At 46.0% G+C, this 142,380-nt stretch overlaps 3 protein-coding genes, 2 non-coding genes and 1 pseudogene across 6 annotated transcripts; 4 read left to right on the forward strand and 2 right to left on the reverse strand.

The window, feature by feature from the left end:
- The first annotated feature begins 30,275 nt into the window (after positions 1 to 30,275).
- Positions 30,276 to 51,998, forward strand: HSPA9 (heat shock protein family A (Hsp70) member 9). Its single transcript, XM_055286087.2, has 17 exons — positions 30,276 to 31,332; positions 32,430 to 32,488; positions 32,700 to 32,787; positions 35,377 to 35,558; positions 37,759 to 37,883; positions 39,098 to 39,171; positions 39,259 to 39,365; positions 39,665 to 39,827; positions 40,110 to 40,202; positions 45,041 to 45,250; positions 47,267 to 47,494; positions 48,715 to 48,819; positions 49,380 to 49,497; positions 49,870 to 49,964; positions 50,502 to 50,594; positions 50,776 to 50,916; positions 51,253 to 51,998. Exons 1-17 carry the CDS (start codon positions 31,252 to 31,254, stop codon positions 51,328 to 51,330), a joined length of 2,040 nt encoding a protein of 679 aa, XP_055142062.1. The 5' UTR covers positions 30,276 to 31,251; the 3' UTR covers positions 51,331 to 51,998.
- On the forward strand, positions 45,947 to 46,014 carry LOC129487069 (small nucleolar RNA SNORD63). The gene has a single exon (XR_008659195.1). It is a non-coding gene; the product is annotated as a small nucleolar RNA SNORD63 (small nucleolar RNA).
- On the forward strand, positions 48,333 to 48,401 carry LOC129487070 (small nucleolar RNA SNORD63). Its single transcript, XR_008659196.1, has one exon. It is a non-coding gene; the product is annotated as a small nucleolar RNA SNORD63 (small nucleolar RNA).
- Positions 51,999 to 63,774: 11,776 nt separating the features above from the next.
- On the forward strand, positions 63,775 to 100,040 carry ETF1 (eukaryotic translation termination factor 1). 2 transcript variants are annotated; one of them, XM_063642784.1, is made up of 11 exons: positions 63,775 to 63,889; positions 64,050 to 64,352; positions 87,995 to 88,170; positions 89,150 to 89,289; positions 93,466 to 93,604; positions 94,227 to 94,417; positions 95,596 to 95,725; positions 95,982 to 96,137; positions 96,553 to 96,617; positions 98,374 to 98,521; positions 99,095 to 100,040. In XM_063642784.1, the coding sequence occupies exons 3-11, from the start codon at positions 88,008 to 88,010 to the stop codon at positions 99,175 to 99,177; spliced, it is 1,215 nt and encodes a 404-aa protein (XP_063498854.1). In that variant the 5' UTR covers positions 63,775 to 63,889; positions 64,050 to 64,352; positions 87,995 to 88,007; the 3' UTR covers positions 99,178 to 100,040. The 2 variants fall into 2 exon arrangements, with proteins under 2 accessions (XP_063498854.1, XP_055142071.1); XM_055286096.2 differs by lacking the exon at positions 63,775 to 63,889 and having other exon boundaries at positions 64,050 to 64,153.
- A 32,949-nt stretch (positions 100,041 to 132,989) lies between these two features.
- Positions 132,990 to 133,630, reverse strand: LOC129486342 (large ribosomal subunit protein uL30-like; annotated as a pseudogene).
- Positions 133,631 to 138,076: 4,446 nt separating this feature from the next.
- Positions 138,077 to 141,906, reverse strand: EGR1 (early growth response 1). Its single transcript, XM_055286095.2, has 2 exons — positions 141,311 to 141,906; positions 138,077 to 140,623 (listed from the first exon to the last, which is right to left on the reverse strand). Exons 1-2 carry the CDS (start codon positions 141,615 to 141,617, stop codon positions 139,299 to 139,301), a joined length of 1,632 nt encoding a protein of 543 aa, XP_055142070.1. The 5' UTR covers positions 141,618 to 141,906; the 3' UTR covers positions 138,077 to 139,298.
- Positions 141,907 to 142,380: the final 474 nt, after the last annotated feature.

The following is a 142,380-nucleotide window of genomic DNA, read 5'->3' on the forward strand; positions in this document are numbered from 1 at the left end:
CCCCGGGGTAGGGGCTTCAGTGTCTGCCTTTGGAATAAAGCTGCCTTCTGGGGTTGCCCCTGGCAACCAAACTGCTTGAATGTCTGTATCTCTTAGAGGAGACTTGGGAGCTGGGGAGGAGGAGGAATCGGTCCCTGAACCACAGGATGCAGGGAGCGTGTCAGGCGTTGTCCTCCTTTCCACCTTTCAGCCCCTAGACCCCACCTCCTGATGAGAACAAGTGTTGTCCCCTCACCTGGCTTCTGCAGTTCAGCACAATTAGCCTGAGATTCTCCCTGAGGACAGAGAGGTTGGGAAGAACCTGCCTGCTTAAGCTACTGCAAAGATCCAGGTACCCAACACATCCTTGACCAGTTCCTGGCATACCATATGCCTTCAAATGCCTAACACCATTTCATCCTTTAAGCTTCAACATCCCCTTCTCCAGGAAGCCTACCCTGACTTGCCTTTTGTGCCCCAGGCAGAGATAGTGTCCCTGCCTGTGAAACCCTGAGTATCACTCTATCATAATACACATCACTCCATTGTAGATGTATCTGTTTTTATTAGCTCCTCTAGGTTAAGGAGTGTGTATTATTCTAGCCCAGGACCTGGCACATAGGCACAAAATAAATGCTTATTGAATGGGTAAGTGACTGAGTGAGAACACAGGACTGTGACAGGAGAGCATTTCCCAAACCAGCAGTCCTGTAGTCCATTGTAGATTAGTGGGAATGTTGCAAAAAATAAAAAGGAGTTCTTTGCTTAGATAATGTTGGGAAAGAAACTGCCTCCCTTCCTGAGGCAGGAAGGAGCTCTTCAAGCACTGGCCAGAGGAAGCAGAATGTGCAGAGCACAGAGGGGCCTGAAATGATTCAGCTCCATCCACAGTATAGAGTGTGCAGGGGGAACAAGGAACCAAGACAGTCCTGAAAGCTGAATTAATACATTTGGGACAGGAGAGTGGCAAGCTCCAAGCCTCATGTTAGGAAGACAGATCTGGCCAGGTGTGTAGGGTGGACTGGAGGGAAAAACCAGCTGGCAGGGACACTTGTCAGGAAACTGTTGTGACAGTGCAGACTTGGCCTGTAAAGGGTCTAGACAAGAGCAGTGACAGAAGGAAATGAAAGCAAGAAATAAACCACCCAACTCTATTGGATGGCTTCATCAGCCCCGGGACGGCAGCTGCTGCCTGACCCTGGTTAATTACCAGCCTGTGGTTGCCATCTGAGCTGACTGGCCACCAAACACTTGGTGCTCTGCAGAAATCCTAGCTGCCATTACCCCTGGTGCTGAGTGGTGGGGGGGTGGAGGCTAAGTCTAGGAGAGCATTTCCCAAACCAGCAGTCCTATAGTCCATTGTAGATTAGTAGGCATGTTGCAAAAAATAAAAATGAGTTCTCTGCTTAGATAATGTTGGGAAAGAAACTCCAGAGTCAACAAAGGGAGTAAGTTTCTCTACTGGAACATGTCAAGGAGCCATGTACCCCTTCCCTCAGTGTTTATCAACCTGAAATGGCAATAGAGCCCTTTTCATACCATACCCATTCACAGCTCCTAAGAGAGCACTCACTTGCTTAGAGGTACAGCTTCACTCACAGTCCTACCTCGGAAGCAGTACGGAAGCTGCTTACAAGCTCTGGCTCTGAAGCCAGTGGGCCTAGATTCAAATCTGAGCTCTACCACTTGATGGTTATCTAGCCTCTCAGTTTGCTTATCTACACAACGGGGAAAATATTTAGAAGCTACTGCAGTAGGGTTGTTTAGAGGGTTATATTAGTGAGATATGTACCTAGCACTGTACCTGGTGCATAGGAGTCCCTCAAAAATTTGAGCTACTGTTTCTATCCTATGCAAACCATGTGCCCTATAATGAGAGTTCAAGCTCTGAACCAGGGCAACCTGGTGAGGGAAGGGCGTCAAATTCTCTCTGGAGAATTAGGAGTGGAACGCAGGGCCAAATGGTTGGCAGTGGGAATGAAGGTGGACAAGATGCGTAAAAAGAGGAGCCAGAATCTGAGATAGAGGCCTGAAGAGTCACAGCCAGCAACCTCATCACGAGTCTGCCCCTCACTCTCTTCCCATGCTCACAACCCCATTTTCTGACTGCCCCTGTTTGCCCTCCCTGTATCGGAGCAGCATCAGGCCCTTGGATGTTTCAAGCCAGTGGCTTCCACCAGGTGCTTATTGACTCTTACTGTGTGAATGAGAAGCTCATGTCATGTCCTCATGACTACAGGGAACACCACTTCCCCTATCTTTTACTCCCCCTTCCTCTCTTCTTGCCCTCACTACACACTCACCTTTCCCTTGAACCCAACAGCTGTCACACATTCCCAAGAGCAGCCTTTGGATATGCAAGACAGAACGAATAAAGGAAATCATTCCTTCCATCAATACAGCATTTTGCAAAGTGATTTTATATGCTTTTTGATAACACTCTGAGGAAAGTATTATTATTTCCATTTTAGAGATTAATAACTAAAACTTATAGAACTTAGTAATATCTCAAGGTCACACAGCTACACAGGGTAGAATCAGGACCTGAACCCCGCACTTTCCACCTCTAAGCCAGGGTCATGTCCACTGTACCCTCCACCCTGGCCTCCCTGCCAACCCAGGACTCAGGATCAGGCCACTATGGCTGCAAATCACAGCCTTTATCTAAGAACTTGTCTCTGGGCAAGTCATATACAGTTCTGTGTGTTTGTGGGTAGGCACCACCCCCAAATACCTAGCTTTGCCTCTGGAAATGACTTTTAAGAAGAAGTAAGCTAGTCAGGGTATTCAGGGATGCCAGGAGCAAAGTCTTGTATCAGAGCTGCTCTGCCTGCTCGTGTCACACCACTCTCCTCTGGGGGAAATCCCCAGCAGCTGTCATGTGGTTGGGTTCAAGATTCTGCCCTAATGTGGTCTGACAGCAGCTAAAAGGCTGGAGTGGGAAGATCTAGGACTGAAAATCCCTCAGTGGAAACCTGGTTTCCTGTTACTACCCTTTGTGTTCTCTGTGTTCGAAGGACTCAGGAAGACTCAGGCACCGTGATTATCTGGCAGGTTTTGAGTCTCATTCATTAGCCATGGGAAGAGGCACCTCCTCCTCCTCCTCTCCATCCAGAGAGGGCCTGAATCTAAGCACGCCAGGCAGATGAGTCTGTGCTTCCCGTGTTCCCCCTTTAGACCTGGCTCTTGTCTCCTCCTGCAATGGCCAGTATCTTGTCACTCACGACCCCGCTTCTGGATCCTGGGGCCTGCCTCTTCCCTCCCTCCCCTCTCCTCATCTGCCAGAATCATCACAGAATCGCTCTGAGGGCACCTGAATTCCAGAACTGACAATTTCTTCATTACAAGGGGGAAAGGGCTGACTCCTGTAATCCCTGGGAGACCAAGGTGGGAGGACTGCTTGAGGCCAGGAGTTTGAGACCAGCCTGGGCAACACAGGAAGACCTCATCTTTACAACAGTTTAAAAATTAGCCATGTATGGTGGTATGCACCTGTGGTTCCAGCTACTCAGGAGGCTGAGGTGGGAGAATCACTTGAGTTCAGGAGTTTGAGGCTGCAGTGAGCCTTGATTGTGGCACTGTGCTTCATCCTGGGTGACAGAGACGCTGTCTCAAAACAAACAAAAAACAAAGGGGAAAAGATGTATTCCTTCTCATCTTCCCTAGCCTGTGGGGCTGAGAAGGCAGGTGGTCTGAGCTCCCCTTCTACCCTATCCAAATTGCTGTCCTTCCCAACTCCACCTCAGCTGCCAAAGCCTGCCATGACAGACAAAGGGAACCACAAAGCTCCCCCAGCAAACCAAAAACGCCAACACAACAGATTTATAACTGAATAGACTCCAAGAAATCATGGAGGAAAGCTCCAAGCCTTTTTAGTTTCTACACACACATACACAAACACATACACACACACATACACACCGACACACTCTTTCCTCCACCCCCAACAGCCCTCCCTTAAGGGAGATGTTAATGGAGTCGTCCATTAAATGCAGCAGCTGCCAGAGCATTCGGCTGACTGGGCAGAGAGCCTGAACCCATTTATTCCAAACTGCAGCCCCCATCACGTATCTCAGGTTTTTGTCTTTTCATTTCCACATTGTGCTCAGGCCAGGTCGCTGAATGCCAGCTCCCGGCCTGAGAACCCACATGCTTCCGTGGAGCACACACTAATGCCTGCCTGCCTATTGACCACAAAGGCTGTGCACGGAGAGATGGGAGGGAGGACAGCGGGAAGGGTAAATCAGCACCCATTTCCCAAAACCCACTCATGCTCAAGAAAATGTTGCTTAAAGAGCCCCACATGGAATCTTTCTCTATGACAATTATCTATAACTGAAAGTTTGTTACAATGTCACAATGTCTAAAATCCACTCAGCCTGGCATGGTGGCTCATGCTTGTAATCCCAGCACTTTGGGAGGCTGAGGCAGGAGGATTGCTTGGGCCCAGGAGTTTAAGACTAGCCTGGGAAACATGGCAAGACCCCATCTCTACAAAAAATACAAAAATTAGCTAGTCCTGGTGGCACGCACCTGTAGTCCCAGCTACTCAGGAGGCTGAAGTGAGAGGACTGCTGAAGCCTGGGAGTCAGAGGCTTCAGTAAGCCAAGATGGTGCCACTGCACTCCAGCTTGGGTGACAGAGTGAGACTTTTTCTCAAAAAATAAAATAATTCACTCTCAAGAGGAAGACTGCCTGTTTCTGAAGACTCTCTCCACAAGACCAGCATCACCTGTCATTTCTAATGGGTCCCTGCCCTGTCCTCCATTGTGAACTATTAGAAAGCCAAATACTTTACCAGCTGTTTAGAATGAAGGCAACAAAACAAGTTTCATATAGTGTGGGAAAATCCTAGAGTATCAGCTGTGTACAATCTGGCAAATTGCAGGAACATGGCTTGATGGAAGAGTGGGACTCTGACTTAGCACAAGAGTCTGCCTTCAGTTCTTGGTTCTTCCTGCTTCTCTCAGCTTTCTTTTTGACCTTCTGACTCTTGGAGTAGCCATTCTACAAACATTATTTGAGTGCTGCTATGTGCAAGCTGCTGCTCCTGGCACAACCCCTGGGTTCATGGCAAGACTGCCTCTTCCTCATGGTTCTCCAGTACCCCCAGCTGCTTTTCTGGACCCTATGACCAGGAGCTGGACTGATTTGATCCTCTGTTATACTGACCTTCCCTTTCCTCACACCTGAGTCTAGAAAGTACCTCTTATAATTGACTGCTGAACCCATCATTTGTGTTTCCTTTTTTTTTTTTTTTTTTTTTTTGGCGATGGAGTTTTTGCTCTTTCGTCCAGGCTGTCGCAACGGCATTATCTCAGTTCACTGAAACCTCCGCCTCCTGTGTTCAAGTGATTCTCCTGCCTCAGCCTCCCGAGTAGCTGGATTACAGGCACCTGCCACCATGCCTGGCTAATTTTTGTATTTTTAGTAGAGATGGGGTTTCACCACACTGGCCAGGCTGGTCTTGAACTCCTGACCTCAAGTCATCCACCCGCCTCTGCCTCCCGAAGGATTACAGGCATGAGCCACCGCGCTTGGCCCATCATTTGTGTTTCTTAAGTAATTTCATTTGAATGAGCTAGATGTAGTCTACAGTCAAAAAGGCAAAAAGACAATGCATGCTGTAATGGACACGAGTTCCTCCCCAAGTGTTGCTTCCTTAGGGGATCAATCTCTTTAGTTATTCCAAAACCACACGGTCCTGGGAGTGGCAAGATCCTCCCCTCGACTCCAGGGGAATAAGAACATGACCCAGGCCTAGCCCATCAGATTACTTCACACCTCTAGGCACAGCAACTGATTCAGAGAAGGACGTAGAACTCAAACCAGACCAATCACAGTGCTCTCCGGGCTTCTGCAGGAGCTATGGGAAAAAGACATACTCTCTCTGTGGAATGGTGAGTTCCGAGGGTAGCGCTGGTTTGGAGCTGCTGATGGCCACCTGGCTGCCATATGTGGAGAGCCTGTCTGACCCTGAAGCCAGGCAGCAACAAGCAAAGCCAAGGAACAGCGATAGTCTGTACCCCATGCACCATTTGCTTTTTATGTGTGTTTTTGTTTGTTTGTTTTCTTTTCTGAGACAGAGTCTTGCTCTGTCACCCAGGTTGGAGTGTGGTGGCACAACAATCTCAGCTCACTGCAACCTCCGCCTCCCAGGTTCAAGTAATTCTCCTGCCTCAGCCTCCTGAGTAGCTAGGATTACAGGTGTGCACCACCACACCTGGCTAATTTTTGCTTGTTTGTTTGTTTGTTTGTTTGTTTGTTTTTTGAGATGGAGTCTCACTCTGTCGCCCAGGCTGGAGTGCAGTGGCTCGATCTCAGCTCACTGCAAGCTCCGCCTCCCGGGTTCATGTCATTCTCCTGCCACAGCCTCCCGAGTAGCTGGGACTACAGGCGCCTGCCACCACGCCCAGCTAATTTTGGTATTTTTAGTAGAGACGGGGTTTCACCATGTTAGCCAGGATGGCCTCGATCTGCTGACCTCGTGATCCGCCCGCCTCGGCCTCCCAAAGGGCTGAGATTACAGGTGTGAGCCACCGCACCCAGCATTTTTGTATTTTTACTAGAGATGGAGTTTCACCATGTTGGCTAGGCTGGTCTCAAACTCCTTACCTCATGATCTGCCTGCCTTGGCCTCCCAAGTGCTGGGATTACAAGCGTGAGGCACCGTGCCTGGCCTGTTTTTTAATAAGCTGGTGTTTTGAAATTTTTATTTATTTTTGTAGAAATGGGATCTCGCTATGTTGCCCAGGCTGCTTTTGAACTCCTGGGCTCAAGCGATCCTCCCACCTCAGTCTTCCAAAGTGCTGGGATTACAGGTGTGAGCCCCGGCGTCCTGGCCATGACGCATCATTTGAAGTCATGGATCTAGTCTTCCCAAAGCCAGTCGACCATTTTGCTGGAGATGTTTGGAAGAAAACAGCTACCTATTAGTTAGTTGTCCCTCTGGGATAAGGTCCTTATACTACCTTTCTGTTTGTTTGTTTGAGACAGAGTCTCGCTCTGTCGCTCAGGCTGGAGTGCAGTGGCGCAATCACAGCTCACTGCAACCTCTGCCTCCTGAGTTCAAGTCATTCTCATCCTTCAGCCTCCCAAGTAGCTGGGACACAGGCACACACCACCACGCCTGGCTAATTTTTTTGTATTTTTGGTAGAGACAGGGTTTCACCATGTTGGCCAGGCTGGTCTTGAACTCCTGAGCTCAAGTGATCTACCTGCCTTGGCTTCCCAAAGTGCTAGGATTACAGGCATGAGCCACCGTTCCTGGCACTACCCCTATTTTATTCCCTCCCACAAAATATGTTGGGAGAAAAGTTATGGAAATAGATAAGAATTATCCAAAATTTTCCTTTCGCCTCTAAACCAAAACACAAGATTCCATATCTCTTGAGAATAAGAATCAGTAGCCACTCTGATTCTAGAAATAGTGAGTCAACTAAGTGCTTGCTAAAGAGGTCAGAGATATTTGAGGTGTATCCCTATCTTTGGGAGCATCTTGATAAACATTTACTATGCTCGCTATCTCACATTTTCCCTGGGGATCACTATCAAAATAGATGGATCAAGATACCACCCAGTGGCCTTGCCAGAGTGGGTTCTTTGCCCCCTCACCAACTCCCTTCCCACCCTCACCACTAGTGGGAAGGAGGTCTTCAACATAACAGCGCATTGAAGTTAAGCTCTAAGAGGTTGACTTTAGAAGCAATGAGGAACCGTCTTGGAGATGCTTTATTGGAAGAACGTAAGAATCCACCTTCATCCTTCCAAAATAGATCCAGACCTTAGCCAGGCGCTGTGGCTATAATGCCAGCACTTTGGGTGGATCACCTTAGGTCAGTAGTTCAAGACCAGCCTAGTGAACATGGAGAAACCCCATCTCTACTAAAAATGCAAAAATTAGCCAGGCGTGGTGGCACACGCCTGTAATCCGAGCTACTCAGGAGGCTGAGGCAGGAGAATCGCTTGAAGCCGGGAGGCAGAGGTTGCAGTGAACCAAAATCACACCACTGCACTCCAGCTTGGGTGACAAAGCGAGACACTGTCTCAAAAAATTAAAATTAAAATTAAAAAATGGAGCCAGACCCGATCTCACAGGCCCTAATAATGAAGCCTGGACTCAGAGAAGAAAGCAGGGGGTAGAAAGGAAAGAGGAGGAAAATTAAAGGGGACAATTGCAAAAAGATGGAAAAAGAAAGCCCCAAGAACAAAATAGCATCATGAAGAGGCCAAGAAGCTGAGCAAAACACAGCAGAAGGATGAAAAGACCTGAGTACCTGCAGCCTTTCCTCAGAGCAGCCGGTTCCCTGGGCAGGTGCTGGGCTTCTCCTTCCAGAGAGCTCCAGACCCTGCCCAGGGGAGTGTGGCGCTCAGGGCGCAGCTGGCTCCCAGGCAGAGCACAGACCTACCTGGCTGACTGTCTAGTCATGGCTCAAAGGTTCTTCCAGTCAATGTGCTTCCCTTACTGGTTAAACCCATGGAACCTCAGCCTGTGGCTCTCTGCTAACAAGGCTTTTTATACCCTTGCTACCACAGCTGTCTGCCAGATGCCTATTGAAGGAGTCATCTATTGCTAGAAAAACACACTCCACTTCTTTTTCAGTGGGCCTTTACTCCTCTATGCTTTCTGAACATAGAGAGAGGGGCTGTCATTCCCAGTGCTTGTTGTCATTGGGCATTAATCATCACTATACTCACAGGGCTCTCTACAGCCACTTGGGTTGCTCAATACTCTGCCACTTGGGAGAGCGGCTGTATTAGGTCAGGTTCCCTAGAAGCAGAGCCTGAGACAGGATTCAAGGCACATGATTTATTGAGATGTGGCTTCAGAAGAAAGAGAATGAAGGAAGCAGGGAAGGGTAGGAGAGAAGGATATGGCTGCAACTTTGTGTTTAGCCTCAGCCTGACTCCATGGAGGGGACTCAAGAGCATAAATAGCACCAAGGAATTGATCCTTTCTTGCAATGGAGGGGCTGGTCTTTGTACCCTCTTGGCTGAAACCTGAAGGGGATGGGTACAGGAGGGTACAAAGGGTCTCCTACAAACTGGGAGCAATTTTCTGGAGGCGGGGATATCTGTGAGCTATTGGAGTCCCAGATAGCAGCTGGGGGATGGATACACTGAAAAGGTAAAGGGAATCTGGGCAGGGTACCAGCAGCATCCAATACAGCTACACGTTAGTCGGCCTGGGCTGATATGAGACAATACCATAGACTGGGTGACTTAAACAACAGACATTTATTTTCTTACAGTTCAGGAGGCTAGAAGTCCAAGATGGGGGCAGTAAGAGGGCGAGAGGGGGAGGCGGAGTAGAGAAACCAAGCCCTCTAGTGTCTCTTCCTATAAGGTCACTAATCCCATCCTGAGGGCCCTATCTTCATGACCTTACTTTAATCTGACTGCCTCCACAAAATCCCACCTCCAAATACCATCTGGGCATTAGGACTTCAACATATGAATTTTGGGGGCACACAATTCAGTCTATAGCAGTTACCATTTTCTAAACAGGAAAGCCAGCTTTGTTCCACGAGAGCCATTTCCCCACCAGTCATTTCCCTGCCACCTAAATTCCTCTGGGAACCCCATTTGTTGACTGATACTGAAGAGTTAAGTTTAAACCCCAGCTAGCGGAACCAGGCCTAGGATCTCCTGATGGCTTCTCTTTCTTCTGCCTTAGCAGATGCTCTGCTCGATCTGGGAAAATCAGGCTGGGAATGTTTGCAAGCCTCAGTCCTTGGTAAGTATTCTGGAGGTGACAGCTGAGGCATGTACGTGCACTCCTACCCAGCTCAGGCTTTGAAGCTCGGGAGCAGAGCCATTAACATTCTCTTCAGCCCACAGACAGTTCTCTTCAGCCCTTGTTAGTCTCATTTTCTTCCCTCCTGACTTTTTCATCAAGAGCAGCAGCTTTCTTGTTCCTAGAACCTTTTCTTCTCTTCAAAGAGCTCTGGTCCCCAGGGAGGCCTGTGGCAGAGAGACTTGCCAGACACTTCTGGGTTCCCAATGAAGAGGAGACCATGCCACCTGCTTTGCAGCTAAGAACCCAAGCACCCCCACTCCCTTCACAGATGCCTTCAGGATTGAGCAAAGGACCAGCCAGGGGGGCCCACTTGCCCCCTGGTTTCCTGGGCATCTGCAGTGGTTAGGCCATGGGCTAGAGAGACTATCCTGCTGGGTCCTCAGGTCCACTCCTACTTCTGCATTTGGGCTATTTAAATAGAGGAGGTCAGAGAGGATAGTCACAGAGAGTAGGAATCCATCCACTGCCCCACCTCCATTCTGAAGCTATGAGAGGAGGTGGGGAGGGCTCCTTTCACAGAAGGCCTCCTGTAGGCAGGAGAGGGGCAGAGAAGAGTTCTCAGTGGGAGCACCGTTCACGCCTCTGTGATTTATTAAGAGCTACTATCTATCAAGCTGTATCGGGGATGCTTAGAGATAGGAAAAAGTAATCTCGGGGAAACTTAAATTCTACTAGCCCCAAAGCAAATTTCCTAAGGAGTCTACAGATGTTAGTAAAAGGGACTCCAGTGCTTGCAATTCAGACAGAGGAGAGTGAGTCAAGCAGATGGTAATTCACCATCATTGTCTAAACTTTCCTTTTAGGGCTGCCCTTTCTCCAAGAGCCACTGGTTGTATCCCTGTTCCCCTACGTGGTTTTGCAGGGGTGAGGGAATTGTGCCATATTCCTCCACTGCCCAGGACTTGGTTCTGTCATCTCTGCATCTTCCCTGCCCCATGCCCTACAGTTATCTCAGGCATCCGAGCATTCACTCCTTACAGGTGCTTCTGCAGTGATTCCAGAGAGACACATGAAAGCAACCTCCCCAGGAGCGTATTTTACCGAACTCCTGTGCAGTCAGGACAACAGTTATGGCAACGAGGTGCCATCATTTTTATTCATTTCCCTGTCCCCTCTGGCCGCAGAGCTGGGCCCAGCATCACATTGCACACCAGCCCAGGTAGGCCCAGCAGCACATAGAGGACTGTGACTCCATCTGCTGGCTTGACAGCAGCTCCAGATCAGAGCCTTTGGATTCCTTGCAAAGCAGGCTCTGGCTCTGAACTGGAAGACCAAGAAGTCTTTTCATCATGATAAAGTAAAGATATTCAGCCATTTTGTCAAAGGCGATGACATCTACCCCTCCCACCTTAAACCCAGAGACACAGATGCAAATACACCAGGGAAACACTGAGCCAAGGATTACTGATCTCTCTGACAGGAGTTGGGGAAAGCAGCCCAGCAGCCACTGGCTGTGCTGTGCATAAGCACTGCTTTGGGCTATAATAGAGACCTTCATACAACAAGAGGACAGCTCCAAACCGAGGTAGGGGTGGGATCAGAAAAACACTGATGAAATTAGCGTTTTCTTCTTTCCATCATGCCCTTCACCTCTACTTGCCTTCTTTATGAAAGAGGCTTTCTCTGTAGATTACTTAACTATTCCCAAGGGCCTGTGGTCCACGCAGAGTCATCTTTATCCTCAAGATTTCTTACTGCTCTTACTGAGCAAGGAAAGGATGAGGGCCCACTTTAGAGATGAGAACAATTAAGCTTCCTTGAGAGAAGAAAGGAGAACAATAATATTACCTACCTATACTCAGAAAATAACCACTTGGTTCCTGAAATCCCTTGTTTGATGACATTGTGTTATTTGGAAATTTCAGTAAGGCTCCAATATGCAGTATCCGTGTCATACCAAAGTGAGGCGCCAGCAATCGTGCAAATTTTCATAGGAAACAGTTGACAATCACTTATGGGACTCTCAAACTTTCACCCCTATCAAGGGGAAAAAGAAGTCATTGGATATTAAGAGAATGTTTCTGAAAAGGATTTATTTGGTGCAAAGTATTCGTGTGCTATGGGTACCCCCTCCAAAAGAAAGAGGATACCTGTGTTTCACTACAAGCCTAATGAGCAGGGCTTGGAAGGGACTCCTAGGAGAGTTTGATATGTGTCTTCTCCTGCAGTTAGCAGGACAGAGTGGTCTAATTTCTGACTCCAACCCAAAAAATGTAGAAGCCACCATATGTGCTAGCAGCTGCTTTGTGATGCTGGGATTTGTTCAGAGCTTGTGTGGGCAAAAACCTGTTTCTCACAGACCTGAGGTGGGGCACATGCATAGGGGGATCCTTTGGACAGCATTTTAGATCCTGACCAATAGGAATGTCAGAGGACAAAAAGGCCTGAGCAGAAGAGAAACTGGAAATGGACTGTTACATTATGAGGGGCCAGAGAGGGCAAAAGCAACTGACAGAGGGGAGTGCACTTGCCCAGGCCACTGGGAACTGCAGCAGCAGCAGCAGCAGCAGAGAGAGTGTGTGTGTGTGTGTGTGTGTGTGTGTGTGTGTGTGTGTGTGTGTGTGTGCAGATCTCTGAAGAACCCACAAAAGTGCTTTAGGAGAAAGCTAGATTTAAACACTGGCCCCACTGGGAGGTGGGAGAGTGCAAAGCCAGCTTTGACATGAGACAAGTACCATATTTTCTATCACCTCTTAGTTTCTTGTGCTCTAATTCTGGAAGGATCAGAAACTTCAGAAGAGAAAGACTACACCCTTTCTTTTCACTTGTAGCAGGCCCTAGATGGGAAGGACAAATAGCAAATAGCTAAAGCTTCGAAAACCAAGAAAAAACATTGATAATACCCAACTGAACATTTTAACTGCCTAATTGAAATCATGTTGTACTGCGTACAGTGGCTATAAGGCCTCCTAACACCTCCAAGGGATCCTGCAAAGTATTTGTCCAGGAGCACACTGAAGACCATCACTACCAAGCAGGTTTAAAGAAACAGTGGGGCCAGGCGCAGTGGCTCACACCTGTGATCTCAACACTTTGGCAGGCCGAGGTGGGCAGATTGCTTGAGGTTAGGAGTTCGAGACCAGCCTGGCCAACACAGCGAAATCCCATCTCTACTAAAAAAAAAAAAAAAAAAAAAGAAAAGTAGCTGGGCATGGTGGCAGGCACCTGCAATCCCAGCTACTCAAGAGGCTGAGGCAGGAAAATCGCTTGAACCCTGGAGGCAGAGATTGCAGTGAGCCAAGATCACACCACTGCACTCAAGCTTGGGCGACAGAGCAAGACTCTGTCTTGAAAAAAAAAAAAAGAAAAGAAAAGAAGAAACAGTGGGAGCCGAAAACATAGTTTCTGTTATGATTATACCCCATCAGTACTGCTTGTCATTGTTCCAGTTGCAGTTTTAAAAGTTGTTCTTCAATCTTTATTTTAAAAATAATTAAAACACCAAAGGACTCATAAGAAGAGGAGCTATTGTCAGAGCTAACAGTTCTCCTTGGCTTAACAATGTTTCAGTGTCCTTGTGGAAAATGAGGCTTCCAGCTCAGCCCACTTCTCCTCTTTCTTCTTCATTTCCTGAAGGCTTTCTCTTCCCTCCTCCTATTACTCTGCAGTATATAGCACAGTTCTGAGTGTAGCCACTTTTAACAACATCGTAAAACTCCCTCAGTCCTGCCCCCCACGCTGCCCATCTTCAGGAATACCATAAGGACTCAGGTCATCTAGTCTCCTCCATGGTAACACTTGCTGCCATCTTCTCAATTTTACCTCTTTTTTTTTTTTTTTTTTTTTTGAGCCAGAGTCTCACTCTGTTGCCCAGGCCAGAGTGCAGTGGCGCAATCTTGGCTCACTGCAACCTCCGCCTCCCAAGTTCAAGGGATTCCCCTGCCTCAGCCTCCCCAGTGGCTGGGATTACAGGCACGCACCACCGCGTCCGGCTAATTTTGTATTTTTAGTAGAGACGGGGGTTTCACCATGTTGGCCAGGCTGGTCTCGAACTCCTGACCTCAGATGATCTGCCTGCCTCGGCCTCTCAATACCTCCTCATTCTTTCCCTACAGTTGGGGAATGAGATACATACTCTCATACCCACATACAAAACACCAAAGAAAATTCTATACATGGATTCTAGCCCCTTAGAAATGTACAGCTTAAGACAGTTCACATTAAACAGACAAGCATAAACATATAAACAATAGAGAAACAACATGAAACCAATACACGAATGAACAGCAGGGCAACTTCATGATTGAGATGGCAAGCAGGCGGCCAGTTGATGAATGTTTACTGAACAGCTCCTAGGTGTCAAATGTTGGGCCAGGTTTGGGCAATAAAAATTTGAACAAAACAGACACAGTCCCTGCACACATGGAGAATCAAAACACTAGAGAAGATAAATACTAAACAATTTTTTACTAAAAAGTAGCTTATAGGCCGGGCGCAGTGGCTTACGCCTGTAATCCCAGCACTTTGGGAGCCAAAGTGGGCAGATCACCTGAGGTCAGAAGTTCGAGACCACCATGCCCAACGTGGCAAAACCTTGTCTCTACTAAAAATACAAAAATTAGCTGGGCCTGGTGGCAGGCGCCTGTAATCCCAGCTACTCAGGAGGCTGAGGCAGGAGAATCACTTGAACCTGGAAAGCAGAGGCTGCAGTGAGCCGAGATCGCACCACTGCACTCCAGCTTGGGCGACAGAGTGAGACTCCATCTCAAAAAACAAAAAAAAGTATTATAGGTGTAGACAGTGCTTTGGAAGATAATATGCAGGACTGGTCTAGGCCTTAGGAATCTAATCTATTCTGGGGGCTGGAGAAGTTTGCCTATACAAGTGACATTTATATTGGGACCTGAAGGCTAAATAGGGTTAGACAACTGGCTGGTGGGAGAAAGTGATCTAGGGAGAAGTGAGGGCCTATGGAAGTGCAGAAGCAACACTTTCAAGGACCCAAAAGAAGGCCCGTGTTGCTGCAGTGAATCTATCAAGGAGGGGTTGCCGATACAAGGAGATTGAAGGGACCAGCAGGAAGCTGGGAGATATTTTTCTTTTTTAAGAGAAGAGATCTCACTATGTCACCCAGGCTGGAGTGTGGTGGCTATTCACAGGCACACCATCATTGCACACTACAGCCTTGAACTCCTGGGCTCAAGTGATCCTCTTCTCAGCCTACAGGTGTACACCACCACACCCAACCCTGGTTTGTTTTTTTTTTTTTTTTTTTGAGACGGAGTTTCACTCTTGTCACCTAGGCTGGAGTGCAATGGCACCATCTCGGCTCACTGCAACCTCCGCCTCCCAGGTTTAAGCGATTCTCCTACCTCAGCCTCCCAGGTAGCTGAGATTACAGGTGAGTGCCACTGCACCTGGCTAATTTTTGTATTTTTAGGAGAGACAGGGTTTTGCCACGTTGGGCATGGTGGTCTCGAACTTCTGACCTCGGGTGATCTGCCTTCCTCAGCCTCCTAAAGTGCTGGGATTACAGGCGTGAGCCACCGCGCCTGGCCTTTGGGGGATTTTAAATGTTGATTAAGAACAAGCAAGTGGGCCAGGAGCAGTGGCTCATGCCTGTAATCTCAGCACTTTGGGAGGCTGAGGTAGGCAGATCACCTGAGGTCGGGGGTTCGAGACCAGCCTGGCCAGCATGGCGAAACCCCGTCTCTACTAAAAATACAAAAATTAGCTGGGCGTGGTGGCCAGCTCCTGTAGTCCCAGCTACTCTGGAGGCTGAGACAGGAGAACTGCTTGAACCCGGGAAGCAGAGCTTGCAGCAAGCCAAGATCGCACCACTGCACTCCAGCGTGGGCCACAGAGTTAGACTCCGTCTCCAAAAAAACCAAGCAAGTGGAAAGTATAGAATCAAAGACTTGCAGGATGGGCAGTCACAGGATTTAAAGGTCATCTAGTCCCACCACCCAGATGATGCTGGTATCTCCTCTGCTCATTTTTTATCACTAGATGAATACAAATGGAGGTCAGAGAGGGGCTGGCATGAGATCACAGCAGGCTGAGGTAAGGCAGTATCCATGAAGCCCGGAAGGCTGAGGCAGGAGGGTTCTGGGTTCCATTTCTCTGACCCGAGTATGAGTTGGAGCTGGTCTCTGGTCAAACTGCCTATTTGTGTGAGGACACTCACAGGACCAGCCAAGGAAAAGCAGATAACAACCATTCGTGTTTATTAACCATAGCACATTGGAAGGCTAATTGCTCTGAGCAGGTGTCGGGGAGGTTGATTTGTTCAAGAGGGCCTGGCTAGTTTGTATTCGTGACAGAGAAATCTATTGTTGAGAGCTGGGCAAGACAGCCTGTGAAGAAGACAAAGAAGGGCAAAACCAGCCTGACCAGCACCCAGAGGAGCTCTGGCCCATGGACTCGATCAAGGGAATTTGTTCATCATTATCAGGGCAAATGCTTTTTCCTGCGCTGGCAGCAGGACAAACAGGCTACTCCTTGATGATACAAACCAGTGAAATATTCATGATTATATGGCAATAATAAACCTGGCCCCTTCCTCCTTTCATCTTCCTGATTCTCACTGTGTGGCAGGGCTGCATGTGCTCAGAAAGAGTCCTGTGTCCATGTCATTATCGTAATTAATCAACATTTAATAAGTGCCCCCCACACTATGAAAAGCCCTGTGGTGGCTCAGGGTACAAGAAAGTGGTAGTCTCTGCACCTGAGAAGGTTCACAAATCTAAATGAGGAAAGTAGAAACATGCACCAAAAGGTAAACTATAACCAATACATGGCTGCAGTGACATGGGTTTGGGATTTAAAAGGCCATCAAAAGGCCAGGTGCAGTGGCCCACACCTATTATCCCAGCACTTTGGGAGGCCAAGGCAGGAGGATCACTTGAGCCCAGGAGTTGGAGACCAGCCTGGGTGACAGAGTGAAGCCCTGTCTCTACAAAAAAAAAAAAAAATTTTTTTTTCTGAGACAGGGCCTCACTATGTTGCCAAGGCTGGAGTGTAGTGGCGCAATCTCTGCTCACTGCAGCCTCCGCCTCCCAGGTTCAAGCGATTCCCCTGCCTCTGCCTCCCAGGTAGCTGGGACTACAGGCATGGCACCATCACATCCAGCTTTTTTTTTTTTCGTATTTTTAGTAGAGACGGGGTTTCGCCATGTTGGCCAGGCTGGTCTCAAACTCCTGGCCTCAAGTGATCCGCCTGCCTCGGCCTCCCAAAGTGCTGGGATTACAGGCATGAGCCACCGCACCCAGCCTACAAAAAGTTTTTTTATTTAGCCAACCACGGTAGTACATGCCTGTAATCCTAACTACTTGTCAGGCTGAGGCAGGGGGATCACCTAAGCCCAGGAGGTTAAGGCTGCAGTGAACTGTGATCATGCTACCACACTCCAGCCTGGGTGATATAGTCAGACACTGTCTCTTAAAAACAAACAAAAATAAAAGTAAAAAATAAAAAGATCATCAAAGACTACTGTAGAAGAACAAGACAGAGCCTAGAGCTTAAGGAAATTGGCCTCAGAGCAGCATGATGCAGGAAGGTAATTCAAGTAGACTAGAAAGAGATGCTTTGGGGCCAGGAATGAGAATGTTTGTAGGTCCTGGAACAAGGGAACCCAGGCCTTGATCCCTGGCATGGCAGCACCTGAGAAGGGAGCAAGACCCTAGAGAGGCCTAGCCTCATGGTATATCTAGGAGATAGGACCCCGGGCCATAGGATGAGGCAAGGATGAAGAGCAGGCTGTCAGTACCTGGGCCTGAAGTGATGGTACAAATGATGGGACAACTCAAAGCTCCCTCCAATCTCATCCAAAATATAAGATCTTGGAACCATAATGCAAGCTTGAAGACAAGAAATAAGCTAGGTTAACTTTCCCAACAGTCAGATGGGATCAGAGAATATAATTGGAGTTTACCTTTATTTAAGAATATAAATAAATGTGATACTTCCTACACACATGAATTTATAAACTGAGAGTCATACCTGCTGCAGTTGCTACAGTTCAAGTGTGAAAGGATGAGAACTAGATTAGAATGATTTCAGCAAAAAGACAAAGACATAAAAGTCCTAGTGATATACAGGAATAAAGAACAGAACTAGATTTGCCCAGAATCTACAGCAAATCCCAGGACACCCTGAGAATGCACGAAGTTTCTCCTTGTTTCAGTTGCTCTCTGCCCGTAGGCATCCCTACAGGGGACTCAAGTCAATGCTTTATGAGTTAGTCTTGGCATCCATAAGTTATGATGAAATGCAACTTCAAAAAAATCTGTGTTCTCTCCCAAGGCTGCATGTTACTGCTCAGGTGGACAGAGTAATAAAAAAAAAAAAAAAAAAAAAGGAGAAAATTTAGTCACTGAGTTTCTACTCTGTGTCAGAAATGATGAGGACTAGCAATACCAAGATTACTAAAACTCTCTTCCTGCCCTTAACATGCTCATTATCTATTCAGAGGAATGGCCATTCCAGCAAATAATTAAATCCTCTGTGATACGTTGTGGCAGAACTGTGGATAAGTTCTCCAGAAGCACAGAGGATCAAGTGACAAGCTCAAGAAGCCAGAGAAGGTTTACAGAGAAGGTGAGATTTAAGTGGTGGGCTTTATAGGATGAACAGGAGCTCACCATTTGTTTTGTTTTTTGTTTTGTTTTGTTTTGTTTTGTTTTGAGGCAGGGTCTCGCTCTGTTGCCAAGGCTGCAGTGGCATGATCTCAGCTCACTGTAACCTCTGCCTCCTGGGCTCAAGTGATCCTCCCACCTCAGCCTCCTGAGTAACTGGGACTACAGGTGTGTACCACCACACCCAACTAATTTTTGTATATATCTTTTATAGAGATGAGGTTTCATCATGTTGCCCAGGCTGGTCTCAAACTCCTGACTTCAAGTGATCCTCCTGCCTCAGCCTTCCAAAATGCTGGGATCACAGGCATAAGCCACTGAGCCTGGCCCAACATTTGGATAAGAAAGAGAAGAGCATTCCAGAGAGTGAGAACAGTACACAAAAAGCATGGAGGTGCAAAGAAAGGGTGAGCTTGCAGTGTGGAGGAGGGAAAGGAAGGGTGAAAAAGAAGTTGGCAGGAAACGAGCCTTCCAATATTTTCACAAGATTAATTAAATTACAAAGATCATGTAAGTAATTCTGCAAATTCACAAGTTGTTGGCCGGGCATGGTGGCTCACGCCTGTAATCCCAGCACTTTGGGAGGCCGAGGTGGGTGGATCACGAGGTCAGGAGATCAAGACCATCCCGGCTAACATGGTGAAACCCATCTCTACTAAAAATACAAAAAAATTAGCCGGGCATGGTGGCGGGCACCTGTAGTCCCAGCTACTCGGGAGGCTGAGGCAGGAGAATGGCATGAACCCGGGAGGTGGAGCTTGCAGTGAGCCGAGACAGCACCACTGCACTCCAGCAAGACTCCATCTCAAAAAAAAAAAAAATTCACAAGTTGTTAAGGAGCTATATCCAAGCCTCAGAATTTGGATTCACAGGGTAAGTGGGATTATCACAACAGAGGGAAACTCAATTGTATTCCATGAAAAAAAGATGTTCTGCCTGGAATTGGCCCTTACACTTTCTTTTATTGAGATAGAGTCTCCCTATGTTGCCCAGACTGGACTAAAATTCCTGGGCTCAGTCGATCCTCCGGCCTCAGCCTCCTCAGTAGCTGGAACTACAGGCACATACCACCACCATGCAGGGCTGGCTTCTGCCATTTTTCACCAAGGACAGCTAGCCCAGCTAGAAGGGGTAGCTGTTCACATATTCACCACCAATGGACTTCTGTGGTACACGAAAGGGAAGAAGTCACACGTTATCTGCCGTATGGCCCTTTGCTGGAGACCGCACAAAGAGATAGTTTACGGAGACATTCATCTACCCTTAGAAAACCTACTAGCCTCCAGCAAAATCATTTTCTTCTCTTTTTTTCTCTTTCAGGGCCTCTCACCAAAAGCTCTGGCAGGTTTTCCTTCTTCGATAATAGCCAGCCTCATAGCTTTCTTCATTTACCAAGTGAGCAACTTTCAGTGAAAACACTTTGGTTTAATATCCACATCCCAGGAGTCTGGATAAAGCCTGGGACCTTACGGGGCACATCCATACAGCACAGCTTCAGCATGCCGTCCCAGGCATCACACGTCTACATCCATACTGCACAGCTCCCAGCACACGGTCCTGGGAATCACACTTTTTTTTTTTTTTTTTTGAGACAGGGTCTCACTCTGTCACCCAGGCGGGAGTACAGTGGCACGATCACAGCTCACTGCATCACTGCAGCCTCAACCTCCTGGGCTCAAGCAATCCTCCCACCCCACACTTCCAAGTAGCTGGGACCACAGGTATGCACCATCACACCCAGCTAATTTTTGTATTTTTTGTAGAGACAGGGTTTCAACTCAAACTCCTGAGCTCAAGCTATCCTCTGGCCTCAGCTTCCCAAAGTGCTGGGATTACAGGTGTGAGCCACTGCACCCAGCCTGGGATCACCTCTCTTTTTTTTATTTTTATTTTTTATTTTTTTGAGACTGAGTCTCACTCTGTCGCCAGGCTGGAGTGCAGTGGCGAGATCTCGGCTCACTACAAACTCCACCTCCCGGGTTCAAGTGGTTCTCATGCCTCAGCCTCCCAAGTAGCTGGGATTACAGGCACGGGCCACCACACCCAGCTAATTTTTGTATTTTTAGTAGAGACGGGGGTTTCACCATGTTGGCCAGGATGGTCTTGATCTCCTGACCTCATGATCTGCCCACCTTGGCCTCCCAAAGTGATGGGATTACAGGCGTCAGCCACCACACCCAGGTGGGATCACATCTCTTTATACCCTACTCTTTCCCTGCCTTTACCCCAAAGAGGCAGGGTGAAAGAGAGCTACCTTTGCTTACTAAGATCAGTATATCTTTAGTCTGTGACAACTTCATGTAAAATATGGAACAAGAAGAAAATAACCCCCAAAACTCCAGAGGGTTTTTTCCGAATAATGTGCCTCAAGATTTATTGAAACATCTGAATCTCATTTTCAGCACATTAAAGATCTGGATTGCAAATGTACAGGTTATGTATTTTGTGATGTGTTTCTGATAGAATTCAAGGATCAGGGAAGGAAAGATATTATTACTGATAGAATCTTTGAGGGTGAAGGGAGGGTCTTAGGAAACTGACTTCAACTTAAAAAAGAAAGGTAATTTGGTTTTAATCTTCAAATAAAAAGTGCATTTGACTTTGAAAAAAAATCACCGAGACTCACATTTTTGTGTTTAACAACAACCTTGAAATTGGTCTGCCTCAGAGGACAGCATGATTCTGGGCTACCTTAGCATGAATGATTTATGACATTCATGAACTTGGCAACTACATCAGTTTTTCTAAACCTGGCACCCAACACCACCTGCATGTTAAGTGAAGATTTATGATTTATAAAACTCACCTCATTATGCAGAGGTACATGAATTGTCTTATATCTGTAATCTATAACTCCCAAGACAGATAAGAAGGCAGCTATGTCACAGAATTTATGGCTTCTACCCACTAAAGCTGAAGTTTTAGAGAAAAACTGCAGAAATAACTGGCCCTTTGGAGAAAAATAGCTTTAGCTAAACATTACACCCCCAAACGATGAAATGGCTATAACCCACCATTATATCTTACATGAACAAAAAGGCTAACGGCAAAAGTCACTTTAATCACAGCACTGAACTATGTCTCCCTTTTGAACGCTGCGGTAATACACAGAACCTAAGTGACTTCTTGGAAATATCAAGCACTCTGTCAGTTTAATTTTTTCCCCAGTTTGGTGTCTGAGACCTCTTGCTGAGATTTCTCATCAAGTGGCCCAGCCAGACCCACAGACACGGACTTCAGGGAAGACAATTCAATACCTCGTTGTGTCTAATGGCTTCCTGCATACACCCCTAAAGTGAAGAAGATCACATGTTTATTTGAGTTCTGAAATGCAGCTTCTTCTCAGAGATATTTTAGAAATGCAGCCTCTCTCTCCCTATACCCTGAAAAAATTTAAAAAAGATAAAAACTTGGAAGAACAGAGCATTCAGTGGAATAAATATATGTATCTCATAGAATAAGATTATATAGCTAGCCATTAAAAATGACAAGTATATGGGACCAGGTTGACATGCAGAAATCTTTAGACAATAGTAAACAAAATAAGCAGAACACAAAATGATAGAAAAAAAAATGATGTTTCAATCCTAGAGATTTTCAATGGTATAAAGCTAAATGAAAAACAATAAAACCCTAAATAATTTATTTTCAAATTTCCCTACCAATAAGGAAATAGATACATACACATGGCTGCTGACAGCCCTGAATCTGGGAAGCACCCCGCGCCTCCCTCCTCTGCAGAGCTCTCCAAAGAACATTCTACTCTCTCTGGCCTTTGAGTACTCTCAAAGAACACCAGAACTCAGATACCTAGGTCCACCGAAGAAAGCTGAAAATGTAAATATCTTTACGTAGCAGGAGGAAAAGTACTCAAAAAAAAGAAGGTAGGAAACCCATTTCCGTATTTGATAACTAAATAAACCTTTTAGGGAGATTGTTCTTTGCTATTTACTTAGTAACTTGATTTCTGAAATGTGTCTGGGATTCTCCCAGTTCTGACTTTGGGCTCTAGTGCCAGTGTGGTCGCTCTAACTCATGAAAATGATACTCCACTCACAAAATGGTGTCCTAGAACAAGAGGACAATATCAATGAACCACAGATTACACACCAGAAAAAGTGAAACTTCTTTGGCAACTGGGACTATATTCAAGAGCAGATAGATGCACAGATAGACCCCAGGGAAGAATTGCATTTGGGTTCAGGGACTCAGTTACCACTCCTCCTTAAGCGGCCTGTTGACACTTTACCACTCAAACACAGATGCTGTTCTCCAGGGCTCTGGGTGCTGATGTTCTGTTGGCTGCCTTTAATCCTGAGAGTGACTTCCCCAGTTCAGGCCAGGGATTCATGCTGTAATGGAATGAGAGAGAAGTGGGCCAGTACCATACACACATACACCAATGCACACACCCAACACAACCTAGGACAGAGCAGACTTCCTTTGGGAAGCCATGCAAAGTTGCAGAGCACAGGCAGGATGGCCTCGTCCATGGCTTCTACCCATTGGCACGCTTAGAAACTGTTTATTCTGGCGGGGTGCAGTGGCTCATGCCTGTAATCCCAGCACTTTGGGAGGCCGAGATGGGTGAATCACCTGAGATCAGGAGTTCGAGACCAGCCTGGCCAACATGGTGAAACCCCGTCTCTACTAAAAATACAAAAATTAGCTGGGCGTGGTGACGCATGCCTGTAGTCCCAGCTACTTGGGAGGCTGAGGCACAAGAATTGTTTGAGCCCGGAAGGTGGAGGATGCAGTGAGTCTTGGTCATGCCACTGCACTCCAGCCTGGGCAGCACAGCAAGACTCTGTCTCAAAAAAAAAAAAAAGAATAAAAGAAACAGTTTATTCTTTTATGGAAGAGAGGTGTTCATGAGACCCTTATGCCAGCAGATCCCCTTTTCCCTTGAAGAAATGGTCAAAGGAATCCTTCCAGGTAAACTGGCTTGCTTCAGGTCATGGCACACACACACACACACACACAAGCCTTCTCACCCAACCCCTCAACCACTAGTTGAATAAAACAAGCAACTGGCACTTAAACCAAAGGCTGGGCCTGTAAGGTAAACCAGTGACCCATGTGACACCTTGGCACTTTTCTGGGTCTTTACTCTGCCCAACAAGGCTTTCCATGTGGGATGATGTAATCAAGCCACACAGAGGAAGGCAGCAAGGGTGGTAGAAGCAGCCCCAGGGATACTTTGAGGTACAGTAAAGAAGTATTTAAATCTATTTCTATTTTATCTCTTTCATTTTTGTTTTATATTTTTATGTATTTGTAATAATGGTACTATATACACATATGTAGTTTATAAATACATGAACATACACATAACGGGAGTATATGTGCCAATATTTTTCTAATAGGGACATGTAATGAAAAAATTTGGAGACAAGAAGACACCACAGAGCTTGGGCTATTTCTAAAAAGACGTGGTCCTTAATCTCCACCACACCGACAGAATCCCCCTCTATTAAACATGCAGATTCCATGACCCATCTCAGACCTGAATGTCCAGAGGTAGGATACCAGTGCTCTGCATGCTTAAAGAACCGCCTAGTAATTCTGACTGCTAGTGAAGTTTGGGTACCATTGGAATTAGAGAAGCTAACATAAAAAGGCTGAGCTATGAAAAAGGCAGAGTCAATGCAGATGAGAACACCAGAAATCCATTTCTAAGAAGAAAACAGGTAACCGGCCACTACAGCTCCTGATGGAGCCTGAGTAAGAAGTCCTTGTTCTTCCAGCATTCTGGCTGTATGGGTATGGAGACAATGGCTGTACTTTCCCACCTAGTCTTCCATTAAACTCTCATCTCCTAAGGAAACCCGGGTATTTCCTCTCTTGACAGCTGAGAAACTGTCTTGGTCGGCTCAGGCTGCTAAAACAAAATATCGTAGACTGGATGGCTTAAACAACAGACAGTTCTTCCTTACGCTTCCCGAGGCTGAAAGTCTGAGATGAGGGTGCCAGCATGGTGGGCTCTGGTGAGGGCTCTTTTCATGGGGAAGGGGAGATCATCTCTCATGTTTCCTCTCGTAAAGGCACTAATTCCGGCTGGGCGCGGTGGCTCACGCCTGTAATCCCAGCACTTTGGGAGGCCGAGGCAGGTGGATCACGAGGTCAGGAGATAGAGACCATCCTGGCTAACATGGTGAAACCCCGTCTCTATTAAAAATACAAAAAATTAGCCGGGCGTGGTGGCGGGCACCTGTAGTCCCAGCTACTCGGGAGGCTGAGGCAGGAGAATGGCATGAACCCGGGAGGCAGAGCTTGCAGTGAGCTGAGATCGCGCCACTGCACTCCAGCCTGGGTGACAGAACGAGACTCTGTCTCAATAAATAAATAAATAAATAAATAAAGGCATTAATTCCATCATGAGGGCCCATCTTCATTATTTAATCACCTCCCAAAGGCCCATTTCCAAATACAATCATATTGGGAATTAGGGATTCAACATATAAATTTTGGGGACACACACATTCAGTCTATAGCAGAAACCAACAGCTCCTCACATAGAGAGAGCATATAATCTAAGTGAACTGAAAAGGCAACTGACGTAATTTCACTAATCATGTGCCTGAAAGGGTGAGGACAGGATAGGAGGAAGAGGGTGATGAGCCAGAGTTGTCTGTAAGCATTTGAAAAAGGTCCTGCACTGACTAAACATTTAACCTGAAGTCATGTGGGTGATTTCTAAAAAGCATAGCAAGTTAAAAAAGGAGGCTGTAGAGCAGAAGCTGGAACAGTCTGTGTGACCTTGGGCAATTCACTGATTCTCTCTGTCCTTTAGCTAAGGTTCTTTCCAGGTTTCTAGAACCCAAGTTCAGGCTCAACTGCTAGTTCAGGGTTCCTTTCACACTATATCATGCTGGTCAAGAATAAATTACAAATTTGGCCCTCTAAACTAAAAAATCCAGAAAAGGCTCCTACATCTTTAAGAATTAAATATTAAATAGATCTTCATGAGGAGCAAATCTCTTGTTTTGTCAGCCCTCCCCTCCTCCCAGTAGGAACTTCTTGCACAAGGCCTTGACCTATCCAATAGCCAACTATTTTCCAAACCTGAATGAAAATCCAGACTGAGTATAACTGACTGCTTTCTACCTTGAACAATGAGACTACATTGACACTGTAATGTAAATGTTCTATCTAATCAAAGTGACATCTTATTTTGATTTATTGCTGCCTTACTTTTCTTTTAGGGTCATCCTGTATTTCTCTTTTCTCCTACCAGAAAGAGGGCGGGTTGGTGGGTTACTAGGCATTCACCATAGAATGAAACTTGCTAATTGTCACCACTTCTGGGGCCAGGGACATCACCTGCCATAATTCTTCCTACACTTTGCCGGGGCAAGCTCTGTTGAACCAGACTTGAGTGGAGCGACACTGTGTAATGCACTCCAATAGACTGTAGCTAATGCCAAAAGAGAAACGTGGGAACTGTCTCCTGAAATCTGCCACAGGTACATGAAAAATTCCAAGGAGAACAAAGGTGACAAATCCCTGCAGTATGCCACATTTTTATTTCCTGAAGATGGAAAGTGCCACAGCATGCTATTCATCTTTGAGGAAACTGAATAAATGTCTTCTGAGTCACCAGTTTAAAGAGACTTTACTTTAAAAATATAAAGTTGATCCTATGAGTTATAATACAGATTGAACTTTATAGTTGTCCTGGAACCTAAATAATTCTAAAAAAGGTTAAAGTATTTCTAACTTTTTAATTCTGCTGCCTAAAATAACTGCTATTAATAATGTATTAGGCCAGTATTATAAAACGCACCTTCTGGATATGTGAAAGTAGAGGTAAAAGATAAGACCTAGCTTGGTTATGAGGCAGCAGAGCCTAGTGGTTAGTAGTGCAGGTTCTGCAGTAAGAGAGTTTGGCTTCGAATTCTAATTTCGCCATTCAATTGCTATGTAACCACTCCAGGCCTCAGTTTCCACATCTGCAAAATGGGAATACCAATAATATTTACTTGAGACCATTGTTATGAACATGTCAGTAAATAATGTATATAAAGCATTTGTAAGGCACTTAAAATGAATGCTCAACAACTATTGGTGATTACTATTCTAATGACAATTCCTATTAATGAATGAGTTATTTAAATACTTAAAAGTTGAAACTAGTTACCTGTCTTGAAATATGCTAAAGTAACAATCAGGTCAGTTAGAATATTATTAAAAATATAGGCCAAGCGTTGTAGCTCACGCCTGTAATCTCAGCACTCTGGGAGGCTGAGCCAGGAGGATTGCTTTGAGGCCGGGAGTTTGAGACCAGCCTAAGCAACACAGCAAGACCCTATCTCTATAAAACAAAAAATAATTATACATATATAATTATTTCCTGAATAATATATATGTATGGCATACACAAGTATTGGACAGCCACCTGTTCTGTTTGGTAAACATTTACCTGCATGCAAATTATGCATTAGCTCCTTCCATTTCCCAATTTTGCACTGAGATGACAACAGAAATGAAATACAGCACTGTGCTGTAGAAGAATTATACCATTTAGCTACGGATCTGTCCATTCTTGCTCATCTGAACCTTTATATGTTTTTAGATTCAGGTTCATCTCCTTGAGCCTTCAGGCTGCAGGCCATGTTAATTTGCAAAGCAGTCCAGTAGCCTGTCCTTCACGCTGAAGATACTATAAAACTTGTGCTTTGAATATCTAGCGCTACCACATCCCCCTTGTGGTCGTGGAGAGTATTTGCAAGGCGCCTGGGAAACCACCAGGAACAGCAAACACACTGGATGTACCTACCCATAGGATCGTAGTTTCCTACACCCTTAGATAACAACATTTGATTCCAGGATTCTTTTTTTTTTCTTTTTTTTTAGACGGAGTCTCGCTCTATCGCCCAGGTTGGAGTGCAGTGGCTGGATCTCGGCTCACTGCAAGCTCCGCCTCCCGGGTTCACGCCATTCTCCTGCCTCAGCCTCCCAAGTAGCTGGGACTACACGCGCCCGCCACCGCGCCGTGCTAATTTTTTGTATTTTTAGTAGAGACGGGGTTTCACCGTGGTCTCGATCTCCTGACCTTGTGATCCGCCCGCTTCGGCCTCCCAAAATTCTGGGATTACAGGCGTAAGCCACCGCGCCCGGCCTGATTCCAGGATTCTTTTGATTAACACTTCGTGGCTTTTTAACATATGGAGCAAGAAGAAGGAACGCAATGTCTTGACCAGCGCGGTGGCTCACGCCTGTAATCCCGGCATTTTGGGAGGCCGAGGCAGGCGGATCTCTTGAGGTCAGGGGTTCGAGACCAGCCTGGCCAACATGGTGAAACCCCATCTCTACTAAAAATACAAAAAAAAAAAAGAAGAAGAAGAAGAAAAGAAAAACTCTTAAGAGAACCAGTTAATACAACAGAGAAGTGAGAAGTATGCAGTTACTCCAATTATTTCCACCTGCCCTTCTCCGCCCCGTCATGTACAGCGTAAGAACATAATTTTTTTTATTGCGTTTCAATGTTCAATATTATTTGTCACTCCTCTCTGTCTTCTTTGCATCAGTATATTGTTTTAGAATCTAAATCTCTACAAACAGGAATCATGAGCCTGTTTGGATAGCCTTTAAGAAAGCCTGCCTTCTCATTTTTCTTCCTTTCCTTTTTTTTTTTTTTTTTTTTGAGACGGAGTCTGGTGTCTGGCTCTGTCACCTGGAGTGCAGTGGTGCAATCTCCACTCACTGCAACCTCTGCCTCCTGGGTTCAGGCAATTCTCCTGCCTCAGCCTCCCGAGTAGCTGGGGTTACAGGTGCCCACCACCACGCCTGGTTAATTTTTGTATTTTTAGTAGAGACGAGGATTTCACCATGTTAGCCAGGCTGGTCTCGGACTCCTGACCTCAGGTGATCCACCCACCTCAGCCTCCCAAAGTGCTGGGATTACAGGCATGAGCCACCACGCCCGGGCACATCTTTCTTTTCTCTCTTTCTCTTTCTCCTTCCTTCCTTCCCTTATTTCCTTTTCTCCTTCCTTCTTTCCCTCCTTCCTTCCCTTATTTCCTTTTCTCCTTCCTTCTTTCCCTCCTTCCTTCCCTCCTTCCTTCCTTTCTCCTTTCTGTTTTTTTCTTTTTTGTTTTTTTTTAATGTCTTCCTGTGTCACCCAGACTGCAGTGAAATGGCACAATCATAATCACGACTCACTGCAGCCTCGACCTCCCTTGGCTCAGGTGATTCTTCCGCCTCAGCCTCCCGAGTAGCTGGTAGCTGGGACTACAGGTGCACCACCATGCCCGGCTAATTTTTTGTAGAAATGGGGTTTTGCCATGTTGCCCAGGCTGTTCTCAAATTCCTGAACTCAAGTGATCCTCCCACTCCAGCCTCTCAAGTAGGTGGGGCTACAGGTGCTTGCTACCATACCCAGCTAATTAAAAAAAAAAAAAAAAAAAAAAAATTGGCCGGGCGCAGTGGCTCACGCCTGTAATCCCAGCATTTGGGATGCCGAGGCAGGCAGATCCCTTGAGTTCAGGAGTTGGAGACCAGCCTGGGCAACATGGCGAAACCCCATCTCTACAAAAATACAAAAATTAGCCAGGCGTAGTGGCCCATGTCTGTAATCCCAGCTACTCGGGGGAGGGGGGCGCTGAGGCGGCAGTGGAATCACCTGAGCCCGGAGAGGTCGAGGCTGCAGTAAGCTGAGACTGCACCACTACACTCCAGCCTGGGCAACAGAAGCTAAAGATGGGGTCTCACTCTGTCGCTCAGGTTGATCTCGAACTCCTGGGTTCAAGTGATCCTCCCACCTCGGCCTCCCAAAGTGCTGGGATTACAGGCGTGAGCCACCGCCTGGCCACCCCTGCCTTCTGAGAGAACTAAAAAACAAGAGAAATGAAGTGTTAAGTAACTAGTGAGGATAATATAATAATAGTTGACAGTTAAGAGTGTGTGGGAGGCTTTTAAAAAACTTTTAGAATCTATATAATCTATAACCCATGTTACGTTAGACTTCTGTTTATATTCTTACTCCCACTGCCATCCTCCTCAGAATGTAAACTCTTCAGTTAGCTTCTTTCCCTCCCCAACTTTCCCCAACATTTCCTTCACAATTCCTCACCCAGGGGTGACTACTTAATAATACTGATCTTCCTGAAGAGATAGGGGGTCTGAAACATTTCTCTTTTTTGAAAGAGGCCTTCCAGGACAAATTGCTTCATCTCCAAAATCAAGTTCAATCTGTCATCAGCCATTCATTCGTGTTTCGCTTTCGCTGTATTCGCATCACCTAGGAGAGTGACTGACACACGGTAGGCATGCCAGAACATATCTGTTGAATCAATTAATTCCTCTTCTTAAAAATCTAAAACTGGGCTGGGTGCGGTGGCTCACGCCTGTAATCCCAGCACTTTGGGAGGCTGAAGCGGGCAGATCACGAAGTCAGGAGATTGACACCATCCTGGCCAACACGGTGAAACCCGGTGTCCACCAAAAATATAAAGATTAGCTGGGTGTGGTGGCGCGTGCCTGTAATCCCAGCTACTTGGGAGGCTGAGGCAGGAGAATTGCTTGAACCAGGGAGTCAGAGGTTGCAGTGAGCTGGGATGGCGCCACTGCACTCCAGCCTGGTGACAAAGCGAGACTGTCTCAAAAAAAAAAAAAAACACCTAAAACTGGTCACAGGGTAGTGAAGTAGTTGACATCCTGCCACCAGCACAAGGTTTGAAAAGGGCCAGAAGAGTCTCAAGTCAGGCCCAGAGCAATGGGGAGAGGAAGAGCCTGAAGCTCAGCTATTTTTTTTTTTTCTTCTTGATACGGAGTCTCACTCTGTCGCCCAGGCTGGAGTGTAGTGGCGCGATCTCGGCCCACTGCAAGCTCCGCCTCCCGGGTTCACGCCATTCTCCTGCCTCAGCCTCCCGAGTAGCTGGGACTACAAGCGCCTGCCACCACGCCCGGCTACTTTTTCGTGTTTTCAGCAGAGACGGGGTTTCACCGTGTTAGCCAGGATGGCCTCGATCTCCTAACCTCGTGATCCGCCCGCCTAGACCTCCCGAAAGTGCTGGGATTACAGGCGTGAGCGCCCGGCCAAGCTCAGCTATGTTTTTTCCCTTTGTGCAGGCTAATTGGTCTAATGTTCTGTGTGAACCAAGCGCTTTGTAGTTGGAAACCCAAGACCCCTGTGATAAAACGCAACACGAAATTGTTTAAGGTCTGCATATCCAAGTGTATTTCAAGTTGTGAACAACGGGCGGGACCGAGCAACAAAAGTACCGACGTCCCCACTTCACAAAGCCACAAGATAAAATGGCGCCGTCCTCCAGGAGCAGGAGCTGGGAACACGTCCACGCCCACGGGGTGTGCACGCGCCCGGGCTCGCCCCAGGGAACGCTGGCGTGCGCTCGGGCACCCAATGAGCGCTGTAGTTAGTCTCCACCTACGTTTTCCGCCACTCCTTGCGCACATGCGCTCTAGGTTCTCAGCTGGATGTCTGTTGCGCAGGCGCAACAGGCTCCTCCTCCCGCGCAACTGACGCAAGAAGACTGTAATCGGTTCGCAATTTATCCCGTGTGACCTTGAGTCTTTCCTGTCGCTGAGGACCGGGGCTGTCCGAGGTGCCGCCTTCATACCCCTCTTCCTCCCTTGGACTCTTTCTGAGCTCAGAGCCGCCGCAGCCGGGACAGGAGGGCAGACTTTCTCCAACCATCATGCTGCGGAGCATATTACCTGTACGCCCTGGCTCCGGGAGCGGCAGTCCAGTATCCTCTGGTCAGGCGGCGCGGGCGGCGCCTCAGTGGAAGAGCGGGCCTCTGGGCCGCAGTGACCAACGCCCGCCCCTCACCCCACGTGGTTGGAGGTTTCCAGAAGCGCTGCCGCCACCGCATCGCGCAGCTCCTGGCCGCCTGAGAGCCTATTTGCTGCCTCGTACTCATCCATCTGTCCGCCATGATAAGCGCCAGCCGAGCTGCTGCAGCCCGTCTCGTGGGCGCCGCAGCCTCCCGGGGCTCTGCGGCCGCCCGCCACCAGGTGAGGAACTGTCGGACCTTCCCGAATGGGGTCACGGCCTCGGGCCTAGGTGCGGCAGGCCGCGCGCCCTTTAGGGTTTGAATTCTCCAGGATAGGTCAGGCGGGAGGGAAGGTAACGGGCCTTCCACAGTTAGCGCTGCTGGCTCAAGATTTTGCCAACGGTTTTGCCTCCGGCTGGGGCCCTGCTGAGTCACACCCCTTGCGATCTAGAGTGTCATCTCAAAATTACCAGGTAGTGGTCCTGATGACCTGTTCTGTGGCTGGATGGAAAGGTTTGGCCTTGGGGGTGAGGGATGCAGTCTATTGGGAAAGCCACTATTTTCAGTTTTATTTTCGGCTCCTCTACAGAATACAGTGTGTTTAAGGATCCCGTTGATACGGTGAAAAAAAATAAGAAAGCTCTGAGTCAGAACTCCAGTTTCCGTGCTTAGCAACATTTTCTCAAAATCTGTGGTGTAAGATTGTACTCGTTTGTTACTTCAGGAAAAAAAAGATCGGGGGTCGGAAAAAAGACTATGGAGTGTTTACTTGTTTTCTAAAATAAAAGACAAACGCTTTGGAGAACAGGAATTATATGTGGGCATTAAGGAAGGCTTGGAAGGAGCCTGAGGTTAAGTTGTGATAAAGGTCTTTTATACTAGTGAAAGGCCACTGCTTTTCTTTTTTTCTTTCAAAGACTTAGTAAAACTCTAGTTCTCTTAAACTAATTGCATGGCAAGGTCAGGGGAAGTGTTTTCCCCCAGGGGACATCTGGCAATGTCTGTGGATATTTAGGTTGTCACTAACGTACTGGGGTGCTTATTGGTTTCTAGGGTGTCGAGGCCAGGGATGCTGCTGTATATCCTGCAATGCACGGAACAGCCCCCACCACAAAAATTTGGCCCAAAATTAATAGCGCCACGGTTGAGAAATCCTACTGTAATGTGATTCTAAGGCCATCTTTTATTTACCTTTTTTTATCTTACTTATTTGGGAAACTTTAATATTTACTGTTTTAGTAGCTTAATGTATTTTGTATGCTAAGTGAGCCCAAGTTTTCTCTTTTTCCTCCCAGGATACACACTGGTTGGTGACTGAGTCCGTTTTTTCTTTTTTAGGATGGCTGGAATGGCCTTAGTCATGAGGCTTTTAGAATTGTTTCAAGGCGGGATTATGCGTAAGTATAATATCATTTTCTCTGAGAGGGAATACATATTAAACTTCAAAGCAGTGTTTTCTACAGTTGTCATTATTATTCTCTGTAATTATCTGTATTTATTTAGAGATTATGTAGTATACCACTTAATTTTCCAATTAAATATTATCTTCCAGTGACTTTGGTCTATCAAGATAGCAATAGCTGTGACGTTGTTCTAAATGTCTTACAGATCAGAAGCAATCAAGGGAGCAGTTGTTGGTATTGATTTGGGTACTACCAACTCCTGCGTGGCAGTTATGGAAGGTAAACAAGCAAAGGTGAGCATGATTGGTAACTAGTACCTTATCCAGAACCTATCCAGAATTGTGTGCTCTTTTCCTTAGTTAAGGAATTTGAGAACCTGATTTGCACTTCTTTTTTTTTTTTTTTTTGGAGACAGTCTCTATAGCCCACAGTGGAGTGGAGTGCAGTGGCACGGTCTCTGCTCACTGCAACCTCTGCCTCCTGGGTTCACACAGTTCTCCTGCCTTGGCCACATAGCTGGGATTACAGGCGTGAACCACCATTCCTGGCTAATTTTTTGTATTTTTAGTAGAGACGGTTTCACTGTGTTGGCCAGGCTGGTCTTGAGCTCAAGTGATCCGCCTGTGTTGGCCTCCCAAAGTGCTGGGATTACAGGTGTGAACCACTAAGCCTGGCCTGGAAGTACTTCCAACTAAAATAGCAAAAACATGACTATAGATCAGGGCTGGCCGGGCATAATGGCTCACGCCTGCAGTCCCAGCACTTTGGGAGGCCAAGGGGGGCAGATTACCTGAGGTCCCGAGTTCAAGACCAGCCTGGCCAACATGGTGAAACCCCGTCTCTACTAAAAATGCAAAAAATTGGCCGGGTACGGTGGCTCACGCCTGAAATCCTAGCACTTTGGGAGGCTGAGGCGGGTGGATCACAAGGTCAAGAGATCGAGACCATTCTGGCCAACATGGTGAAACCTGTTTCTACTAAAAATACAAAAATTAGCTGGGCATAGTGGCACACACCTGTAGTCCCAGCTACTCGGGAGGCTGAGGCAGGAGAATCGCTTGAACCCAGGAGGCGGAGGTTGCAGTGAGCCAAGATCACATCACTGTACTCCAGCCTGGGTGACAGAGCGAGACTTTGTCTCAAAAAAAAAAGAAGAGACTATAGGTCAGGTTTTTCATGCCTAATGTTGGGACAAGAATCTTTACTTTCACACGGAGAATTATATCTACTTCTAAATTTTTGGGGGGGTTGGCCACAGATATCAGGCTCATAGGAAAAATGCCAAGAAGCACAAATTAGGGCCAAGAGAAGGAATAATCTCTTGGTGCCAAACAAGTGGGATAAGAAGACCATAGACAGTTCAGGTTATTTCAGAAGAGGAGATTGGGGGGAAAGAGGAAGCATGAAAGCAAAAGAGGCCATGAATGGAAGAAGAGTCAAGAATTCCAGGTGCTCTTAAATCTTGATAGGAACCCAGTGGGAATAAAGGTTCCATGTACAGAGTAAGGAGGCTTCAAAAGAAATAGCCTGCTGCAATGAACAACATGCATTACTTCAGATAAGAAGCTCCACTTCTAGTCTGTCTCTGCACACCCAACTTTGTTTCAATATAGAAAATGCAGCACTTTGGTGGTTACCAGAGTAACCAAACAGTGCAAGCTATTCCCACCCCTCTTAATAGTAAATTAGTAGTTCTACCTCTATACCACATTTAAATCCTTTTCTGGGAAGTTAGATACATACAATTATCAGCACTACAAAGGTTCACCTGACAAGAGTCTTAAGCAGCTTTTAAAATGTAAATCAGAGCCAGGCCTGGTGGGTCATGTCTGAATCCCAACACTTTGGGAGGCCACTTAAGCTTGGGAGTTGAAGATCACCCTGGGCAACATAGCAAAACACTGTCTCTACAAAAAATTAGCCGGGCATGGTGGTGTGCACCTGTGGTCCCAGCTACTCTGGAGGCTAAGGTGGGAGGATCAGCTGAGCCTGGCAGGTCAAGGCTGCAGTGAGCCGTGACAGTGCCACTGCACTCCAGCCTAGGTGACAGAATGAGACTCTGTCTCAAAAAAAAAAACGCGGTGCCTCACGCCTATAATCCCAGCATTTTGGGAGGCCAAGGTGGGCGGATCGCCTGAGGTCAGGAGTTCGAGACCAGCCTGGCCAACTTGGCGAAACCCCATCTCTGCTAAAAGTACACACACAAAAAAAATTAGTTGGGCGTGGTGGCAGGCACCTGTAATCCCAGCTACTCAGGAGGCTGAGGTAGGAGAATTGAACCCAGGAGGGGGAGTTTGCAGTAAGCCGAGATTGCACCACTGCACCCCAGTCTGGGTGACAAGAGCGAGACTCCCTCTCAAAAAAAAAAAAATAGTAGTAGTAGTAGTTTGAAAGTAAAGGACTAAAGATACCTTAAATATCTACTGTTCATTAACTATCAGCAGTAAATTATGCCCCGTAGTATTGTTCATGTGCATTTGTTTTGCAATTTGGGAGCTGTTTTTGTGTCTTAAATGATTGCTGCAAAGATACCAGTAATAGGCTGGGCGTATTGGCTCATGCCTGTAATCCCAACAGTTTGGGAGGCTGAGGCGGGCGGATCACCTGAGGTCAGGAGTTCGAGACCAGCCTAGCCAAAATGGTGAAACCCCGTCTCTACTAAAAAATACCAAAAAATCGGCTGGGTGTGGTGGTGCACGCCTATAGTCCCAGCTACTAGGGAGGCTGAGACAGGAGAATCACTTGAACCCAGGATGCGGAGGTTACAGTGAGCCAAGATTGTGCCATTGTACTCCAGCCTTAGCAACAGCGTGAGACTCCATCTCAAAAAAGATACCAGTGATAACTACAAACTTATTCTCTGTCACATTTTGGGGGTTTAGGTGCTGGAGAATGCCGAAGGTGCCAGAACCACCCCTTCAGTTGTGGCCTTTACAGCAGATGGTGAGCGACTTGTTGGAATGCCGGCCAAGCGACAGGCTGTCACCAACCCAAACAATACATTTTATGCTACCAAGCGTCTCATTGGCCGGCGATATGATGATCCTGAAGTACAGAAAGACATGTGAGTAACAGCAAAAGTTTTGTGCAAAAGGCAGTTATTTGCAAGGGCCACACAGAAGAGCCTCAGCATGTTGATTAGGATCTCTGGAGCACCTTACTTTAGTCATTTTACTTATTGTCCCTAGGGGAAATCTGTACCACTGCCAAAAGAGTAATCCCTTTAAAAAATTCATTTTTGGCCGGGCGCAGTGGCTCACACCTGTAATCCTAGCACTTGGGGAGGCCAAGGTGGGCGGATCACCTGGGGTCAGGAGTTCAAGACCAGCCTGGCCAACATGGTGAAACCCTGTCTCTACTAAAATACAAAAATTAGCTGGGCATGATGGTGGGTGCCTGTAATCCCGGCTACTTGGGAGGCTGAGACGGGAGAATCACTTGAACCCGGGAGATGGTGGTTGCGGTGAGCCGAGATCACTGCCACTGCACTCCAGCCTGGGCTGCTGAGACTCCGTCTCAAAAAAAAAAAAAAAAAATTCATTTTTGTCTTTACAGTTAGGTCTTTGCTATGTATTGACATGATACATGAAAATTTGCAAAGCATTCCTAAACCACATAGTTCAGTGTTGAATACATAAGGCAGAAATGGCATAGGGTCTATCATGTGTTGATCCAGTACAGAAAAAAACTTGATTTTTCTTTTTCTCCCCCCTCCCAATAGAGACGGGTCCCACTATGTTGCCCAAGTTGGTGTTGAACTCCTGGACTCAACTGACCCTCCCACCCCAGCCTCCCAAAGTATTGGGATTACAGGTGTGAGCCACCATGCCCAGCCTGCCTTTTTCTAAAATAGACATACTAGAGGCTAGGTGGGGTGGCTCACACCTGTAATCCTAACACTTTGGGAGGCTGAGGTGAGCTCAGGAGTTCGAGACCAGCCTGGACAACTTGGGGAAAAGCCGCCTCTGCAAAAAATACAAAAAAGAGCCAAGCTCAGTGGTGCGCGGCTGTAGTCCCAGCAACTAGTGAGGCTTGAACACTGGGGGGCAGAGGTTCCAGTGAGCCGAGATCATGCCATTGCACTCCAGTCTGAGTAATGGCAGTGAAACCCTGTCTCAAAAAAAAAAAAAAGAAAAAAAAAAATACTAGAAACATAGGTAGAGTTTCCTGTTGTATACACAATGTTTTAGGCCTAGAGCAGTGGCTCATGTCTGTAATCCTAGCACTTTAGGAGGCAGAGGCGGAAGGACTGTCTGAGGCTAAGAGTTTAAGACCATCTAAGCCAACAAGCCAAGACTGTGTTTGTGGCTCTCTCTCTATATTAAATTTTTTTTTTTTTTTTTTTTGAGACAGAGTCTCGCTCTGTTGCCCAGGCTGGAGCGCAGTGGCGCAATCTCGGCGCACTGCAAGCTCTGCCTCCCAGGTTCACGCCATTCTCCTGCCTCAGCCTCCCGAGTAGCTGGGACTACAGGCGCCCGCCACTACGCCCGGCTAATTTTTTGTATTTTTAGTAGAGACGGGGTTTCACCATAGTCTCGATCTCCTGACCTCGTGATCCACCCACCTCGGCCTCCCAAAGAGGCGTGAGCCACCACGCCCGGCCTAAATTAAATATTTTTAAAAATTTAAACAGCTTTATTGAACTTGAGTAGAATATGAATTCTGTATGCGTGGAGTCGCATGGATTTCTATGGCTTCTTTCACTTAGCATGTTTTCAAGGTTCATCCATGTTGTAGCATGTGTCAGTACTGCATTCCTTTTTATGGCCAAATAATACAGTACTGTATGGACATATAGCACATTTTGTTTATCTATTTGTCAAGTGATGGACATTTGAGCTGTTTCTGCTTTTTGGCTGTTAGGAATGATGCTGCCGTAAACATGTGTGTACAAGTTTTTGTGTGGACATAAATATTTCCATTTGTCTTAGATAGAATTGCTGGATCATACAGTAACGGTTTCATCATCAAATTATTCTAAAGTGGCTGCAAAAATCTTCTGCCTGGGGCGCTAAGTAAAGAATGTTGAGGTTTCATCATGATGTTTTTATATGTTAGTGATTGCTTTCTTTTTATTTATTTCATTTTGCCTTGTAATCCTCATAAACCACGTTAGTGATTGCTTTCTAAAGAATTTCACAAATTCATTTGTTGGCCATGAATGAGTCTCTTGGGGTGGAAGATGGATGTTCATGGTGTGTGGTAATTTTGTCATGGTAAGTTGTTCAGGTAGTTTTATCTAATAGAATTTTTGTGTCTTATAGTAAAAATGTTCCCTTTAAAATTGTCCGTGCCTCCAATGGTGATGCCTGGGTTGAGGCTCATGGGAAACTGTATTCTCCGAGTCAGATTGGAGCATTTGTGTTGATGAAGATGAAAGAGACTGCAGGTGAGTGGGTTTAGTTCACATCTGGGAAAGTTCTAAGAACAGAATGATTCCTGTGAGATCACTAGCTCCCTGTGCCCCAGCGTCCTGTAGATGAATCTGTGGTCCCTTTTGTATAGAAAACTTAGGAATGGCAAAACTGTGTTACACTTCATGCTTTCCCTGCAGATTGAATTAATCTTCAAATCTCACTAATGGTGGCTGGCTTGTTTCTTTTTTTCCAGTAGGGGGTAATGTTCTATATTGAAAGCTACAAGACTACACATTAAGCTTTTGTCCCTGTTAGGTATAAATTAGAACTTCCTATTTGAAGCGGCTGTTACAAGTCTAAAGGTCATTGTAGTTTAGTGAACCTTCACTAAAATGTTGAAAGAGTGATCTTAGGGGTTTCTGGTTTTTGGGTGTTTTTTTTTTTTTTTTTGAGATGGAGTTTCGCTCTTGTTGCCCAGGCTGGAGTGCAGTGGCACGATCTCGGCTCACCGAAGCCTCCGCCTCCTGGGTTCAAGCGATTCTCCTGCCCTCCTCACCCCCCAACCCCCCCACATAGCTGGGATTACAGGCATGCGCCATCATGCCTAGCCACTTAAAGAGATGGGGTTTCTTCTTGTTGGTCAGGCTGGTCTCGAACTCCCGACAAATCAGGTGATTTATCCGCCTCAGCCTACCAAAGTGCTGGGATTACAGGCATGAGCCACTGTGCCCGGCCGGCTGATCTTGGGTTTGTTTGTTTTGTTCTGTTTTTTTTTGAGACAGAGTCTAGCTCTGTCGCCCAAGCTAGAGTGCGGTGGCACAGTGTTGTCTCGATCTTGTCTCACTGCAACCTCCGCCTCCCAGGTTCAAGCAATTCTCCTGCCTCAGCCTCCCAAGTAGCTGAGATTACAGGCATGTGCCACCACTCCCGGCTAATTTTGTATTTTAAGTAGAGATGGGGTTTCTCCATATTGGTCAGGCTGGTCTCAAAACTCAGCCTCAGGTGATCGCCCGCCTCAGCCTCCCAAAGTGTTGGGATTACAGGTGTGAGCCACCGTGCCCGGCCCAATCTTCGGTTTTTAACCAGTGTATTTACTTGGAGTGTTTTCCTGCAAAGACATATTAGGTCACTTGTCAAAAGACTGATGAATGTTGTCTGTGGCTCCAAAAGGATGACACAGGTCGTTGGGCTACATTAATAATTCTGTTCTGACAGAATTCCATGATTGAATTTCATTCTTTTCCAGAAAATTACTTGGGGCACACAGCAAAAAATGCTGTGATCACAGTCCCAGCTTATTTCAATGACTCGCAGAGACAGGTGAGGTCAATTAGCATTCTTATTCACAAAAAGTAAGGTGCCTGGGATGGAAGGGTACAAAAATGTTTTTCTCTTTGTTTTCTCTAGGCCACTAAAGATGCTGGCCAGATATCTGGACTGAATGTGCTTCGGGTGATTAATGAGCCCACAGCTGCTGCTCTTGCCTATGGTCTAGACAAATCAGAAGACAAAGTGTAAGTTTGTGCAGTAAATTTCTTACCTGCATGTGTGAAACTAAAGTGTCACTTGATTTCTTAGTAATTGAGCCTTTTACTTAAACTAAATAGTGCTTTTACTGATTTTAAGTCTGTATGGTATTTGTTTTTTCATTTCAAAGCCATTCCTTTGTTTTCTTTTGGGCCATGGTAATTTAACTAGTATATACCTCAGGGAAATAGCTTAGATTATGTGTATTTGGTTATTGAAATTTATATCCTGGTGATAGGTTTTGTTCCTTAAGGATTTCTTTCTTTTTTTCACAAATCATTTACAGCATTGCTGTATATGATTTAGGTGGTGGAACTTTTGATATTTCTATCCTGGAAATTCAGAAAGGAGTATTCGAGGTGAAATCCACAAATGGGGACACCTTCTTAGGTGGGGAAGACTTTGACCAGGCCTTGCTACGGCACATTGTGAAGGAATTCAAGAGAGAGGTGAGTTAACAATGTGGTTAATATGTAGACGTTGGGATATTGAGAAATTCTTTGTTCAGATTGCTCTTTGCTTTGCTTACGAGTTCAGTTCAACCCCCTTATTCTAGACACAGATCCTCTTTTCAGAATAGATTATTTTTTTTCCCTACACATAAAGGGTAATAAAAAGTAATTCATGCTTATATATAAAGGTATGACTCCATTTTGTGTTGTTCCACCTTATTACTGCAGTTTAAATTTATCACCTCACTAATGCTGGTGTTCAATGTCTTCACTTTATAGACAGGGGTTGATTTGACTAAAGACAATATGGCACTTCAGAGGGTACGGGAAGCTGCTGAAAAGGCTAAATGTGAACTCTCCTCATCTGTGCAGGTGAGACACGGAAAATTCGAGCAGTCTTGATGGATATTTTCAGCCGGGGTTTATTTAAATAGTATTTTCTAATTGGCCTAATGTTAGTTGAGTTTTTTTTGTTTGTTTGTTTTGTCAATTTTCTGGTTTCTAGAGACCTTTGCCATGAACACAGGGACAGTAAGGTCTTTAGTTTCTTTATGAGCTGAAATTTTTTTAACCACCCAAATCAGTTACGTATACTGGAGCTAAATAATATGTGAATGATGCTGGGTGTACTTGTTTGCCTTTCAGTTAAAGACATTTATTTTAAAACCTGCTCTGGCAGTGTTTAAAACTAGAATTACTAGCTTGGAAAAACTGCTGCCTTAACTGACAATATTAAATAACCTCTCCTTGTGAGTTGGAGAATCTCTGAGTGTCTTTTTTTTTTTTTTTTTTTTTTTGAGACAGAGTTTTGCTCCTGTTGCCCAGGCTAGAGTGCGATGGCGCGATCTCGGCTCACCACAACCTCTACCTCCTGGGTTCAAGCGATTTCTCCTGCCTTGGCCTCCCGAGTAGCTGGGATGACAGGTGTGCACCACCATGCCTGGCTAATTTTTGTATTTATAGTACAGACAGGGTTTTGCCATGTTGGCCAGTTTGGTCCTCGGACTTCTGACCTCAGGTGATTGACCTGCCTCGGCCTCCCAAAGTGCTGGGATTATGGGCGTGAGCCACTGAGCCCAGCTAATTGTCTCTCACTTAATAATTTGAAAAATTAGCCGATCATAGTCTATACAACTGTGGTCCCAGCCACTGCAGAGGCTATGCAGAGGCTAAGAGGATTGTTTGAGCCCAGGAGTTGAGGCTGCAGTGAGCCGTGATCACACCATTTCACTCCAGCCTAGGTGACAAATGAGACCCTGTGTCAAAAAATGACAATAATTTGAATCACCAGTCTAGAAAAAGAGCTGAAGCTTGTGCAAGTTTCCGTCTGTGAGCATCAGATTTATGCAGCCTCTTTGTCAGCTTGGTTAGCTCCAGTTGTGAGGTGAAACTTCACTTAACCACCAAGAATAGAATTATATAAACTATGTTAGGTCTGTGTTAGAGACCCATGAAGATAGAAAGCAGCAGATCTATTTCCGGTGTCTTGGGTGACAGCAGGAAGAGCAGAGCTGTGACACCTTTATTTTGATCACCCACAAGGGAAGAGGTATTTATGATGGTTTTCATTGTGTTGGTAAAGTGGTTGCTGCTAATGAACCTTCCCCTCAAACCTGGATATTTTTTTTTAAGTGGCTGAGAGGAGTGACATAGTTATATACACGCATCCATGGTCTTGCTGATGTTACTTTGCCCCTGCTATCATGGAGTGGCAGAACATTGCAACGTTGGTTAGGGTTGAGGTTGAAATACCTGGCACTGCCAGAAGATAGTTTGTAATTCTTCCCAGAGATTTGACATTTGGGGTAGGGGATGCGAGGTGTTGGAAGAGATTGGTTGGTTTTAATTAATGTGGCTGCATCCTATTGATAGACATTTTGATTGTTTTCCAGCATTTATTATAGCAAGATGTATTGAGCATCCTTACACATTCAGTTTTGCATTGCATAGGTGATTTTAAATCTATAGAATAAATTCTTAGCGTTTATTACCCTCATGCAGATTATATTGTGGTTTGGAAAGATGGACATTAATTAGGACAGATTAGTAAACGTTAAACTAGAACTGATACAAAGTAAAAGTTAAGGGTGGTTCTGCAAGCATTCTGCTGGGGTTCGAGTCCCCATTGTATCGCTTAATTGGTGATCTTGAATGAATTAACATTACTGTTACTTATCTACAAAACAAGGATAATAGTGGTACTCTTCCCCTAAGGGTTGTATTACCAAGTTCATAAATATTACACGCTTAGGAAAACATAGGAAACTGAATGCTCTAAGTTACTATTAATGTAACAAGTGGTAAAAATGCAGTTATAGTTATAATTTAAGAAGGGGCCGCACTTTGGGCGGCCAGGGCAGGAATATCACTTGAGCTCAGGAGTTGGGGACCAGCCTGGGCAAAATAGTGAGAACTCCCATCTCTACAAAACTAGCTGGGCGTGGTGCACTACATCACAGCTGCGTGCCTGTAGTCCCAGCTACTTAGGAGACTGAGGCACAAGAATCTTTTGAGCCCAAGTGTTTGAGGCTGCAGTGAGCCGTGAGTGCCACTGCACCCCAACCTGGACAACAGAGCAGGTCTCTTAAAAATAATCTAAGAAGGGGCTGGGTGCAGTGGCTCACATCTGTAATCTCAGCACTTTGGGAGGCCAAGGCAGGTGAATCACTTGAGGTCAGGAGTTCAAGACCAGCCTTGCCAACATGGCGAACCCTGTCTCTACTAAAAATACAAAAATTAGCCAAGTGTGGTTGCGGGCGCCTGTAATCCCAGCTACTCAGTAGGCTGAGGCAGGAGAATCGCTTGAACCCAGGAGGCAGAGGTTGCAGTGAGCCCAGATGGCACCACTGCAGTCCAGCCTGGGCGATTGAATGAGACTCTCTCAAAAAATAAAAATGAAAAATAAAAATAATAAAAATAAGGTACGTGAGAGAGGTGTTCAGCATAACAAGAATAGCATCTGAGAGATGAGTTTATCAGAAAAAGATAAATGGGCATGTGTAAATGAGTTAAGAGTAAGGCTCTCAGGTGAACACCTGAGAAAGGGGCCAGAGTGGCCAAAAGGGCAGAGTGAAGATTGGGGTCGGTTGTTTGTGGGCATGGAAAATGAGGCTAGAGCAGGCTTGTCCAACCTGCAGCCTAGAATGGCTTTGAATGTAGCCCAACACAAGTTTGTAAACTTTCTTAAAATACTGAGGGTTTTGTTTTTTGTTTTTTAAACTCATCAGCTGTCGTTAGTGTTAATGTATTTTATGTGTGGTCCAAGGAAGCCAAAAGATTGGACACCCTTGGCCTAGAGGCTTTATAGATTTGGGATTTGGCGTCTTTCCCAAGATAAGTGAATACAAACCCCAGAGGAGTTGAGGATAGTAACATGGTCATGTATCGATTTGTGAAAAGCCCTTTGGCTGGAGTAGAGTGGAGAATTGTGAAGGGCAGAAGGCAGCCTCAGTGGGTGTGGTGGGGGGGGCTGTTGTTAACCATGTGTTGAGAAAAGACTTGGATGAGAGAGTGAGAGTGAGACATAAGTGGTTGGGTTTGAAAGAGGAGGTAAGGAGAGAACATTGTGATGGATGTTGGACTGGTTGTAGAGGGTTGAGAGTTAGTGCTAGAGATTTTCAGGTTGCCATTAGCTTTTAGTGTTTAGAGTTGTGCTACTGTAATAGCCAAATACGGGTTTTGAATTAATTAAAATTAAATAACATTTAAAATTACATTTCTTAGTTAGACTAGTCTTATTTCAAGTGCTCAGTAGTCAAGTTAGTGGTTGCTGAATTGAGCAGCATAAGGAGCATTTTCATTGTCACAGAAAATTCTACTGGATAGCATTGATTTAGATAATTCTGTGTTCTGATTTGGTTAATCAACATTTTGCAAAAAAGAAATTGTCGATAATATTTAGATATCACTATTCTACAGATGGTGTGTTAACTCTATTTATTAAGTATTCAAATGTCTAGGATACTTTCTCCTAAAGAAAGATGGTTAAGGACTCACTCTCAGTTACACATTGTAAGATCCCATGTTGTACTGGGATTTGGGATGTTACATGGTGTGACTGTCAGCTGCTCTCCATGGATGTGATGGCCATACAAGTCAGTCCTCATACATTAATGAGAGCATGTCTGTAGCTTTCGTACCACTTGTAAACATCCTGGAACTTACAGAGCCCAGGGTTGATGGCATGTTATTTGGTTCAGAACATAACTTTGACATTTCTCTTCACCTACATGGGATATTTTTAAAACTTGGTGAAGGAAAACATCAGTAGCGTGGTTCCAATGAATATTTAGTGGCAGAATAGTTCTTTATTTTCTGAATGGGGATTTTTTCCTGCTTATCTGCTGCATTCTTGTTAATAACTATAAACTTGATTAAAACAGATTGTATAGTGCTTATCTCTGGGGAGATAAAACATTGCTTTTTTTTTTTTTTTTTTTTTTTTTTTTGAGATGGAGTTTCACTCTTGTTGCCCAGGCTGGAGTGCAGTGGCGTGATCTTGGCTCACCGCAACCTCCGCCTCCCAGGTTCAAGCGATTCTCCTGCCTCAGCCTCCCAAGTAGCTGGGACTACAGGCATGTGCCACCATGCCCAGCTAATTTTTGATTTTTAGTAGAGATGGGGTGTCACCACGTTAGCCAGGATGGTCTCGATCTCCTGACCTCATAATCCGCCGCCTTGCCCTCCCAAAGTGCTAGGATTACAGGCGTGAGCCACTGCGCCCAGCAAAACATTGCATCTTAAAGAGTAACTATTCTTGGCCAGGCGGGGTGGCTCACACCTGTAATCCCAGCACTTTGGGAGGCTGAGACAGGCAGATCACAAGGTCAAGAGATCGAGACCATCCTGGCCAACATGGTGAAACCCCATCTCTACTAAAAATACAAAAATTAGCTGGGCATGGTAGCACATGCCTGTAGTCCCAGCTACTTGGGAGGCTGAGGCAGGAGAATTGCTTGAACCTGGGAGGCGGAGGTTGCGGTGAGCCAAGATCACGCCACTGCACTCCAGCCTGGCGATAGAATGAGACTCTGTCTCAAAAAAAAAAAAAAAAAAAAATTCTTGGTGACTATTCATTTAAACTAGGTCTCACCCTCCCTGTGGTTTTGCAAGTCTTCTGTCCTAGGGCATGGTCATATTTTGGTTGAAATAATAAGTGTAACCGTCATTTGGCCTGCTCACTGACATGCAATTAAACATTTCCTTTGCAGACTGACATCAATTTGCCCTATCTTACAATGGATTCTTCTGGACCCAAGCATTTGAATATGAAGTTGACCCGTGCTCAATTTGAAGGGATTGTCACTGATCTAATCAGGAGGACTATCGCTCCATGCCAAAAAGCTATGCAAGATGCAGAAGTCAGCAAGAGTGACATAGGAGAAGTGATTCTTGTGGGTGGCATGACTAGGATGCCCAAGGTATGGACCAGTGGAATTCTGTCATGGAGAGAGGGCTGGCACATAGTGTATTCTTGGGACAGGTGGCACAAATATATGGCCCATTCTGCTGGGGTGATCTAAAAGGGAGGTGAGATTATATCCTCACTAAAGAATTCTTTTCTGTTTGTTTTGTTAAAATTGAAGAATAGGCCGGGCATGGTGGCTCACGCCTATAATCCCAACACTTTGGGAGGCTGAGGCGGGCAGATCACATGAGTCCACAAGCGTTTCAGGCCAGCCTGAGCAACATGGTAAAATCCCCTTTGTACAAAAATACAAAAAATTAGCTGGGCGTGGTGGTGCATACCTGTAATCCCAGCTACTTGGGAGGATCACCTGAGCCCTAAGGTCAATCACTTGAGTGAGTTTGAGGCTGCAGTGAGCCATGATTGTGCCACTGCGCTCAGTCCAGGCAACAGAGCGTGACCCTGTCTCAAAAAATATATATATATATATACATACGTACATACATATATATATGAATGAAAAATTAGGAGGGGCAGAATTTCTTTAGGGGCAGTAGCAGGGAGGAGCCTGAACTCAGTCATAGAATTTTTAGGATTGAAACAAAGTTTGAGGTCACAGAGAGCATAAAACATTGGTAATACCCTGCCCCCAGCCACCGTCTTTGTACATGTGTCTTTGCAGCATAGTGCATCTCTTCGACAAAGATTTGTGCAGTGATGTATTTTATTCAACACATCATTCTGAAAGAACGTGTGGAAAACTAATGACTGAGCACAAACCTGTTGAAGATGCAGTTCTTCTTGGTAGCCTAAATAGGATTATCTTGGGCCTAATATAGTGACTTTTTTTTTTCTTAATTTTTCCATTGAAATACATGGCCTTAAGGAAATATGCAAAAAAAAAATGAACCTGGAAAAAAAAGGTCCTGGACCAGGTGGATGCCTCTATATTAAGAAATTATCCCCGAGGCCAGGTACAGTGGCTCACGCCTATAATCCCAGCACTTTGGGAGGCCAAGACGGGCGGATCATGAGGTCAGGAGATCAAGACCATCCTGGCTAACACGGTGAAACCCTGTCTCTACTAAAAATATAAAAAATTTGGTGGGCGCCTGTAGTCCCAGCTACTTGGGAGGCTGAGGTACGAGAATGGCGTGAACCCGGGAGGCGGAGCTTGCAGTGAGTGGAGATTGCGCCACTGCACTCCAGCCTGAGAGACAGAGCGAGACTCCATCTCAAAAAAAAAAAAAAGAAAAGAAAAAAGAAATTATCCCCAATACTATTCAAATGGAACTTTATCACTAATAAACACAAGGGAAGACCATGCCCCATGTTAGCAATGCAAATTTTTACTACAGCTGCCTATGATAATTTGGTCTTTAGTTGATAATATACAAGAGAATGTGGACTTCTAAGTCTCCTTGCCTTGCATCCTCTGTTTCAAATGATTTAATGTGTTGTGTGGGAAAGCAGATAATAAAACTTAGGAGAATCCTTCCCAGTTTTACAAGGGTCATGAAGGAGATACTCCTATAGGTATAAAGTGTATGAGTGTTGGCCGGGTGCGGTGGCTCACGCTTGTAATCCCAGCACTTTGGGAGGCTGAGGCGGGTGGATCACGAGGTTAGGAGATTGAGACCACGGTGAAACCCTGTCTCTACTAAAAATACAAAAAAAATTAGCCGGGCATGGTGGCGGGCGCCTGTAGTCCCAGCTACTCAGAGAGGCTGAGGCAGGAGAATGGCGTGAACCCGGGAGGCGGAGCTTGCAGTGAGCCAAGATTGCGCCACTGCACTCCAGCCTAGGCGACAGCAAGACTCCGTCTCAAAAAAAAAAAAAAAAAAGGGTATGAGTGTTACAAGATCATTAGCAGGAACCCAAGTACGAAATGGTTATTTGAATAAACATTCTCAGATTTGAGTTAGCCTGTCTTGAGATTTGGCTGGGAGCGTAGGACACATGCTGTCTTTTGTTCTGCTCAGGTAGTTCCCAAGTGTGGGCTGACAGGTTCTTCTTCCTTGATGCTCAGGTTCAGCAGACTGTGCAGGATCTTTTTGGCAGAGCCCCAAGTAAAGCTGTCAATCCTGATGAGGCTGTGGCTATTGGAGCTGCCATTCAGGGAGGGGTGTTGGCCGGCGATGTCACAGATGTGCTGCTCCTTGATGTCACTCCCCTGTCTCTGGGTATTGAAACTCTAGGAGGTGTCTTTACCAAACTTATTAATAGGAATACCACTATTCCAACCAAGAAGAGCCAGGTAAGAGCCATCACTTCCTACCTTGTCACATGGGTTTTAGGTTCTATGATGGATGTGATTGCAGCCACTTTCATGAGTTTTTTCTAGAAAACTTCATTTTTTTCTGTTTTGCTGTTTAGAATAAATACTTAACTGTGGGTGGTGAGAATCCTGTGTATTTTGTTTTTTTGTTGTTGTTGTTGTTGTTACCAGAAAAGTTCTTACATGTTAGCTGGTAGTGATGATTATAGGAAGGACATCAGTAGTCTCCTCCACAGGATTTTAACATTATTTGCTAAAAGGGATCTCAGTCATTTGAGACTGAATTCCCTGTAGTCTTCTGTTCTCAAAGACAGTAAAAAGGACAGTCTGGACCAGACTTTGGGGAGTGTTCTTATCTTATGGATGAATGAAGGGGGTGGTATGAGGGTGCGGAGATACCAAGCAGGGCTATTTGGACATGGCTTGTTCTTGAAGTAGGCATTATTTCTGGCTGGGCGTCGTGGCTCATGCCTGTAATCCCATCACTTTGGGAGGCTGTGGCGAGAGGATCGCTTGAGCTCAGGAGTTTCAGACCAGCCTGGGTAACATGGTGAAACTCCCTCTCTCCAAAAAGTTAAATTAGCTGAGCATGGTGCTGTGTACCTGTAGTCCCAGCTACTCAGGAGGCTGAGGTGGGTGGATCACTTGAGCATGGGAGGCAGAGGTTGCAATGAGCCGAGGTCATGACACTGCACTCCAGCCTGGGCGACAGTATGAAGTGAGGCCTTGTCTCAAAAAAAAAAAAAAAAAATTATTTCCTGACTTCCCCAATCTTGTGATGTTGTTTTTCCATAAAACTATGGTTGTTGGTATATTTGTGCAGTGATGTATTTGTCAACACATCATTCTGAAGAAAAGTATGTGGTGACTTCTGTGACTGAGCACGATACATCTTCTTTCTCTGATCCTGTTTCCCCAGATGAGCATGTTTCAACATTTTAGTTCCTTTTTCTGAGGACTTCTGTCCTAATGCTGCATCTTTGTACGATGCATTTGCTTAGTTGAAACAATTGCTATTGTATGCCCATTTGCTGTACTAATCCTACTCCTATTCCCTATAAAGACATCAGCCTTTGTTCTGAACATACCATAAATTAGGAGCCTTCCAATCTTGGAATGTGAACCTTTGGCTTTCATTTTTTTCTATAGAAAGGGAGGTTAACCAGATTGCCAACCCAGGAGGGTTTCTTTTTCCCTAGGTATTCTCTACTGCCGCTGATGGTCAAACACAAGTGGAAATTAAAGTGTGTCAGGGGGAGAGAGAGATGGCTGGAGACAACAAACTCCTTGGACAGTTTACTTTGGTAGGTATTGTGAATCCTGAATACTATGCCTCCTTCACTGTAAAGTGAGATAATAATCTAAGCCATAAAAATATTGGTATGAACTGCTGGCATACACATACATATTGAGTAGTCTTGAGAAGAAGGGATGCAACTGGATACCCATGGCTTCACTTTTTACCTGAAAGCCTTGCTTTTTCCTTGTGCCTTAGGAATTTCCTCAGAAATAAACTCTTGATTACTCATTTAAAAGACATTTGTTACTGGTTTCTGATCAGCATTGCTTATTGGTTATTGGTGAGGTGAATAATAGTGGGGAGATTTGCTGTCATTTAGTGTGTCCACAGGTACATACAGCCATTATGGTTATTTGATATAGCTAAACTTCACTGGTATAAAACCAGTTGATTTCAGGCAGCAAACTACTACTGTCGCTTATAAACTTTGTGGTTTTGTACATTAAATCACTTCTTTCTCCCAGGAACCAAGTGACTTGTTTACTAGAAAACCATATAGATTTGGAAATAATAGCACTGGACCTCTCTGTAAGAGGACCTTACTCTGGATATTATTTATTTTAGATTGGAATTCCACCAGCCCCTCGTGGAGTTCCTCAGATTGAAGTTACATTTGACATTGATGCCAATGGGATAGTACATGTTTCTGCTAAAGATAAAGGCACAGGACGTGAGCAGCAGAGTAAGTCACCTTGTTTATCAGACCCTAAGAGTGAGGTGAGGGAGGTCTTGGGAATAGACCCTCTTAGGATGATGAGTCCTCTTTGCCCCTCAGTTATCATATTTACTTGTACAAGTGTAGTGTTTATTCCCCCCAAACAGGCACTGAGCCTGTGGATTGCTGAAGTTTTGATGGGGAAACAGGCCAGTTGGTGTTTGTGTATATATTGGGTCCTTAGTTTCACTTTGCTTTATAGGACTATAGGGTATTTCTCCTCTTCATAATTTGTATCAAGATTGGCTGCTATGAGCAGGAGTACTCTTAATGCAATGGAGGAAGAAGAGGCATATAACTTTACCTGGGAATTAATGAAATGCCTTCTTTTTACTACAGTTGTAATCCAGTCTTCTGGTGGGTTAAGCAAAGATGATATTGAAAATATGGTTAAAAATGCAGAGAAATACGCTGAAGAAGACCGGCGAAAGAAGGTGATTACTTTTTGTCTTCTGAACTTTAATCTTAGTAAAGCTCAGTCTTGAAAGTGGGAGTTTGGGGCTGGGTGCAGTGTCTCACTCCTGTAATCCCAGCACTGTAAGCCCACTGCCAAGGTGGGCAGATCGTTTGAAGCCGGGCGTGGTGGTGCACGCCTATAGTCCCAGCTATTTGGGAGGCTCAGGCAGGAGAATCGCTTGAACAAGAAAGTGGGAGAGTTTGGACATGTCATAGGTTGTGGGTAAGAGAAAACCTAAGATAATCTATTCTTCCTTACCCGTTGCTTATACCTTATGTGTGCAGTGCCTTTATTATTTCTTCTGTTTTCCCTGTCACAATTCTGATGTTACAAAATCTAGCCCAAATCTCTCTCAAAGCCTTCTTGCCGCTTCATGCCGCTCTGATTTCTCCCTCTTACTCTATTTTTACCTGTAACTATATGTAACACATAGCTTATTGTCTTACTGAGTATAGACATTCAGCAAACTTTGGTTGATTGGAAAGTCTTCGTTTAAACTTCTAATTTCTCTAAGGAACGAGTTGAAGCAGTTAATATGGCTGAAGGAATCATTCATGACACAGAAACCAAGATGGAAGAATTCAAGGACCAATTACCTGCTGATGAGGTGAGTTCTATTTTAAAGTAACTCAAGAGGTTGGACACATTTTTACCAATGCCAGTGAAGTGTATTTTTCTGTGGGTTTTGATAGGGGTTTAATTATTTTAAAATGTTTCTAAATAGTACTTCTACTTGTAATGGTACAGGAGACCTGGAAAAGTAAGGATTTTTGTTTTCTTTTTTTAAGTGCAACAAGCTGAAAGAAGAGATTTCCAAAATGAGGGAGCTCCTGGCTAGAAAAGACAGCGAAACAGGAGAAAATATTAGACAGGCAGCATCCTGTCTTCAGCAGGCATCATTGAAGCTCTTCGAAATGGCATATAAAAAGGTACAAGGGCTGAAGTGGATTTTGATCCTAACTTGATCTTGATGGAACTGTTCTTGATGACTGTCACTGGTGGCTCCCTCCATAGCCATTTGTGGAATTGAGAGTGAGATTAGAGTTGGAGATATTCTCCTGCCATCTTGACTCTACTTTGGCCTTGGGGGTAGTGTCAAAGGGAAGGAATCCAGAAACTGCCAGTAGGGTAGAAAGCGGGGAGGGGGAGTGGAATAGATATGAATGATGGGGACATATGTGGGTCCCTCACCTTGGAGTGCAACAAAGAGCAAATGGTTAGCCCTAACATTAAATCTGAGTGGCTCTCAAATGTTTTCTTAACAGATGGCATCTGAGCGAGAAGGCTCTGGAAGTTCTGGCACTGGGGAACAAAAGGAAGATCAAAAGGAGGAAAAACAGTAATAATAGCAGAAATTTTGAAGCCAGAAGGACAACATATGAAGCTTAGGAGTGAAGAGACTTCCTGAGCAGAAATGGGCGAACTTCAGTCTTTTTACTGTGTTTTTGCAGTATTCTATATATAATTTCCTTAATTTGTAAATTTAGTGACCATTAGCTAGTGATCATTTAATGGATGGTGATTCTAACAGTATAAAGTTCACAATATTCTATGTCCCTAGCCTGTCATTTTTCAGCTGCATGTAAAAGGAGGTAGGATTATAAAGATTTAACTATTTTATGCTGAAGTGGCCATATTTTCAAGGGGTGAAACCATCTCGCACACAACAATGAAGGTAGTCATCCATAGACTTGAAATAGACCACATATGGGGATGAGATCCTTCTAGTTAGCCTAGTACTGCTGTACTGGCCTGTATATGTACATGGGGTCCTTCAACTGAGGCAAGTCAAGCTGGCTGTGCCATGTTTGTAGATGGGGCAGAGGAATCTAGAACAATGGAAAACTTAGCTATTAGGTACCGCTATTAAAACAAGGTAGGAATGAGGCTAGACACTTAACTTCCCTAAGGCATACTTTTCTAGCTACCTTCTGCCCTGTGTCTGGCACCTACATGTTCTCTTACCCATTCTGGAATTTTTTTTTTTTTTTTTTAATAAATATAGAAAGCATCTTGATCTCTTGTTTGTGAGGGGTGATGCCCTGAGATTTAGCTTCAGGAATATGACATGGCTCATGCTTCCCAGATTTCCCAAAGAGGGAAATACAGGATTTTCTAACACTGGTTAAAAATGCAAATTCAAGATTTGGAAGGGCTGGTATAATGAAATAATTAGTATCAGCATGTGCAAATCTTGTTTGAAGGATTTTATTTTCTCCCCTTAGACCTTTGGTACATTTAGAATCTTGAAAGTTTCTAGATCTCTAAAATGAAAGTTTTTAGATCTCTAACATGAAAACCAAGGTGGCTATTTTCAGGTTGCTTTCAGCTCCAAGTAGAAATAACCAGAATTGGCATACATTAAAGAAACGGCATCTAGAAATAAGTCCTAAGATATTATTTATATGGCTCAAAAATAACAGGAACCCAGATTTCTTTCCCTATTTCTGCTTTTCTGTCCTCAGTGTACTGGCTTGTCCCAAATTCTCTGATGTCGTTCTAATTATCATGTGCTGACAACTTCAGCAGAAAGGGGACTACATCTTTATTCAATGTTAAGATTTCCCAAGTCTCCCAGCACATTTCCCTTATGTTTCATGGACTAATGTCATATGCCATGGTCAAAGGAGTCTGTTATCAAGATGGGCTTAGAGTATCAGCTCCTTTTATGATGTTTTGTAATATATAGAAATGAGATTAACGGATTTCCAAAAATCAGTGTAAGAAATCAATTTAATTTGCAAGTATGAAGGAAGTGATTTAGACAACATTTTTGGAAGATTCAGTGCTTGTTAACACCCATGTAAAAGATTCTTGGGATTCATGTGAAAAATTCTAGGCTCAGGTTTCCAACCACATGAACACTCAATGGGAACATTGTAGGATTATGAAGGATTGTTATATGGTGTGTTGGAAGATACCTTAGCATTTTTGGTTGGCCCTTGCCCACTGCCTCTACTGTCTCCTAAAGATAGCTTTAAAAGCCCTCCAGGATTTCCAGAGTACTCCAGTTGAGAACTACTGGTTTACATTAGTCAAGATTCATCCTTGGGATCAGAGAGAGGGAGCCAAATTGCCCAAGCAAAATATATATTTGAGTTCTATTAGGAGGGAGAAGTTGCTTGGGTATGAGTGGATGCGGTATTTCAGTCACCTATCAGTAAAGCTAATAGTATAAATAGCAAGAAGGTATACGGAGATTCCCTAAATAGAGCCAATAGGATATATATCTAGAATAAGATTTACTATAAGATACTGGCTCACACAATTAGGGAACCTAGGTCACACCCACAATCCACTGCTGGGAAAGCTGTTGGGCTAAAATTTCAGTGACCAGGAACACAATGGTGTCCTAGTCTGAGGTTAGAAGAATATGGATGTCTTAGCTCTGGCAGTTCTATATAGGCCCTTAACTGATTAGATGATGTCCACTCACATCAAAGCAGAGCAATCTCCAATTCAATACTAATCTCTTCTGGAGAGAGACAAATGTTTAACCAGTTAAATGGCATCAATGGCCAAATTGACACATAAAATTAACTATCACAAAAGGTAAAAAGAAATGGTTTTATTCTTTAGTAGAGCCTCCCTTTTGTGATTGTAAGCACTTGCTTAGGTCCCAAGAAGAACTTACGGTATCCCTCTTACACCAACTTCCTGTTTTTGGTTTTTTGTGTTTTTTTGGTTCTTGTTTTGAGATGGAGTCTTGCTCTGTTGCCCAGGCTGGATTGCAGTGGTGTGATCTCAGCTCACTGCAACCTCAACTTCTGCCCCCTGGGTTCAAGTAATTCTCCCACCTCAGCCTCTTGAGTAGCTGGGACTACAGGTGCGCACCACCACACCCAGCTAATTTTTTTTTTTTTTTTTTGAGACCGTCTCCTGTTGCCCAGGCTGGAGTGCAGTGGTGCAATCTCAGCTCACTGCAACCTCCACCTCCCAGGTTCAAGCCAATCCTCCTGCCTCAGCCTCCCTAGTAGCTGGGATTACAGGCAGGCTGCCACCACACCCAGCTAATTTTGAATTTTTTATAGAGGCGGGGTTTCACCATGTTGTCCAGGCTGGTCTTGAACTTCTGACCTCAGGTGATCCACTCCCCTCGGCCTCCCAAAGTGCTGGGATTACAGGCTTGAGTCACCGTGCCCGGTCTAATTTTTGTATTTTCAGAAGAGACAGGGTTTTGCCATGTTGGCTAGGCTGGGTCTCAAGCTCCTGACCTCAGGTGATCCATCACACCTGGCCTCCTTTTTTTATGTTGTGTTTTGAGACAGGGTCTTGCTGTCACCCAGGCTATAGTGCAGTGGTGCATTCATAGCTCACTGCAACCTCGAACTCCTGGGTTCAAGCAATCCTCCTGCCTCAGCCTGCCAAGTAGTTAGGACTACAGGTGCACGCTACCATGCCAGGCTTTTTTTTTTTTTTTTTTTTTGGTAGAGACAGGGTCTCACACTCCTGACCTCAAGCAATCTTCCCACCTCAGCCTCCCAAATTAGTGGGATTACAAGCATGAGACACGGTGCCCAGCCTGACTGTGTTGAGTGAGGTATACATTATCAGTAGAAATGCTACATACATGTGTACATAATGTGTCAATTCTCAGGGAGATCAAGACATTCGATTTCTTTGATCCACATAACATTTATAGTAGTGACTACAGCAAGATGAAGCAGCAGAAATAAAAGCAAGTTCTTACAAACTGCATGAGAAGATTGGGTATGAAGAAACAATTCAAATTTTGGAAATAACCAATATTCAAGAGACCCTTCACCATTTCAGATACCATTGCAACTCTATTCTCTTCTCCAGTCATAAGGCCAGGTTTTTTTGTTTTGAGACCGTCTCACACTGTCACCCAGGCTGGAGTGCAGTGGCATGATCTCAGCTCACTGCAGCCTCCGCCTCCCGGATTCAAGCAATTTTCCTGCCTCAGCCTCCTGAGTAGCTGGGATTACAGGTGCGTGCCACCACACCCGGCTAAGTTTTGAATTTTTAGTAGAGACGGGGTTTCACCATGTTGGTCAGGCTGGTCTCGAACTCCTGACCCCGTGATCAGCCGCCTTGGCCTCCTAAGTGCTGGGATTACAGGCATGAGCCGCTGTACCCGGCTCATAAGACCACTTTGTAAGGGCTTTGTCTTCTCCCTTTCCCCATCTCTAGTATCAGAATACAAAATAAGTGAAAGCCCTGGGAACAGATAAAGGAGCTATAGGGCGACCTACAGCACTCTGAACAGCATGCAGGACCTGTGCTTTAGCAATTACAGAATTGCTGAAACAGGCATTTGAGTAGATACACAATTGAATATCAGCAATTTCTTACAGTTAAATCTATTAGAGCCATTTCTGCTACAGCAGGTCAGGTAATCTGTCTTGACACTAAAGACTGCAGCTGAACATCAAACCAGCCTTTAATGTAGGCATCAGCCCTGCAATCAGGAATGGGAAAGTAAAATGTTCCACCAAACTCACAGGCTTTTAAACAGATTGTTGAAGCCCCTGACTGAGAAAGTGAAGATTAGGGTCAAAGGTGATGGGGTTGTGGGGTGGGGAGTCCATAAGGGACTGATTATAAAGTGCAAGATTGTGAGTATTGATTATTTTTAGGAAAATAGTCCATTGCTTTCACTGGTTCTTTGGAGTCTGTCCCAAAGAGGGTTAACCATTATATGGGAAATTTACTAGCTTAAATGGCTTCAAGTCATACCATACCGGTCATCCCTTTGCCATTTGCCATCCTCTCAATCCTGTGCATTTATTTAGCATCCTTGGTCTACCATCCACCTCCTTGGTATACCTTCCCCACTCAGCTCACACAGATCATTTCACTCAAATTCTTACGCTTTTTTTTTTTTTTTGAGCTGAAGTCTCACTTTGTTGCCCAGGCTGAAGTGCAGTGGCACGATCTCGGCTCACTGCATCCTCCGCCTCCCGGGTTCAAGCGATTCTCCTGCCTCAGCCTCCCAAGTAGCTGGGACTACAGGCACATGCTGCCAAGCCCAGCAGATTGTTTGTATTTTTAGTAGAGACGGGGTTTTACTGTGTTGCCTAGGCTGGTGTCGAACTCCTGAGCTCAGGCGATCCGCACACCTCGGCCTCCCAAAGTGCTGGGATTATAGGCATGAGCCACCACACCCGTCCCTACGCTCTTATTTTTTAACTATTTAATGTTCCATTTAGCAACTTCATCTTTTTGTTCTTTGTTCTTCTTTGAGATGGAGTCTTGCTCTGTCACCGAGACTGGAGTGCAGTGGCACAATCTCAGCTCACTGTAACCTCTGCCTCCTGGGTTCAAGCGATTCTCCTGCCTCAGCTTCCCGAGTATTAGCTGGGGTTACAGGCATGTACCACCACACCCGGTTAATTTTATTTTTAGTAGAGACAGGGTTTTGCCATGTTGGCCAGGCTGGTCTCAAACTCTTGAGCTCAAGTCATCCGTCCACCTCAGCCTCCCACCATGCCTGGCCTTCATCTCTTCTATTACATTTTTCCCTACCTTCTGGATTATTTTGAAGCAAATTTTAGAATTCATAATTTGACTCAAAGTATATACTTTTTTTTTTTTTTGAGACGGAGTCTTGCTCTGTTGCCCAGGCTGGAATGCAGTTGCACAATCTCAGCTCACTGCAAGCTCCGCCTCCCGGGTTCACGCCATTCTCCTGCCTCAGCCTCCCAAGTAGCTGTGACTACAGGCGCCCGCCACCATGCCCGGCTAATTTTTTTTGTGTGTGTGTGTGTTTTTTAGTAGAGACGGGTTTCATTGTGTTAGCCAGAATGGTCTCAATCTCCTGACCTCATGATCCACCCACCTCGGCCTCCCAAAGTGCTGGGATTAGAGGCGTGAGCCACCGCGCCTGGCCGACTCAAAGTATATACTTCTAAATGGATTATACTGCAAAATATATCATTGTCGGCCAGGCTCGGTGGCTCATGCCTGTAATCCCAGCACTTTGGGAGGCAGAGGCGGGTGGATCACAAGGTCAGGAGATTGAGACCATCCTGGCTAACATGGTGAAACCCCGTCTCTACTAAAAATACAAAAAATTAGCCGGGCGTGGTGGCGGGCGCCTATAGTCCCAGCTACTCGGGAGGCTGAGGCAGGAGAATGGCGTGAACCCGGGAGGCGGAGCTTGCAGTGAACTGAGATCGCGCCACTGCACTCCTGCCTGGGTAAGAGTGCGAGACTCCGTCTCAAAAAAAAAAAAAAAAAAAAATATATATATATATATATATATAATTGTCACACCTTTTAACATCTTTATAGCAAACAAGAATATGCTTTTCCCAATAGTCTCATAACTTTAAAGTTGATCTGAGTCAGGAACCAAGGGTCACACCCACATTGTTTGACATGTCCCAAGTTCCTTTCAATTTAGGCTTCCCTGCCTTTTTTCCCCTTTGCAATTTAGTTTAGAAACTGGACCACTGGTCCCATAGCGTCTCCTACATTCTAGATGTTACTAATTGCTTCCCTGTGATGTAATTTAACGTATTCCTTCATCCCATTTAATCCAATTCAAGTTCAGTTTTTTTGACATAGGATCTCACTCTGTTCCCCAGGCTGGAGTGTGGTGGTGCTATCATAGCTCACTGTAACCTCAAACTCCTGAGCTCAAGCAATCCTCCTGCCTCACCCTCCCAAACAGCTAGGACTACAGGTGCTCGCCACCACACACACAGCCAATTTAAAATGATTTTTGTAGAAATGGCACTCTTGCTAAGTATATTGTTCGGGCTGGTCTCAAACTCCTTGAGCCAAGTGATCTTCCCACCTTGGCCTCCCAAAGCACTGGGATTACAAGCATAAGCCTTTCGCCCAGCCTGTTTCACTTTTCTACAACAGGTGATATGTATTTCCATGAGAATTTAAAATATTACATGAATTCCAAACATAATTTCGGTTGGCTCTTTTGTCACGTTAGTAGCCACTGATGATCATTACCTAGATCTCTAATTTCATTAAAGGTATATTATTTTACTTGTCTTTTCATTTTTAGTTGGAATACCTCTATAGTGAGAAAATTCCCCTTTTAACAAGTACCAAGTTACACTGCAATGTACCTATACATAAGGGAAGACCAGTTAAATGTTCAGCTCTTTTCCTTAATTTACTAGTTTTCACAATTAGTTAGTTCCATAATCAAAAGTGGGGAAATTAGGTTTCTTGGGTGTCATTGTGAACTCATGGATTTCGACTTATTTTTGTGTTTCACTTCATTGCAACCTTTCTTAGTGATACTCAAATTGTTCTAACCTTGGCCTGAGAGCCTATTCCTGTTGGCTAAGTCGTTTTGACAAAACCCCAGTAGTCTATGTTACTTTCTTTGCTTACTGATATAACAAGATGTTCTGGGCTCACCTTGTTCATTTCTGCTTCAGTCCAAGAAACAACTATTTATTTTATCTGTTATCTTACTTGTTTAACATCCTTATGTCTCCTCTGCACCCCCACAAAAGACCATAAATATAAGGACTGAATTACATCTAAAAATTTTCAGCACTTGTCCCAGTGCTGGACCAAAAAAGTGGCATGCAATAAATATTTATGGAATTGAACTAAAAGATTAACATTTGTCTAGCTATTCTACAAGTGTCTCTATTGAGTCAAACAAGGCACCACTGGCAACTGGCAACATTAAGCACTTGCCTCTTCAGGTGGGCCAAGGGCAGGATTCAGGCTCTCCCTATAAATACTCTCTTACATGCTAGAGGTAGACCCCAGCTAATGAGCTCTCCCTAGAACAGGTATTCTGTCACACACACTCACACACACACACACACACACACACACACACCTTTTTTAATACTGAATGAGAAAAACGTTAAGTTTTAGTTCTCCGTGGGCCTTATTTTCTTAAAGGAGGAAATCATTACAGAGTAAAGCATCAATGGCCAGTATGTGCTTAATTCAACAAGACTACAAATTCATGTAAAGATGTCTGATCCTCTAGAGAGGAAACTGTCATTCCTTAGCTGCAGTCCCCCCTTCAACTGAAGAATTACATTTCACCACTAGGTGTCCACAGGGGAACAAAGTATACCTTACACTTGCCCATTCCAAGTCTCTTTCACACACACTGCACTCCATAAACAACTTGTCCTAGGTCAATTTATAAAAACCTTAAATCTTATTTTATGTTGTACTACTACAGCTTAGGTCTTCATTTACTTTAACTTATAAGATATCCTTGGCCGGATGCAGTGGCTCACACCTGTAATCCCAGAACTTTGGGAGGCCAAGGCAGGTGGATCACAAGGTCAGGAGTTCAAGACCAGCCTGGCCCATATGGTGAAACCCCGCCGTCTCTACTAAAAATACAAAAATTAGCCGGGTGTGGTGGTGTGTGCCTCTAGTCCTAGCGTCTCAGGAGGCTGAGGCAGGAGAATCACTCCCTTGAACCCGGGAGGCGGAGGTTGCAGTAAACTGAGATTGCACCACTGACTCTAGCCTGGGTGACAGAGAGAGACTACGTATCAAAAGAAAAGAAAACTTTCCTCTAACAACCACACTGACTTCCAGAAGAGTCAAAGGTAGCCCTTTAGCAAATCTTACCACAACCATCCCTTCCCTGCCTTCATCTTGGCTACTCTTTTTTTTTTTTTCTGAACTCCAGTGATCCTCCTGAGTAGCTAGGGACTACAGGTGTGCACCACCAAGCCCAGCTAAATTTTTTTTAAATTTGTAATATAGTTGAGGTCTCACTAGGTTGCTCAGGCTGTACTCCAACTCCTGAGTTCAAGCAATCCTCCTGCTTTGGCCTCTCAAGGTCTTAGGATTACAGTCATCAGTCACTGTGCGTGGTCTATCTTCGTTACTCTTAAACTTATCTTCACATTAGTAACCAACAACCTCATTCTGTAGCTTTTTTTTTTTGAGAAAGGGTCTTGCTCTGTCACCCAGGCTGGAGTGCAGTGATCATAGCTCACTGCAACCTCAAACTCCTGGGCTCCAATGATCTTCCTGCCACAGCCTCCTCAGTAGCTAGGACAAGGGGCACATGCTGCTGTGCCTGGCTGATTTTTTTTTTTTTTTCTTGTTTTTGTAGAGACCAGGTCTCTCTAAGCACAAAGACTTATTTGTGCTTTCAACATCAAAACTTGTAACAGGCCTGTAATCCCAACACTTTGGGAGGCTGAGGCAGGTGGGTCACATGGGGTCAGGAGTTCGAGATCAGCCTGGGCAACATGGTGAAACCCCATCTCTACTAAAAATGCAAAAATTAGCCAGGCATCATGGCCTGCGCCTGTGGTCCCAGCTACTAGGGAGGCTGAGGTGGAAGGATCGCTTAAGTCCTAGGGTCGACGTTGCAGTGAGTCATTATCGCACCACTGTACTCCAGCCTGGGCAACAGTGAGACCCTGCCTCAAAAAACAAAATGAAACAAAAACTTACTCGCCTACTCCCACCTAGTTAGGTAGGAACATCACCTATACCCCAATATTTAACTTTGTTACATAATGTTTGAGCTGAGGAGGAAGTTCTGAGATCATAAAGAACAATTCCTTTATTTTTCAGAGAATCTGTGTGCCTAGAGAGGTTATATGTTCTGTTCTCACCATTTAGCAGTTTGAAAAATCTGTATCACTTTTATATCACAGAACATTCCTCCTCAACAATGAATCATGGTCTCATTTAAAAAGCCTTGATGCAGGCACTACCATCCGTGCTCCATACATCCCAAATCTCTTCACATAGATAGCTATCCCAGCCTTTGCCTCTAATGCACTGATTTCTAATTCTAAATGCAGAGATGGTGAATTTGCAGCAACTAGGCAAGGAGCTTTTGGGGCTACCTGGGCCTGCAACTGTCTAAGAAATAAGTTTTAAGAATTCAGAGGCTGACAAACAGCAATCCTACTTGGGATGTCGTCATGCTTACTTCAGCCTGAATCACACAGAAGAAAGCCTTCAAGCATGGACCTGAAGCAATGCTGTAAACACAAACATCAAAACGAAGAGGAGGCCAGGTGTGGTGGCTCACGCCTGTAATCCCAGCACTTTGGGAAGCGGAAGCAGGCGGATCACCTGAGGTCAGGAATTCAAGACCAGCCTGGCCAACATGGTGAAACCCTGTCTCTGCTAAAAATAAAAAATAAAAAATAAAAAAATAAAAAAATTGGCTGGGCTTGGTGGTTCACGCCTGTAATCCCAGCACTTTGGGAGGCCGAGGCAGGCGGATCACAAGGTCAGGAGATCAAGACCATCCTGGCTAACACGGTGAAACCCCGACTCTACTAAAAATACAAAAAATTAGCTGGGCATGGTGGCACCCGCCTGTAGTACCAGCTACTCAGGAGGCTGCCGCAGGAGAATCGCTTGAACCCGGGAGGTGGAGGTTGCAGTGAGCCAAGATCGTGCCGCTGCACTCCAGCCTCGGCGACAGAGGGAGACTTTATCTTTAAAAAAAAAAAAAAGAAAAAAAAAGAACAGGAAGGGTAGAGTAGGGCAATCTAATATAGAAAGGAGGAACTAGGGCAAGAGGAATGAAGGAACACCTTGGACACAGTTGATTCCTAGTCAGTAAGTAGTGTTTATGACTAAGAAGACCCCTCCGTTCACTACTAAACACAGTGAATGACACACACACAACAGTACAATACTATACAACAAACGAACATATGCCAAAAACTACAAAATGGAACCCAAAGAAGAGGTTCCAACCTGAGATTCATTTCCTGGGGGACAGAAGTATGACCATGTACCCACCCTATGAAAATACAGATAAAGGGGTCACTGTATAATACACTGGACACCAAAAATGGAGTCGGGAAGCCATAAACTAGCTGTGGGACTCTGAGCAGGTCCCTTTCACTTTTCTTTGCCTCAGTTTCCCCATGTATGAAATGGAGGCCATACCCCCATCTTCAAAGTGTGGACAAAGTTTATAACACATGCAAAAAGTATTCAAAAACCATACAAATGAAAGCCCATGACTGACATCCCTACTTACATGTCTCATAAGCAGTCTCAAACTTAACAGGCCCAAGATGAAATTCTCAATCATCCCCCCAACACCTGCTCCTCACCTTTCCCACCTCAGTAAATGTCACCATATCAGTACTCTGGGAACCATTCTTGATTTTCCTCATCCAATCCATCATCCAGTCCTATTCACCTTTTTTTTTTTCCTTGAGACAAAGTCTCGCTCTGTCACCCAGGCTGGCGTGCAGTGGTGTGATCTCAGCTCACTGCAGCCTCGAATTCCTGGGCTCAAGGGTTCCTCCCACCTCAGCCTCCCAAAACAGGCTAATTTTTTGTACTTTTTGTAAAGACGGAATCTTGCCATGTTGCCCAGGCTGCTCGCAAACTCCTGGGCTCAAGCGATCCTCCCCTTTGGCCTCCCAAAGTGCTGGGATTACAGCCGTGGGCCACTGCACCAGGCCCTTCATTCACTTCTATCTGCACTGTCACCACCCTAGTGTAAGCGAAAATTCTCTCTCACATGATAATGAAGCAGCCAAAATGGTCTCTGGGCTTCTCCTGTGCTCTCTCCAGTCCAAACCAGAGCTCTAAACCCTTTAAACTACCCACTATTCTTGAAAGAAACCAAACTTCTGAATCTGGCTTAAAAGGCCCTACATGATCTCTTCCCCTGCTGCTCCCTCAAACCACTCTCCCCGTCCCTGACCTTGTGCTAGCACACTGGCATTTCTGTAGTTCTCAGTTGTGTTCTGCTTCCTCCTGACAAACTCTTACTCATCCTTTGGGTCTCAATTCAGAGTTGGGTCTCCGCCATACACTCTCAGAGCACCCTGAAGTACTTAAGCATTTGTGTAATTATTTTATTACAAAAAGTATAAAATCACAAACGGTTAGAAACCCAATCGACTATAAGCTCCATGAGGGTAAGTACTGTCATCTGTTTGGTTCACCTCTGTATCCCCAGGAAAACACGGTCCAGCACACGGTCTGGGCTCAATATTTGAACCCAGACGAGATGAGGGGGGACAAAGTAGCCACCTAAAAATCCTAACTCCAAAAGCTAAAGTTCTAACCGTATGTGGATGCCCGTTTTGTTTCAACTCTCTCCACCTCCATTCTCAACGGCTCAGGCCAAACCATACATGGGGTCTGATACCTCAGGTCTCCAAGCCCAGGCAGCCCCCGCTGTCTTCCACCCCATAAAGTTCTAAGTCCAAAGTGAGCCCGTCCTAGCTCTGGGGCGAGAAAAAACAGGCCTCTTTCGCCCCTGCAGATGAGGGTCCCGGACCGCCCGGAGGCAGGCTCCTCATCCAGACCTACTGGCCAGGACTCCTCCACACCATTCCGCGCAGCCATGACGCACGCAGACCGCAGCACTTCGTCAGCGAAGAAGCCGCAGAGCGCGACGCGCTTCTTCGCGGCTTCTCAAGCACCGTTCAAACCGCGCGTCGGGCCCAAGTGCCTAGCTTCGAGTCGCAAAGCCTCAGATGTCCACCCTATTCAAGGAGAAGGGACTGAAAAGACGACGACCCCGGTCCTCTCTCTTTAAGAGCCACCCCCATTCAAGCCTGACGGGGGCTCTCAGTAAACACGCGAGAGCCACCGGCTTCCGCCCGCTTCCTCCTCTCGCCTTGCCGGGCCGGAAGAAAGGTGGCACCTCCCACCCCCCAGCCTCTACCTCACAAGGCGGCGCGGACCCAGCTGCGGCCAATCGGCGGGCTCATTGTAGGCTACGGGGCAGAGAGCCAATGAGAAGTCGCGGCGGACGCAGAGTTTCTCCTCACTCGCACCGGCCCCCTCCCTTCCGCCTGCCGCCCTCCACTCCGCCCCTGGCGGAGGAAGTGATGTCACAGGCCCCATGTGAGCGGATTGCAACACATGCAGCTGCCTGGAGAGAGGGAGCCGGTGTCCTACGTCAGAGCCGCCGCCGCCGCGGAGCCGCCGCCGGGGAGGAGCAGCCGCTGCCGCCCAGGACTGGGCCCTTAGGTAAGGCACGGGGAGGGAAAGGCCGGCGACCTCTGTGGCGAGCTGCGCCGGACGGGAGGAGAGGGCCTCTGGGGGGTGGCGAGGAAGGGGGCCGCTCTGCCCCAGCGGCGGCGCTAACTCTGTGGTCTTGGTGTCTCCGGGCCCCGCCGGGCCGCTCTAGGGAGGAGGAGGCGAGAAGATGGCGGACGACCCCAGTGCTGCCGACAGGAACGTGGAGATCTGGAAGATCAAGAAGCTCATTAAGAGCTTGGAGGCGGCCCGCGGGTGAGCGCCGCGTCCGGCACCCTCCGTGCCCTCTTGGTTCCCGGACCCCTCAGGATGGACGCCCCCGCGCCGCATGGCCGGATGAGGAGAACCAGGCACTAGCCAACTCCCGCCTTCTGGATCTCTGGGTAGTAGCCCCTGACCCAGGGGCGAGGGTCGGCGCGGTTGGCCCGAGAAGGGGTCCTTTCCCCGCATGGGGGTAAGGGGCCCGCGCTCCCCGGGTTTAGATCACTTGGCCTCCTTCGTGGTAGGCCACCGCTACTTTTGCAGCTCTCGGGCACTTAAGTCCAGGTCCTCCCTCTTCGGGCTCCAGGTGCTGCCACCCGACTCGGGTGCTATTGTGGCAAAGTGCTCGGCCTTTCCCAAGGCCCTTCCCCAATTTCCTCTTCTCCTTTCGTTCCTCAGCCAGGCCTCATTAAAATGGCCTCTCCCTCCTGGGCTTCTGAGACCCGGGTGGGTGAAGTTTGGATGGGACGGGAAGCAGAGGTGGCCGGGGACAGCTTCTTTTTGATTCCTGATTTCTCTGGGTCTTCCACCTGTCCCAAGATGACTTCTCCCAAGTCCTCTAATTACCCCGGAGCTTCCTGGTTTTAGCTGTTCCAGGACCCACCTATAAGCGGAAAATGCCAACGTATGCGCGATGTGAGGGGTGCTGGGTAGGTTTTGGTTAATGAATCTGCATGTGTATGTCCAGGAGAAATACGGATTAGGGGGCCGTTTGATAGGAATCGTAACTACAGAGTCCCTGCTGGCATTTCTCTGAAACTTGTGGGGATATCGCTGTAGAGAGGCGCCTGATGTACTTGATGCTTGTTGAGTGAGATTCAGAATTGAATTAAATGGCCTTTGAGTCTTGTACATTTTAATAAGAAACCGTAGGTGTGTTCATTGTGGGGAGAGTAGGCTAGATTAAAATTAGCTGTGTGTGTGTGTTTTCTTTTTTTTTAATGTTGTTCGTTTGAGGAAGGTGTGCCAGAGGTATTCCTGTTTCCTTTATCACTTTATTTTGTTCCTTTCCCAGTCATAGAAACTTTTTATTTACAGGAAGTGCCCCCCCCCCCCAAAAAAAGTGTTTGGAACATTATTACATACTTGTATGTCTGAGCATTCTTAGACTAGTAGAATGGCCTGCCTCAGGCCATGTGAAAAGTTGATTTCAGCACAAGGATTGTCATTTATGGGTAGATTTGCAATTTTAGAATGACAGCCCCTCCAAGCTCTTCATCATTACTGTTTTATGAAACAGGATGTGCTTAACTGTACTGAAGGCCCAGTTCACAGGTTGGTTTTGCTAGTGTTTTGTTCTTAATAAATTAGGGACAGTTCTGTTTGGAATGAGGCTTCTCAAAGTTTGGCCCCATTCAATGACTTGGGCTTATGCTCACTCCTTCGATTTACTGGAGAAACGTTAGTTTAATGTGAATCGAAGACAGCAGCTTATTTTTTAGTCCTTAGGTTTTTCTTTGAATTTAATAGAATATCCAGACCTTCTTAATAATCTTACAGGAACTTGTGCCATATAGTAGAGTGACCAGTTATTCCCAAAATGTGAGAATACTGTACGGAAAGGGTAATATAGGTCACGACCCATTATGTTGCACTACCAAGAATTAGGTTCTTTTGTTTCAGTAGGATCTTCTGTTTTGTTACTTGAAGCCTTCAATCCAGTATTGCATTTTATAGATTGCTGTTGTGGTATTGTATATAGGTGGATGTGACCTGTGGATTTGTTCTTACTACTTTCATTAGCAGGCAGGTTCACACATTTTAATTTGCATACATTATATTCTCTGAAACAGTCCAAAAAATTAAATCATGACTATAATTTGCCTGTTTGAATGAAGTAACATTGAAGATGACATTGCTTAATAAGTAACAGCATTCCTTTCTACTGCTTGATGAAGGAAACTCATTCTTAAATTTGTTCTACCCATGTTACCTAGCCACTAGAAACTTTTAATCTCCTCTTCAAGGCTTTTGAAGGCTTTACCTCTTTGTTTAGCAAAGTTCAGTAAAGTTTAAAGCATGCTAAAAATGAAGTTATAAGACACAACTTGTATTTCAAGTTGTTGAGTTTGGATATTTTAGACATGATTAAGCTGTCTAAAATAGCTGGAGGATCTTCCTCTAAACATTGTGGTTAATAATCATGTCCTACTTTGCCTTTAATCAGGATTTGGTTGCGTCTTGATCCCGTGGAAATTTAAAATCTTGGCCATCTCTGAGTATTGGTAAGGGAGTCAGAAGATTCCCCAGTGTATACCAGTTTTTGGAGGTGGGAATATTTTCATTGCCAACTTGTGTTAAAGTCAGACTCTAGATTTTCATAGATAGGGTACAGTGAAAAGTGTTATTCCTACTTTACCTAGTGATAAAATATTTTTAGGAGAATTGTAATGGGCTTTAAAGACTAAGTGGATGGCAAAATGAATCTATTTGCTGATGTTTTGGGGATACTCTGGTTTTCAGGAGGGAACAGGTTTTCAGGCATGGTTATTAGGACAAGATAGTGAGACTTAGTGGTGGAGTAACAGTATTGTTTTGGAAATGAAAAAGCCATTTCCTCCCCTTAGCAGTGTAGAATTCTAGGCATAGGAATCATGGATTGGTTTTTAACAGTAGTTATTAAAATATGCTAGAATAAGAGTGATTTTGAAATTAAGATAATCCTATGTGGTTATCTCTTGATATATGACCCAAATTTAATGTAGCTTGAAAAAGGAACCACCTGCAAAATGGGCTCACTAACTACATCTGAATAAAGGGAAGTATGTTGGCAAAATAATTTATTAAGCACATACTGTATTATAGACTGTGCTACAGTACATTATTAAGTCATTTAATCCTCACAAGTATTGCCACCATTTGGTAGACAAGGCACCTGAGGCTAAGAGATAATTTGTCCAAGATGTCACAGCAACAATGTAGCAGAGTTCAGAACTTAAACCAATGTGCTACACTGGGTGTATTTTATTTTCAGAAAATACAAAACTAGATTTCCTTAAAATGTAGTCTGAGCTATAACAGATTCTATTTTATGTTACACGTGTGTAGAAGAGCGTTTATAGAGGCCACATTACTAAAATGGGGAACTTGATAGCATTCTGTTTTGTAACCAGCATCATACTTAATCTTCTGAGTTGAAAGGAGTGTCACACATAAACTTGATTTTTAGTTTGGGTAGAACATGCTTATTTCGGATAAGCCTGGTCAAATGTTAGTTTGTATGTGCTAGTAAAACGACCAGTTAATTATTTTGGTAGACATAGGCCCCACTTAAAGTTGATGGTAGTTCTTTCCTGTTCATGATTGCTCCTGGTATATGCTCCACAGTTGGCTTATGAAGGACAAATATATACATAAACCAATACTGTGATTGAGGGTATCTTGAATAAGGAACTAAAACAGGTGAACGTATGTTGGAAAAGGGGAGAATTATTGGTTGTTTTTTCTCTTGGTGTTTTCTGAGCAGGCAAGAGGTGGCCTCAGAAATAGTGTTGGACACCTTATAGTTTTAAAGTAATGTTAATAAAATCATAACTACAGCCTGTCCTAGCTAGGAACAGTGGTGAATGTGACAAAGGAATGGGCAGTGTTAATTTGGGTTAGGTTGTGTCTGTGGGTGTTAAAATGTCTTTTCACTTATCTTCACTAGGAAACCTTATGTGTTTCTTATCTAATGAACATTTGGTCAGATAACCCTCATAACCATAACCCTTGTTTGAAGGTCAGTGAGCTTGCAAACTTCTGCTGTAGTGTTAGGGCATTTTAAAAGCTGTTTACTTAAAAATAACTTGTTGATATCTTAACTCTAAATAAAATAAAATTAGTTGTTCCTGCCCCCAAATATAACCATTTTTAAAGAATCCCCACTGAATTCCTCACATTATATAGATTTAACAGTTAATGTTTTGGCGAGATCATTGAATAGGTTAATGTTTTAAATCTTAGAGATAATTAATATGAACAGATGGCTTAATTTATGTACTTTGAATAAATTAAGGTATGTTGGATGTGTTTGAGTACCTTCCCCAAGTAAACATTGTTGGTTAATAGAATATTCACCTAAATGGTGGTGGAAATAATGTTCTCAAAGCACTGAATTTCACATTCTTTTTTTTTTTTTCCCTCACTATCCTTGAAGGGCTGGTTGTAGCCAAAGTGATACATTGTGGTCTTTGATACAAATATCTGAACCATTTAAAGTTCAGGCTCATAAAGACGACTTTTTTTTGTCCTCTATTCTGGCTCTTTCCATGCCTCCCTCCCCCCAAACTGTTTGTTAGACAGATTAAAAGACCACATAAGGACTGGGCACGTTGACTCACACCTGTAATCCCAGCACTTTGGGAGGCCACGGTGGGCGGATCACTTGAGGTCAGGAGTTCAAGACCAGCCTGGCCAACATGGTGAAACCCTGTCTCTACTAAAAATACAAAAATGAGCTGGGTGTGGTGGCTTGAACCTGTAATCCCAGCTACTCAGGAGGCTGAGGCAGGAGAAATGCTTGAACCTTGGAGGCATAGGTTGCAGTGAGCCAAGATCCCGCCACTGCACTCCGGCCTGGGCAACAGAGTGAAACTCTGTCTCAAAAATAATAGGGGCCCAGGCCGGGCGTGCTGGCTCACGCCTGTAATCCCAGCACTTTGGGAGGCCAAGGCAGGTGGATCACCTGAGGTCGGGAGTTCAAGACCAGCCTGACCAACATGGGGAAACCCTGTCTCTACTAAAAATACAAAATTAGCCAGGCGTGGTGGCGCATTCCTGTAATCTCAGCTACTAGGGAGGCTGAGGCAGTAGAATTGCTTGAACCTGGGAGGTGGAGGTTGCAGTGAGCCGAGATTGCACCATTGCACTCCAGCCTGGGCAACAAGAGTGAAACTCCGTCTCAGAAAAAAAAAAAATGATAATGATAATAATAAAAAATAAGGGCCCGGTGCGGTGGGTCACACCTGTAATCCCAGCACTTTGGGAGGCCAAGCTGGGCAGGTCACAAGGTCAGGAGATCGAGACCATCCTGGCTAACACAGTGAAACCCCATCTCTACTAAAAATACTAGCCAGGCATGGTGGCGGGCACCTGTAGTCCCAGCTACTCGGGAGGCTGAGGCAGGAGAAAGGCGTGAACCCGGGAGATGGAGTTTGCCGTGAGCTGAGATTGCGCCACAGCACTCCAGCCTGGGCGACAGAGCAAGATTTCATCTCAAAAAAAAAAATAACAATAATAGTAAATAAAGACCACATGAGAAAAAAGTCAAGAACTAGACTATTTTAAGTTTTGTGAGAAGATGAATATAGAACAAACAACTACAGACCTCTCACTCTTTCCAAATTTTGGTTTCCACATGTCTAACTATGGACATTAATCTTGGATTAGGTGGTAATAATTGAGATAATAGGGGTTAAAATACCTAACACCACATTTGCCACATAGAGAGTGCTCTGTAATGTTAGCTCTTTCCTTTTGTATATACCTTGATTCTGTAGAGATATCCTAATGGAGAATTGTATTATTAAAAGATCAGGATACAGATGCCACAGATCCGAACTAAGAAAGAGGAGAAATAGATGAGAGAGAAAAGACGTGGTAAAGGGAAGAGGACAGAGTATATATGTTAGAAAGGATGTGGTGGTGGTCCTTAGTTTCCTCCAAGTATGTAGGCTGCCTGCTTCAACTCAGAACTAGTCCTAACAGCCGTCGTATCTGGCATGGTGTTCTATGCACTGTGAACCTAATGAACAATTACTCCCTTTGAATTTCAAGTCTTGACAGACTTCCTATTGTAATAGCAGATATACTTACCCTTCCAGGGAAGGAAGGCTTACTCTGGACATACTGCAAGGTAAGCAAGAGTACATAATTAGAGTATCATTTAAGGCAGAGTGCTGTGTAGGTTATAGGTCTCTCCAATCCTCCACACCAGTTGGACCCTTTCTTCAAAGGGCTTGTTTTCTTTGAACTTGAGATTGAGGGTCGGCCCAGTACAGCACCACCCCCTGTCCTGGGATGGTACTTCATTGTTTAAAAAGTTAGTGTCAGCTTTGCAGCAGGGCTAAATGGTCTTCGATCCTATTTGAAGAGTAGGAAGGAGAAATTTGCCTTCCCACTGCTGGATCTGTTCAACTAAGAGGCTGGACAGTAGAAATTACTTCTCAGTCCAGCTTATTCTCTAGGGATCTCAGAATAGAACCTTCTCCTAGGATACATTCTGTAGGTGTCTTTTAATTCTTCAGCAGCCTGCTATCTTAGTGAGGGGGAGAAGGAATTAGGAAGGTTCAGGCTTTTTTTCTCCAGCAGGTTAGAAATTGAGAGTCTGAGGTTTCTCACTGGGTACTGTTCTCAGAGAGTATGATGAAGCTCCCTCTGATACGGTTTTATCTTATGCCATTTGACACACATCCTTGCCCACTGTCTTTACTCTTCTCACAATCCTTTCAGGTTCAGAGGACTTGACATTTTCAGGTGCCTGACAACTGGTTCTTGTCAGATAACTGCATGTTGAGTTTGTACTCTTGTTTTCACATTTTCATTTGTTCTTCTAAGATCTCCTTTAGAAGAATGATCATAGTCAAAATAAAAGGTTCTTTTTGTTTTCCTGCCATGTCTGTGACCTTATAAACTAGATTTTCCTCCAAAATACACATCTGGGTATATGAATATGAAGCCAGAAATGCACTTTTACTATTAACTAGTAAGCTAACGGGCTTCACCAAACATCTGCTGTGAGTTGGGCACTAGACATTTTGGAAGAAATATGTAATAAAATGAAAACATGATGTGCCACACAACCATGGAATGATAATATAAACCATTTTCAACTCCATATTAGTGAGTACAGAATAACACAGTACATGTTGAAGGGGATTTAGTATAAGCAGATGATTAAGGTCTTTTTTTTTTTGAGACGGAGTCTCGCTTTCCCGCCCAGGCTTGAGTGCAGTGGTGCGATCTCAGCTCACTGCAACCTCCACCTCCCAGGTTCAAGCGATTCTCCTGCCTCAGCTTCCCGAGTAGCTGGGATTACAGGTGTGTCCCACCAAGCCTGGCAGATTTTTTTTTTTTTTTTGATATGGTCTTGCTCTCTTGCCCAGGCTGGAGTGCAGTGGTGCCATCTCAGCTCACTGCAACCTCCACCTTGAAGGTTCAAGTGATTCTTCTGCCTCAGCCTCCCGAGTATCTGGGATTACAGGCGCCCACCACCACACCTGGCTAATTTTTGCATTTTTTAGTAGAGACAGAGTTTTGCCATGTTGGCAAAGCTAGTCTCGAACTCCTGACCTCAGGTGATCCGCCCCCCTCGGCCTTCCAAAGTGCTGGGATTACAGGCGTGAGCCACCGTGCCTGGCCAAAATTCATCTTTTATTTAAAGGAGGTTGCAGTGAGCCAAGATTGTGCCACTGCACTCCACCCTGGGCAACATAGCCAGTCTCTGTCTCAAAAAAAAAAGCCAATTATTTATCCACGGGCTTCAGTTTCCCCATCTGCTTCATGGGGGAAATAATGCTTTTTTCTTCTTCTTTGAAAAAGGTAACATTGGCTGGGTGTAGTTGCTCATGCTTGTAATCCCAGTACTTTGGGAGGTCTTGGCAGGTAGATCACTGAGGTAAGGAGTTCAAGACCAGCCTGGCCAACGTGGTGAAACCCTGTCTCTACTAAAAATACAAAAATTAGCCAGGTGTGTTGGCGCATGCCTGTAATCCCAGCTACTCGGGAGGCTGAGGCAGGAGAATCGCTTGAACCCAAAAGGTGGAAGTTGCAGTGAGCCAATACCAGCCTGGGCTATAGAGGGAGACTCTGTCTCAAAAAAAAAAAAAAAAAAAGAAACTAGTTTTCTGAGGATGAGTAGCATACATTTTGACCCCTACTTATAACAGCTCTGGGAGGAAAGCTATTATTGCCATTTCATGGATGAAGAAATTAAAGTACACACAGGGAATAAATAGCTGTCTAATATCACAGCCTTCAGTAAGGGTCATTGGGGCCGGGTGCGGTGGCTCATGCTTGTAATCCCAGCACTTTGGGAGGCCGAGGCAGGCAGATCACGAGGTCAGGAGATCGAGACCACGGTGAAACCCCGTCTCTACTAAAAATACAAAAAATTAGCTGGGCGTGGTGGCGGGCGCCTGTAGTCCCAGCAACTCGGAGAGGCTGAAGCAGGAGAATGGCGTGAACCCGGGAGGCGGAGCTTGCAGTGAGCTGAGATTGCACCACTGCACTCCAGCCTGGGCGACAGAGCGAGACTCCGTCTCAAGAAGAAAAAAAAAAAGTAAGGGTCAGTGCCAGATTCTGTACTCACTTTTCTGATTTCAAAGCCTGTGGTGCTAATTTGTACAACACTACCTTGCTCTTTGGCAAGTATTTGTTTTGCTGAATAGAGACGTCTCCCATTCCCTTCTGAAGGGAAGACTCTTGTCCATGGAGATTTGTAATTTAGTAGAAGGAGCGGGTGTGCTGAGACTCAGGTGCAAAGATTTAAAAGAAAACAGGCATGCTATTTCCACCCTAGGAAGAACTTGGGTACTGAACATGTTTATTCTTGATGAGCATCAGTGGAGAGAGAAATAGCTTGTTGCAAAATCCCTCCCCAGAAGTTCATTCGTATATTAGAAAGATCTAAGTAGTGAAGTAGTGAATCCCGAACACTGGTTGTGATTGCAGTCTCCTGCTTTGCCTGTTGTAAGAACACTAGAGAAATTTTCCAGCTTCAAAGCTGCTTCCTGGTGGAATATTCCACTGGGTTTTGTGAAGATCTTTTAATTTTTCTTTTTAAGACTAATAATGCCTATCATTGTAGAAAAAGTAGACACACTCTACCAGATGTGTACATTTTTGTTTTAGATGACTGAGTAAATCTTTGTTCTCTGGGGGATAAAAAGCTAAAATGAACCTTTGTGAACTTTATTCTGAAAATGTTTGGACATCTGAGTTATTCTGTACCCTAGGGTGGAGGTTGCTATAATGTCTCAGTAAGTTCTGGTCTTGGTATTTCTCCCATTTGGTAATAGCATCTGACTCTAAGGTCAATTGCGTAAACTAATTTCAGGTAACTTTCCTAGTCCCTTTGAAGGGTAACAGAATCATCCCTCCTAATTTGATAGTCTAACTAAACCTTTTATAAAAGGCAGCCCCATCCACCTCCTAACTTGCCTCATAGATTAGGTAGTAGCAGCGGGAGTGGGGTGGCATTAATGTGAGGATCAACAAAATTAAAATAAGACACTTCATAAGGATTGGTTTTGTTTAGTGCTGGTTTTGTTAAGCTAAACGCCTAATAGTATGATGGTTTGAGCTTTTAGGTGCAGTGAAAGTTGGGGACAGTTAGTCAATTTAAGGCACATTAGTTCCTCTCCAAGGACTGACAATTCATTGTTGGTTTTTGTTTTGTTTTGTTTTTGAGATGGAGTCTTGCTTTGTCTCCAGGCTGGAGTGCAGTGGTGCGATCTTGGCTCACTGCACCCTCTGCCTCCTGGGTTCAAGCGATTCTTCGGCCTCAGACTCCCAAGTAACTGGGACTACAGGCACGCGCCACCACACCCAGCTAAGTTTTGTATTTTTAGTAGAGACAGGGTTTCACCATGTTGGCCAGGATGGTCTTGATCTCTTGACCTCGTGATCCGCCTGCCTTGGCGTCCCAAAGTGCTGGGATTACAGGTGTGAGCCACTGCGCCCAGCCAGATTTTTTTATTGGTATTTTATTTGGTAGTTTAGAATAAATCTCTGGTGTTTGCTTAAAAAAGAGTATATAGAAATGATGGTAGGAATTGGCCATTTATTCATTTTTCAAATGTTTGAGCACCACTATGTGCTAAAATGATTTTTGCCCTCAGGAAGCTTATATACACTTGGGCTGGGCCCAGTGGCTCATGCCTGTAATCCCAGCACTTTGGGAGGCTGAGGTGGGTGGAGAGGTCAGGAGTTCGAGACCAGTCTGAGGTGGGTGGAGAGGTCAGGAGTTCGAGACCAGTCTGGCCAACATGGCAAAACCCTGTCCGTACTAAAAATGCAAAAATTAGCCGGGCGTGATGGTCCGCGCCTGTAATCCCAGCTACTTGGGAGGCTGAGTCAGGAGAATTGCTTGAACCCGGGAGGCGGAGGTTGCAGTGAGTCGAAATGGTGCTACTGTACTCCAGCCTGGGTTACAGCAAGACTCCGTCTCAAAAAAAAAAAAAAAAGAAGCTTATATACACTTACTGTAAACAGTGTGTTTCATTGTTTGATACTTGGTGGAAGAGAAAAGAGAAGTTGGGTATCAGGTCCCTGTGAAGTGACTGGCCATAGGTTATATCAGAATACTGAACTCATGCCACAAAAGTTTTAGAAAGGAATGGATTTCTGTGGTTCTGCCTTATGATAAATTACAGAGTTTCCAGTGTTCTGGCCATATTATTTTTGGTATAGCTCTTTTGTTCTGTGGAAGATTTCACAAGTCCCGTAATCCTATAAAGGTGACCATCATCTGCTGCAAAAAATCAGCTCATACTTCAGGACTTAACAGGATTCAAACAAGACTTCAACCCCATCTGATATTACTTCTCTCCCCTCTCCATTTCTAGTTGGGCTGTGCTACTTCTTTCCAACTGGTACTACTGGTAGAGGGGAGGCGATAGTAAAGAACTAGAGTTCCATCTCATTACCATTTAGTGATCAGTTACTATCTGCTCTCCAAGGTAGGCACTTGACATATGTGATCTTGTAGAATCCTCATGATCTTGTGAAGTAAGTAGAAACAGACCCACAGGGATTTGTGTGGTTTGCCTTTGGTCACACAGCCATTAACTGATAGAGCTGGACGTGAGCCTGAATCTGGGCTCCTCCTATTCTGTTCCCATATTAACCCCATATCAAAAAGACTATCTTAGATTAAAAGTTTAAACTTAGTTTTGCAAATTTGGGAGAAGAAAAATAGAAAACACACAGTGAATAAAACAATGACAGTTTTGGAAATGGAGTAGAAATTGAAGAGGAACTCATTGATTTTCAGGTGGTATCCATGTAATACTGCTGGCCTAGTGACTTCCCCAGAAATGATCTGGCTGAGACTTATTTATTTATTTATTTGTTTTATTTATTTATTTTTTTGAGTCGGAGTCTCGCTCAGGTCTCGCTCTGTCGCCCAGGTTTGGAGTGCGGTGGCTCGATCTCGGCTCACTGCAAGCCCCGCCTCCCAGTTCACGCTATTTTCCTGCCTCAGCCTCCCGAGTAGCTGGGACTATAGGTGCCCGCCACCACGCCCGGCTAATTTTTTGGTATTTTTAGTAGAGGTGGGGTTTCACCGTGTTAGCCAGGATGGTCTCAATCTCCTGACCTCGTGATCCGCACACCTTGGCCTCCCAAAGTGCTGGGATTACAGGCGTGAACCACTGCACCCGGCATCTGGCTGAGATTTAAATTGAGCTTTGTGAGGCAGGCGCAGATGGGAGCTTGAAAAGGGAAGTGGTGAAAAATTTGGTCATCCGTAGCCTAGGCACAACCCAGCCATCAAACCCTGGGATGAAAGCTTCTTGGGGAGCATGTACTGTACATCCCAATTAGGGAGTATAGTAGGCAGTGTCTAAAACGTTCCTGGTCCTAACCTGAAAGTAGTTAACGTGACTTACAAGTGATGACTTGGATGGCAGAGTACTTGAGGGGGAGTGAGTGTTCGGGCTGGTAAAAGTTGAGTATCTCTGAGCTGTCACGATTCATTATGGTTGTATTATAGCTAGGTTGTCTTAGGTTTTGGGGGTTTTTTGATTTTTGTTTTTGTGCTGCTATAACAGAATACCACAGATTGGTGTTCTGGTAAGGGCCTGCTCTCTGCTTTTAAGATGGCACCTTGAACGCTGCATCCTTTGTTGGGGAGGAACACTGTTCATCTCATGGCAAGAGAACAAAAGAGAGATGGCCCACTCCTATAAGCACCTCATTTTATCTTTTTTGTGTGCGCATGTGACTGTAGTTCTCAGGTCTTGCACCTTATTTTAAATAGCAACATGAATCTATTCATGAGGGCAGAGCCCTCATAACCTAAACACATCCCATATGCCCCACCTTTCAATACTGTTGCACTGGGGATTAAGTTTCCAACACATGAATTTGGGGGGACACCTTCAAACCATAGCATAGGGTAAACGTAGCAAACGACTGCTCTGGGTTCTTCTTCTTGGGTGGAGGTAAGGTTGTGGAGGCATTGGAATCTTTTGTATTTGAGGCCGGGCACAGTGGCTCACACCTGTAATCCCAATTCTTTGGGAAGCCAAGGCAGACAGATCACTTGAGGTCAAGCATTCGAGACCAGCCTGGCCAACATGGTGAAACCCCATCTCTACTAAAAATAGCCAGGCATCGTGGCACGTGCCTGTAACCCAAGCTACTTGGGAGGCTGAGGCAGGAGAATCGCTTGAACTGGGGAGGCGGAGGTTGCAATGAGCAGAGATGGCGCCATTGCACTCCTGCCTGGGAGACAGAGCGAGACTCCGTCTCAAAGAGAAGAATCAGCTGGGCACGGTGGCTCACGCCTGTAATCCCAACACTTTGGGAGGCTGAGGTGGGTGGATCATTTGAGATCAGGGGTTCGAGACCAGCCTAGCCAACATGGCAAAACCCCATCACTACTAAAAATACAACAATTAGCTGGGTGTGGTGGTGGGCGCCTGTATCCCAGCTACTTGGGAGGCTGAGGCAGAAGAATCGCTTGAATCCAGGAGGCGGAAGCTGCAGTGAGCCGAGATCACCCCACTGCACTCTAGCCTGGGTGGCAGAGAGAGACTCTGTCTCAGAGAAAAAAAAAGAATCTTTCATATTTCAAAATTGAGACTGTCTCACCCAAAATCATCACCACCCTCCCTCTCCCTATTCGGAAACTTTTGAGTCAGGATGGAGGAAGAAGGGATCTTTTGTGTCTGAGCATGTATTCTTTTATTTTGCTTTTTTAGAAAGCTCTAAAAGGATTTGGGGCGGGGAGGTATGCAAACTGAAGTGTTCTTGAGCATTGTTGATGATGGTGAACGTTGATTAAGATCTTCGTGGGTCAGGCGGGCACGGTCGCTTGCGCCTATAACCTTAGCTGCTCAGTGAGTCTGAGGTGGGAGGATCGTTTGGGCCCAAGAGTTTGAGACCAGCCTGGGCAACCTTGTGAGATCCTGTCTCGAAAAGAAAAAGAAAAATTAGCTGGGCGTGGTGGCACGTACCTATAGTCCCAGGCTAGGGTGGGAGGATCACTTGAACCCAGGAGTTTCCAGGTTACAGTGAGCTATGATTGTGCCACTGCACTCCAGCCTGGGTGACAGAGCAAGACCCCATCTCTAAAAAAATTAATTATCTTTCTACTGGAGTTTTGTTTGGGATTTATTTGGTTTAGTTCTGTTACAATTCCTTTTTTTCACCTGTTTGATTTTTCAGAAGTTAACCCTCTGGGTGAAGCATTGATGAAAGCTTTGGTAAGCCAAAGTGCCCCTAAAACCAATGAGAACAAGAAGGGATCTGAGTGCAGAGGCCCTTGGGAGCTTTGAGGGATACATTGCTGTATGTTGTCTCTTGTTTTGCCCGGTTTTTGCAACTTGCATGTGACTCATTGCTGTACCCCATGATTCACTAGTTCTTTGATTTCGGAAGAGGAGTATAGGGACAGTAGAAAAACGAAGGAAAACTATTATATTATAGTTAAAGAAGGTTGTAGATCGCCTGTGTAGCCAGCATCTCCTTAGTGAGAGCTTTATTTTTCATTCTCCCCTGAAGGGTGATCACTTTAAAAGACATGGAAGTATTCAACTTAATTTTATTTTGGGGGTTTACACAAACTGGTCTAACAACTTTGATTGGCTTGCAGGAGTGAGGGTAAATGAACGTTTATCTCGTTTGGAAACTTTACTGGAAAAACGTTAATCTGCTTGTTGTTTTTTTGTTGTTGTTTGTTTGGTTTTGGTTTTTGTTGGGTTTTTTTTTGTTTTTGTTTTTTTTGTTTTTGTTTTTTTTGTTTTTGTTTTTGTTTTTTTTGAGATGGAGTCTCGCTGTGTCACCCAGGCTGGAGTGCAATGGCGGGATCTTGGCTCACTGCAACCTCTGCCTCCTGGGCTCAAGCCGATTCTCCTGCCTCAGCCTCCCAAGTAGCTGGGATTATATGCATGCACTACCACACCCAGCTAGTTTTTGTATTTTTAGTAGAGATGGGGTTTCCTCATGTTGGCCAGGCTGGTCTCGAACTCCTGACCACAGGTGATCCACCCGCCTCGGCTTCCCAAAGTCCTGGGATTACAGACATGAGCCACTGTGCCTGGCCCAGTCTGCTTGTATTAAACCTAACATACAAAACATCAGAAGTTATTAAAGTACCCTTTAAATTTTTAAAGTGAACGCCATCCATTTAATAATCTGCATTTCCCCTCCCTAGTCAGGTGTCTTATTTTAAAGGTAAATTCAGAAACTTAATGTTTCCCCCACAGAAGATAGGGGGAGGGGGCGCGCAGGGAAACTAGTGAAAGGTAATTTTTTGCACCTAATTCAAAAGGAATAAGAAGCCAAGACCAACTTTCAAGTTTTGTTTCATTTATCAACTTTGTAGAAGTCTACCAAACAAAAAACAATTCTTAGGCAAGCTACACTTTTGAGCCATTTTTTAAAGTGGAATCCTATAACAAGATGACATTCTTAGGTGTATTTGCTCCTTGGTCCTCTGGAATGTTACATGGATATGGAATGTAAGGTTGCCCAACTGGTCTATACAGTAGGGTTGCTTAATGAATGTTTATCTTCTTAAACTATCAGCAGTGGAAAGTAAGTAGCTGCTTATCTTAAGGGCATTGCTTTGCCCTCCACATCATTATCTTATTTGAAGTGTTGCTGTAAGGCATTTTGAGTTCTCTCAGTTAATTTGTCCCAAATTTCTCCCCTCTTTAGCCTTAAACTTTCCAAATCTTTGGGGTTTGTTGCCTGTTCTTCCTCAGCTCTGAGCCTTCACCTCTGCTATCCGTTTTCATTCCATTCCCTGCCGACGGCATCTTAGGAAACTGTTCCCTGTAAGTCAGAGCATGTCAGCTTTTTAAAAAACCAACCCCTTTTAAGAAAGAACTTGCAGCCGGGCATGGTGGCTCATGCCTGTAATCCTAGCACTTTGGGAGGCTGAGGTGGGCGGATCACCTGAGGTCGGGAGTTCGAGACCAGCCTGACCAACATAGAGAAACCCCATCTCTACTAAAAATACAAAATTAGCCAGGCGTGGGGGCACACACCTAAAACCCCGGCTACTCAGGAGGCTGAGTCAGGAGAATTGCTTGAACCCGGGAGGCGGAGGTTGCAGTGAGGCGACATCGCACTACTGCACTCCTGCCTGGGGAACAAAAGGGAAACCCCGTCTCAAAAAAAAAAAGAAAAGAAAGAACTTCCTACAAACCCCTAGGGTTGTAGGCCCCTTGAGAATTGGCTTACCAAGCATAAGCCAGTAAAATTGGTACTCAAGGGTTTTCCCCATCTTTTATCTCTTCGTATTCTCCCTGTGCATGAGTGGACCCCTGTGTCAGGTAGGTGGCACCTACAATCTAGATTGTGATGGAAATTCTGTTTAGTTTCCCAGTGTTTCCAGCCTCTCCCAAAGCAAATGTCTTTTCTCTCCATTGGCCTGTATGTAGAGTTTGACATAACTCCAGAAGGAATTATCAAAAAAGTTTTTTGGAAATTACAGTTTAGAAGCCTAGCAAGTGTTTATGATGATAACTGAAGCAGTGTATCATAAATTTCCTTGATTCCGTGGTTTGGCCAGAATACTTGCTCCCCTATCCAAGGGGTGGCAGCAGAGCACACACCATACTCTCCTGTGTACTGTCTTTGATTAGCTTGTAATTTATTGGGGAAAATAGCACAAAAGTTTATGAACCAGCCTTCAAGGTAGACACCCAAACAGAATTCTGATTTTTGGAGATGTAACTTTGGCTGCCAATCTGAGAGTAGCTATTTTTGATAGTGGGAGGACTGGACAGCCAGCTCATCTACTTAGAAAGAAAACTGTTTTCTGGGCCGGGTGCGGTGGCTCACACCCGTAATCCTAGCACTTTGGGAGGCCAAGGCAGGTGGATCATGAGCTCAGGAGTTCCAGACCAGCCTGACTAACATGGTGAAACCACATCTCTACTAAAAATACAAAAATTAGAAGGCCGGGCATGGTGGCTCACGCCTGTAATCCCAGTACTTTGGGAGGCTGAGGTGGGCGGATCACAAGGTCAGGAGATCGAGACCATCCTGGCTAACATGGTGAAACCCTGTCTCTACTAAAAATACAAAAAATTAGCTGGGTGTGGTTGCATGCGCCTGTAGTCTCAGCTTCTCAGGAGGCTGAGGCAGAAGAATCGCTTGAACCCAGGAGGCAGAGCTTGCAGTGAGCTGAGATCGCACCACTGCACTCCAGCCTGGGCAACAGAGCGAGACTCTGTCTCAAAAAAAAACAATAGCTGGTGGGCATGATGGTGCATGCCTGTAATCCCAGCTACTCCAGAGGCTGAGGCAGGAGAATTGCTTAAACCTGGGAGGCGGAGGTTGCAGTGAGCCAAGATCGTGCCACCGTACTCCAGCCTGAGCAACAGAGCAAGACTCCATCCTGGGGGACGGGGTAGGGGGGAAGAAAACCATTTTCTGCCTGGAAAACTTGTGGAATTAACCACTAGGAGAAAACTTCCAGGGCAAGAGGTCCTGTTATGAGATCCCTTCCCAATGCAAATACCGAAGACACCATAGTACACATTTACGAAATTTTGCTTTATGAACATAAGCTTTCTAGGACCCAATTTGAGATATTTTCATATTTTAAACACCTGTAGTTAAAAGCTAATATAGGGGTTTATTTTTGTTCCCCTCACAGTGCTGCTTCTTTTCTTACTAGTCACTTAACACGTAAGCCCATTTAATTTGATTCTGTAACCAGCTTTCTAATTTCTTTTTCTTGCAGCTTCCACTGGACTCTGGGTGGGTGAGATTCTATTAAAGCTGGCATATTGGGCTACTGTGAGATTATGGACTCTCAGTAATTAGGGGAAAGTTTAGATGGTTCTGGCAGTCTAACTACAATATTAAACTTGTTATAATACCCTTTAAGGGTATAGATCCAATAATCTATAAGGATCTCAGGAAGTAACTTTCTTACAGTCTCGTGAAATATCAGATAGAAACAGTTTATAAAGTGATACCACATTTCTTTTTTTTTTTTTTTAAACGGAATCTCGCTCTATTGCCCAGACTGAAGTGAGTGGCATGATCTCTGCCCACTGCAACCTCTGTCTCCCAAGTTCAAGCGATTCTCCTGCCTCAGCCTTCAAAGTAGCTGGAATTACAGGCCTGTGCCACCACACCCAGCTAATTTTTATATCTTTAGTAGAGATGGGGTTTCACCATGTTGGCCAGGCTGGTCTTGAACTCCTGACCTCAGGTGATCCACCCACCTCAGCCTCCCACAGTGCTGGGATTACAGGTATGAGCTACCATGCCTGGCCAGGTGATACTACATTTTTTAGTGTGCTTTGGTTCATATCAGATCAGCCTTCGCCTTCAAGATGTAAGCCAGCTCAATTTATACTGATAGCTCTTGTACCAAAGCCAGCCTTTAGATCAGGTCAGGGCAGATTTGAGACTTCTAGTTTCCTATATGTTGTAGATTTGATTCTGTTTATACTGCTGCTTGTTCTCCTTATAAAATTATTAATAAGCCAGGCACGGTGGCTCACGCCTGTAATCCCAGCACTTCGGGAGGCTGAGGCAGGCAGATCACGAGGTCAGGAGTTCGAGACTAGCCTGGCCAACATAGTGAAACCCCATCTCTACTAAAAATACAAAAATTAGCCAGGCGTGGTGGCGCACACCTGTAGTCCCAGCTACTTGAGAGGCTGAGGCAGGAGAATCGCTTGAACCCAGGAGGTGGAGGCTGCAGCAAGCCAAGATTGCCCCACTGCACTCCAGCCTGGGTGACAGTGTGAGACTTCATCTCAAAAAAAATAAAAATTATTAATAGCTGGTTTTCTTAACATGATAAAATTAGAATTTATTGATAATTTAGTAAAAACACAAATTAATTAACTTCCAAAAATGTAAAAAAAAAAAAAAAAAAAGGAAAGGAAGGAAGAAAAGAAAGAAAGAAATATCCTGGCCAGGGGCACGGTGGCTCATGCCTGTAATCCCAGCACTTTGGGAGGCCGAGGCAGGCGGATCACAAGGTCAGGAGATCAAGACCATCCTGCCCAACATGGTGAAACCCCATCTCTACTAAGAATACAAAAATTAGCCGGGTGTGGTGGCGTGTGCCTGTAGTCCCAGCTACTGGGGAGGCTGAGGCAGGAGAATTGCTTGAACCCAGGAGGCGGAGGTTACAGTGAGCCGAGATCGCGCCACTACACTGCAGCCTGGTGACAGAGCGAGACTCCGTCTCAAAAAAAAAAAAAAGGAAAGAAACCTGTTATGTACTGTCTGTATCATTTCCATATATATATATAATATATGTATATACTATCTATCTATATATATATATGTATATGTACTTTTTTTAAGAGACACAGTTTCACTCTGGTTTCCAGGCTGAAGTGCAGTGGTGTGATCACGGCTCACTGCAGCCCCAACCTCTAGGGCTTAGGTAATTCTCCCACGTCAGTCTCCCAAGTAGCTGAGATTACAGGCACATACCACCATACTTGCCTAATTTTTGTAGAGACAGGTCTCACTATATTTTTCTGGTTTTGGTTTGTTGTTTTGTGACAGTCTCGCTCTGTCACCCAGTCTGGAGTGTAGTGGCACGATTTGGGCTCACTGCAACCTCCATCTCCCAGGTTCAAGCGATTCTTGTGCCTCAGACTCCCAAGTAGCTGGAATTACAGGCGTGTGCCACCATGCCCAACTTTTTTTTTTTTTTTTTGAGACAGTCTCACTCTGTCACCCAAGCTGGAGTGCAGTGGCACAATCTCGGCTCACTGCACTGCAACCTCTGCCTCCCAGGTTCAAGCAATTTTCATGCCTCAGCCTCCAGAGTAGCTGGGATTACAGGCATGAGCCACCACGCCTAGCACGCCCAGCAACTTTTTGTATTTTTAGTAGAGATGAGGTTTCACCATAGTGGCTAGGCTGGTCTTGAACTCCTGGCCTCAAGTGATCTGCCTGATTCGGCCTCCCAGAGTGCTGGAATTGCAGGTATGAGCCACCACGCCCAGCCAGGGTCTCACTGCATTGCACAGGCTGGTCTCAAAACTCCTAGGCGCAAGCAGTTCTCCTGCCTCAAGCCTCCCAAAGTGCTGGGATTACCAGTGTGAGCCACCTCGCCCAGCCTTTCCCCTTTAAAGTGCATTATTTCACTGTTTTCCCAGAGTTGTGCAACCACTAATTTAAAAATATTTTCCTTAAAAAAAGAAAAACAATATTTCCATCAACCTAAAAATCCCTGTACCCTTTAACAATCACTCTGCATTCCTCCCTCTCCTCAGCCCCTGGCAACCACTAATCTACCTTTGTCTCTCTGGAATGCCTGTTGTGAACATTTTGTGTAAATGGAACTATACAATATATGGTGGTTTTTTTGTTTTGAGACAGAGTCTCACTCTGTTGTCAGGCTGGAGTGCAGTGGTGCTGTCTCGACTCACCCACCTCCCGGGTTCAAGCGATTCTCCTGCCTCAGCCTCCCTAGTAGCTGGGACTACAGGTACACACCACCACGCCCAGCTAATTTTTTTTTTCCTTGAGACGGAGTCTAGCTCTGTCATCCAGGCTGCGGTGCAGTGGCTCGATCTCGGCTCATTGCAACCTCTGCCTCCCAGGTTCAAGCGATTCTCCTGCCTCACCCTCCTGAGTAGCTGGGATTACAGGCACACACCACTACGCCTGGCTAATTTTTGTATTTTTAGTAGAGACAGGGTTTCACCATGTTGGTCAGGATGGTCTCGATCTCTTGACCTCGTGATCCGCCCACCTTGGCCCCCCGAAATGCTGGGATTACAGGCATGAGCCACTGTGCCCTGTCTACAATGTGTGTTCTTTTGTGACAGTTTTTACTTGATGTAGTGTAAGGTTTTTTTTGTTTTTTGTTTGTTTGTTTGTTTTGAGACGGAGTCTTGCTCTTTCGCCCCGATGGACTGCAGTGGCGCTATCTCGGCTCGCTGCAAGCTCCACCTCCCGGGTTCACACCATTCTCCTGCCTCAGCCTCCTGAGTAGCTGAGACTACAGGGGCCTGCCACTGCGTCCGGCTGATTTTTTGTATTTTTAATAGAGACGGAGTTTCACCATGTTAGCCAGGATGGTCTCGATCTCCTGACCTTGTGATCCGCCTGCCTCGGCCTCCCAAAGTGCTGGGATTACAGGCATGAGCCACCGCGCCAGGCCTAAAGCACAAATTTTTGTGTGTTAACATACTTTGTCAGTTCTCTTGGGTATCTAAGAGTAGAGTGGTTGGGTCATATGGTAACTCTGTGTTTAAACTCCTAAGGACTGCCAGAGTGTTTTCCGGAAGTATTGTACCACTTAACATTCCCAGCAGCATTGAATCAAGATTTCGATTTCTTCACATGCTATGTCTTTGTAGAAATGTCTCCTTACACCCTTTGCCCATTTTTTATTTGGGTTTTTTGTTGATGAATTATGAGTTTTTACATATTCTTTATATTCTTTACATAAATCTTAAGAGATAATATGATTTGCATATATTTTCTCCCATTCTGTGTGTCTTTTTACTTTCCTAATGCTATCCTTTGAAGTTCAAAGGTCGGTTTTTTTTTGTTTGTTTTTTTTTTTTTTTGAGAATGAAAGCAAGTTGATTAGAGAAGTAAAAAAAACAAGAGAATGGCTACTCTACAGAGCAGCCTAAAAGTTTTTAATTTTGAAGGCCGGGTGCGGTGGCTCATGCTTGTAATCCCAGCACTTTGGGAGGCCAAGGCGGGCGGATCACGAGGTCAAGAGATCGAGACCACAGTGAAACTCCGTCTCTACTAAAAATACAAAAAATTAGCCGGGCGTGGTGGCGGGCGCCTGTAGTCCCAGCTACTCGGAGAGGCTGAGGCAGGAGAACGGTGTGAACCTAGGAGGCGGAGCTTGGTGTGAACCCAGGAGGCGGAGCTTGCAGTGAGCCGAGATTGAGCCACTGCACTCCAGCCTGGGTGAAAAAGCGAGACTCCGTCTCAAAAAAAAAAAAAAAAAGTTTTTAATTTTGAAATCCACTTGATGTAGATCATTTAATATTTTAAATAGTCGTTTATCTATGTTACGTCTAAACTAAGAAAAATCAGGATGAGAAAAGAAATGAAACTTACGGGAATCCTTTTTGAAAATGAATCACCTAGAATGAACTCCCCAGGTGATTTTCATCTGCAAAAAATTGAGAACTACTGTTTTGGGGAAGTGCGTGCTCTAAAAAATTTTAACTTATAGGCTGGGCGCTGTGGCTCACGCCTGTGATCCCAGCACTTTGGGAGGCTGAGGCAGGTGGATCACCTGAGGCCAGGAGTTCAAGACCAGCCTGGCCAACATGGTGAAACCCAGTCTCTACTAAAAATACAAAGAAAATTAACTGGGCCTGGTGGCACACGCCTGTAATCCCAGCTACTTGGGAGGCGGAGGCAGGAGAATTGCTTGAACCTAGGAGGCTGAGGTTGCAGTGAACTGAGATGGTGCCACTGCACTCCAGCCTGGGCAACAAGAGCGAGACTCTGTCTCAAAAAAAAAAAAAAAAAAAAAAATTTAAGTTATAATTGGACTAAGTAGTTGATTTTTAAGAATTTTTTTCTCATGGTAAAAAATACATAACATGAAGTTTACCATCTTAACCATTTACAAGTGTATAGTCAGCAGTATTAAGTACATTCACACTGTTGTACAGCCAGTCTCTAGGACTTTTCATCTTGTAAAACTAAAACAACTATTAAAAACTGCCTAGTTCCACCTTACTCCAGTTGCTGGCAACTGCAATTCTACTCTCTGTCTCTATGAACTTTAATACTCTAGGTTACCGCATGTAAGTGGAATCATACAGTATTTGTCCTTTTCTGTCTGGCTTATTTTTCTTAGCATAATGTGTTCAAGGTTCATCCATTTTGTGTGTCAGAATTTCCTTCCTTTAAGACTGAATAATATTTCATTGTGCACACACACCGCATTTTTTTGTTTGTTCATCCACCAGTGGATGCTTGGGTTGCTTCCACCTCTTGGCTATTGTGAATAATGCTGCTGTGAACATTGGTGTGCAAGTACCTGCTGTCACTCTTGGGTATATAATTGGAAGTGAAATGGCTAGATCATATGGTAATTAGGTGTTATAATTTTTTTTTTTTTTTTTATTGGAGGAGCTACCACACTTATCCCACATGGCTGTACCATTTTATATTCCCACTGGCAATGCACAAGGGTTCCAATTTCTCCACATCCTCACCAACACTTTGTTTCCTTCCTTCCTTCTTTTTTGAGACAGTCTTATACTGTTGCCCAGGCTGGAGTGCAGTGGCAAGTCATAGCTCACTGTAGTTTCTAACTCCTGGGCTTGAGTAATATTCCTGCCTCAGCCTCCTGGATAGCCTAGGGCTACAGGCCTGCATCACGTGACACCCAGCTAATTATTTATTTTTTGTACAGATGGGAGTCTCATTATGTTGCCCAGGCTGTTCTCAAACTCCTAGACAGAAGTGATCCTCCTATCTTAGCCTCCCAAAGTGCTGGGATTACAGGTGTGAGCCACTATGTTTGCTTTGCATAGAAGTAGGAATTTTCCAATGAGGTATTTCTTGACTGGTAGTGATGATAAGTGTCTTTGGAAGTTGTAGATAAAAAAGATATGTTACTGGCATTGGTGTTGAAATTTAAAGGGGGCTTAAAAATGGGTTGGTAACTGCTCAGAAGGGACCTCCCATGTGGCAGGGCCTTGATGGTGTCTTCCATAGGTCAGATTTTGGTCCCGTTTTTTAGTTCTAAAAACTTGAATTTGGTTAGGCACCCAGAATTTATCAGGCTGTCAGTCATTCCTCTTTTTAATCAAACTCAAATGTAATTAATATGTTGCCATTTAAAGAGAATGAATTTGTGAGAGAGAGTTTTTTTTTTTTTTTCTCGAGACTAAGTCTAGCTCTGTCGCCCAGGCTGGAGTGCAGTGGCACGATCTCAGCTCACTGCAACCTCCGCCTCCCGGGTTCAAGTGATTCTCGTGCCTCAGCCTCTTGAATAGCTGGGATTACAGGCACCTGCCACCATGCCCAGCGAATTTTTGTATTTTTTTTTTTTTTTTAGTAGAGACGGGGTTTCACTCTGCTGGCCAGGCTGGCCTCGAACTCCTGACCTTGTGATCCGCCAGCCTTGGCCTCCCAAAGTGCTGGGATTACAAACGTGAGCTACCGCACCCGGCCGAGAGAGAGATATTTCATAACTGGGACATTTCTGTGACTTCCAGAGTTCTCCTTTCCCATCATTAGGGTGCTAAATTCGTGATTACAAAATATGCCTAGACTTTGGAAAGACTCATTGCATCATCCTGTCATGGCATCTCCCACTCAACCACCACATTTGAAGGCTCTCTCATGGACAGATTCACTACCAAATTCCAGCCTGTTGACACTCCTTATTTATCATAGATAGCTTCTTTCTTTACCCTTAGGAAATGAGGTGTTTCTCAAGTATCCCTCCAAGTGTATTCTTTACGTAACTTATCTCACTGTTCAATCAAATTGAGCACTAGATTCTGAACACTGTTCCTAACTCTATGTATACATTCATAAACAAGACTAATATAGTCCCTACATTACTCCTTTGAGAGTGACCTGTTTCCATAACTTAGGGGGCATCTCCCTGTAGCTTGCTTTTACCAGAGAGAAGCATGAGTTTACTTACGTGATATTTAAACCCCTAATGAGTTATTCTTTCTTCCACAGCAATGGCACCAGCATGATATCATTGATCATTCCTCCCAAAGACCAGATTTCACGAGTGGCAAAAATGTTAGCGGATGAGTTTGGAACTGCATCTAACATTAAGTCACGAGTAAACCGCCTTTCAGTCCTGGGAGCCATTACATCTGTACAACAAAGACTCAAACTTTATAACAAAGGTAATCTGGAGTTTGCTGCTTTTTCTTCTCTACACATCTTGGTTATGTTTTATACTGTGATCCTGCTATGGTGCTTTGTTCACTAATGTTTCCTTAAGTCAGCCGTCATCAGTGTCTCTATGGCCTTGGTGGTTAGCTTGTTTGTTTTGTTTCGTTTTTTGTTTATTGAAAGTTAAGTAGGCCAGGCACAGTGGCTCATGCCAGTAATCCCAGCACTTTGGGAAGCTGAGGCAGGTGGATCACTTGAGGTCAGGAGTTCGAGACCAGCCTGGACAACATGGTGAAACCATGTCTCTACAAAAAATACAAAAGTTAGCCAGGCCTGGTGGCACACACCTATAGTCACATCTACTCTGGAGGCTGAGGCGGGAGAATCGACTGGACCCGGGAGGTGGGAGTTGCAGTGAGCCACTATCTCGCCGCTGCACACTAGCCTGAGTGACAGAGTGAGACGTTGTCTCAATTTTTTTTTTTTTTTTTTTGGGATGAGACAGTCTCGCTCTGTCACCCAGAGGCTGAAGTGCAGTAATCTGATCTCAGCTCACCACAAGCCTCCCAGGTTGAAGTGATTCTTCCACCTCAGCCTCTCGAGTAGCTGTGATTACAGGTGCCTGCCACCACGCCTGGCTACTTTTTGTATTTTTTTGTAGAGACAGGGTTTCACCATGTTGGCCAGGTTGGTCTTGAATTCCTGATGTCAGGTAATCCGCCCACCTCAGCCTCCCAGAGTTCTGGGATTACAGGCGTGAGCCACCACCGCGTCCAGCCTATTTAAAGAATAAATCCTACTGAAACGTCTCAGAGGAAGTTTTAAAATTAGGGAGGGAGTTCTGCCTGAGAGATTTCAAGCTTTTTCTGCTTTATTTAAATTATGACTTAAAGGGTCAGGCAGGGAAAGTAGGCTATGGGAACATTTTCTATTAATTGACGAAAAACTAGATATGGGGTAAAGTAGAAAAATTGTTTGTGTTCTTTGCAGTACCTCCAAATGGTCTGGTTGTATACTGTGGAACAATTGTAACAGAAGAAGGAAAGGAAAAGAAAGTCAACATTGACTTTGAACCTTTCAAACCAATTAATACGTCATTGTATTTGTGTGACAACAAATTCCATACAGAGGTAAGAAGTCAAACCCAGAACATTTTCATCACTCCAGAATTCTTTCCCCGTACCCATTAGCAGTCAGTCCCCTATCCCTCCCACTTACCTCTCTCATTCTAGGCAACCACTATATTTTCTTTCCATAGATATGCTTGTGCTGGACTTATTTTTTTTTTTTTTTAGGCGGAGTCTCGCTCTGTCGCCCAGGCTGGAGTGCAGTGGCATGATCTCGGCTCACTGCAAGCTCTGCCTCCCAGATTCAAGGGATTCTCCTGTCTCAGCCTCCTGAGTAGCTGGGATTGCAGGCACATGCTACCACACCCAGCTAATTTTTTTGTATTTTTAGTAGAGACGGGGTTTAACCACATTGGTCAGGCTGGTCTCAGACTTCTGATCTCGTGATCTGCCCGCCTCAGCCTCCCAAAGTACTAGGATTACAGGCATGAGCCACCCCGCCCAGCCTGGACATTTTATATAATGGAATCATACAGTTTGTGGCCTTTTGTGACTGGCTTCTTTTACTTTATACTTTTAAGGTTCCATGTGGTAGCATTCATCAGTACACTCCATCCCTTTTTATTACCAAGTAGTATTCCATTGTATACATATATGCCATATTTCATATTCTATATGTCTTTTCATCAGTTTTACATTTGGGTGGTTTGCACTGTTTGGCTGTTATGAATAATGCTGCTGTGAACATTCATGGACAAGTTTCTGTGTGACCATACATTTTCATGTTTCTTAGATTTGTGGAATTGTGTAGGTTATATAGTAATTATGTTTAACTTTTTAAGAAGTTGCTAGACTGTTTTCCAAACAGTTGTACCATTTTACAAAGCTTTTTTCAAAAAGTAAGGCAATTTACATTTATTATGACACTAGTCATTCAGCATGTTTTGAGACAGAGTCTCACACTGTCACCCAGGCTGGAGTGCAGTGGTGCAATCTTGGCCCACTGCAACCTCCATCTCCATGGTTCAAGTGATTTTTGTGCCTCAAGCCTCCTGAATAGCTGAGATTACAGGTGTGCACCACCATGCCTGGCTAATGTTTTGTATTTTTTTAGTAGAGACAGAGTTTTGCCATGTTGGCCAGGCTTGTCCCAAACTCTTGGCCTCAAGTGATCTGCTCGCTTCAGCCTCCCAAAGTGTGTGTGTGTGTGTGTGTGTGTGTGTGTGTGTGTGTGTGTTTAATTTTTGTGGGTACATAGTAGGTGTATATGGGGTACATGAGATGTTTTGATACAGGCATGCAATGTGAGCTATCACACTGTGGAAAATAGGGTACCCATTTCCTCAAGCGTATATCCATTGTGTTACAAGCAATCCAGTTATACTCTTTGAGTTATTGCACTAAGTTTTCACATAACAAATTGTAAAATTTTTAGTAGCAGAACTTAAGAACTCATTTTCCCCCCTTTCCCCATGAAACTTTTGAGTGACAAAGCTGCCATAAGATGAACTTGAACGGTGGAAAGGAAACCTCATTAGAGTGACCTAAATCAGTCAACAGTAGAACAATCAAGAATTCACAGCTGGCTCCTAGTTCATTCTCTTGCCTTTCATCAACCTAGGGAAAAACCTCTACAGTGGAATTAGAACTGACATTTGTCGACAGTTTACAGTGGATGATTTTTGCTAACTTGATGGGAAGTCCATTTATAGTTGGATCTTGGTCGACTGCATAGACAATCCAGACTGTTTTTCTCTTCACTACCACACTCTACTTACAGCAGAGGGTTTTTCGGGGAGCCTCTCAGCCACTGAAACCACTTACCTGTATCTGGTTGGATGAAAGCCGATTTTGAATCTTGTTGATTTAAACGGTGCCAGGTACCCATGTTATCTGGCTTTTGCTCACTTACTGAGTTAGCCTTGTTGGCTTTTTTCCAAACCTTAACTCCTTTTCTAAGATACTGTTTAATCTTGCTAACTTTGTACATTTTAGCTTTAACTGAGAGGGTTATATCCTGTTTATCAGGGTAATTATATATTCTAATAAGGGATATGCCTATTCCCTGATAAGCAGATTAATTAAAAACTTCAATCTACCTAACAGGTCATTTTGATAAGGCTATATTATTAACGTGCAATATTCATATTCATGTCTTTTTTTTTTTTTTCTTTTTCTTTTTTCTGACATTGAGTTTTGCTCTGTTGCCCAGGCTGGAGTGCAATGGCACGAACTCGGCTCCTTGCAACTTCCGCCTCCCGAATTCAAGTGATTGTCCTGCCTCAGCCTCCTGAGTAGCTGGGATTACAAGTGTGCACCACCACACCCAGCTAATTTTCGTGTTTTTAGTAGATGAGATTTCACCATATTGGCTAGGCTGGTCTGAAACTCCTGACCTCAAGTGATCCACCCACCTTGGCCTCTCAAAGTGCCATTGCAGGCATGAGCCACCACGCCCAGCCACAATATTCATGTCTTAATGCTAACTATCTAGCATGGTTTGTTAAAGATGGATTCTTAGTTGATCCATCTGCTTTCTAGTCAATTATTGAAGGGGCTGTTTTCTTAAAATGGAATGGTAAGGCCAGGTGTTGTGGCTCACACCTATGTAATCCCAGCACTTTGGGAGGCCAAACAGGAGGATCAGTTTATAAAAATAAAATAGAATGGGTAACAATTTCTTACTTCCAAAGAGATTGTCCCCTGGCAATTAGAGATCAACTAAGTGTGTAGTATTCCGATTCCACTGTGAGAACTCTTATCTATGTATGTCCCAGGACTGTTTCAATATTTTCTCTTTGGGAAGGCATAAATAATGGGGATATAAAGTTAACATAGAAGGAAGGTTTTCCTCATAAAACTCAGAATCACTAGCTGTAATACCTTTAAAGTCATGCTGGCTCATGCCTGTAACCCCGGCACTTTGGGAGGCTAAGGCAGAAGGATCATTTGAGTCCAAGACTTTGAGGCTGCAGTGAGCTATGATGGCTACTGCACTCCAGCCTGGCCAGCAAAGTGAGACCCTGTCTCAAAAAAAAAAAGAAAAAAAAGGAACAAGTTTAAGTTTTTTTGTTTTTTGAGACAGGATCTCTGGATCACCCAGGCTGGAGTACAGTGGCACAGTCTTGGCTCACGGCAACCTATACCTCCCAGACTGAAGCCTTTCCAAGTAGCTGGTAGGGACTACAGGCACGTGTCACCACGGCCACCTAATTTTTGTATTTTTTTGTAGAGACAGTGTTTCGCTGTGTTGCCCAGGCCAGTCTCAAACTCCTGAGCTCAAGCCATCCGCCTGCCACAGCCTCCCAGAGTGCTGGGATTACATGTGTGAGCCACCATACCCAGCTTAGAACTCTATATTATAAAACTGAAACTGTATCCATTGAGCAATAATTCCTCATTCCCCCCTTTTATCCAGCCCCTGGCAACCACCTTTTGACTTTTTGTCTCTGATTTTGATTACTCCGGGTACCTCATATAAGTGGAATCATACAGTATTTGTCCTTTTTTGACAGGGTTATTTCACTTAGCATGTATTCAAGTTTCATCCTTATTGTAGCGTGTTTCAAAATTTTCTTCCTTTTTGAGATTGAGTAGTATTAACTGCTGTATGTAATATTGCTGTAAACATGGGCATACAGATATCTTTGTGGTTTTATATTTACATGCCCATGTCAAATATGTTGAAAAGCTTCACATAGATATCATTCGTTATTTCTTTATTGGGTTCAAATTTGTCCGTAAGAGTTACATGTTTGGCCCTGCCTGGTGGCTCACGCTTGTAATCCCAGCACTTCGGGAGGCCGAGGCGGGCGGATCACGAGGTCAGGAGATCGAGACCACTGTGAAACCCCATCTCTACTAAAAATACAAAAAAATTAGCCGGGCGTGGTGGCAGGCGCCTGTAGTCCCAGCTACTCGGAGAGGCTGAGGCAGGAGAATGGCGTGAACCCAGGAGGCAGAGCTTGCAGTGAGCCGAGATTGCACCACTGCACTCCAGCCTGGGCGACAGAGCGAGACTCCCTCTCAAAAAATAAAAATAAAAATAAATAAATAAAATGAAAAAAAAAGAGTTACGTGTTTATAACTAAAGTCTATAAATTATTCCACAGAAGGTTTTTCCACAGTGCTAATAGCATGGTGAGTGGAGCGAAAGGGCTTGCATATATCCTTTCAGAGTTTTTTTGACCTTAGCAAAGCTTTGGGATTCACCGTGTGGTACTTGTGTTTGCTTTTCAGGCTCTTACAGCACTACTTTCAGATGATAGCAAGTTTGGATTCATTGTAATAGATGGTAGTGGTGCACTTTTTGGCACACTCCAAGGAAACACAAGAGAAGTCCTGCACAAATTCACTGTGGATCTCCCAAAGAAACACGGTAATACAGGAGGAGAACATGAACCCACTTACTTTGTGTCTAACAATAAGAAAACAGTATGATGGGCCGGGTGCGGTGGCTCATGCCTATAATCCCAGCACTTTGGGAGGCCGAGCCGGGTGGATCACGAAGTCAGAAGTTCGAGACCAGCCCGGCCCTGTCTCTACTAAAAATACGAAAATGTGACGGGCGCCTGTAATCCCAGCTACTTGTGAGGCTGAGGCAGGAGAATTGCTTGAACCCAGGAGGCAGAGGTTGCATTGGGCCGAGATTGCGCCACTGCACTCCAGTCTAGGCGACAGAGCAAGACTCCATCTCAAAAAAAAAAAAAAGAGAGAAAGAGAAAACAGTATGATGTGAGGGGAGTGAATCCAGATGATGGGGAGAGAAGCCTCCTGGAATGACTGGTGCCTCATTGGTGCTTACGGCTCTTCTCTTGACATAGAATTAGTCGCTTTCTGAAAACAAGTAGCAGTTTATGCTGAACGTTTAGTTAAGGGAGTGGTGATTTTTCTTTGTCCTTTTCTTAGATGATGACATGATTGATTATTTTATTTTTAATTTGAAGACATCTTGTAGTTCTTAATAATTGCCTTTTTCTCTTGCTACTTTTGTGTCAAAGGTAGAGGAGGTCAGTCAGCCTTGCGTTTTGCCCGTTTAAGAATGGAAAAGCGACATAACTATGTTCGGAAAGTAGCAGAGACTGCTGTGCAGCTGTTTATTTCTGGGGACAAAGTGAATGTGGCTGGTCTAGTTTTAGCTGGATCCGCTGACTTTAAAACTGAACTAAGTCAATCTGATATGTTTGATCAGGTAAGTAAGAAGTAGATGCTCTATTATGTAAGTCCCTAGGTAGGAGTAGGTGAGTCCTCTGTGTGAGCACTGGAACAGACACATCTTTTTAAAATCCGTTGGATTAAAAACCTGCCTCTGAGTTAAACAGCAGGTTTACAGATGTTTATTAGGAAACATTCCTCTGTGCTTTTCTGAGCCCCTTCTTTTCTCAAATCAACCATTTTTAGGTGGGCTTCTTATGGATCCTGTGGAGGTCCCTGGTTTAGTTGGGTTGTCAGAATTGGCTGTAGAATGGAGTTTGATTTCCAAGAAACTAAAACCTGTTCCTTATTTTCTTTTTCTGATTTATTCTTGGAGATACATAGCAGCAAAGCTCTCAGCAATATGACAGCTGATTCAGCCTAAAGCATTTAAAGCCTATTTTATAACATGGGCTAAGCCATAATACATTTCCAGGATCTGGAGGAAGTAGCCTTATGGTAGAAGGTCCACCAAAGAAATTGCCTTAAAAAAAAGATATATATATATATATATATATATATATATATATATTTTTTTTTTTTTTTTTTTTTTTTTTTTTTTTTGAGACCGGGTCTCGCTCTCTTGCCCAGGCTGGAGTGCAGTGGCAATCATGGCTCACTGCAGCCTCGATCTCCCAGGCTCAAGTGATCCTCCCAGCTCAGCCTCCCAAGTAGCTGGGACTACAGGGATGTGTCACCACGCCCAACTAATTTTTGTACTTTTTGGTAGAGACAGGGTTTCACCATGTTGCCTAGGCTAGTCTCAGAATTCCTGGACCCAAGCTGTCTTCCTGTCCTAGCTTCCCAAAGTGCTGGAATTATAGGTGTGAGCCACCCTCCCCAGCCCGTCTTAACCTCTACTACCTTATTTGGCAGGAGCCAGTGGTCCCCCCTTTCCTCCACAATAACTTATTTTTGTTTGCACTTAATGAGTTGTCCTATAGTAGGTCTAATAAAATGTGTGATATAATTGGCTGGGAAAGTTTACCCTGGCAGTGCTGTTCACTGTAAGAGCAGCTTTTGATTAAATTGGGCTCCTTCCCCATATTTAGACTTCAGTGATCATAATGCTGAGCTTTGCATACCATTAAAAGTTAGTGGGTTTGAGTAAAGGTGTTTTAATAATATTTTAAATAAGTACCAGTAAGTACTAATAATATTTTTTTTGTGTGTCAGAGGTTACAATCAAAAGTTTTAAAATTAGTTGATATATCCTATGGTGGTGAAAATGGATTCAACCAAGCTATTGAGTTATCTACTGAAGTCCTCTCCAACGTGAAATTCATTCAAGAGAAGAAATTAATAGGTATCGGTGAAATGCAACTACATATTCTGTGAAATGTTTTCGTGTGTGTGTGTGTGTGTGTGTGTGTGTGTACGTGATTGTATGTATGAGACAAGGTACCAAAAGTGTAAAAAGGAATATTTAGTATTTTTATTAACTCTTTTGCCTCAGTAAAAGCATTATTTTTTAATCTTCTTTAGTCATTAGGTCGAACAGTGTGTTTGTATCTACTAGGGAAACTTTAATATATATCCTATTGACTGATCCCTAATCATAGGACGATACTTTGATGAAATCAGCCAGGACACGGGCAAGTACTGTTTTGGCGTTGAAGATACACTAAAGGCTTTGGAAATGGGAGCTGTAGAAATTCTAATAGTCTATGAAAATCTGGATATAATGAGATATGTTCTTCATTGCCAAGGCACAGAAGGTATGAGAATTAGAAAATAAGGTTGCTGTTTGTTACTGAGCCAGGAAGCCTGGGGTGGAGATTTGGGAGGGATGGCTGATTTCAGGAGCAATCAGAAGGTAGATCTACCCCTTGTTCCCCACTCCTTCAGTCTGTAGCACATTCCTGCATAGATTTTTCTGCTTGAACTGTTTAACGTCTGCTTAAGATTGTTAAATCTGCTGAGGACCAGGACTATATCTTGAACATCTCTGATGTTCCTTATGGTTGAAGCATTGTACCTAGTAGACACTCAGTGTATGCTAACATGCTTATGGAAAAAAGGTTGAGAGATTGAGTCCCTGAGCCCTTTTCTCATCTAACCTCATCTTACGGAGCTTACACAGATTAGTATATGAGAGCCAGGTTAACACATTTTTTCCTCCTAATACTACAGAGGAGAAAATTCTCTATCTAACTCCAGAGCAAGAAAAGGATAAATCTCATTTCACAGACAAAGAGGTATGTGATTATTTTCTTGGTTTGATGATACATGAAAGCATAAATCTGTGTGTTAGAGCACTGGCAGTGTAGAGGGTGAGCTTTGCGAAACCAAACCTCATACTAATTGGGGGTGCTGTGGGAGGTGGTCATCTCCTATCTGCCACATGTGAATCTGATTTCAGGGAAGGAGCTGCAGTTTTTTTTTTTTTTTTTTTTTTGGAGACAAAGTCTTGCTCTGTTGCCCAAGCTGGAGTGCAGTGGCATGATCTTGGCTCGCTGCAACCTCCACCTCCTAGGCTCAAGTGATCCTCTTGCCTCAGCCTCTCTAGTAGCTGGGACTACAGGCATACACCACCACGCCCAACTAATTTTTGAATTTTTTGTAGAGAGGGGTTTTCACCATGTTGCCCTGGGCTGGTCTCAAACTCCTGAGCTCAAGCAATCCACTTACCTCGGCCTCCCAAGTGGTGGGATTACAGGTGTGAGCCACCATGCCTGGTCTTTTTTTTTTCTTTGAGATAGGGTCCTGGTCTGTCACCCAGGCTGGATTCAGTGGCACAATCATAGCTCACTATAACCTCGAACCCCTGGGTTCAGGCAATCCTTCTGCCTCAGTCTACTGAGTAGCCAGGAGTACAGGTACAAGCCCTCATTCCTTTTTTTTTTTTTTTTTTTTTTTTTTTTTTTTTTTTTTTGAGATGGAGTTTTGCTCTTGTTGCCCAGGCTGGAGTACAATGGTGTGATCTCGGCTCACTGCAACCTCCACCTCCCAAGTTAAGCAATTCTCCTGCCTCAGCCTCCCGAGTAGCTGGGACTACAGGCACCCGCCACCACGCCTGGCTAATTTTTGTATTTTTAGTAGAGACTGGGTTTCACCATGTTGGCCAGGCTGGTCTCGAACTCCTGACCTCAGGTGATCCACCTGACTCAGCCTCCCAAAATGCTGAGATTACAGGCGAGCCACCGTGCCTGGCAGCCTAATTTTTTATAGAAATGGGGTCTTGCTGTGTTCACCAGGCTGGTCTTGAACTCCTGGGCTCAAGTGATCCTCCTGCATTGGTTTTCCAAAGTGGTGAGATAACAGGCATGACCCACCATGCCTGGCCTGGTTTTTGTTTGTTTGTTTGTGTTTGTTTGTTTTTATTTTTAAGTGGTTAAGCAATCGGGAAAACATTTCATTATCCTTGAAATTTAATAGGGAGGAAAATGTAATTTGCATAATGCCTCTCCTGCACTGTGAAACCTGTGTTGCTTTCTTCACTTGATCAGCTCTTCCACTGCAGTGGCTTCTCTGGTTTGCTCTAAATGCATCACAACAGTTGAAAGTATCACCCTCCCATATGAGATAGGTTTAAATGGTAGCTTCCTCAAATTCTGGTTTGGAGAGCTTTGTTCTCTGCGAGGCCACTCCCAAAAGCAGTCATGGCATGTCTCTTCTGGGCCATTGAATGGGTGCTGCTTAGAGACACTACAACAGCCTGACTTCTAGAGTCAACAGTAGGAATCATAAGCTTAAAACCCACTGACTTTTTGTGTTGGTATTTCATGGCTGAGGGTAGAGCCTGAGGAGAAGTGTTGTTTGAAATAATCCGAATTTCTCTGCTTATATCCATTACGTTATCAAAACCAGAGATGATTTACAGAGCTTTACACACAGACATGCCTATAAGTGGGAGGATGAGAGTGATAGGTGGGCAAGGGAGCTGTGAGAGGGACTAATTAGCCTTCATATATCCTAATCCCCCGTTTTTGTATCTCATGGTCACCCCTGTAGACCGGACAGGAACATGAGCTTATCGAGAGCATGCCCCTGTTGGAATGGTTTGCTAACAATTATAAAAAATTTGGAGCTACGTTGGAAATTGTCACAGATAAATCACAAGAAGGGTCTCAGTTTGTGAAAGGATTTGGTGGAATTGGAGGTGAGTAGCAAATCAGCAAACCAAACTTAAAACCAGGGTCTCAGGCCAAGGTCCCTCCTGGCTAGCCCTGCTTCTGATGAGGTGCTCATTATCTGCTGGGATAGGTGATTGACGCAGCAGTTGCAGGTTCCTAATTTGGACCCATGTTTATTTTTTTTTTTTTGAGACGGAGTCTCGCTCTGTCGCCCAGGCTGGAGTGCAGTGGCGCAGTCTCGGCTCACTGCAAGCTCTGCCTCCCGGGTTCACGCCATTCTCCTGCCTCAGCCTCTCCGAGTAGCTGGGACTACAGGCGCCCGCCACCACGCCCGGCTAATTTTTTGTATTTTTGGTAGAGACGGGGTTTCACCGTGGTCTCGATCTCCTGACCTCGTGATCCGCCCGCCTCGGCCTCCCAAAGTGCTGGGATTACAAGCATGAGCCACCGCGCCCGGCCTGGACCCATGTTTATTATTACCTCTTTGTTTTCTGCAATTCTGCAAGAGAATAGGGCTTCCCTTATTAGAGTGACCAGCCACCTACACACATGCCCATTCCGTGAACACAGGTAATTTACCTTTTGGTTTGTTTCTCCAGGTATCTTGCGGTACCGAGTAGATTTCCAGGGAATGGAATACCAAGGAGGAGACGATGAATTTTTTGACCTTGATGACTACTAGGTAGTCGACATGGGTCCGGCAAAACGTGCCTCACCCTCCAGCATCCAACCCAAGGAGCATACCCATGGTGGAATCCAAACAGATCCCTGCCTTACAATTGGAACATTTCCAGAACTTAATCCATGAGCATTGGATATTGAAAAGAAAACCGAAACAAAACCAGACCCAGCCCTACACTTTGGTTTGTCATGGTGTCAGCACAGCAGCCTACAACTAAGTTCCTAAATGCCACTTTGGACTAATTTAAAAAAGAATCCCAGTTTTTACTTTTACTGGATGGTGAAATTGGTTGCTCTTGTATTTTATGAAAAAAATGATTTTTTTAACCTTCATACATAGAAGCAAAAATACTTTAACTGCTGTAAACCTTCAAAAGTTAATAGAAGTGAGATCATACTGGTTTGTTTCTTATTTTGATTGGAGAAAAATTAAATTGCTGCATTTCGCAGTGACCCATTTACATGGCATTCTCAGCTTAGACTGCGTAAGAAGAAATATATGTGGTGAAATGTTGGAACCATTTCTTTCTTGGTCTCTGTTTAATGTTGAAAGGGTGAGCTAATAGGAGGCACTTTCAACTTCACTCCCTCACGCTACCCCGTCCCCCTCCAGACTGGCAGTTTCAAGGATGCAAATTGCGTTGCAAAATCAAACTGACTCATGAAACATTTGGGCCAGTGCACTGTTTACTTCCATCTGTTTGCAGACACATTTGTGCCCGGCGTTTGGGAGCCCTTTGTATCAGTGTTCTGACAAGGGTCCCTATAACCTTAACCTACTCGAAACCAGTTTGGGATGGATGTGATGGGGCTTCTGTGCTATTGCTGGGATTGGGAGAAATAAAACATGCAATTTAAGTGGAAGCGAAGAAATTTAAAGAGGATTTTATTTTGCTTGGGTCAATCCTTGTTAAAAGGGAGGTGGATGTGTTTTCCTTGTGTTGGATGGCATGAGATTATGTGAATGTTTTGATTTATTAAAATGAACTGCAAGGTTTTTCACAGGAACGACAGACATGTATGACTGCATGTAATTATAAACTCCTGACCTCCTGGTGGGGTTGGAGCATCTGTTTCAAATGTGGGACTTACAAGCACCTCTCACATGAGAAATTAGGGGCGGGTGGGAAGGGATGGGACACAGCTTCTGGCACCATGGATTTAAGACCATGTTGGAAACCCTGAAGCTTATGCTTCGAAGCTGGGCTGTAAGTCAGACTTGAACCCAGCTGACATGCAAGGTCATGGCGTGCCCAGGGTGGTGACAGTTGAACAAAGTGTATAGTATGTGCCCAGTGGTAGCGATGGAAAAAAGTATACCAAATGGACTTTGAAGGACCAAAGGTTTTAAAAGTCAATTGGTATCACCTCCACACTGACTAGGGTAGTGGGGTGCAGTTGGTTTTCAAATTGGGTACTTTTAACACTTTAGTGCCTGACTGCTGTTCTTTACTGACTTGATTCAGTCACTCGTAGCTTTATTGGTCTGAACCAGCTCCTTGTTCCCAGGTTACAGACCTGCCTATCGTTCCAATAATCCTGTTTCACTTGAATGAAGGGAGTATGTCTTAAATGTAAAGTTTCTGGTTCTCACACTGTACTCTGAGGTCCAAATACTGTCTGTCAATGTGTAACCTGATGTCTCAACCCCCAGTGAGAAGAGTCCATTATTTGGTGTTCACCAACGTGGGAGACTTCACCGGAACAGGCTTTTTTGCTTTGGGCTCTGCTATTTGTTTGCAGAACACCCAAGAGCGAGCAAACATGCTCTCTTCACAGCAGTACCTTAGGGTTTTGCCATTGTAAATGGGTCTGATGTGATATGACAAGACCAGAGAAATTGGATGTAAATTTACATTTTTGAATATGCTTGTTGTTTCACATGATACATTTAGGGTATGCAGCTCCTTTTGTAGTTTTTATTTTTACTATTTAAGTTTGGAAATGATGCCAAATTTTTGTATTTCTTTAATCAATGTGTTCTCTTCGGTGATATATATTGCATTATATATTGATGTGTGTATCAATATATATTGATATGTATTACACTTACACATACAAACACATATAAGAGGGGGTGAAAACCGTAGCCTTTGCATTCTCTATAGCCTCTGCAGAGAGATCCTAAGCAGCAAAATCTTGGTGTTGTGATGTACAGAAATGGAGAAGAGTATTAAACCATATTTAAGAATATACTTTGTGTGCTTGAGATTTTTTAGGACTGGTCTAGAAAGGCCTGAACTGTGGAGACAGTGATTCTCTAAGGCATACCTCAGATTAGTCACAGCCAATAGCATTTCAGCCTTGAGTTTGAGTTGTGTTTACTACATTTGTCTATGGAAAGGTATATGCAAAGTTTTTCTGAGGTCATGATCCCAGAGTTATGCTAGAGGAAGAAGGTTCAGGTTGCTGGGGCCAAACTAATTTGTATTCTCCCCCATTCTACATGCATGCCAAAGGGAATCTTGCTTTTTTTTTTTTTTAAGGTATGTTAAGTATATTATCCCATAACCCAGCATCCCATGGAGGTAGATGGTGTACCTAGTTTTACAGGTGATGGAACAAAAGGTTAAGTAGCAGCTCTTTAGTGATAACACCAAAATTTTATCCCAGGCCTTATTCCAAAGTTCTCTCTGTATCTGTCTTTGAGTCCTATAATAGAATGGTCCAGATGGAATAGCAGAAACTAGGCCTGGGCCCTCTCCCTCCCACGCTCCTTCATCTTACATACCTTACACTGGGTAGGAGAGTAGTAGCCCATCCAAGAGCAGGTCAGGGGCTGGTCCAGTGGAGCAAGGCTCCTAGGCCAGGTTCAGAGCAGAAGAGGATTTGTTTTGTTTGTTTTCCCCCAAGGTTGAGGTGCTTAAAGAGCCTCTTTGGTAGTTTAGGAAGCCTAGTTGAGGAGCCAAGGTGGTGCATGGTTTGCTTTCTCCAGGTTTGAGAAAACTGTTTTAAGTAAAATTGACCAGTAATGGCACTTGGCATACTTTTCACCCATTTTCTTACCTGATCTAGATGATAGCTCTGACGATGAAACTCAATTACCAGCTGGGAAGGGGTGAACATGCCTGTGCTGGTGGAAGTGTAATTTTTCCCTCCTAATGAGTGTCTAGGTGCTGTTCTTGAAGACAAAATTGTTGGAAGGCAGCATAGTGGTGCAGGATGTATAGGCTGTGGTGCTTGCCTGTCTGGGCCTGCAGCACTTGCCATCTTTTGTTCTCTGACTCCAAGACGCATGCCATGACACTCCTAGACAGGCACAGTGGATTCAGAGCTGAGAGCCAAGGTGGAATTTCAGCTTCATGCCAGCTTCTCCTTTGTTGCCAGCTTGAGTGAATGCCAGCTGGGATTCCTGCCTGCCAAGTCCAGTCCTGATGGGACTGGGTCTCAGGGGACCTAGGAACTGAACAGCCAAGTGGTGTAGGAGCATCCGATTAGAGCTAGGGAAGCAGGGCACAGTTACTTGCTTGTTTTGTGGCAGTTTGGGTGCTGCAAGTTGCTGAGGATGTGGCTGAATAGCAGGAACTAGAAATATAGGTGAAAACAATTCACCACCTAAAGGGTTCTCTATAAATCAAGTCTAAAACCCTGTCTGGTGAATTCTGTTTCAGATACAGCCATCTCCAGGAGTCCTTCCCTGAAACTGGCAGGCTTACCTGGGGCTTAGCTAAGAGCCCAGAACCAAACAAGGGAGTCAAGAAAAGCTCTGGTTCTGCTGGGCACCATGGCTCACGCCTGTAAACCCAACACTTTGGGAGGCCAAGGCAGGTGGATCACCCGAGGTCAGGAATTCAAGACTAGCCTGACCAACATGGTGAAACCCCGTCTCTACTGAAATTACAAAAACTAGCCGGACAGCTGGCGGGCACCTGTAATCCCAGCTACTCAGGAGGCTGAGGCACAAGAATTGCTTGAACCTGGGAGGCAGAGGTTGCAGTGAGACGAGATGGCACCACCGCACTCCAGCCTGGGCGACAGTGAGACTGTCTCAAAAAAAAAGAAAAAAAAGGCTCTGGCTCTGCAGTTAACTGGGTTTGTGACTTCACAGTATCAGGCAGTCCCTGAATCTGAAGTGCCGTGCCAGCCAGCTTCCCCAGGAAGCTATCAGGAGAGCGCAGTAGGAAGCAGGATCTCTGAGGTCTGAGGTAGAAATCCTGGCTCCACCTGAGAGGCTGGCGAACAGTTTCACCACCTGTAATAATGATTTCCCTACTTCATAAGGATTAAATGGAGTAAGGCACATGAAGGCACTTAGCAAGGACTGGGATGGCAGCTACTCGTGGTTCCTCCACTCCCAATCTTGGTCCTTTGGAAGTGGCCAGGGAAAGTTTGTGCTGGTGACCACAAGGTGGTGGTATAGAGTTAAGGACGCTGACTGGAAGAAATTTGCTTCATCTGAAGTAGGGGGGATTTCTGACAAGCATTAAGAGGTACCTGGGACAGCTTGCTTTGCCCTTAAATTTTGGGAAAGTGGAGAGGGCAGTTTAACAAAGGAGTAGGGACGAGTCAATGGAGAGGAGAGCCCAGGAGTCTCAATCCAGCTCTGCCCAGTTTTCTTACTCTTCATTCTGGGCTTTGAGCTATCCGTCTGTGAAGTAACTATAGTCACTGACATTTGTTGAACAGTTATGTAATCCTTAGAAAAACGTAGTGAGGGAGATGCTGTTTATATCTTCCTATCCACGTTCTACTAAGTGGCAAAATCTGGGACTCAAAGTCAGGTCTATTTGGTTCCAAAGCCAGTGCAAATGCAGGTCATCCCTACAGAGTGAAATAAAACAGCACGAAGAAGGGCTTCTTGGGGGACCCTTGGCCCCAAGTAGGTGAGCAATCCTGGAAGTGATGAAGGCAAAGCTGTACCTGGGAATGTCAAGCCCATTCTCAGAAAGGACTAGAGTCTCATTCGACTCTAGTCCTTAGTCTACGGCCATACCTTTATATAGCTTTTCTCCACAATACCCAATACTTAGACTTCTTAAGGAATCATAATTTTAGCACTTTTTTTTTTTCTTTTTTTTTTTGAGACAGTGTCTCACTCTGTTACCCAGGCTGGAATGCAGTGGTGCAATCTTGGCTCACTACAGCCTCAGCCTCCCAGGATCAAGCGATCTTCCCACCTCAGCCTCCCGAGTAGCTGGGACTGCAGGCACACGCCACCACACCTGGCTAATTTTGGGTTTTTTTTTGTTGTTTTTGTAGAGATGAGGTTTCGCCATGTTGCTCAGGTTGGACTTTTTTTTTTTTTTTTTTTTTTGAGACAGAGTCTTGCTTTGTCACCCAGACTGGAGTGCAGTGGCACTATCTCGGCTCACTGCAAGCTCTGCCTCCCAGGTTCATGCCATTCTCCTGCCTCAGCCTCCTGAGCAGCTGGGACCACAGGCACCCGCCACCACGCCCAGCTAATTTTTTGTGTTGTTTTTTAGTAGAGGCGGGGTTTCGCCGTGTTAGCCAGGATGGTCTTGATCTCCCGACCTCGTGATCCGCCTGCCTCGGCCTCCCAAAGTGCTGGGATTACAAGTGTGAGCCACCGCGCCCGGCCTCCCCAGGCTGGTCTTGAACCCCTGAGCTCAAGTGATCGGCCTGCCTCAGCCTCCCAAAGTGTTGGAATTCCAGGTGTGTGCCACTGTGCCGGGCCCCTTAATTTTAGCACTAGAAAGGGTCTTGCACCTTACCTATTCCAATCCCCTCATTGAAGACAGAAGAAAGCTGAGGCCAGAGAGCAACATAGTGACCTGTCAGGCTCACGCAGCAAATTAGCAAAGCCCACATGAACACTTGCTGCAACTCCAGATTCGGTGCTCTTAACAGCTGGATGATCTTGTTATTCTTCATCCAGGCCCTGTTCTCTCCAATGTTATAAATGAGAGAAGGGACAATTGGAGGGAGCATGTGGCCTGAAACCAAAGAGCTATGAGAGGAAAGGTGGCCAACATCCAGATGGAGTTACGAAAGCTGTTTGAAGTCACTTCCCTGTGAGTCAAGGTTGGCTTGAGTGTGTAGATCAACTTGCTGCTTCAGCCCCCGGCCTTCCAAATTAGCCCCATCTAGCTCTCCCTGACTGCCACAGACTTCCAGCTCCTCCCACTCTGCTGAGATACTATACCTAGGCTTAGCCCCTTCTGCTTGCCTCTCCATCCTCACTCAAAGGAAAGCTAGAGGGCAAACCCATTTCCAAGGAAGCCAGGAGAATAAGGAAGGAGGGTGGAAACTTGAGAGAAAGGCTCCAAGCAGGAATGGCAAGGATCTTCTGAGAGGCAAAGATGCAGAGATACTCCGATTCCTGGGAGAAGACATGAGGAGAAATCAGGGCTTGATGATGCCAGGACCCTCTGCCCCATGTTATATTACTGTCCAGACCCAAAGACATGCCCAGCCTAGGCTCCCTGGTGGGGAAAGGGGAGGCAAGATGAGCCAGCTGCGGTGGGCCTGAGGGCCTGCAGAGGGGGACTCTTTGTAATGAGGCAGGATGTTGCCTGGGAGAGAGTTGCACCTCCAGATAAAGACCAATTTTTGTGCTCAGGGCTAGGGGCCCTCCCTAGCACCTCTGCTGGGCTCTGATTCTGAAAGGTAACATGGAAGGAGTTCTACCCCAGTCTCCTCCAGCCTTCTCTACAGATGCACTCCATGGCCACCTCTATTCCTTAAATGAGACTTGGGTTAAGCCAGTCTCATTCCTTGACTCAACAAGCATTTAGACATGTCCCGTGTGCTAGGTCCTGTGCAAGATTCAGTGGTGAACAGTGCAGGTGCACACCCTGCCCTTCGGTGTTGAAGGTCCAGCAGTGGGGACTCTGAACAAGGAATGACAATGAATGTTAAAGGACAAGAGGAGTGCAGGGTGGCTCCTTCCTCCTCTGGGGGTGCTAGGTCTATGTGGGGACCTGGGTTAGCTGGAGAGATGAGAGGGTGAGTTTGGAGAGGCACGTGGATCAGTCCTGACTGGATCCAAAGGCCAGGAAGACATTCAGATTTCAGGACGCTGTTTTTTCTTTTCTTTTCTTTTTTCTTTTTCTTTTTCTTTTTTTTTTTTTTTTTTTTTTTTTTTTTTTTTGAGACGGAGTCTCGATCTGCCACCAGGCTGGAGTGCAATGGTGTGCTCTCGGCTCACTGCAACCTCCACCTCCTGGGTTCAAGCAATTCTCCTGCCTCAGCCTCCCGAGTAGCTGGGACTACAGGCGTGCGCCATCACACCTGGCTAATTTTTGTATTTTTAGTAGAGACAGGGTTTCACCATGTTGGCCAGGATGGTCTCGATCTCCTGACCTCGTGATCCGCCCTCCTTGGACTCCTAAAGTGCTGAGATTACAGGCGTGAGCCACCACACCCGGCTAGGACACTGGTTTTTTCATCCTGCTATCATTTCTGTGGTTTGCTTATTAACAACTTTATTGAGGTATAATTTACAAACTATAAAATTAACCCACTGTAGGTATAGTTTGGCTATTTATTTTTAAAAGTAAATGTGTGTAGGCCAAGCCTACACGCCTGGCCTCTAACATCTTGATCCCGGAAGGTGGAGGCTGCAGTGAGCCAAGATCCCACCACTGCACTCCAGCCTGGGTGACAGTGAGACTGTGTCTCAAAAAAAAAAAAGTAAATTTGTATAGTTATGTAAACATCCCACAACTCATAACTCAATGTTCAACATCCCAAAAAGATTATTTGTGCTCTTTTGCAGTCAATCTCTGTTCCCACATGTTCCCATATCCAACCCTGGGCAACTACTGATCAATCTACTTGCTTTGTTTTTTTTTTTTTGGAGACAGAGCCTTGCTCTGTCGCCCAGGCTGGAGTGCAGTGGCGTCATCTCAGCTCACTGCAACCTCCACCTCCCAGGTTCAAGCAATTCTTATGCCTCAGCCTCCTGAGTAACTAGGACTACAGGTGCCTGCCACCACGCACAGCTAATTTTGCTATTTTTAGTAGAGACAAGGTTTCACCATGTTGGCCAGGCTGGTCTCAAACTCCTGGCCTCACGTTATCTGCCCACCTCGGCCTTCCAAAGTTCTGGGATTATAGGCATTAGCCACCATGCCCGGCTGCTACTGATCTGCTTTCTACCTCTACAGTTCTGGCCTTCCTAGAAATTTTTATATTAATGGAAAAGCACAACATGTAGTCTTTCATGTGAAGCTTCTTTCATTTAGATAAATTTTTGAGATACATCTATCCTTCTTTCTTTCTTTTTTTTTTTTTTTTTTTGAGATGGAGTCTGACTCTGTCACCTAGGCTGGAGTGCAGTGGCTCAATAACAGCTCACTGCAGCCTTGATCTCCTGAGCTTAAGTGATTCTCTCGCCTCAGCCTCCCAAGTAGCCGGGATTACACCATCATGTCAGGCTATTTTTTTGTATATATATATTTTTTTTATAGAGATGGGGTCTCCATATGTTGCTCAGGCTGGTCTTGAACTCCTAGCTTTAAGTGATCCTCCCGCTCAGCCTCCCAGTGCTGCTATTACAGGTGTGAGTCACCATGCCCAGCCTGTTGCATGTTCATTTTTATTGTTGAGTAGTATGATACAATAAGATATACGTATACAGGTCTTTGCTCCACCCCTTTCCTGGCATGCAAAACCCATGGAATCTCCAGAGTGATGAGAGTGTCTTTTCTATGCTGATAAGATTACTGATAACTGGGGGCCCCTAGGTAGCTTCAGGATGGGGACTGGTCACCAGAAAGACCAAAACGTGATTAGAGAGTAGAGCTTTTGGGCCAGGCGCGGTGGCTCATGCCTGTAATCCCAGCACTTTGGGAGGCCAAGGCAGGCAGATCATTTGAGGTTAGGAGTTCAAGACCAGCCTGACTAACATGGTGAAATCCTGTCTCTATTAAAAATACAAAAAACATTAGCTGGGCCTGGTGGCATATACCTGCAATACCAGCTACTCAGGAGGCTGAGGCAGGAGAATCGCTTGAATCCAGGAGGCAGAGGTTGCAGTGAGCCAAGATCGCTCCACTGCACTCCAGCCTGGGCAACAGAGCTAGACCTGTCTCAAAAAAGAAGAAAAAAAAGTGGGGCTTTCAGCACCTGCCTCCCACCTCCAGAGAAGGGAAAGGGGCTGGAGGTTGAATTAATCACTGATGGCCAATGATTTCATCAATCATCCCTATATAATGAGACCTCCATAAAACCCCCTAAATGACGGGGTTCAGGAAGCTTCCAGGTTGTGAACACATTGAAGTGCTGGGAGGGTAGCATGCCCAGAGAGGGGATGAAAGCTCTGTACCCATACCTTGCCCTATGCATCTGTTCTGTTGACTGTCCCTGAGTTGTATCCTTTATAATAACCTACCACAATGTGTAGATTTTTCTTGAGTTCTGTGAGCTGTTCTAGCAAATTATCAAACTTGAAGAGGGGGTCATGGGAACCCCTTATAGCCAGTTAGTCAGAAGTACAGGTGGTAACTTGTGACTGGCATCTAATATTGGGGCAGTCTTATGGAACTGAACCCTTAATCTGTGGGGTCTGCTAACTTAGGGTATTAGTGTCAGAACTGAGTTGAATTGTAGGACACCCAGTTGTGTCTGGAGAGTTGGAGAATAGGTTGATGTGGGAACAAAACTCCACACATTTGGTGTCAGAAGTGTTGTGGGTAAAACAGCACAAAAGTAGTATTCCATTGTATGAATATACCACATTTTGTTTATCTCTTCCACTGGTGGATATTTGGACGGCGTCCAGTTTTTAGCTGTTTGAATAATGCTGCTATGAACATTCACGTACTAGTCTTTGTGTGAATATATGTTTTTTGTTTCTCGTGGGTTGATACTGTATATCTTAGGAGAAATGTCTATTCAACTCCTTTGCCCATCTTGAATTGGTTTATCTTGTTGAGTTATAACAGTTCTTTATATTCTAGGTACCAAATCCTTATGGGATATATTATTTGCAAGTATTTTCACTTTCTTGATAATGTCTTCTGATGCACAGAACTAATTTTGGTGAAGTTCAATTTATCTGTTTTTCTGTTGTTGCCATATCTAAGAATCCTTTGCCAAATCCAAGGTCATGATTTACCCATGTTTTCTTCTCTTAGAGTTTTAGCCCAGGCACAGTGGCCTCTGCCTGTAATCCCAGCACATTGATAGGCCAAGGCAGGAAGATGGTTTGAAGCCAGGAGTTCAAGGCCAGCCTGGGCAACATAGCAAGACCTCAACTCTATAAAATATTTAAAAATTAGCTGGGTGTGGTGGTGCACACCTGTAGTCATAGCTGCTTGGGAGGCTGAAGCAGGAGGATCGTTTGAGCCCACGAGTTTGAGGTTGCAATAAGCTATGACTGTTCCATCTCACTCCAGCATGGATGACAGAGCAAGACCCTATCTGTTATGTATCATTGGCCCATTTTGAGTTAGTTTTTGCATATGGTATGAGGTTGGGGGTCTGACTTCATACTTTTGCATGTGAATATCTAGTTGTTGTGGGGTGGGGCATTGTGGCTCACACCTGTAATCTCAATGCATTGAGAGCCCAAGGCAGAAGGATCACTTGAGCCCAGGAGTTCAAGACCAGCCTGGACAACATAGGGAGACCCCATCTGTACAAAAAAGTTAGCTGGACATGGTGGCACTCACCTGTGGTCCCAGCGACTGGGGAGGCTGTTGTGGGAAGATCACTTAAGCTTAGAAAGTCAAGGCTGCAGTGAGCCATGGTGCTGCCACTGCACTCTAGCCTGAGTGACAGAGCAAGACCCTGTCTCAAAAAAAAAAAAAAGTTGTGCAAGCACCATTTTGTTGATGAAACTACTATTTCCCCCATTTAATACTCTTCGCTCCCTTGGAGAAAATCAGTTGGCCATAGGTATATGGGATTATTTCTGAACTCTGAACTCTCTGAATTACTCCTGAACTCAGAAATAATCCCATATACCTATGGCCAACTGGGTACGTTATAATAATCCCATATACAACTGATATATAGGTTTGTATTTCTAACTTTATTATACCAGTATCACATTGTTTTGATTTATGTTACTTTGTAGTATGTTTGTTTGATCTTTTTTTGAGACAGAGTCTCTTTCTGTTGCCCAGGCTGGCATACAGTGGCAGGATCATGGCTCACTGCATCCTCTACCTACTGGGCTCAAGCAAACCTCCCACCTCAGCCTCCTGAGTAGCCTGTACTATAGGTGTGTGCCACCATGCCCAGCTAATTTTTCTTTAATTTTTAATAGGGATGGGGTCTCACTGTTGCCCAGACTGGTTTTGAACTCCTGGGCTCAAGCAATCCTCCTGCCTTGGCCCCATGAAACACCAGGATTACAGGCATGAACCACCATGCCCCACCAACTTCTAATATTAAACATTAAAATAAAGTGAAGCTGGGTGCAGTGGCTTGTGCCTATAATCCCAGCACTTTGGGAGGCTGAGGCAGGTGGATTGCTTGAGGTCAGGAGTTCGAGACCAGCCTGGCCAACATGGCGAAGCCCCTTCTCTACAAAAATACAAAAATTTGCCAGGCGTGGTGGCACACAGCTATAATCCCAGAAGCTGAAGCAGGAGAATCTCTTGAACCTGGGAGGTGGAGGTTGCAGTGAGCTGAGACCACACCTGCACTCCAGCCTGGGTGATGGAACAACACTCTATCTCAAAATGAAATAAATGTGAGCTGGCTGGGCGCGGTGGCTCATGCCTGTAATCCAAGCGCTTTGGGAGGCCGAGGCGGGCAGATCACAAGGTCAAGAGATCGAGACCATCCTGCCCAACATGGTGAAACCCCGTCTCTACTAAAAATACAAAAAATTAGCCAGGCGTGGTGGCGGGCGCCTGTAGTCCCAGGTACTCGGCAGGCTGAGGCAGGAGAATGGCATGAACCCAGGAGGCGGAGCTTGCAGTGAACTGAGATCGCGCCACTGCACTCCAGCCTGGGTGACAGAGCGAGACTCCATCTCAATCAATAAATAAATAAAATAAAAATAAAATGTTGGCTATACACACATTTAAGAAAGATTCATAAGAACAAGGATTAGCCAAGCATGGTGGCTTATGCCTGTAATCCCAGCACTTTGGGAGGCTGAGGCGGGCGGATCACCTGAGGTCAGGAGTTCGAGACCAGCCTGGCCAACATGGAGAAACCCCGTCTCTACTAAAAATACAAAATTAGCCGGGCATGGTGGCACATGCCTGTAATCCCAGCTATTCGGGAGGCTGAGGCAGGAGAATTGCTTGAACCTGGGAGGCGTAGGTTGTGGTGAGCCAAGATCACTCCATTGCACTCCAGCCTGGGCAACAAGAGCAAAACTGTCTCAAAAAAAAACAAGGATTATTTACTCAATTTTTGGTGAATCAGGGAGGTTGTGGTCGTGGGTTAAATGAAGAAATAAATGTTTGCAAAACAAAAATTGTAAGGAGCACCTCCTACTACTTCACCTGCCTGAGTTCAAAAACAATCACAAATATGGAAGGCTTGCTGAGCACTTTCGTATGGCATTGTTTATCATTGTGCATCATATGATTATTGGATATTTACAGATTTTTATTTGACAATAATTTGTATTCATTCATTCATTTTCCACCCCACTTCTTCCAGTTGCGGGTCTCAGGTGGCAGAAGCCCATCCCAGTAGCTTTCAGGGCACAAGGAAAACACCAACCCTAGACAAGATGCCATTCCATGGCAGGGCACACTCACAAACACACCCACACTCATTCATCCTGCAACCATTTAGACATGCTGATTCATCTAATGAGTACATCTGTGTAAGGAGACCAGAGTTCCCAGAGAAAGCTCATGCAGACATGGGGAGAACGTACCAACTAAAGAGCGCTCAATCTAGTGGCAAACCCAGCCAAAGAAAAAATGCCATGGGCTGGGCGCCGCGCCGTGGCTCACGCCTGTAATCCCAGCAATTTGGAAGGCCGAGGTGGGAAGATCACCTGAGGTCAGGAGTTCTAGACCAGCCTGGCCAACATGGTGAAACCCTGTCTCTACTAAAAAGAATTTAAAAATTAGCCGGGTGTGGTAGCGGGCGCGGTAGCGGGCGCCTGTAATCCCAGCTACTTGGGAGGCTGAGGCAGGAGAATTGTTGAACCCAGGAAGCGGAGGTTGCAGTGAGCCAAGATGGTGCCACTGCACTCCAGCCTGGGCAACAAGAGCGAAACTCCATCTCAAAAAAAAGAAAAAAGAAAAAAAAGGCCCTGGTTTGGTGGTTAAAAGCACAGAGGGTTTTGTGGGGCAGGGAGACAAAAGTGGCACCCAATCCACTGGCAAGAGAAGGTTTGGTTTCTGTCTGGAAATCGCATTTTGTGGAGGAAGCAAGCACAGGAAAACAATGAGAAGAAAAATGCAGGAAATAAGAGGCGGCTGTGGTATTATTGGGTGTCACATTGGCAGATGTTGAAAGATTATCAATCCCAGGCTCCAGTATTCCTAACAGGTCCGAAAGCCAGCCCCAGGACCACTAGAGCATAGGTCTCCTCTTAAGGCAGGGAATAGCCCAGGACCCTTACTGTTTCATAGGGCTTTCAAAGAATCAAGGCCCCGCATAGGCGCGGTGGCTCACGCCTGTAATCCCAGGACTTTGGGAGGCCGAGGCGGGAGGATCACAAGGTCAGGAGTTCGAGAGCAGCCTGGCCAATATGGTGAAACCCCTTCTCTACTAAAAACACAAAAAAATAGCCAGGCGCGGCGGCTCATGCTTGTAATCCCAGCACTTTGGGAGGCCGAGGCGGGCGGATCACGAGATCAGGAGATCGAGACCACGGTGAAACCCCGTCTCTATTAAAAATACAAAAAATTAGCCGGGCGTGGTGGCGGGCACCTGTAGTCCCAGCTACTCGGAGAGGCTGAGGCAGGAGAATGGCGTGAACCTGGGAGGCAGAGCTTGCAGTGAGCCGAGATTGCGCCACTGCACTCCAGCCTGGGTGACAGAGCGAGACTCCATCTCAAAAAAAAAAAAAAAAAATTAGCCAGACACGGTGGCGCATTCCTGTAATCCCAGCTACTCGGGAGGCTGAGCCAGGAGAATTGCTTGAAACCAGGAGGCAGAGGTTGCAGTGAGCCAAGATCACACCACTGCACTCCAGCCTGGGCAACAGAGTGAGACTCCGTCTCAAAAAAAAAAAGAATCAAGGCCCCTGCACCCAGAAGAGAATAAAAGCCCTATCCAAGCAGAGGCCTGGGGTTACTGCAAATTCTGTAGCAGCCTACAGGAGCTCCCCTCACACCTTGCCCCTTGGCTAAGCTGAATCATAAATAGCTCACTGGTTTCCAGCCTGGGATCTCCCATCCCTGCAAGGAGCCCCCCTCCTCACTCTGACTTGCCCTCCTCCTGGAGCAGGAAGAGGGGTGGCTGTCAGGGGCCTGAGAGGAGGGGAGGAGAGGGCAGGAAGCAGCATCACTGGGAGCCTGGCCTCTGTGGACTGCATTACCCACAATCCTAAAGCATAGCTCTGCAGAGAAGGCTGCTGGGGGCCTGCAGCCCTAAGTGGGAAAACAAGGCAAGAAGTATCCTAGGCTCTAAGTGTGCAGCCCAGATTCTGAGACCCAGTTTTTTCCCAAACCTACCTCCTGGACCTTTGAGATTCTCTCCATGCACCCTATTCACAGGCATTCAGCCAACCTGGGGCTGTGGAGACCCACAAGGCTCCTTAAGTTTTGGATTTACAGCCACTGTGTGTGTGTGTGTGTGTGTGTGTTGCACCTGGAAGCCTGTGAGTGATTTTATTCTGGATCTGTGTGTGTGTGTGTGTGTGTGTGTGTGTGTGTGTGTGTGTGTGTTGCGCCTGGAAGCCTGTGAGTGATTTTATTCTGGATCAAGCCCAGAGGCTGCTTGGCCCTAAAAGCCCCTTCTCTGACATATTCACCCACTCAGTCCCAACCTCTGAGCTTTTCTTTCCCTGCCTTACCTGTGGCAGAACAATCACAGGCTCACAGGCTGGTCTAGCTGGCCACATGGGGACTTGCTTATCTCCTCCCCAGCAGAAAGTTGGACTTTGTGACAGCTGTCCTGCTGGAACATGGGGGGAGGGGGCTCGGGAACTGCTGCTGGCTCCCTCTGTGCTGAGATCCAGTCCTTGTTTGTGACCTTTCTCATGGCAGGTCAGATCAGGGTAACCACATGGCTGGGCCAGGTTTGTTTCTGGAGGCGCTGTCGAGAGGGCCTGTAGGGGCTTGCTGGTTCTTCCAGTGGTGGATAAACCAGAGCTGTCAGGCTGAGCAGGAGAGGCCCTTCTGGGTGATCGGGGCACCCAGGGGCAGTGCTCAGCCCCAACTCATTCCGGGTGTACACTTGCCCTAGCTGTGGCTCCCCTCACCCTATCCCTCCAGCTTTCTCCTGCAGAGTCAAACTACTCAAGTAGGGTTGTGGGGTCATGAGCCTCAGACCACGGGGAGCCATAGCAGGTGGAGACGTTGGGGACCAGACCTAAAGTCAAAGATGCCTGTCCAAGGTGAAAAGGGACTGCGGCAGGCCTGAAACAGGATCACTCAGATAACGACACTTTAAGATCCTATGATCCTAAATCAGCTCAGCAGAGGCCGGTGACCTATGGGTGGGGGTGGGAAGGATTTCCAGGAGGCCAGAAGTCTGAACCAAGTAAAGGATGCGTAGCAGTTCTTTCTGCCAGAATAGTGTGGGAAGGGCATTCCAGGCGGAGGGGGCAGCTCGGCTGAAGCCAGGGAGGTACGAGAAGCGCAAGCGGGGAGGAAGGGAGATGTCAGGGAAGACCCACTTATTAACTGTCAGGGGAGAGCGGCCGGCGAGGCTCGGAGACCCGTGTGGCTGGAGGTCCCGGGCTGGGGCCGCTGAACGACCTCCGGCAGGGCGCGCTGTGCTCCGGGCTGGGGTAGAAAAGCGGGGCAAAATACGAAACCAGCGGGGACCAGCGGGACCCCCAGGTCGGCCCGTCCCGCGCCTCCCGCGCCGGGCCAGGCCCCGCGTTCCCGTCCCTCCCGCTGCCGCCCCCTCCTTGGCAGCAGGTACCCTGGCCGCGGGCTCCGGGGTTGGGCGGGCCCAGGGGACCGGGCTCCCAGCCCGCGGGCCGCCAGCCAGCCGCGCCGGGAAGGAAGCGCCTTGTATGGGCCTGGGGCCGGGAGGAAGCGCCTTGTAGGGCTCGGGGAGGAAGCGCCATAAATGGCGCGGGGCGGACGGGGGCGGGCCGGGGGCGGGAGCCCGCCCGGGATGGAGCTGTTTCCGCCGGGGCCTCTGCGGGCCCCGAGCTTCGCAGCCGCGGGCGGGGCGCAGGGGCGCAGGGGCTCCAGGGTTCTACGCGGCCTCGACGCCTGCGGGCCCGGTGGGAATTCCAGCAAGGCCGCTCACGATCTGTGGCCTTGGGTGCAATGCCTTCGTCTCTGAGCCTCGGGCCCTCTCCCGAGGCTGGAGTGAAACGAGAGGCTGCGGGGGAGGCCCGCGTGACGGCTCCGGGCCCTCGCAGTTGCAGGCTGCAGGAGCGGTTTCCCAGACGCCGGCTGGTCGTGCCGCTTTAGCCTCTTCCCAGCCGTCTCAGGCCCGGGAAGCCTGTACGAAGGGCAGAACGAGGAGCGGACGGCTTCGGGAGAGATCTTTCCAGAAGAAAATAGGGCACCCTGAATCTGGAGTTTTCCTTTCCAGTTCAGACAGCGGGGTTCCAGCCCCAGCGTCTCCCCTTGCCAGCCGGGTGATGCTGGGACGGGTACTCACCTTCTCCTGAGCCTGTGTCCTCATCTCCTTCGTGAAATGGGAGTGAGAGTTCCTGCTGTGCAGGTTTGTGGAGATAATTAAATGAAATGGGGGCTGTGTCAAGTGCCTGACGTGGCGTAGGTGCTTCGGCAGTGCCAGCTCCTCAGTCCTCTGTGCCCTTTCCCTGTTCAGGAGTGGGCGCCAATCTCCCTGGAAGCCGTGCCCCTTGAGGGAGACGCTCCTCCTTAGGCGTCTCGGGGCCTCCTCGCCAAGACTGGGCCTTCTCCATAAGCATGCCTGTGGCCCACTGCCCCAGTGACCTGCCATCCCTGCCTGCTGCCCTCCTCTGTCTACCCCAGAGCATAGGTAACCTCCTAGACCATCCTGTGAAGGCAGAAAGAACCTGGAGGAAGTCGAGGTTCCCCATCACAGCCAGAAACTGGTATCTAGGACACCGTCCCCTCCCACGCCTGCTGACAGTACCATACCCACACATTTCACCAAGAGATGGGTATCAATCTCAGAGAAGCATTTCCCAATCCTTGCTTGCTGGCCCTGCCCTGCCCTGCCCTCATCAGTCCTGCCCGTCCCGGAGTCCCACTGAAATCTGACCTGAATCCTCCTGTTCCATCCTGCTGAGCAGCAATCCACAGCCCCTGATATATTCCAGGCAAGTTTGTGGACACACAATAGATGCATGTCACCCACGGCCTTGTTTCCTTTCATCCCTGTCAGGGAAGGAGGCTGTCGTTGGCATGGTAACCTTCTCTGTAAAAGTTGCAGCCCTCAAGGATGTTTTTCAATTCCAGCAGGGACACAGCTCCTTCCCCTCATTGCAGACTACGGGGTGACATGTAGCTGTGTCATTCTGGCCTCCCCCGGAACGGGGATATGGAGCTGGCAGCACAAAAGGATGGGTTCGTGGAGGGCAGCAAAAGGCTTAAGGGAGATGTCGATTGGATCTCCGAGGAACAGGTTCCTTCTGCCCTGTGTGCTGATCCTCTGCCACCCAGAGAAACCAATTCTGAGGCCCAGAATATTTTGGGAGACTCTTGGGATCTCATGGTGAAGGATAAACACATATCTTCGCTAGAACCAGGCCCCTGACAAATGGCATGATGCCCAGGGCTTAATTCCATAGAATAAGCTGATAAATCATAAAGCCTCCAAAATCCAGCGATTTCCTTTTTCTTCAGTTCCTCTGTGGAAAAAATGAATATTTATTAGCCATCTCCTATGTCCCAGCTTCCCATACATCATTTCAATTAATTCTCTGCACAGTTCCTATGAGGGACATATTACAACATTCATTTTGCAAATAGGGAAACTAGAATTTGGGGAAAGATCTTAAGCACCTTGACCAAAAATCGCATGGCCGTGGAGTGGAGTGGCAGCACCAGGGCTGGGACCCCATTCTTCAGAGCCCAGCCCCGTACCTTTTCCACTAGTTCCGTGTTCCTTTATATTTGCTTCTGTGCTACCGGTAAAGATAGTCTTCCCCGCAGGCACCAAGGCACTGCCTTTCTAGGGAGTCCTCAGCAAGGAAAGGTGGCATCAGCGTCTGCCTCTGGGCCCGTGTGTTCCTGTGTGGCCCTGCCTGGCACTGCAGCAGCCCCAGCAGCCCCAATCCAGAGGCTTCTCCCTGCCAGCTGCCTTGTCTCTGTCATGGAGTTTCCCCGGCAGAGGGCAAGCGGAGGGAAAGTGGTTCCCAGCTGCCAGCTTCATCTAGGCAAAATCACTTTCGAGCCAGCCCTGGCTTCCCTCAGTCCCTCCAGAGGAGCACATTCAGCTCCCCCGCAAAAAGGAGGCGGGGAGAGACACAGAAAAAAAGGGAACTTCCTTGTCTTTCTCTCCCTGGCTGGGAAGCACTTGGCTTTGGGCTGCCACTCATCTTGTAGGTGGGGAAGATTAATACTGATCCTCTTGAGATTACAGAAGTCTCTAAAATGAACCCTTAGGCTGAGCTTTGTCCAAGAGAGATGCTCGTGGGAAAGCCCGGGGTCTGAGTGCTGTGGGAGGCGACAGGCAGGTCTCAGCAAGGACAGAGACCCCTGGATCTCCTCCTGCTCTCCCACATGCTCTCTTCTGAGTGCATTCTTCTGTCCAAAAAGATAAGAAGGGTCATTTCCTGGCAAATGGAACAGGGTCAGGGAGAAAGCAAGAGGAGGAAGGAACTATCAGGTTTTGACCTTGAGCAAAACAGGGGAGGTGTTGATAGTGTTAATAGTTAACATTTACCCACAGTGTGTCAACCACTCTTCATTTATTATCTCATTTAATCCCCCCTCAGGTAATCCTACTGTTATCTCTGTTTTAGAGATAAGGAAATTGAGGCATATGGACTCCTCAAGAACAACTCCCAATTTATGAGAGAGTTGGCCAGCTTGGGCAACATAGCGAGACCCCCCAAGCCTTGAAATTTTCCTAAGAGACCAAGATGTCTCAATTGAACAGCCTCGGGAGATCTCCTGAAGACGCAAGGAGGTGCTTCTTGGAGAAGAGGCTGGAGAGCCCAGCCGTTTTTTTGTATGTTTGTTTGTTTGAGGCCACATCTTGCTCTGTTACCCAGGCTGGAGTGCAGTGGTACCCTCTTCACTCACTGCAATCTCCACCTCCCAGGTTCAAGTGATTTTTCTGCCTTAGCCTCCTGAGTAGCTGGGACTACAGGCACGTGCCACCACGCCAGGCTGGAGTGCAGTGGCGTGATCTTGGCTCACTGCATTCTCTGTCTCTGGGATTCAAGTGATTCTCCTGCCTTAGCCTGCAGCTGGGACTACAGGTGTGCACCACCATGCTCTGCTAATTTTTTGTATTTTAGTAGAGACGGAGTTTCACCATGTTGGCCATGCTGGTCTCGAACTCCTGACCTCGTGATCCATCCACCTTGGCCTCCCAAAGTGCTGGGATTATAGGTATGAGCCACCGTACTTGGCCAAAATGCAAGAGAAACTCTCCAGAATGGGCTCAAACCACCCATCTCCAGAGTTGGAGGCAAGCGCGCCAACCAACTGCACCACTAATCTTTGTATTTTTAGTAGAGATGGAGTTTCACCATGTTGGCCAGGCTAGTCTCAAACTCCTGACCTCAAGTGATCCACCTGCCTCGGCCTCCCAAAGTGGCATTACAGGCATGAGCCACCGGGCCTAGCCAAGCCCAGCAGTTTTAATCAGGGAGACCTCGGCCGGGCGTGGTGGCTCACGCCTGTAATCCCAGCATTTTGGGAGGCCAAGGCAGGTGGATCACGAGGTCAGGAGAACAAGACCATCCTGGCTAACATGGTGAAACCCCGTCTCTACTAAAAATACAAAAAAGTAGCTGGGCGTGATGGCGAGCGCCTGTAGTCTCAGCTACTGGGGATGTAGTCTCAGCTACTGGGGAGGCTGAGGCAGGAGAATGGCGTGAACCCGGGAGGCGGAGGTTGCAGTGAGCCGAGATTGCGCCACTGCACTCAGGCCTGGGCGACAGAGCGAGACTCCATCTCAAAAAAAAAAAAATCAGGGAGACCTCTCATCTATCACTGAAGGCCTTTAGCCAGCCTGGCTCTCATAGCTCACAGAGCTCCTCCGCATGGTGACAGGAGCATGACTCCAAGGCTCCCACCCATGCTGTGGGCCTGAGGGGGTGGGAAACACTTTAAATCCTGAGTCAGAGGAAAGGTTCCACTTCACTTTCCCTGGAACAGAAAGCCAAGGATGCAGCAGTCTGTATGGAGAAGAAGGGGAACTGGAAAGTGAGAAAGAATAGTGCTTACTTCCTTCCCTACCATCTCTTATTTTTAAAACATTTTATTTATTTATTTTTTATTCCACCATATGTGATTCATGCTCATTGCAGAAAATACATGTGATGGAAATAAGCTTCATTAGTTTGAGTGTTTCTCCCTGTTTTCTCTCCTCTCACCCATCCACAAAAGGTTTCCAGCTCAGAATTCATGCCCACTCCCAGCTCCAAGAGTCTGCTCTCAGCCATCCCCAGTCCGGCATCTTTTGTGATGCAGAATCAAAATGAGTGGGTGAGGGTGCTGGTTAGAGACAGAAGGAGATGGAGAGCTAGAGAGGCTGGGAGAAAGAAGGACTTAGGCAGAGAGGCTAAATCCATCTATATAATAAAGAACAAGGAAGGGGAAGAGAGAAGGGAAAGGGAGGGGGCAGAAAGGAAAGGTTAGGAGGAATTTTATAGAGTACAGTATTACTCTGAGGCATTAAGTAGACACCTTGTAGTTTTCCAAGTCAAGATTGGATTTATTTTTGTTTTCTGTCTCCATTATCATAATTTTTTTTTTTTTTTTTGAGACGGAGTTTCGTTCTTGTTGCCGAGGCTGGAGTGCAATAGCGCGATCTCGGCTCACCACAACCTCTGCCTCCTGGGTTCAAGCAATTCTCCTGCCTCAGCCTCCCGAGTAGCTGGTATTACAGACATGCACCACCACGTCTGGCTAATTTTGTATTTTTGATAGAGACAGGGTTTCTCCATGTTGGTCAGGCTGGTCTTGAACTTCCGACCTCAGGTGATCCTCCAGCCTTGGCCTCCCAAAGTGCTGGGATTACAAGCGTGAGCCACCGCACCAGGCCAGGATCATAATTTTTTATTTGCAACTACATGGAGAGCCTTGACCATGTAGACATTCAGAATTTCTTTTTTTTCTTTTTTTTGAGATGGAATCTCGCTCTGTCGCCCAGGCTGGAGTGCAGTGACGCGATCTCGGCTCACTGCAACCTCCACCTCCCGGGTTCACACCATTCTCCTGCCTCAGCCTCCGGAGTAGCTGGGACTACAGGCACTCGCCACCATGCCCGGCCAATTTTTTGTATTTTTAGTAAAGACGGGTTTTCACCATGTTAGTCAGGATGGTCTCGATCTCCTGACCTCCTGATCCGCCGACCTCAGCCTCCCAAAGTGCTGGGATTACATGTGTCAGCCACTGTGCCCGGCCGACATTCAGAATTTCTTTGGGGTTCCATACAGGAAAGTACAAAATATTGTCATTTGACAAATGAAAGAAGAGACTTGAGTATTTATCGTGCTTTCTTTACAATTATGATTTAGTCTAGAAAAATTCTGGCTAACAAACGCAAACGGAATGATAGAATTATAAAATCACCCTTTGGCTGAGTGCATTGACTCATGCCTGTAAACCCAGCACATTGGGAGGCCAAGGCGAGCAGGTCACTTGAGGTCAGAAGTTCGAGACCAGCCTGGCCAACATGGTGAACTCCCATCTCTACCAAAAATACAAAAATTAGCCGGTGGTCATGGCGTGCACCTGTAGTCCCAGCTACTCAGGAGGCTGAAGCAGGAGAATCACTTGAACCTGGGAGGTGGAGGTTGCAGTGAGCCTAGATCACATCATTGTACTCAGTCTGGGTGACAAGAGCGAAACTCCATCTCAAAAAAATAGAAAAACAAAAAATAAATAAAATCACCCTTTTAACTCCTAATGAGATAACAGATTTAGATAAGGATCATTAATCATCGGAGATTTCTGTAACCATTGCATGAAAGGTATAGGGAAACTTTGTAATGCCAATGATACTTGGACCTATCAATCAATCTGGGTTGTTTTCAGAGACAGGGTCTCCTATGTTGCTTAGGCTGGAGTGCAGTGGCTGTTCACAGGTGCAATCATAGCTCACTATAGCCTCAAACTCCTGGGCTCAAAGGATCTTCCTGCCTTAGCCTCTTGATTAGCTGGGACTACAGGCACCTGGCTGATTAATTCATTTTAACATCACACACACAAAAAGAGAACTACCCAAGAGAATTGAAAACATATGTTTGTACAGAAACCTGTACATAATGTTCACAGCAACAAGTATTATTCAAATAGCTAAAAAATGGAAACAATCCAAATGTCCATCAACTGATGAATGGATAAATAAAATGTGGTATGTCCATTTAATGGAATATGATTCAGATATAAAGAGGAGTGAAGTACTGAGACATGCTACAAAATGGATGAACCTTGAAAACATTATGTTCAACGAATGGAGCCAGACACAAAAGGCCGTATATTATTTAATTCTATGTATATAAAATATCCAGAACAGGCAAACTGGTAGAGACAGAAAGTAGATTAGTAGTTGTCAGTGATTTGGGGGCAGGTGGTGGTAAGGAATGGAGAGTGCTAACAGATACAGGGTTTATTTTGGGGATAATTGTAATGTTCTGGAATTAATGGCAATGGTTGTGCAACACTACAAATATACTAAAATTCATTGAATTGTACACTTTATTTTTTATTTTTGTTTTTTTTTTTTTTTGAGATGGAGTCCCGCTCTGTCACCCAGGCTGGTGTGCAGTGGCGCGGTCTCGGCTCACTGCAAGTTCTGCCTCCCGAGTTCACGCCATTCTCCTGCCTCAGCCTCCTGAGTAGCTGGGACCACAGGTGCCCACCACCAAGCCCGGCTAATTTTTTGTATTTTTAGTAGGGACGGGGTTTCACCGTGTTAGCCAGGATGGTCTCGATCTCCTGACCTCGTGATCCGCCCTCCTAGGCCTCCCAAAGTGCTGGGATTACAGGCTTGAGCCACCGCGCCCGGCCTGTACACTTTAAATGGAGAATTTTATGTTATATGAATTATATTTCACCGTTTAGAAATCCCATATAGGAAACTAAAGAGACAGAGAAAAAAAATAAAACCCTAAAAATTATGTGCTTCTTGTTATGTTGCAATACCAAGTGTATAGCATCACCTAAAAAGTGAACCCGAGTCGGATCCAGCCTCTGGGTGTAACAACCAGTTTATGTGAAATTGATGGGATAAAAGGACATATTGAACAGAATTATAAGGGGGGAAACAAGGCAATGTGTACAATTCAAAAAGTGGGAAATTCTTCAGGACAAATAACCTGTTTTCTTCAAGACAACCTGTTTTCTTCAACAAATAGATAGCAAAAGGAACTATTGTGGCTGAAAAGAAACTTTAAAGACATCGACCAAATGCAAAGTGTGGTCTTTTTTGGGTTCTGATTCCAGCAAAAGAACTTAAAAATACTTATGAAGATATACACTGAAGTATTTACAGATGAAATTATATAATGTCTGGGATTTGCTTCAAAATAATCCAGTGTGTGGGGGTGAGGGTAGGGAAGAGGGTGTTATAGAAGAAACAAGACTGCTGTGAATTGATCATTGTTGAACTGGTTGATAGATACAGGGAAGTTATTACATCATTCCCCCTACTTTTGAGGATATTTAAGATTTTCTACAATAAAAATTATGAAGCTTGATCTAGCCACAAAATGGATATTTAGAATTTATTTTTAGAATTTATACATATGTGGGCCGGGCGCAGTGGCTCATGCCTATAATCCCAGCACTTTGGGAGGCCGAGGTGGGTGGATCACAAGGTCAGGAGATCGAGACCATCCTGGCTAACATGGTGAAACCCCGTCTCTACTAAAAACACAAAAAATTGGCCGGGCACGGTGGCTCACGCCTGTAATCCCAACAGTTTGGGAGGCCAAGGCAGGCGGATCACAAGGTCAGGAGATCGAGACCACCCTGGCTAACACGGTGAAACCCCGTCTCTACTAAAAATACAAAAAATTAGCCAGGCGTAGTGGCGGGCGCCTGTAGTCCCAGCTACTCTGGAGGCTGAGGCAGGAGAATGGCGTGAACCCGGGAGGCGGAACTTGCAGTGAGCAGAGATCACACCACTGCACTCCAGCCTGGGCGACAAAGCAAGACTCCGTTTCAAAAAAGAAAAAAAAAAAAGAAAAGATGGAATAGTTGAGTTTCAGGTAGCTCAGACCTTATTGAAAGCTGAAATTAAAAAGCATGCATATAATCCGAAGTGATCCATCTAAATTATTGTTATTATTGCTACATCAGAAGTAGAGGACTCTCGGCCAGGCGCGGTGGCTCACGCCTGTAATCCCAGCACTTTGGGAGGCCGAGGCGGGTGGATCACGAGGTCAGGAGATCGAGACCATCTTGGCTAACATGGTGAAACCCCGTTTCTACTAAAAAAATACAAAAAATGAGCCGGGCGCGGAGGCGGGCACCTGTAGTCCCAGCTACTCGGGAGGCTGAGGCAGGAGAATGGCGTGCACCCGGGAGGCGGAGGTTGCAGTGAGCCGAGATTGTGCCACTGCACTCCAGCCTGGGCAACAGAGCGAGACTCCGTCTCAAAAAAAAAAAAAAAAAAAGAAGTAGAGGACTCTCCTGAGGAGACAGGAAGCAGTGTAGCTTTTCAGACACCCAGAGACACGATCAAAAGTAGTGGCGTGCCTACACACTAATGCCATCTCAGTCCCTGTTGCCTTCAGGAAAAGTACAACCCCTTGGACTGTCACTGAGGGCCTTCCAAATCTGGCCCCAACCTGCCCTTCCAACCACATTCCCTGCCCCTCCCCTCCGTGCTTCCTGCCGCCCCACCATTAATTTGCTGGTTCCTGAACACACCTCCCTGGCTTTGCACTTGCTGTTCCCTTGCCTGCATGTCCTCCTGTGAACCCCTGGTCTTCCTTCTACACCCCATTCCTCCATCTCTCCTCCTTGACAGAATTAGTCACTCCCTGCTCTGTACACACCTCTCATATATCACACTATGGTAATTATTTCTTTCTGAATCTTTCTGCATGCAATGTGGTGCTGCCCCAGCCCCAGACTCTATCCTGTTTATCTGTATGTGCTCAGGGCCTGACATAAAGTAGGTATTTGATAATACATTTTGGATAAATTTTGATCTATTCATGATAGAGCAAAGGAGCCACATAGACTCTGGATGAACTAGTACTGAGGGTGACCCCGAGAGTCACCCAGACTTGAGCTCTTCTTTCTTTCTTTTTTTTTTTTTTTTTTTTGAGACAGAGTCTTGCTCTGTCCCCCAGGCTGGAATGCAGTGGTGTGATCTTGGCTCACTGCAAGCTCCGCCTCCCGGGTTCATGCCATTCTCCTGCCTCAGCCTCTCCGAGTAGCTGGGACTACAGGTGCCCGCCAACACGCCCAGCTAATTTTTTTGTATTTTTAGTAGTGACGGGGTTTCACTGTGTTAGCCAGGATGGTCTCGATCTCCTGACCTCGTCATCCGCCTGCCTCGGCCTCCCAAAGTGCTGGGATTACAGGCTTGAGCCACCGCGCCCGGCCTGAGCTCTTCTTTCTAAGGGGTGCCTACGAAATTGTAGAACAATAAAACAAAGTCTGACCCAAGAATAACCAACAGGAACACCTCACTAACACCAATTCAATAATAAGCAAAAGAAAGAAATTTAAGAGAAAGGCTTTGAGCCTAGTGCTTTGTGTGAGTTGTATATGGGGAATGAAGATAGAGAATTCAGTGATGGGGGCGAGATCTCATGAGTTCTCTAATAGTTGAGGGAGCTTGGTGAACTAATAAAATAACACTTTCTGGTTTTTAAAAAACCTACAGCCCCCAAATTTAGAAGCCAACAGCAGTTGTCTGGTGCTTCTATCCCGCCAGCCTCTAACAGACAGACCATCCACTGACGGGGAATGTTAAACAACTTGCATCTGCTCAGCAAAAGCCTAGAGGCCTGAGTCCCTAGGAAATCTTTCCCATCTTTTTGTTTGTTTGTTGTGTTTTGTTTGAGACAGAGTCTCGCTCTGTCACCCAGGCTGGAGTGCAGTGGTGCGATCTCAGCTTATTGCAACCTCCGCCTCTCCAATTCAAGCGATTCTCATGCCTCCGTCTCCTGAGTAGCTGGGATTACAGGCACCTGCCACCATGCCTGGCTAACTTTTGTATTTTTTTTTAGTAGAGATGGGGTTTCACCACATTGGCCAGGCTGGTCTTGAACTCCTGACCTCAAGTGATCCACCCGCCTAGGCCTCCCAAAGTGCTGGGATTACAGGCATCAGCCACCATGCCAGGCCTGTTTTGTTTTGTTTTGTTTTGAGGCCAGATTTCGCTTAGTTGCCCAGGCTGCAGTGCAGTGAAGATCATAGCTCACTGCAGCCTCAAACTCCTGGGATCAGGTGATCCTCTGACCTCAGCCTCCCGAGTAGCTAGGACTACAGGGGTATGCCACCACACCCAGCTAATTTTTTGTACTTTTTGTCGAGACAGGGTCTGTCTGTGTTGCCCAGGCTGGTCTTGAACTTTTGGTCTCAAACCATCCTTCTGCCTCAGCCTCCCAAAGTGCTGGACCTGGACCCATCTTTATTTTTTACCAGTCTTTATCAAAGGGGCATATTCCTGCAATGCAAGAAAATAGTCCATCAGAGGACCTTTATAATAAACCAGATTCTAGAAAATATTTACTTGCTTATCTAGTCTTTTTCTTTTGCTTTCTTAAATAGAATGATTTTCTTCCAATGATAAAAACATCTGCTCACCGGCCACAGTGGCTCACACCTGTAATCCCAGCACTTTTGGAGGCCGAGGAGGGCAGGTCACCTGAGGTCAGGAGTTCAAGACCAGCCTGGCTAACATGGCGAAATCCCATCTCTACTAAAAATACAAAAATTAGCCAGGCGTGGTGGCACAGCACTGGCTACTGAGGAGGCTGAGGCAGGAGAATTGCTTTAACTCGGGAGGTGGAGGTTGTAGTGAGCCAAGATTGCGCCACTGCACTCTAGCCTGGGCGACAGAGCAAGACTCTGTCTCAGAAACAAACAACAACAACAACAAAAATCAGCTCATTTGGAAAACACAGAAAAGTATAGAAAATAAAAGTTAGGCCAGGCACAGTGGCTCACACCTGTAATCCCAGCACTTTGGGAGGCCAAGGAGGAAGGATCACCTGAGGTCGGGAGTTCGAGGCCAGCCTGACCAATATGGAGAAACCCTGTCTCTACTAAAAATATAAAATTAGCCAGACGTAATGGCGCATGCCTGAAATCCCAGCTACTCGGGAGGCTGAGGCAGGAGAAGCGCTTGAATCCGTGAGGCGGAGGTTGTGGTGAGCCGAGATCGCGCCATTGCACTCCAGCGTTGGCAAGAGCAAAACTCCGTCTCAAAAAAAAAAAAAAAAAAAAAAAGAGAGAGAGAGAGAAAAGAAAAAGAAAGAAAAGAAAGAGGCCGGGCACGGTGTCTCACACCTATAATCCCAGCACTTTGGGAGGCCGAGGAGGGCAGATCATGAGGTCAGGAGATCGAGACCATCCTCGCTAACACGGTGAAACCCCGTCTCTACCAAAAATATAAAAAATTAGCTGGGTGTGGTGGCAGGTGCCTGTACTCCCAGCTACTCGGGAATGGCGTGAACCCGCAAGACAGAGGTTGCAGTGAGCCGAGATCATGCCACTGCACTCCAGCCTGGGCGACAGAGCGAGACTCCGTCTCAAAAAAAAAAAAAAGAAAAGTTACACTACCTGGAATGACAACCACCAGCATTTGATGTATAATGATGTTACATGTGCATGTATTTTATAAAATTGGGATCGTACCGTGTAAAATTTTATATCTTACTTTCATTCCTTAGTATTATACTGTGAGCATTTTCAGGTCAATAATTATTTTACAACATGATTTATAATGACTGCCTAGTAATTCATCATATGATGTAACAGTTTATTTCAGCCATCACCCATCAGACATGTATGCTGTTGCCATTTTTCTCCGTTACACATAATACTGTGATTAAAAGCAGTCGTGGCAGAATTGCTAGGAAAGAAGGCATGAACTTTTTTTTTTTTTTCTTTTGAGACGGAGTCTCACTCTGTCTCCAGGCTGGAGTGCAGTGGCTAGACCTCGGCTCACTGCAACCTCCGCCTCCCGGGTGGCATGAACTTTTATAAGGCTCTGAGTATGTGCTTGTAGCCCTCAGGAAAACTGGGCCTAATTCATTCTCCCTCCATCAGCATGTGAGTTTCATGTGTCAAAGGCTTTCTCTTCTTTCAACATGTGTGAAAAAGGTATGCTTTTATATTTTTCACAGTGAATATGTATCTCATAATAAGAAAAAAATTCACATTACTCTTTTTTTTTTTTTTTTTTGAGACAGGGTATTGCTCTTTCACCCAGGCTGGAGTACAGTAATGAGATCTCGGCTCACTGCAACCTCCACATCCCAGGATCAAGCAGTTCTCCCACCTCAGCCTCCCAAGTAGCTGGGACAACAGGCGCACCACCATACTCTGCTAATTTTTTTCTTTTTTGTAGAGATGGGGTTTCACCATGTTTCCCAGGCTGGTCTCAAACTCCTGGGCTCAAGCAGTCCACCTGCCTCGGCCTCCCAAAGTGCTGGGATTACAGGCATGAGCCACTGAACCCGGCCAACATTACCTTTTTAAAGAAGAAAAAAATATAAACATTATTTCCCCCATGAAGTAAATGGGGAAACTGAAGCCCATGGATGAATAACCCAAAGACTTGCTTTACGAAGGCTGACAACTGGGCCTGAGGACATGGAAAAAATGTTTCTGAGTAGAACCAAGATACTTCTTTCTTTTTTTTTTTTTGAGACGGAGTCTCGCTCTGTCACCCAGGCTGGAGTGCAGTGGCGCAATCTTGGCTCACTGCAAGCTCCACCTCCCGGGTTCACGCCATTCTCCTGCCTCAGCCTCCCGAGTAGCTGGGACTACAGGTGCCCGCCACCACGCCCGGCTAATTTTTTGTATTTTTGTAGAGATGATGTTTCACCGTGTTAGCCAGGATGGTCTCGATCTCCTGACCTCGTGATCCGCCCACCTCGGCCTCCCAAAGTGCTGGGATTACAGGTGTGAGCCACTGCACCCAGCCAGAACCAAGATACTTCTGAAGAGAAAGTTGTAAGGACCTTGACAATTTCATTAGCCAAAAATGATATCTAGCTCTGAAGAGAATGAACGATGATTCTGAAGAGACAATGCAGGGGAATCATCACAAATTTGGTGACAAAATTGGTTCTGAGGCTGCTGTAATGGGATTGGAAGCAGTCACCACTGGAAAGTCCCTGTTTTATGGGGACTTGAGGGCAATAGAAATTGTGTTAGTGTCATTAACAGAAGATTGAGAACACTGCCATAGCTGACCAGCGAAGGCTTACGAATGGACCCAGTCAGGTGGATCTGAGACTATTAAATGGGTGGTTCTGAGATGATAGCTTGAGATGGACAGTTGGTGTTGAGGTGACTGAAAATTGGTTATAATAAGGCAGCTGGAGGGGATGCACTGTTTGTGAGAAGCCAGTTTCAGGGAATTCAAAGTTGGTTCTAACGAGATTCAAAGATGGTTGGCAAGGCTGGGGTGGTTGAGTTTCTCCTTCTCCCAGAGCCCCTCCAAATCCTCAGAACCAACTCCCCCAGTGTAGGTGCTCTGTTAATTTGTACAAAAGATGAGGCCTAGTTTGGTTCTCAGTCTTCTGGTCACTGGATCTGAAAAGGTTCTAGGAAGTGAAGTTGGTTCTGAGGAGAAATGAGCTTCCTGGGAGGCTGAGTTGGTTTTCTCTGAGTATGGCACCCACTGCTGGTTCTGTGGAAATGGTGACTTCTAGATTTATCTGGCAGTTGAGGAGCCACTCTGGCCCAGGTGGGCAGCCTGTTCTTTTGTTTTTGTTTCGTTTGTTTGTTGAGAGGGAGTCTCACTCTGTCTCCCAAGCTGGAGTGCAGTGGGGCAATCTCGGCTCACTGCAACCTCCACCTCCTGGGTTCAAGTGATTCTCCCACCTCAGCCTCCCAAGTAGCTGGGGTTACAGGCGCCCGTCACCATGCCTGGCTAATTTTTGTATTTTTAGTAGAGACGGGGTTTCGCCATGTTGGCCAGGCTGGTCTTGAACTCTTGACCTCAGGTAATCTGCCCACCTCCGCCTCCCAAAGTGCTGGGATTACAGACGTGAGCCACTGCGCCCAGCAAGCAAGGATAATGTTTTAAATATTCCAGCTGGGCTCACACCTGTAATCCCAGCACACTGGGAGGCCGAGGCAGGCAGATCAGTTGAGGTCAGGAGTTTGAGACCAGCCTGGGCAACATGGCAAAACCCCGTGTCTACTAAAAATACAAAAATTAGCCCGGCGTGGTGGCACATGTCTATTGTACCAACTACTCAGGAGGCTTAGGTAGCAGAATCGCTTGAACCTGGGAGGTGGAGTTTGCAGTAAGCCAAGATCACACCACTGCACTCCAGCCTGGGTGACACAGCAAAACTCTGTCTCAAAAAAAAAAAAAAAATTTCTTCCTAAGTTATAATTTACATATCATAAATTTCACCCATCTTTGTGTATAATTCAATAACTTTCAGTAATGTAAACAATTGTTCAAACATAACAATCCAGTTTTAGAATATCTCCATGATCCCCCAAATAGCAAACTCATTGGCCATCAATAACTCTCTTACACCCAGCCCCAGACAACTACTAATCTGTTCTCTGTCTCTATAAGACTTTTGACTTTTCCGGACACTTCATATAAACGCAGTCATACACCTAACTTCTTTATCAAAATGTTTTGAGGTTTACGCATGTTGTGGCACATATCTGTATTTTGTTCTTTTTTATTGCTGAGGCCTATTTCATCGTTTGGATATACCACATTTTGCTTATCTATGCACTGGTTGAATAGACACTTGGATTGCTTCCACTCCAGCTATTATGAATAATGCTGCTATGAACATTTGCATGCAAGTCTTTGCATGAACATATTTTTATTTGTTAGGTAGATACCCAGGAGTGGAATTGCTGGGTCATGTGGTAAGTGTACGTTTAACTTTATAAGAAATAACTAAACCATTTTCCAAAGTGGCTGCATCTTTTTACGTCCCCACCAGCAATATGTGAGGGTTCCGGTTTATTCACATCCTCACTGGTACTTGTTATTGTCTGTCTGGAAAGAATAACTGTGAAGGATAGCTACCACACATGCCAGGTCATCAGCAAGTGTCAGTTTATCAGAGTTGCGAGCACAGACCCAGACCTGCCTTCCAGCCTTCTCTCCTCTGGTGGCTCCATAGCCCCACACTCCTGATGTCCAAAGAGGAAAGAGAGAAGTTTTAGTTACAGTACTAACCCCAGTCCGAGAGGTGAAAATGTGGTAGATTAGAGTCTGTGACAACCAGTGGGTGAATGGGGTCCATGTTCCAGAAAACCCATCAGGAACTGCCCACAGGAGATGGTGATAAAGGCAAAGTGTACAGATAACCTCTTGGGACTAGTCCCCCAAGGGCAGCGTCCCACATCACCTGACCCTTAGCCTCTTCCTGTTTTTGAGATAGGAGTATCTGATCAATCCCAGGCTCACCCTCTCCCAGGCACCTCTTCTCTTTAGAAAACTATCACCATGGACTTTTGTCCATTTGCCGAGCTGACTAAATAATGACAATCTACCTTGCTTAGCCCAGACACCTCATTACCAGGAAGATAGAAACAAATGGGGCCGAGTGTGGTGGCTCATGCATGTAATCCCAGCACCTTGGGAGGCCGAGGCAGGCAGCTCACTTGAGGTCAGGAGTTCGAGACTTCTACTAAAAATACAAAAATTAGCCTGGCACGGTGGCATGTGGCTGTAGTCCCAGCTACTCGGGAGGCTGAGGCAGGAGAACTGCTTGAACCTGGGAGGTGGCAGTTGCAGAGAGCCAAGATGGCGCCATTGCACTCCAGCCTGGGCGACAGAGTGAGACTCTGTCTCAAAAAAAAAAAAGATAGAAACGAATAGGAGAGAGCTTGGAGTAGAGCAATAAAAATGACAAAGGGGTCGGGGCAGTGGCTCACGCCTATAATCCCAGCACTTTGGGAGGCCGAGGCGGGTGGATCATGAGGTCAAGAGTTCAAGAACAGCCTGGCCAACATGGGGAACCCCGTCTCTATTAAAAATACAAAAATTAGCTGGGTGTGGTGGCACATGCCTGGTATCGCAGCTACTCGGGAGGCTGAGGCACGAGAATTGCTTGAACCCGGGAGGCAGAGGTTGCAGTGACCCAAGATCCTGCCACTGCACTCCAGCCTGGTGACAGAGCAAGACTCTGTCTCAAAAAAAAAAAAAAAAAAAAGACAAAGGGGCTGGCTCTGTTTACTTGAGCAATGATTAAAGGAAGCAAATCTTTTAGGAGACTTTGACTGTGAGTGTGGGAGAAGATGGGTGCTTGTTGTTTTAAGCACCAGGGATGTGAAAAAATGTGGATATGGTGGGAAGAAGGAGCCAGAACAGTTGGGGGGAAACTTTGGAGTAAATGTGGACACATCCACACAAGGACTTGTGTTCCAGTGATCACAGCAGCTTTATCTGTAATAGCACCAAAAGAATCAGCCCAGATGTCCCTCCACAGGTGAAAGGATGAACAACTGGGGCATAGCCATATAGCAGAATGCTACTTGGCAATGAAAAGCAGTGAACTATTTGCAGTGTACACACAGCAACATCAGTGAATCCTGAACAGTGATGCTAAGTGAAGGAAGCCAGATCAAATCAAGGACATATGGAATGATTCCATATATAAGACACTCTATCCTCTTTTTCTGGCTGGAACCATGAAGGGTATAGAAGAGAAGAAGAAGAAGTTTCCTGCTGTGCCAGAAACCCTAAGAAAAAGCGAAGGAGTCCGGGCGCAGTGGCTCACGCCTGTAATCCCAACACTTTGGGAGGCTGAGGCGGGCGGATCACCTGAAGTTGGGAGTTTGAGAGCAGCCTGACCAATATGGAGAAACTCCTCTGTACTAAAATTACAAAATTAGCTGGGCGTGGTGGCACATGCCTGTAATCCCAGCTACTCCGGAGGCTGAGGCAGGAGAACTGCTTGAACCCGGGAGGTGGAGGTTGCAGTGAGCCAAGACCGCGCCACTACACTCCAGCCTGGGCAACAAGAGCGAAACTCCATCTCAAAAAAAAAAAAGAAAAGAAAAGAAAAGAAAAGAAAAAGAAAAGGAATTTCGAAGAGCTGAAAATCAAGCACCTGAGAAAGAAGTTTGCCCAAAAGATGCTTCAAAAGGCAAGGAGGAGGCCAGGCATGTTTTTTTTTTTTTTTCAATTTGAGAGTAGGTACTGTTTTATTTATTTACTTATTTTTTTCTTTTGTCTTTTTCTTGAGATGGAGTCTTGCTCTGTCGCCCAGGCTGGAGTGCAGTGGTACGATCTCGGCTCACTGCAAGCTCCACCTCCCAGGTTCACGCCATTCTCCTGCCTCAGCCTCCCGAGTAGCTGGGACTACAGGCGCCCACCACCATGCTCAGCTAATTTTTTTGTATTTTTAGTACAGATGGGGTTTCACCGTGTTAGGCAGGATGGTCTCGAACTCCTGACCTTGTGATCCACCCACCTCAGCCTCCCAAAGTGCTGGGATTACAGGCGTGAACCACCACGCCCGGCCAAGAGTAGGTACTGTTTATTAACTGACCACCTTAGAAAAATAATCACGGTAGACACCTTAGTTCATTCTTCTAATAAGCCTGTTGATCTGGTCCTCCCTGTTGCTAGCATCTCCACCTTCTACAAAATGGGTGGTCTTTTTCTTCATTCCACCTCGTGGAGAAGATAATTTGAAGAGCCACAGGTAGTCATTTGCTTCTTTGAAGCATTTTCCAACAGTATAGATCTCATGAATCAGATCCTCCAGGCAGATGATGCCATATTTACCAAGAGATCAAGCAATCAAAGTGTTATGTATCAAAGCAATTTGCTTCTTATTGATTTTGCCATAACCACGCTTGTAAATTAGTTCATTTACTGACTTCAGATTTGGGTATCCAATATATGCAATATATGGGTCTACAATCCTCAGCATGTTAACTGAAGCCTGTTGAGCTTCACAAAGTTTCCATTAAAGTTTGACGCAGGCAAAGAAGGTGCAACACCTTTTGGACCTTTGGACTCACACCATTGATGCCTGTGATCCTGATGACAAACGCCAATTTGGGTTCTGCAGGTACATAGAAGTTGCCAGCTTTTCTTGCCATCCTCGCCATTCGAATTTCAGTTCTGTACATCTGCCTATATTCCTTGTGATCGTGCTTTTCTTTTTCACAGATAAGCTTCCTCCTTTCTTTTCTTTCTTTTTTTGAGATGGAGTTTCACTTTTGTTGCCCAAGCTGGAGTGCGGTGGCGCGATCTCGGCTCACTGCAACCTCCGCCTCCCGGGTTCAAGCGATTCTCCTGCTTCAGCCTCCCGAGTAGCTGGGACTACAGGTGCCTGCCATGATGCCTGGCTAATTTTTGTATTTTTAGTAGAGACCAGGTTTCACCATGTTGGCCAGGCTGGTCTTGAACTCCTGACCTCAGATGATCCACCCGCCTCGGCCTCCCAAAGTGCTGGGATTACAGTCATGAGCTACCGCACCTGGACTAAAAAATACAAAAATAGTTAAAAAAAATTTTTTTTGAAACCAGGTCTTGCTCTGCTGCCCAAGCTGGAGTGAAGAGGCACGATCTCAGCTCACTGCAGCCTTGATGTCCCAGGCTCAAGCAATCCTCCTACCTCAGCGTCCCGAGTATCTGGAACTACAGGCATGGGCCGCTATGCCCGGTTTATTTTATTTTTTTGTAGAGACGGGGTCTCCCTATGTTGCCCAGGCTGGTCTTGAACTCCTGGGCTCAAGCGATCTCTAGCCTCGGCCTCCCAAAGTGCAGTAATTATAGGTGTGAGCCACCACACACAGCCCTCAATAGAGTTGTAATAATAATTTTTAAAACCCTAAGTGCTAAGGAGAATGGGCTTGATGGAGAGAACTCCCTGGAAAGGGAAATGAGATTTTACTTGCATCTGAGTTGCTGGGCCACCGATCTGACCTAAGAGGTCATCTGAAGTAAGCTTAGCCACAGAGGCTCTCCTAGGTCCTAGTAATGGAGATAAGGAGACTGAGAGAAAAATTACTGAAGTAGAGGGTTAGATTTGCTATTTGGGTGCAAAAATCTTATTAGCACCCAAAGGTTTCTGGGTAAAATGTTGAAATGTTATTTTCTTGACATCTGATTCTTTTAAACTTGGCCTCATTTCCCTTAGGACTCTGGGATATCGCTCTGCCCAATGGCTTCCCCTCTCCAACTGCATTAAGTGTGTCCTGAAACACACCTGTGAAAACAGTATGGATGCAGGGAAGGGGACTGGCAGGGAATACCTTTGACCCTATAGTACTCTTACCTGGCTCCAGTTCCATACCTGGGGGATAGGGGCGGTTCTGAATAGGGGGAAGGTGGAAGGAAACACACTGAAAACTCCAGCGTGCTGCAAATCCCGGGCCAAGCTCCGCCTTCCTGAGTGCTTGGAATCTTTCAAAACAGGTAAGAACGAGGCTCAACATTCCTGAAATTCAAGCAAAAAGAGTACCTTTCAGGTAGGAGGAGGAAGGGTCAAGGGTCTTCAGGACCTGGTTCTTTCACTTCAGAATCAAAACCTGTCCTTGTCCTTAGCCCAGTCCCCCACCCCCAACTCCCTTCTACCCTACTCCTCTCTGTCCTTCCTCACATTCCTGAAGCCCTAGACAATGTCCCCAGGTAGCAATCAATTGTTCAACACTCTCCGGGACCCTTCTCCAACCTTAACCTTTATAATGATGAGAGCTCTTATCAGCACTGTCTTGTGACCTTGGTTTTCTATTTCCCTAGCAGGAGTAGGAATTTAAATAAACACTTGTTATTCTTATATTTTTATTTTTATATCAGCCAACACATTCATTATACTATAAGACTGTAAAAGGGAGCAGTTTTTTGCCCCATTCCCTATTTCAGCCATGAAAAGAAACTTCAGTTTGGACTGTCAGAACCTAAAGAAACCCTGGTGATGGACTAATAAAAATTAGCTAGCAGCCAAATGTGTTGGCTCACGCCTGTAATCCCAGCACCTTGAGAGGCCAAGATGGGAGGGACTACTCCAGCTCAGGAGTTTGAGACCATCCTGGGCAACAAAGTATGACCCTCCCATCTCTTAAAAAAAAAAAAAAAAATTAAAGGTTGGGTGTGGTGGCTCACGCCTGTAATCCCAGCACTTTGGGAGGCCAAGGCAGGCAGATCACCTGAGGTCAGGAGTTCAAGACCAGACTGGCAAACATGGTGAAACTGTGTCTACTAAAAATACAAAAATTAGCTAGGTGTGGTGGTGGGTGCCTGTAATCCCAGCTACTTGGGAGGCTGAGGCAGGAGAATCACTTGAACCCAGGAGGTGGAGGTTGCAGTGAGCCGAGATCGTGCCATTGTACTCCAGCCTGGGCGACAGAGCCAGACTCTGTCGCAAAAAATAAATTTAAAAAACATTTTAAAAATTAGCCACCTGTATTGCATCTGTATTCTCAGCTACTTGGGAGGCTGGAGAAGACTTTGAGCCCAGGAGTTCAAGGTTACAATGGGCTATAATCGCACCATTGCACTCCAGCCTGAGTCACAATGAAACCCTGTCTCAAAAATAAAATAAAATAAATATTAGCTAACGACAAGGCATCTGCATCAGAATGACCTTGCTATCAAGGCCAGTTCCAGGACCCTATTCCAAATGTAAGGTATCAGTCACCTGCTCTGTTCATAGGGCCTGGGAATCTCATTCTGATGCACTTGTAACATACAAGACTCTCTGCTTTAAAGAAATAGAGTCTCAATGCTCTTTCTTTCATATTTTATGCTTGCCATGTTTTATTTCTTGGGAGTCTGGAGTGAGAAACTCTTAAGAATGTGTAACAGGCATGGACTTGTGTTCCTGGGCCTAGAGTGAGATGGGGAGGGGTAGGTGGGGCTGGGAAGAGGTGTGCCAATACAAATATTGTGCCATCAGGACCTGGCAATTTTTCCAGGAGGCTCACAGGGATGTGCCCCTTGCTAGAGAAGGTGTCCTGTTCCCCCTGCTCAAGGCTGAGGAGTCCGGTGCCATGGGAAAGGGCAGAGGTCAACAGTGTTCGTCAGGGAAGGCTAGACTGCACAAGAAAGAATTGGGCCAATGTCAGGGGTTTATCGGAATTCCTCTGGCTCCAGAAAGTATGGGTTGAGAACCACCTGGGAGACCCTTAGAGGAAGGAGAAGAGATAGAAGCAGATTAGACTTTCACTTCACTCAGGGCCTGATAACCATACCAGGTCAAGGGGATACCTCATTGTCCCTCTGATTTTAGGAGTCAGAAGGTGGGAGAGGAGCCAAGGCTTGGGAATTCCAGTACATCAAATCTATTGTACCTATCCACCCAGTGAATGGTGGAGTCTGACCAATTCACAAAAGACTTAGATATCAGGGTTGGAGGTAGTGCTTCCACTCAGTAATCCATCTCATCCACACTGCTGAGTAGACTTAACCAGTGTCCTCCCTGCCTCACTCACTAACCAAGTCAATCAGGTTGACTCCTGCTTGTGCTTCCTAACTCAATTTTTCCACCTTTCCTAAACCCCTGGGTGGGTTGGGTGCCCTTCACTGTGCTCCCAAAGAGCTCCATTCTTGCCCATATTGCATAACACAATACCATGTTGTGATTTGTGTCTCGTATCTGTCTCCCCAACCAACAATCCACATTCCTCCCATGGTGTCTGTCGTGGCCAGGTCAAGGCCTCTCACAGAGTAGGCAGATGCTCATGTGCCCACAGGGATTGCCCCAGCAGCAGGAGTGGTCCCTCAGGGGACTGGGGCCAAAAGAACCTAGAACCTCAGGCCTCCTACACAATGGGAAAAGATTTGGCCTGGATGGGAACTTTAGACACCAGGCCAGCCTTCTGCCCACTCTATCCTCTGTCCCACGAGGCTGCCAAGGATGGCAGTTCCAGCTGGCAAGTAATAAGAATTTCTTCCTGGAAGGATTCTTGGCTTGAGAACTGGCCTTTACCTCTTCTAGGCTTCTTTGATGCCCTCAAGTTGCTGGGGACATGGTGAATGGGAGGGAAAGGCTGAGTTGGCCCCAGCATTGTTACTGTTTCCCCAAAGCCCTTGTGCCCACTTCTTACCTCCCCTAACTGCACATGGCAGGGATTCCCAAGATCACGGATTTTCCAACCCTGAGTAGAGGTGGGGGACGGGACTGGCCCAACATTTGATGCCAGGAGAGTAACACTGCCTCTGGCCACACATGTCCCAGCCCTAACTCTGGCCTTTCTTGGCTTTAGCTAACCAAGGTAAAGTTTCAGCCCAACAGACTGAAGAGGAACAGGCCCATTATCAAGAAGAGAACCCCAGCTTGGACAACATGGCAAAACCCTGTCTCTATAAACATTAGCCGAGTGTGGTGGCACGTGCCTATAGTCCCAGCTACTCAGGAGGCTGAGGTGAGAGGATCACTTGAGCCTGGGACGTCAAGGCTGCAGTGAGCTGTGATTACACTACTGCACTCCAGCCTAGGTGGATAGAGCGAGACCCTGTTTGAAGACCCATACTCAGTCCTCATAAATAACGAACTCCAGTTTCACACAGTGGGCCTGACTCTGGGTGGAGGATCCTTGTATCTCTAAAGGCCGAGTGTTCAGAAAACCTCACAGCCCTCAATAGGGCAGAGTCCTTCCCCTAACCCAGGAAACACATACCCAATCGCAGCCACTTTATTTTCCTTTTAATTTTTTGGAAGGATATACACCACATATCCCATGGGCAATAAAGCGCATTCAATGTGTTTATAAGCCAAACAGTCACTTTGTTTAAGCAAACACAAGTACAAAGTAAAATAGAACCACAAAATAATGAACTGCATGTTCATAACATACAAAAATCGCCGCCTACTCAGTAGGTAACTACAACATTCCAACTCCTGAATATATTTATAAATTTACATTTTCAGTTAAAAAAATAGACTTTTGAGAGTTCAGATTTTGTTTTAGATTTTGTTTTCTTACATTCTGGAGAACCGAAGCTCAGCTCAGCCCTCTTCCTTATTTTGCTCCCAAAGCCTCCCCCAAATCATCACTCCCTGCCCCCCTTAAGGCTAGAGGTGAGCATGTCCCTCACAATTGCACATGTCAAGCCATCAGCAAGGCGCATCACACAAAAGGCACCAAGACGTGAAACTTTTTAAACCAAAAGGACGAAGAAAAAACACTTTCAAAAAAAAAAAAAAAAAGAAAAACCAAACCATGTTTTGCCACATGTGAGAGTACAGTCGAGCAGTATTTACAAAAAGGTTAACGGAACAACACTCTGACACATGCTCTGAGAACACTGGGACTGCTGTTTCAAAAAAAAGGTTCAAACTTATTGTCACAGCATCATCACAAAATAGAGGATCACCATTGGTTTGCTTGGCTTTTCTTTTTTTTTTTCCCCAAGTGAGGACCTAACTCCAAATAATACAATAGAATATGCAAATTATCTTCACATCAAGAGTACCCCAAGAAAAACGAAATCCATGGCACAGACACTGTACAAGGGTGCAGGGCAGGGCTCTGAGGGGCCCAAACCCCATTTGCCACCTCGATTTTCTAGCATTGAAGGGAGCAAGGGGTCAGGCATATGATGGAGATGATACTGAAATGATTTATCCAAAATCCATGCAAATCAAGTTCTTTGGATAGAGGTGAAGAACTTGGACATGGCTGTTTCAGGCAGCTGAAGTCAAAGGGAATAGGAATTGGGGAAGGGGAAGTGGGCAGAAAGGATTGTTGGCCAACAGACCTTCCACTCCAGTAGAGAGGGAGGACTTGGCTCTGAGAACCTCCATCTGACCTAAGAGGAACCCTCTTCTCCTATGGCCATCTCCTCCTCCTGTCCTTTAAGTCTCTTGTCTTTCTTTTTCTCCCTTTTCCCTTTCTTTCCCCTTTCCCTTTAGCAAATTTCAATTGTCCTGGGAGAAAAGGTTGCTGTCATGTCCGAAAGCCCTGTGGAGGCGCTGAAGGAGTTGGTGACAGCTGAGGAGGGGAAGCTGCTGACCTGGGCCGGGAAAGCAGGGGGAACGGAGGAGTACGTGGTGGCCACCGACGGGGAGGGGAAGCCACTGTGCACAGGGGATGGGTAGGTCGAGGAGCCGGGAGAGGAGAAGGAGGTGGGCACAGGAGATGGGTATGAGGTGGTGGCTGGGGATGGATAAGAGGTAGTAACCGGGGACGGGTAAGAGGTAGCAACCGGGGATGGGTAGGAAGAGAGAGAGGAGGTGGCCGAAGAGGCCACAACACTTTTGTCTGCTTTCTTGTCCTTCTGCCGCAAGTGGATCTTGGTATGCCTCTTGCGTTCATCACTCCTGGCAAACTTTCTCCCACAGATGTCGCAGGCGAAGGGCTTTTCGCCTGTGTGGGTGCGGATGTGGGTGGTGAGGTGGTCGCTGCGGCTAAAGTTGCGCATGCAGATGCGGCACTGGAAGGGCTTCTGGCCTGTGTGGATGCGGATGTGGCGAGTGAGCTCGTCGGAGCGGGAGAAGCGGCGATCACAGGACTCCACTGGGCAAGCGTAAGGGCGTTCGTGGGGGGGCGTCTTGCTGGGCCGGTTGGGGTACTTGCGCATGCGGCTGGGTTTGATGAGCTGGGACTGGTAGCTGGTATTGAGGGCCTTCAGGTCCTGGGAGCCCGACTGAGTGGCAAAGGCCTTGATAGTAGACAGGGGGGTGAGCGAAGGCTGCTGGGTGCGGCTCTCCAGGCCCTGGAAGGGCTTCTGGTCCGGGGTGCCCAGGCCCAGATCCCCCTGCTGCTGTGGAAACAGGTAGTCGGGGATCATGGGAACCTGGAAGCCACCCTTGGCGGCAGGGTAGGCAGGAGGCGGGTACTGGAGCGCTGTCCCTGCCGAGCCCGGGAAGGCCTGGCTTTGTGGCTCAGGGAAAATGTCAGTGTTCGGCGTGGGGAAGGTGGGTGCCGCTGAATAAATGGGACTGCTGTCGCTGGATGGCACTGCGCAGCTCAGGGGTGGGCTCTGGGAGGCGGAGGAGGAGGAGGCCGCTGGAGATGGTGCTGAGGACGAGGAGGCCGGTGGGTTGGTCATGCTCACGAGGCCACTGACCAGGCTGAAGAGGGGCTCGGGCCACAAGGTGTTACCACTGTTGGGTGCAGGCTCCAGGGAAAAGCGGCCAGTATAGGTGATGGGGGGCAGTCGAGTGGTTTGGCTGGGGTAACTTGTCTCCACCAGCACCTTCTCGTTGTTCAGAGAGATGTCAGGAAAAGACTCTGGCAGGAGAGAGAGAAGCGGGAGGTCTGGTTACTGGAAAGCAATCACTGGAGGACGAGGACGACCCGAGCTGCCAGGCAAGAGGTTGGGCCGGCTACCATTGACTCCAGAGGTAGTTAATAATTGATAGCAGCAGATTGCAATGTTCCTGGGCCCGTTCCAGTGGTAGAGCCCATTTCAACAACAGCTGACGCAAATACGGAGAATCCCCCTCCACTGCAGCTCGCAGCGCTCCGCAGCGGCGGCTGCGCGGGCGAGGGATTCCCGCCAGCACCCCCACGGCCGCGGCTAGTGCGCGCCCCCAAACCCGGGCTGCCGGGACATCCACGGCCAAGGATCACGGTCCTTCCTTGGGGACAGGCGGCAAGCAAGGCAAGGCAAGCCGTTCTGGAGGTGGGGGGCGCAGCCCCGCTCATCAAAACAAGCCCTCCCCCTTCACCCACCCACGCAGCTCCAGAGCTCTCCATCCAAAACAAAAGCTCGATCCTCTGGGCTCCGCTAGGGATGAGGGCAGGGGGTGGGCTGTGTGGGGTCCCTTGGCATCCCTCTAACACATGACTCTGGGGATGCGAGGAATGAAAGTGAAACCCGGCTCTCATCCTAAGGTCCAGGAGCACTCCTGCGGTGAAGGACAGGACGCCAGGAGGTGGCGAAAGGGTTCCCCCTCGGCGTAGGCCACTGCTTACCTGCGGTCAGGTGCTCGTAGGGCTGCTCGCCCGTGTCCGCCTGAGGGTTGAAGGTGCTGCTGCTGCTGCTGCTGTTGCTGCCGCCCCCGCCGCCTCCACCACCCCCGCTGCTGCTGCTGCTGCTGTTGCTGCCGCTGCCCTCTGGGGCCCCGGCGGCGCCGAGGAACTGGGGAGCCCCGTTGCTCAGCAGCATCATCTCCTCCAGCTTAGGGTAGTTGTCCATGGTGGGCGAGTGAGGAAAGGATCCGAACGGGTCAGAGATCTGCAGCGGGGACATCAGCTGCATCTCGGCCTTGGCCGCGGCCATCCTGGACGAGCAGGCTGGAGAGCTGATGTCGGGGCGGGTGGGCGCAGCCCGGGGCTGGAGCTGCGGGGAACACAGTTGCGGGGGCCTGGCCGGGTTACATGCGGGGCGCGGGGAACACTGAGGAGCGCGCAGGCGGGGACCCCGACTCGCCCCGGGCGCGGGCGGGCGTGGACGCGCCGCGGCTGCGGAGGCTGGGGCAGGGGCCGGTCCTGCGGCGGCGGAAGCTGGCTGCGGCGGCGGATGGCGGCGGCGGCTCCCCAAGTTCTGCGCGCTGGGATCTCTCGCGACTCCCCGGATCCGCCTCTATTTGAAGGGTCTGGAGCCGCACGGGCCCGCCTCCGTCATGACGTACATGGCCATATATGGGAAGCAGGAAGCCCTAATATGGCAGGACCGGCCGGGAGGACCCGGAGTGACGTGAAGCCCCCCATCCGACAGCGCCCGGCACCTCCATCCTGCACCCTGAGGCCCGCGCCCGCGCCCGCATCCCAGGCACCCAGGCTTCGGGGAAGCCTAGAGCTCTAGCCGCCGCCGGGGCCTCCGGGACCCGCGCCGCTCCGGAGTTCCCGCGTTGCCCCCGCCCCTCCCTCCGCCTTCTTCCCTCCTCCCAGAGCCGGAAGCGGCCGGGCCATATCGGGCCACTCCAAATAAGGTGCTGCCCAAATAAGGGTTGTTCCGGCGGGGGATCCTTCCTGCTCCTTATATGGCATTTCCGGGTCGCAGCTGGTTGCTCCCTCGCTCCCTCCCTCCTCCCTGGTTCCAA

This window comes from Symphalangus syndactylus, chromosome 7 (genome assembly GCF_028878055.3).
Source record: "Symphalangus syndactylus isolate Jambi chromosome 7, NHGRI_mSymSyn1-v2.1_pri, whole genome shotgun sequence".
NCBI classification, from domain to species: Eukaryota; Metazoa; Chordata; class Mammalia; order Primates; family Hylobatidae; genus Symphalangus; species Symphalangus syndactylus.

Bases quoted from the DNA above. Each gene is read 5' to 3' on its own strand.
- HSPA9 (XM_055286087.2), top strand. From the start codon at position 31,252: ATGATAAGCGCCAGCCGAGCTGCTGCAGCCCGTCTCGTGGGCGCCGCA. The intron at 37,884-39,097 runs GTGAGTGGGTTT...ATTCTTTTCCAG, and splicing joins GAAGATGAAAGAGACTGCAG to AAAATTACTTGGGGCACACA. The intron at 49,965-50,501 runs GTGATTACTTTT...AATTTCTCTAAG, and splicing joins AAGAAGACCGGCGAAAGAAG to GAACGAGTTGAAGCAGTTAA.
- ETF1 (XM_055286096.2), top strand. From the start codon at position 64,068: ATGGCGGACGACCCCAGTGCTGCCGACAGGAACGTGGAGATCTGGAAG. The intron at 64,154-87,994 runs GTGAGCGCCGCG...TTTCTTCCACAG, and splicing joins AGCTTGGAGGCGGCCCGCGG to CAATGGCACCAGCATGATAT. The intron at 94,418-95,595 runs GTAAGTAAGAAG...TTTGTGTGTCAG, and splicing joins AATCTGATATGTTTGATCAG to AGGTTACAATCAAAAGTTTT.
- EGR1 (XM_055286095.2), bottom strand. From the start codon at position 141,617: ATGGCCGCGGCCAAGGCCGAGATGCAGCTGATGTCCCCGCTGCAGATC. The intron at 140,624-141,310 runs GTAAGCAGTGGC...CTCTCCTGCCAG, and splicing joins CTACGAGCACCTGACCGCAG to AGTCTTTTCCTGACATCTCT.